The sequence below is a fragment of the Bufo bufo genome, chromosome 5, assembly GCF_905171765.1.
Source record: "Bufo bufo chromosome 5, aBufBuf1.1, whole genome shotgun sequence".
Lineage (NCBI taxonomy): Eukaryota > Metazoa > Chordata > Amphibia > Anura > Bufonidae > Bufo > Bufo bufo.
The window spans coordinates 370,342,819-370,486,997 of NC_053393.1; positions in this window are offsets into that span (position 1 = coordinate 370,342,819).

Here is a 144,179-nt window from a genome sequence, read left to right on the forward strand (position 1 = left end):
ACTTTCCAGAGACTAATGGAGCGGTGTTTGGGTCACAAAAACTTCGAAACAGTGCTGCTGTATCTAGATGACATCATTGTGTACTCAAAAACATATGAAGACCATCTGAAACATTTGGCAGAAGTATTTGAAATCCTTATCAAATATGGCTTGAAGGTAAAGCCATCCGAGTGTCACCTGCTCAAACCTGCAGTAAGATACCTGGGGCATGTAGTAAGCGGAGAGGGAGTGCAACCTGACCCTGATAAATTAGCAGCTGTCCGTAATTGGCCGGTTCCTACTACCGTTAAAGAGGTGAGGAGTTTTCTTGGTTTTGCCGGCTACTATAGACGTTTTATCCCCCATTTTGCTCAAATAGCTGATCCTATCCAGGAACTCTTGAGGGGGCAACCCAAAAAGAGTCCTAGAACTCCTGTGCCCATTGAGTGGAATGAGGAAAGAGAGATAGCGTTCCAATTGCTAAAAAAGAAACTGACCGAGCCTCCCGTGTTAGGTTACCCAGATTATAGCAAGCCTTTCCATCTTTATACCGATGCTAGCAAGCGAGGCCTGGGAGCGGTGTTAGCCCAAATCCAAGAGGGAAAAGAGAGAGTGATAGCATATGCAAGCCGCTCCCTGAAAGGAGCTGAGAAAAATGAGGAGAATTATAGTTCCTTCAAACTAGAGTTCCTGGCATTAGTGTGGGCGGTGACAGAAAAATTCAAGGATTATCTAGCCGCCACCCCGTTCATTGCATTCACTGACAATAACCCTCTGGCACATCTAAATACAGCTAAATTGGGGGCCTTGGAGAAGAGATGGGCCTCTCGCCTTGCCAACTATAATTTCTCTGTAAAGTATCGTGCTGGACGTACTAATGATAATGCTGATGCTTTATCCAGGCTTCCCACAGAGACAGCTCCTGATGATGTGCGAGATGCTTGGGAAGATGTAGAGATGCCGGCTTTCTATAACAAATTTGCTCAACAGGATCAGGCTCAAGCTACCAATAACAGAGCTGCAGTTCCTTCACCCTCCAGTAGGCCTGATCCTAAAGAAGAAAGGTGGGTGAAACTACAGTCTGAAAGTAGAGTGCTGGGTGAGTTGTTGGACTTCATTACTAGTGGCAGAGCCCCTGAGAGGATTCGGCGTAAGAGTGCAGATCCTGAGCTCATCAAACTGTGGAGACAGCGCCATCAACTCTTCATACAAAAGGGCCTATTGCTACGGAGAAGCCTAGACCCAGTGTCCAACGAAAGAGTACACCAGATTCTCATACCCCGACAAGATGCAGGTATGGTGTTGGAGATGTACCACAATCAATCCGGGCACTTTGGGGTCCAAAAGACTGAGGCTACTATCCGCCAGCGGTTTTACTGGGTGGGCATGAGAGAAGACATGGAGAAGTGGTGTCGGGAGTATGTAGCCTGTGCCTTAAAACGAAGTGAGCACCATGATCAGAGGGCACCACTGAGACCCATTGTAAGTACCCGTCCTCTTGAACTTGTCGCCATCGACCATGTGAAACTGGAGCCTAGTCGCTCAGGGTATGCTTATGCCATGACTATTATTGACCATTTCACAAAGTTTGTTGTAGCAGTGCCTGTGAGAGACCAGACAGCCAAGACTACAGCCGAAATGTTCTGGAAGCACTTCCTCCTGCCCTATGGATGTCCGGAAAAGATCCTCACCGATCAAGGACCTGCTTTTGAGTCCCATCTGTTCCATGAACTGTGCTGCTTACACAACTGTAAGAAGATCCGGACAACGGCCTACCATCCTCAAGGTAACGGATTATGTGAAAAAATGAATCAGACCTTGATAGAGATGCTGAGGGCCGTGCCTCCTGAGAACAGAGGAGATTGGCCCAGTCTGTTGCCACAGCTCATGATCACATACAATCATACCATACATTGTTCCACCGGGTATACCCCTTTTTACTTGATGTTTGGGCGCCAAGGGACATTGCCTGCTGATCATTCATTGGACATACACGTACCTGATTGCATTAACCCATTACCTAACACCGACTGGGTTGCTGAACATCAAAGGCGATTGAATACAGCCAAAGCCATTGTTCAGGAGCGTATGGACTATGCTAGGGACCGACAACAGAGAGACTAAGATCAAGCAGCCCATGCAGAACCCTTGACAATAGGGGCCGTGGTATGGTTAAAGAATAACCGCCGTACCAGTAAATTGGACAGTAAATGGGAGCGAAGTCCCTATGTTGTCACGGCAATCCCAAATGTTGGAACTCACACTTATGAGATCACCCCGGAAGACAAGGGTTCCCAAATTGTACACCGAAACCGGTTAAAGCTCTGCCTGACACCAGAACCTAGTGCCGAGAGTTCTGGATCTGAATATCCTGTGTCAGAGTCAGCAATACAGCCCGAGGATCCTATGCAGGCTGTTAGTAATCTGAGGTATGACGCTGATCCCATGCATTGGCTTCTGACACCTTGGTTGAACTTGCTGGTGCCTGCTCCGGCACCTACTGTAGCTTCACCTCCGGAAGAGCTGGTTCAAGATGCCCCGGATCCAGTTCCCCCTCTAGTGGATCTAATTGTTCCAGTTGTTCCAGTTGTTCCTGACCAAGATCTCCCTGATGGAGACCCTCCTGTTGCTCCTCTCTCTTCTACCTCGTTGCTAAGGGAAGAGGAGACCCCTGTTTTGAGAAGGTCTACCCGGATGACCAGGGGACGCCCGCCAGTCCGTTTAGGAGACTTTGACTATTCTGGTGGTGTCTCCTCCCAAACAGTTGCCACTGGCAATACCTTACTTGACATTTGTGCGCAAGAATGGACTCCTCCACGCGAGCCCTTGCCTGTGATACACCCACAGGAAACTCCTGGGTAGTTTCGTTTTTATACTGTTTTATCTATTGTGCTGTTCTATGATGGACTTATTCATTGTCATGGACTATCCTGGTTTTAATGTTACGCTGTGCCAGGTCAGCGCCCCAGTTCCATTCATTATCCTGAGAGAAGAGAACGACGCCCCTTGTCACCACCCTTCATCTTTGCCAATTGGACCTGATATGAATGTAAATGCAGATGAATTACATGTATGTATGCCTGCATGTCTCTTTTTTCTGTTTCAGGTAGAGATTCCAGTTGGGCGAGCCCTGATGGAGTACGAGGCCGTACTCAGCCTAAAGCAGTGGGGTATGTAGTGTACGGGGACTGTAATGCCCGTCACTACAAAGGTGTCACTTGGTGTGCTGTCGTCCCCCCTTATTTATGGGGAAGTTGGTATATGTCATCTTTATAAAATGTCATGTAATGTAATGCTATGTGTTTCCCTGTTACTATGACACTTGCATGTACAGGCCTGCTAGGGGTGTCATTCCAGCTTCTAGTCACTAGAGGGAGCTAGAGAGCCCTAGTTTATATAAGGCCCAGTCAGGGAAGCAAAGGTCAGTCTAGTTTAGAGCTCAGAAGTTTCTAGAGCCTGAGGAAGCTGAGTGGGAGACAGAGGCAAGGCTCAGAGAAGCAAGAGGTACTCAAGATAACAGAGGAGGTACTTTATAAAGAGAGAACCAAGGATATACGCCAGAGTTAAGGTATTGGGCCTTGGAGAAGATTTGCTATGTTCCAGGATCAGTCAGAGATAGAGTGCAAGCTCCTGTACTGCAAGTCCTGTGTTTCACACTCTGAAGTCACCTTGCTTAATCTGTATTGCCTGCATCAACCGTATTGAAAAATCGACTGTATGCAAAGGAACTGCGCTTCCGTGAATGTCTCTATATTTAAAACTACTAAAGTTGGAGTTCTGTTTTAACATCACGGTGTTCCTCATTTATTCCTGCTATCAGCAAACGGCGTGCCACCGTTGAATTGGCACTGGCGTCACGAACATTTTCTACCATCACCTGCCCTTGCAGAGAGTCAGCCGTCTCAGGTTAGTGTCTATTGCACTACTACATCCAGAAACTCTATTAAACACAACTTGAGTACGCTGCAATTACACACATGGTTTTAAAGAATAAACTTCCTGACTCAGACCAAGAGCCGACTCAGCGAGTGAATCCAAGCATCCGCGCATGCACATTGCGCAACCTAAGCTTCTGTTCACTTGCTTCTTGTCGGCTCAGCGAATGAACCGATTCATGTGAAAGATCCGAACTTCCCATCTCTAGTTTACTCACTGTAAACCTTTCCGGCAACCTGTAGCAGCGTCCCCTTCTCGGCGCGTGCGCACACTGCAAGAAGAAGCCAATGCCAGTCCGCAACGGCGCATCAGGTAGAGCCTGTGCACACGCGCGGGATCTCAAAGCGGGAGGGAGGGGAGGGAGGGAGAGGTGGCACTGAGGAGTAGAAGGCGGCGCTGGGCACGAACGGCGATGCGTGCGGCCGGGCACCATGCATCCACAGACCTCCCCTGCTTGGGCACCTTAATTCAATGATTGACAGGTTAGTAAAACCTGTTTTTCCGCAGAATAAAGCCACAAATGGCTTTTATAAGGCCACCTTAGAAATCAGAATGCTGCCCTGGACATGAGCAGATGTTTAGCTCACAGGACTTATAGGTGGTGACAGAATCCCTTTAATCATATACATAAATAGGATAATTTGTGGCAGGGTAATGAGCCCCGTCCTCCACACCATAGAGCAATGTGTGCAGATACTGCATATGTCTGGAAAATGTAATAAAAAGTTTGTGAAAGAAAAAAAAAGAAAACCTCCCTGAAATGAGAAGTGCACCTCCCTGAAATGAGGTTTTGCAGGTTGGGATGTCTGGTAATCTTAAAATATAATATTTAATAATTATGCGGATAAAATACGAGAAAATCCTAGATGAAGTGTGCAAAAACAAACCTTGGGATAAAGGGTGAGTAAGCCCTATATTATACCAGAGTATTTATCCCAAATGAAGATACATAAATACATTGAAAAAATTGTGCACGGCGGCACTAGCAACCAGTATGTCCTACCGGTACCACGAGACAGGAATCGGATCGTTCACCACCGACTATGCTCTAATCGAGGCTTCTCCATATATGTGGAACAGTGAAGAAGTGATATCAGGCAGTGATACACAATTGTGCAGGGTCCCTGTACAGGCCCTATGGCTGGCTAGCAAAGTGGCCCTAATACTAGATATAGGTAGCAGCCTCACCACAGGGCACCTGTCCCTGAAAATCTAAATTCTTTATGTCCCTAAAAAATCTAAGAAACACTCCCTACACGCATGTTTCACTGCCTGAAAAATAGAGCAGTTCATCAGGGGAGATGAGGGAAAAGTGCTGGGGATCAATTCTCGATAGACCATTGATCCCTAGACACCAGCCAGGCTTGATAAGTCGGCCAGTTACAAGGGTATATCCAGATAGTGGAACCCTCCAGGGGCGGTCTCTAGATGGGGAGACAATGGAACATGCAGATTCAAGATAGATAAAACTGCACCTGGGATGCCAACTTGACTGGCGTTCCCACAACTTTTAAATATTCACCTGGTTGCCGCCTCCGCCGCCCACGATTTGTAGGGCCAATGGGCGCATCCGCGCGCTTGCACGTCAGCGCCGCGCCTGCGCCCATTACGGAACCGAAAACGAGGTATGGAGCGCAAGGAAGTGCCTAGGATGCCGGCTCCTTCCTGCGCATGCGTGGCATCGCTTAGTATCGCAATACCGCTCCTGCCGGCCGAATTAACAGCAGCACTAGAGGCAAAGTGATACACCTATTGCCAGTCAACGCTCGCAAGTGGTGAGGTGATTGGAACTCACATCACCACCCGAGTGTTTTGGCCCCCAATCGGACCATCAGTAAAAACGGTATTTAGGCTGCTTGTCATGTGTAAGACAAGGATAGACGTCTGGACATTAACTAAAACACAAATTATGGTTTTTAACTATTTAGCATGCAGGTGTCACAAACAAACAATAATTAATAGAAAAAAATAAAAAATAAAATATATTATTAAAGGACAGGAAGAAGGATATATCAATTCACAGGCAACGCTTAGACAGTAATTGCTTCACAAGAAACAACTATAATTCAATTGTTCATTTAGGCCTGTCAGTGTTACTGTCCATAGAAGAAAGATCCAGCGTGCTTCACGCTGCAGTAGGATCTTGTCCCAGTCACCTCCACGTTTTGGGGGGGTGACTGCTTCGATACCAATAACTTTGATAACCCTGGAGTCACCTTGATGAAAATCACATACGTGACGAGCCACAGCCGTGTCTAGTTGTTTCTCTATGTCAAGAAGGTGTTCTCCCACACGCCTGCGGAGCTCACGTTTGGTTTTGCCAATATATTCTTTTTCACAAATACATGTGATTTTGTATATGACGCCTACCGTTCTACATGAGATAAAATCTCTAATGTCCAAATTACGTCTGAGATTGCTGCTGAAGAAGGTCTTCCCTGTGGTGATACTGTCACAGGCCACGCAGCCGCTGCACCTGAAACTGCCCACAGGCCGGCGACTTAGCCAAGTGTCAGGAGCAGCGGGTGGTGAGAAGTGACTATGTACTAGCAAGTCCTTGAGGCTCTTGCCTCGCCTGTATGTCACCTGTGGATAGTCATGTAAAACATCACAAACATCTGGGTCCATCAGGAGAATGGGCCAATGGCGGTCAAGAATCTCTCTTGACTTCTTAACTGAACCATCGAATGTAGTGATGAACCGTATCTTCCTATCTCCTTCCTGCTTTTTTTGGGGGACCAGAAGTGTGTCTCTATGGGTATGGGCCGCTCTCTGGAAGGCCTTTTTCAGAACATGGTCCGGGTAGCCCCTAGCCAGAAATCTCTGTCGGAGATCTGCCGCCTGAGTCTTAAATTCTTGCTCCTCTGAGCAGTTCCTCCGCAAGCGCAGAAACTGCCCATAGGGGATACCTCGCTTCAAAGGCAACGGATGGCTACTTTGCGAGTGAAGGACTGAATTAGTAGCTGTGGTTTTTCGATAGATACTTGTAGAGAGCTCCCCCCCGCATTTCTTAGATATGCGTACATCCAAAAAGGGAAGTGTTTCTTCGTCAATCTCGTAAGTAAACCGGAGGCCGATGGTATTGTTATTAAGAAATTCCACAAAAAGCTTAAAAGCTGAGTGGCTGGCATTCCAAATTATGAGGATATCGTCGATGTACCGGGCCCATAAGGTTATGGGCCTGGTCATCGACTCACCCTCCCCAAAGACGGTTGTTGCCTCCCACCAGCCCAGGAGCAGGTTTGCATAAGACGGCGCACAGGAACAACCCATGGCCGTACCCCTGAGCTGGTGGTAGAGGCGACCGTCAAACATAAAAAAGTTATGTGTGAGCAAAAACCTAAGCAGTTGGAGGACCAGCTCATTATGTGCCACGAATTGTTTCCCACGCATGCCCAGGTAATACCCTACTGCCCTCAGACCTGCCTCGTGTGGTATTGAGGAATAAAGGGCCTCAACATCCACACTGGCCAGGAGGGAGTGTCACGGAACCATGAACCAGACGTACAACAAGAGATAAGTGAAAATAAGAAGGCTTTATTGAAAATAAAGCTGTAAAGCAAAAGTCCAAACGGATGGCGAAACCGAAGCAGAGTCTTAGCGAAGCCAGAGGTCAGGAACCAGAAGGGTAGTCAGACGAAGCCAGGATCAGGAACCAGCAGGGTAGTCAGACGAAGCCAGGATCAGGAACCAGCAGGGTAGTCGGACGAAACCAGGATCAGGAACCAGCAGGGTAGTCGGACGAAACCAGGATCAGGAACCAGAAGCAGCAGCAGACTAGAAGCATGTGAACACAGGAGGACCAAGCAAGGAACTGAAGCCACAGACCTCCTATATATATGAGCTAGGCATCCAGCTCCTCCCAGTGGGAAGGAGGAGCCGCAGGGTGGGAGGCTACAAGAAACCCAGAAACCAAGATGGCCGCCAGCACATGTCAAACGAAGGAGAACAGCAAGAAGGTAAGACCATGACAGTACCTCCCCCTCAAGGGCCCCTCCTCCGCGGAGTAAAGAACGGTTTCTGAGGGAAGCGTGCGTGGAAGGCTCGGAGCAAGGCAGGAGCATGGACATCTGCGGAGGGAACCCAGGAATGCTCCTCTGGACCATAACCACGCCAATGGACCAAAAACTGCACCCGACCGCGGACCAGGCGTGAGTCCAGGATATTGCTCACCTCATACTCCTCACGATTACCCACTTGGACCGGACGAGGCCGAGGAACCGAGGAAGTGAAACGATTACACACCAGTGGCTTCAACAGGGAGACATGAAACACGTTGGAGATCCGCATGCCAGGAGGAAGCGCAAGGGCATAGGCTACCGGGTTTACCCTGCGAAGCACTCGGAAGGGACCAACAAAGCGAGGCGCCAGCTTGGGAGTGGGCACTCGAAGGTTGAGGTTGCGGGTGGACAACCATACACGGTCTCCGACCTGGTAGGAAGGAGCAGGCGCTCGTCTGCGATCAGCCTGGAGTCTCTGGCGCTGCGCAGAGACCTCAAGGGACTTCTGGATGAGTACCCAAGAAGCACGTAGGACGGAAAGGTGATCCTCCACAGCCGGAATATCCTGGGGAGAGAATACCTCCGGTAACACGGCAGGTTGGAACCCATAATTGGCCATGAAGGGAGACGTCCCAGAAGAAGAGTTCACCGCCGTGTTCCTGGCAAACTCAGCCCAAGGCAGGAGGTCAACCCAATTGTCTTGGTGATCGGAGACATAGCAACGAAGGAATTGCTCCAAGGCCTGATTGGATCGTTCTGCGGCCCCATTGGACTGAGGGTGGTAGGCCGAGGAGAAGGAGAGATGAATCCCCAACTGGGAGCAAAAGGCGCGCCAGAACCTGGACACAAACTGACTCCCCCGATCCGACACAATCTCCTTGGGCAAACCGTGCAACCGGAAGACCTCCCTGGCAAAAATCGTGGCCAACTCTTGTGCAGAGGGTAACTTCTTGAGAGGAACACAGTGGCACATTTTGGAAAACCGATCCACAATCATGAGAATGACCGTATGGCCTCGGGATGCAGGGAGGTCCACAATGAAATCCATCCCCAGGTGTGACCATGGGCGCTCCCCGGTGGCTATGGGTTGCAGAAGGCCCAACGGAAGGTGCCGAGGGGACTTACTCTGGGCACAAACGGAGCATGCCGCTACATATGCGGCGATGTCGGAACGTAGGGAAGGCCACCAGAACAGACGTGAAACAGCCCAGGACAGCTGATTCTTTCCAGGATGCCCCGCGGTCTTGGAGTTATGGTAGGTTCGCAACAACCGAGTGCGCAACTCCTCAGGCACAAAACATCTGCCGTTGGGTCTCCCAGAGGGAGCACCAGATTGAGCCGCCAAAATCTGCTCACCCAGGGGAGAGGTCAGGCTGGTGCGAATGGCGGCCAAGATCTGATTCGGAGGTATGACCGAAGTCGGAATCGACTCCTCCCTGGACAGCTCGGAGTACTGCCGTGATAAGGCATCCGCCCTGATGTTCTTGGAACCGGGTAGGTAGGAGACCACGTAATTAAAACGTGACAAGAACAGGGCCCATCTGGCCTGACGTGGTGTCAATCTCTTGGCCTCAGAAAGGTAGGTCAGATTCTTGTGGTCCGTCAGGATGAGGACCGGAACCACCGAACCCTCGAGCAAGTGCCTCCATTCTTTAAGGGCCTGCACGATGGCCAATAACTCCCTGTCACCAATCTGATAGTTGCACTCCGCGGAAGACAGTTTCCGGGAGTAAAACCCACAAGGAAGCAGAGGACCCTCTGGTGTTCTACGCTGAGACAGAAGGGCGCCTACTCCCGTCTCAGACGCGTCCACCTCGAGGACAAAGGGCAACCCAGGGTTGGGATGCGACAGAATCGGAGCCGACACAAAGGCGGACTTTAGAGCCTCAAAAGCTCGGATGGCCTCGAGCGGCCAGACCTGGGAATTACTGCCCTTCCTGGTCAGATCCGTGAGAGGCTTGGCTAGCATGGAAAAGTCCCTGATGAACTTCCGATAATAATTGGCGAAGCCCAAAAAGCGCTGCAGGGAACGAAGACCACTGGGCTGGGGCCACTGTAAGACAGCCGAAACCTTCTCAGGATCCATGGAGAACCCCTCAGCGGAAATGATGTAACCTAAGAAGGTTACCTGGGATCGGTGAAATTCGCATTTCTCAAGCTTACCGAACAGCTTGTTCTCTCGTAACCGTTGCAACACTCGTCTGACATCCAGAATGTGGGCCTCCATGGATTCAGAATATACCAAGATGTCATCCAAATAGACCACCACACACTGCTGCAACAGGTCACGGAAAACATCGTTGATGAATTCCTGAAAGACTGCGGGCGCATTGCACAACCCAAAGGGCATAACCAAGGATTCATAATGACCGGTCCTGGTGTTAAACGCGGTCTTCCACTCATCGCCCGCCTTGATCCTTACCAGGTTATATGCCGCCCTCAGGTCGAGTTTGGTAAAGACCGTGGCCCCTTTAAGGCGATCGAACAGCTCGGAAATCAAGGGTATCGGGTAAGCGTTCTTGATCGTGATGCGATTGAGACCCCTGTAATCGATGCAAGGCCTCAACTCACCGCCCTTCTTTTTCACAAAGAAAAATCCAGCCCCTGCCGGGGACGAGGATTTGCGAATGTGTCCGCGTGAAAGCGCCTCCCTCACGTACTCCTCCATGGCCTCATTCTCCGCTACCGACAGTGGATAGACCTTGCCACGAGGAGGAACGGCACCAGATTGTAACTCTATGGCACAATCGTATGGGCGGTGCGGAGGTAGGGCAACCGCGCGCACCTTATCGAATACATCCCGGTACTCCTCGTATTCAGGAGGCAACAGAGAGTCCGAGGAAGTACACAGCAACTTGACAGACCCATGGATGCAACTAGCCCCACACTGCGGTGACCACGAGAGGATCTCGGCCGATCTCCAATCGAAAGTCGGATTATGCTTCCGGAGCCAGGGGTACCCCAAGACCACCGAGTAGTGTGGAGACGAAATAACCTGGAGGCAGACCGACTCTCTGTGAACGGCACCAATGGCTATCCCCACTGGAAGGGTCTCATGAGTCACGTGTGGCGGCAGAAGGGGTCTGCCGTCTATCGCCTCAAGAGCCAGTGGGGAACCTCGAGCCTGCAGAGGAATGGAATTGGCAGGAGCGAACACCTTATCAATGAACAAACCACCAGCACCAGAGTCCACCAACGCCTGGGTCGTCACCGAGCCCCCGACCCAGGAGAGGACAACAGTGATCAGTGGTTTGTCAACACGGGAAACCGGGGACGAGGAGACTCCACCCAAGATCTGCCCCCGACAGGATCTCAGGTGCGAGCGTTTCCCGGACGGTTCTGACATGCTAACCGAAAATGCCCACCGAGACCACAGTACATGCATCGGCCCTCGCGTCTCCGGAGTACCCTCTCCCCCTCGGACAGGCGAGCAAACCCCAGCTGCATGGGTTCACCCCCAGACAAGTCATCCCCAGGAGGCGTGGGAGGAGAGGGAGGCACGGGTGGGACAGCAAACGTAGGCGCCAATCTGTTAGAAAACCTCTGCAGGCTCTCCTTAAAGGAAGGTCTCTCCCTGAGTCTGGTGTCAATCAAAATCAGGAAAGAAATAAGAGACTCGAGCTCCACTGGTAGGTCCTTAGCTGCAACCTCATCCTTCAAGGCATCCGAGAGACCATGAGAGAAAGCAGCGACCAGAGCCTCATTATTCCAGCCCACCTCTGCTGCCAGGGTACAAAACTCAATGGCGTATTCAGCTACGGATCGTGAACCCTGTCTGATAGACATAAGGAGCTTCGCAGCAGAGGCAGCACGAGCCGGCACATCGAATACCTTCCGAAGAGAAGCAACAAAACCGGAAAACTCGGCAACCACCGGATTGTTGTTCTCCCATAAGGGGCTGGCCCAGGCCAAGGCCTTGTCCGAGAGCAGCGAGATCAAGAAGCCCACCTTTGATCTCTCAGTAGGAAAGGCATGTGGCAGCAACTCGAAATAAATGCCCACCTGGTTAAGGAAACCTCGGCACTGAGTTGGCTCTCCCCCAAAGCGCTGTGGAAGAGGGGCAGAACCGGTCATACCCCGAAACACCGCAGGTGCAACAACAGGTGTCGGGGTAGACTCTGGCGCAACAACCGGAGCGGCAGTAGGAGCGGGCCCAGGAGCGACAACCGACCCATCGGCAACGGGAGTGAAATGAGCCGTGCGTTCAAGCAGGGTTTGCAACGCCACAGCGAACCGACCCAACAGGTGATCCTGCTGATCAAGTCTGGCAACCAGCGTGGGTAGCGAGGATGGCCCTGTACCGTCAGAATTCATGGCTTGGTCCTAATGTCACGGAACCATGAACCAGACGTACAACAAGAGATAAGTGAAAATAAGAAGGCTTTATTGAAAATAAAGCTGTAAAGCAAAAGTCCAAATGGATGGCGAAACCGAAGCAGAGTCTTAGCGAAGCCAGAGGTCAGGAACCAGAAGGGTAGTCAGACGAAGCCAGGATCAGGAACCAGCAGGGTAGTCAGACGAAGCCAGGATCAGGAACCAGCAGGGTAGTCGGACGAAACCAGGATCAGGAACCAGCAGGGTAGTCGGACGAAACCAGGATCAGGAACCAGAAGCAGCAGCAGACTAGAAGCATGTGAACACAGGAGGACCAAGCAAGGAACTGAAGCCACAGACCTCCTATATATATGAGCTAGGCATCCAGCTCCTCCCAGTGGGAAGGAGGAGCCGCAGGGTGGGAGGCTACAAGAAACCCAGAAACCAAGATGGCCGCCAGCACATGTCAAACGAAGGAGAACAGCAAGAAGGTAAGACCATGACAGGGAGTTATCATCCATGCATACCCCGTCTACCCGCTTCAGTAGATCCATGGTATCGCGGGTAAAAGACGGGAGGGCGGTTACAAATGGCATCAATATCTGATCGATATAGACCCCTATGTTTTGCCCTATGCTGCCAATACTGGCCACGATCTGTCTCCCTTTGAGTGGTCTAAGCCCTTTGTGGACCTTGGGGAGGCTATAGAACGTGGCCGCTACTGGGTGCCGAGGGTACATAAAATCAAATTCTTCCTGAGAAATAAGATTCTTGGCTTTACCCGCAGACAAAATATCCCTTAACTTAACCAGATAAGGAGCAGTGGGATTGGAAGTCAACGTTTGATAACTACTCTTGTCTTTTAGAATCTGTTCACACATAGACTGATAACTGTGTCTATTCATAATTACCGTGTTTCCGCCTTTGTCAGACGGTTTTATTACTATAGTCTTATACTCTCTCAAGGATTTAATCGCACGGTGTTCTTCTGAAGAACATTTATTAGATCTCTGTGTTTCTTGCAATTCAATAATGTCAGCAGTGACTAGTTGCAAGAAGACGTCCAGACATGATATGTCTCCTGCCGGTGGCATTTTATTACACTTGTTACGCAGGGGTGTGAATGGGCCGAGTCCTTGCAAGGTATGTACATCTGCTGACAGACTGTGCAGTAATTCTACATCCGGGAGTAGGTCTGTGGGTATACCTAAATAATGACTTTTCTTCCTATCAATCATTTTAAATTGTTTCTGCCAACGGAGCTTGCGTATAAATAGATGTAGATCTTTTACCCATGTGAATGTATCGTGCTGGCGAGTTGGGACAAATGAAAGTCCCTTAGATAAGACCGCCATTTCGCTCTTAGAGAGGGTACGGTTGGAGAGATTGATTATCTCTGGGCCAACTGATCTCGGTTGTTGGGACGGTTCCTCAGGTGGCAAATGACTCCCTGGTCTAAAAAACCACCACGGTTTACACCGGTTGTGCCTCTGCCTCTCCCTCTGCCCCTCCCTTTCTTATTATACTTTTGCTTGTTTCTGCAGATTTTTTAGGGACATAAAGAATTTAGATTTTCAGGGACAGGTTCCGGACGGGGTCGTCCTTGTTAGGACGAGTGCCCTGTGGTGAGGCTGCTACCTATATCTAGTATTAGGGCCACTTTGCTAGCCAGCCATAGGGCCTGTACAGGGACCCTGCACAATTGTGTATCACTGCCTGATATCACTTCTTCACTGTTGCACATATATGGAGTAGCCTCGATTGGAGCATAGTCGGTGGTGAACGATCCGATTCCTGTCTCGTGGTACCGGTAGGACATACTGGTTACTAGTGCAGCCGTGCACAATTTTTTCAATGTATTTATGTATCTTCATTTGGGATAAATACTCCGGTATAATATAGGGCTTACTCACCCTTTATCCCAAGGTTTGTTTTTGCACACTTCATCTAGGATTTTCTCGTATTTTATCCGCATAATTATTAAATGTTATATTTTAAGATTACCCACTTCCTGATTTATACAGCCATTTTGGGCAAAGAAATCTTTAATTAAGGCCTACACTGGTTCAGGCCATGTGAGATACACCCTTTATATACAGGGCTTTGATTCAGGCATTTCAAATACAGCCATTTTGGGCAAAGAAATCTTTAATTCAGGACTACAGTGGGTCAGGCCGTGTGAGATACACCCTCTACATACAGGGGTTTGATTCAGGCATTTGAAATACAGCCATTTTGGGCAAATAAATCATTAAATTCAGGCCTACAGTGAGTCAGGCCGTATGAGATACACCCTCTACATACAGGGGTTTGATTCAGGCATTTGAAATACAGCCATTTTGGGCAAAGAAATCTTTAATTCAGGCCTACACTGGTTCAGGCTGTGTGAGATACACCCTCTACATACAGGGGTTTGATTCAGGCATTTAAAATACAGCCATTTTGGGCAAAGAGTTCTTTAATTCAGGCCTACAGTGAGTCAGGCCATGTGAGATACACCCTCTAAATACAGTGGTTTGATTCAGGCATTTGAAATACAGCCATTTTGGGCAAAGAAATCTTTAATTCAGTCCTACAGTGGGTCAGGCCGTGTGAGATACACCCTCTACATACAGGGGTTTGATTCAGGCATTTGAAATACAGCCATTTTGGGCAAAGAAATCTTTAATTCAGGCCTACACTTGTTCAGGCTGTGTGAAATACACCCTCTACATACAGGGGTTTGATTCAGGCATTTGAAATACAGCCATTTTGGGCAAAGAGTTCTTTAATTCAGGCCTACAGTGAGTCAGGCCGTGTGAGATACACCATCTACATACAGGGGTTTGATTCAGGCATTTGAAATACAGCCATTTTGGTCAAAGAAATATTTAATTCAGGCCTACACTGGTTCAGGCCGTGTGAGATACAAACTCTACATACAGGGGTTTGATTCAGGCATTTGAAATACAGCCATTTTGGGCAAAGAAGTCTTTAATTCAGGCCTACACTGGTTCAGGCCGTGTGAGATACACCCTCTACATACAGGGGTTTGATGTTTAATTCAGGCATTTGAAATACAGCCATTTTGGGCAAAGAATTCTTTAATTCAGGCCTACACTGGTTCAGGTGTGTGAGATACACCCTCTACATACAGGGGTTTGATTCAGGCATTTGAAATACAGCCATTTTGGGCAAAGAAGTCTTTAATTCAGGCCTACACTGGTTCAGGTGTGTGAGATACACCCTCTACATACAGGGGTTTGATTCAGGCATTTGAAATACAGCCATTTTGGGCAAAGAAATTTTTAATTCAGGCCTACACTGGTTCAGGCTGTGTGAGATACACCCTCTACATACAGGGGTTTGATTCAGGCATTTGAAATACAGCCATTTTGGGCAAAGAAATCTTTAATTCAGGCCTACACTGGTTCAGGCCGTGTGAGATACACCCTCTACATACAGGGGTTTGATTCAGGCATTTGAAATACAGCCATTTTGGGCAAAGAAATCTTTAATTCAGGCCTACACTGGTTCAGGCCGTGTGAGATACACCCTCTACATACTGGGGTTTGATTCAGGCATTTGAAATACAGCCATTTTGGGCAAAGAAATCTTTAATTCAGGCCTACAGTGGGTCAGGCCGTGTGAGATACACCCTCTACATACAGGGGTTTGATTCAGGCATTTGAAATACAGCCATTTTGGGCAAAGAAATCTTTAATTCAGGCCTACAGTGGGTCAGGCCATGTGAGATACACCCTCTACATACAGGGGTTTGATTCAGGCATTTGAAATACAGCCATTTTGGGCAAAGAAATCTTTAATTCAGGCCTACAGTGGGTCAGGCCGTGTGAGATACACCCTCTACATACAGGGGTTTGATTCAGACATTTGAAATACAGCCATTTTGGGCAAAGAAATCTTTAATTCAGGCCTACACTGGTTCAGGCTGTGTGAGATACACCCTCTACATTTCAAATGCCTGAATAAAGCCCCTGTATGTAGAGGGTGTATCTCACACGGCCTGAACCAGTGTAGGCCTGAATTAAAGATTTCTTTGCCCAAAATGGCTGTATTTCAAATGCCTGAATCAAACCCCTGTATGTAGAGGGTGTATCTCACACGGCCTGAACCAGACTAGGCCTCAATTAAAGATTTTTTTGCCCAAAATGGCTGTATTTCAAATACCTGAATCAAACCCCTGTATGTAAAGGGTGTATCTCACAAGGCCTGAACCAGTGTAGGCCTGAATTAAAGATTTCTTTGCCACAAATGGCTGTATTTCAAATGCCTGAATCAAACCCCTGTATATAGATACACCCTCTATATACAGGGGTTTGATTCGGGCATTTGAAATACAGCCATTTGTGGCAAAGAAATCTTTAATTCAGGCCTACACTGGTTCCAGCCGTGTGAGATACACCCTCTACATACAGGGGTTTGATTCAGGCATTTGAAATACAGCCATTTTGGGCAAAGAAATCTTTAATTCAGGCCTACACTGGTTCAGGCCGTGTGAGATACACCCTCTACATACAGGGCTTTGATTCAGGCATTTGAAATACAGCCATTTTGGGCAAAGAAATCTTTAATTGAGGCCTAGTCTGGTTTAGGCTGTGAAAGATACACCCTTTACATACTGTCGTTCTATTCTACTATTAATTAAACACCCATTTAGGGCAAGATCCTAAATTCGAGAAATATAAGGAGAGCATCAATTACGGGACGTGGCCCAGGTTGTGGTGCTGCTGGTGGAGCTCCTGTTGCAGGGAGAGGACGTGGTCGATCTGTGCCAGCTACACGCACAAGTGAAACCCCTTCCTCAGGTGCGAGTAGGTGACAGAACCTGCAGCGGTATTTGGTCGGGCCTAATGCGGCTCTATGAATGGTGAGGCCTGAACAAGTACAGGAGATAGTAGATTGGGTTGCTGACAGTGCCTCCAGTTCCTTCACATTGTCTTCCACCCAGTCTCCTGCTGAAAGATCAGAGTTGGCAGCTGCAGCTGATGTCCATCAGTCTTTCACCTGACCCCCTTGCAAATCAGCCAAGCAGTCTGAGCCCCAAGTCATGCAGCAGTCTCTTCTGCTTTTTGATAACTCTGTTAGCAGGGTTTCCCAGGGCCATCCACCTTGCCCTGCCCCAGAAGTGGAAGAGATTGAGTGCACCGATGCCCAACCACTTATCTTTCAAGATGAGTACATGGGAGGACCATCGCTGCACGTCTCGGATGATGACGAAACACAGGTGCCAACTGCTGGGGCTTTCGAAAGTGTGCAGACCAACAAGGAAGGCAGGGGTAAAGACTGGGTGGAAGATGATGTGGAGGACGATGAGGTCCTCGACCCCGCATCGAATCAAGGTCATGCGAGTGACCTATGTAGTTCGGAGGAAGAGGCGGTGGTCGCATAGAGCCACCTGCACAGCAGAAGAGGGAGCAGGGTGCAAAAGCGGAGCGGCCGTCCTCTAGACAGTACGCCTGCTACTGCCCAAAGCAGCAAGGGACCGAGCACACCAAAGCGAGCTCCAAGGAGTTCCCTGGCGTGACAGTTCTTCAGACAATGTGCTGACGACAAGACACGAGTGGTTTACACGCTGTGCAATCAGAGCCTGAAGCGAGGCATAAATGTTCTCAACCTGAGCACAACCTGCATGACCAGGCATTTAAGTGCAATGCACGAGCTGCAGTGGCATAGACACCTCAAAAACCAAGAAATGTCTCTGGCTCCTCCTGCTTCTTCTTCTGCTGCAGTCTCGGCCTCTTAATCCACCTCTGGAGTAACAGTGCCACTTGCCACCCCGCAAACAGAGGATCTGCCAGCAACACCAACACCTGGGTCACCAAGCATCTCCACAATGTCCCACAGAAGCGTTCAGCTCTCCATCTCCCAAATGCTGGAGAGGAAGAGGAAGTACCCCCCTACCCACCCGCGATCCCTAGCCCTGAATGCCACCATTTCTAAATTACTGGCCTTTGAAATGCTGTCATTCCGTCTAATGGAGACGGATAGTTTTAAAGGCCTTATGGCGGTGGCTGTCCCACAGTACGTCGTGCTCAGCCGCCACTACTTTTCCAGGAGAGCCATCCCTTCCCTGCACAACCAAGTAGGGGACAAAATCAGGTGTCCACTGCGCAACGCCATCTGTGGCAAGGTGCACCTCACTACGGATACATGGACCAGTAAGCACGGTCAGGGACGTTATATCTTCATAACAGCACACTGGGTAAATGCAGTGGCGGCTGGGCCTGAGGCGGATAGCAGTTTGACGCATGTCCTTCCACCACCGAGGATTGCAGGGCGCTTCAGTTTGCCTCCTTTTGCTTCCTCCTCCTACTCTGCTTCCTCATCCTCTACCAGCTCCTTATTCCGCACAACCAGGGGTAAACTACAGCAGGCAGTTTTAAAACTTATCTGTTTGAGGGGACAAACCCCACACCGCACAGGAGCTGTGGACCGGCCTTGAACAGACTGATGAGTGGTTGGTGCCAGTGAGCCTCAAGCCCGGCCTGGTGGCGTGCGATAATGGGCGAAATCTCGTAGCAGCTCTGGGACTAGCCGGTTTGACGCACATCCCTTGCCTGGCACATGTGCTGAATTTGGTGGTGCAGAGATTCCTTAAAATTACCCCGATATGTCAGAGCTGCTGCATAAAGTGCAGGCCGTCTGTGCGCGCTTTCGGCGTTCTCACCTTGCTGCTACTAGCCTGTCAGCGCTGCAGCGTAACTTCGGCCTTCCCGCTCACTGCCTCATATGCGACGTGCCACAAGGTGGAACTCCACCTTGCACATGCTGGCCAGATTGTCCGAGCAGCAGCAGGCGAGAGTGGAGTTTCAGCTTCAGCACGCACGGGTGAGTCACTCGGCGGAACAGCACCACTTCACCACCAATGACTGGGCCTCCATGCGAGACCTGTGTTCCTTGTTGCGCTGTTTCGAGTACTCCACCAACATGGCCAGTGCCGATAACGCCGTTCTCAACGTTACTATCCCACTTCTATGCCTCCTTGAAAAAACGCTCCTGGCGATGATGGAAGAGGATGTGGCACATGAGAAGGAGGAGGAAGAGGGTTTCCGGCCAGTCATTCCCAAGTGGCTCCGAGGGTGGGTTCCTGCACCCACAAACGCCAGGTATACAATTGTCTAGCCAGGGCACAGTTCTGGAGGATGACGAGGTGGAGGATGAGGAGTAGGAGATGGAGGAGGACGAACCATGTTCACAGCAGGGTGGCACCCAGACCAGCTCATGGCCATCACTGGTGCGTGGCTGGGGGGGATACAGAGGACACAGACGATACACCTCCCACAGAGGACAACTTTTCGTTGCCTCTGGGCAGCCTGGCACACATGGGCGATTACATGCTGCGGTGTCTCCGTAATGACTGCCGAGTTGCCCACATTCTAACTTGTGCTGATTACTGGCCACGCTGGTGGCCACGCTGCTGGATCCCCGTTACAAGGACAATGTATCGTCCTTAATTCCGTCACTGGAGCGCGATCGTAAGATGCGCGAGTACAAGTGCACGCTGGTTGACGCGCTGCTGGTGGCATTCCCACCTGACAGCGGGGACACAGTGGAAGCACAAGGCAGAGGATGAGGAAGAGGTCGCCAACGCAGCTGGGGCACCGCCAGCACCTCAGAAGGCAGGGTTAGCATGGCTGAAATGTGGAAAAGCTTTGTCAGCACGCCACAACAACCAGCACCACCAGCTGATATGGAACGTATTAGCAGGAGGCAGCATTTCACCAACATGGTGGAGTAGTATGTGTGCACATGCCTACACGTACTGAATGACGGGTCTGCCCCCTTCAACTTCTGGGTCTCCAAATTGGGCACATGGCCTGAGCTTGCCCTTTACGCCTTGGAGGTGCTGGCCTGCCCTGCAGCCAGTGTATTGTCTGAACGTACCTTGTGCAGAATAGACATGTATACCGGCCTTAACCAGCCATTGTTATACTGCAGCGCAATTGCTCATTCTTGTATTTTGGATATTTCACACTCTTTTGGAGTGTACCCTAATTTTAAAAAATTAAAACCAAAAACCTGTGTTGGCTACCTCGTCCTCCTCCACCGCCTCCTCCACCGCCGCCTCCACCTACACCGCTACGTCTACCGCCTCCTCAAACTCCTACTCCATATGGAACTCCACCTCATAAATCAATATTTTTTATTTATTTGTACGTATTTTATTTTGTCATTTTGTCATTTCACTACTTTGTCAGTTACATTTTTGGGTGAAATTCACCAATTTTTGGGTGTGATGTACCACTGCTATACCTATAAGGCCTCATGCACACGACGGGTTCCGTTTTTCCGTGATCCGTGACCGTTTTTTCATCCGTGGGTCTTCCTTGATTTTTGGAGGATCCACGTTTTGGTGTCCGCCTGGCCGTGTGGAGCCAAACGGATCCGTCCTGAATTACAATGCAAGTCAATGGGGACAGATCCGTTTGACGTTGACACAATATGGTGCAATTTCAAACGGATCCGTCCCCCATTGACTTTCAATGGAAAGGCAGGAGTTAATATACCATAGGATCGGAGTTTTCTCCAATCCGATGGTATATTTTAACTTGAAGCATCCCCATCACCATGGGAACGCCTCTATGTTAGAATATACCATCGGATTTGAGTTACATTGTGAAACTCAGATCCGACAGTATATTCTAACACAGAGGCGTTCCCATAGTGATGGGGACGCTTCTAGTTAGAATATACTACGAACTGTGTACATGACTGCCCCCTGCTGCCTGGCAGCACCCGATCTTTTACAGGGGGCTGTGATCAACACAATTAACCCTTCAGGTGCCGCACCTGAAGGGGTTAATTGTGCGTATCATAGCCCCCTGTAAGAGATCAGGGGCTGCCAGGCAGCAGGGGGCAGACCCCCCTCCCTCCCCAGTTTGAATATCATTGGTGGCCAGTGTGCGGCACACCCGGCCCCCCCTCTATTGTAATATCATTGGTGGCCAGTGTGCGCCCCCCCCTCCCTCTATTGTAATATCATTGGTGGCCAGTGTGTGGCCCCCCCGGCCCACCCCTCTATTGTAATATCATTGGTGGCCAGTGTGCGGCCCCCCCTCTATTGTAATATCATTGGTGGCCAGTGTGCGGCCTCCTCTCTCCCCCCCTTCCTGCCCGATCATTGGTGGCAGCGGAGATTCCGATCGGAGTCCCAGTTTAATCGCTCTGGGGCACCGATCGGTAACCATGGCAACCAGGACGCTACTGCAGGCCTGGTTGCCATGGTTACTTAGCAATATTACAATATTAGAAGCATCATACTTACCTGCTGGCTGCTGCGCTGTCTGTGTCCGGCCGGGAGCTCCTCCTACTGGTAAGTGACAGATCATTAAGCAATGCACCGCACAGACCTGTCACTTACCAGTAGGAGGAGCTCCCGGCTGGACACAGACAGCGCAGAAGCCAGCAGGTAAGTATGATGCTTCTAATATTGTAATATTGCTAAGTAACCATGGCAACCAGGCCTGCAGTAGCGTCCAGGTTGCCATGGTTACCGATCGGAGCCCCAGAGCGATTAAACTGGGACTCCGATCTGAATCTCCGCTGCCACCAATGATCGTGGGGAGGGGGGAGGGGAGGCCGCACACTGGCCACCAATGATATTAATACAATAGAGGGGGGGCTGGGGGGGGCCGCACACTGGCCACCAATGATATTACAATATAGGGAGGGGGGGCCGGGGGAGGCCGCACACTGGCCACCAATGATATTACAATAGGGGGGAGGGGGGGCCGCACACTGGCCACCAATGATATTCAAACTGGGGAGGGAGGAGGGTCTGCCCCCTGCTGCCTGGCAGCCCCTGATCTCTTATAGGGGGCTATGATTTGCACAATTAACCCCCCAGGTGCAGCACCCGAGGGGTTAATTGTGCGGATCACAGCCCCCTGTAAGAGATCGGGTGCTGCCAGGCAGCAGGGGGCAGTCATGTACACAGTTCTTAGTATATTCTAACTAGAAGCGTCACTATGGGAACGCCTCTGTGTTAGAATATACTGTCGGATATGAGTTTTCACGAAAACTCATCTCTGAAAAAGCTTTTATGCAGACGCGGATGCCAATCTTGTGTGCATCCGTGTTCTTTCACGGACCCATTGACTTGAATGGGTCCGTGAACCGTTGTCCGTCAAAAAAAAGGACAGGTCATATTTTTTTGACGGACAGGAAACACGGATCACGGATGCAAAACGGTGCATTTTCCGATTTTTCCGCGGACCCATTGAAAGTCAATGGGTCCGCGAAAAAAAAAACTGAAAACGGCACAACGGCCACGGATGCACACAACGGTCGTGTGCATGAGGCCTTAGACCGTTAAAAAAAATATATAAAATTTTCATTTACATTTTCTGTTGAAATTCACCAATTTTTGGGTGTGAAGTACCACTGCTATACCTAGTAGACAGGTCAAACAATCAAAAAATTTGTCTGTCACATTTTCTGGTGAAATTCAGCAATTGTTTGGTGTGATGTACCACTGCTATACCTAGTAGACCGTTAAAAAAAAAAAAAAACATTTGTCAGTTACATTTTAGGGTCAAATTCACAAATTTTTGGGTGTAATATACCCCTCCTCTACCTAGTTGACAGCTTAATAAATTTCAATAATTTTTATTTTACATTTTCGGGTGACAAACAATTTTTTTCTGTCATAGAACCCTGCTCTACCAAGTAGACAGGTTAATAAATTTCTGTCATTTTTCTGTTACATTCTTGGGTTGACATTATACAATTTTAGACGTGAATAAACCCCTGCTGTGCATAGGTGACAGGGAATAAAATTTCTGAAATGCTTCTTTAATTGATGCGCGCCACCTCCTTTGATTCAATGCTTAAACTTAAACAAGCTGTACCACATTTGCACTTCAATAATTTGTCCCACATTTCCGCTATACTCTTTTGGCCAACATTTGCGCCTCAATAGCTTCTCCCACATTTCCGCTTGACTCTTTTGGCCCACATTTCGGCTTCTGTATTTTGTCTCACATTTGCGCCTCAATAGCTTTTTTTACATTTCTGCTCGATCCCAATTTTTTAAAATAAATTTATCTCCCTTAAATTTGGTCTCTTTTTCTCACGCTCCCTCTCCGGCGTGGAACCCTAATTCGCCGATAACCGTGATCAACATGGTAGGCTCAGAAAAGAACATCGAAAGTTGATAGAGAAGATATCCAAATGGATGGTGGATGTCACTGGGGCACCTCTACATAGGTGACAGGAACATAAATTTAAAAAAATCGTCAATTACATTGTCAGGTGACATTTTTCAAATTTTGCCGGATAGAAACCCCTGCTCTGCATAGTTGACAGGGAATAAAATTTAAGACATTCTTCATTAATTGATGCGCGACACATCGTTTCATTCAATGCTTAAACTTTAAAAAGTTGTCACACTTTTATGCTTTAATAATTTCTCCCATAATTCAACTCTATAATTTTACATTTGAAAAAATTAATCCTCCCTTGGATGTGGTCTCTCTTTCTCACGCTCCCTCTCCGGCGTGGAACCCTGATTCCCCGCCACCCATGATCACCATGGTAGGCGCAGAAAAGAACATTGAAAGTTGATAGAGCAGATATCAAATTGGATCGTGAACATCACGGGGACGTGCGACATGGTGGGGCAGTAAGTTTGCACACGCCTACACGAACTGACTGACAGGGGTCAGCCCCTGCAACTTCTGGGTCTCAAAATTGGGCACATGGCTTCAGTTTGCCCTTTACCCCTTGGAGGTGCTGGCCTGCCCTGCAGCCAGTGTATTGTCTGAACGTGTGTTTAGCACGACTGGAGGGTTATATTTCTCAATGTTTTGGGGTGTACCCCAATTTAAAAAAATAAAAATAAATTTTAAACCAAAAAGCAGTGTAGGCTACATCCTCCTCCTCCACCGCCGCTTCCACCTACACCGCCACATCCACCGTCTCCTCAACCTCCTACTCCAAATGGACCTCATCCTCCTAGATCAAGATTTTATTTTATTTTTTTTAACGTATTTTATGTTATTTAAAGTCATTTCCCTATCCACATTTGTTTGAAGAGCACGTGCCATGCTCTTAACCACATTTTTATGCCATTTGCAGCCCTCTTGCCCTTTCCATGACATTTTTACAGCCATTTTAGTGCTCAAAAGTTCGGGTCCCCATTGACTTCAATGGGGTTCGGGTTCGGGGTCAAGTTCGGGTCCCGAACTCGAACTTTTTTCTCAAGTTCGGCCGAACCCGTCGAACAAGAACATCCAGGTGTCTGTTCAACTCTATTGAATAGAGGGAGACGTGGATAATAATCAGGCGGCACTGCATACACTGATCATGCCGTGTTTAGACCGAACCAGATGCAGTAGAAAAACACTTCTCAACGTGGTGCTCAGCAGAAAATGATATGTAGTAGACAAATGGCAACTTGAGGAGAGGAAAGGAAATAAAGTTGCGGCACTCACCGAAATGTATCAAAGGTGTCTTTTATTGTGGCTTCCTCAGCAGGTAGCGAAAAGGATCCGGGGCGGACACATAATTGCAAGCAGCGACGGCCGTTTCGCGCGCTAAGACGCGCTTCCTCAGGCCACTGATTGCGTCATTGCGCATACGTGCGCTTTATACGAAGTGGGTGGGGGACGGCCGACGTCGTCAGCAAGTATCTCACTCCCACGGATGTGACGTGATAAAAATACATACAAAACAACAGGTGAGATTTCAATCCAGTGGTTAGTTGAGTCAGAAACGAAGAAAATAAAGAGAGCATACAGAAAAAGGACAAGTATTACATAATACATATAAGGCATGCGGTAAAGTCACAACTCTGTGACGAGATTAAGATGGACTAACTGGTCTGGGCTACGGTAATAAATTGGGATTCCTTGATATAGGCCAAGGTCCCTGATATATATATAAGGCCTAATCAAGCAGGCAAAATGTCTTTTTGAAAAAGGCAGAGGGAGGAACTCTGTTTCTACATGGAAAAGACAAATCGCAAGAAATTCGCCAAGTATGAGCGCGTGTAATTTCACAAAAATACAGACATATCGTTTCTATCATTCATTCCTACCGCATGCATGGCCTCCGTGCGCATGATCCACCTTGCCTCCCTCTGCAGGAGCAGGCGATGCCGATCACCACCTCGAGGGATGGGGCGGACATGCTCTATGCCTGCAAAGGAGAGGCAACGTGGATACGCGTCGTGGGCCGTGCGGACATGTTCAATGAGGCGTGGACTGCCTTTGCCTGATCGAATAGAACCAATGTGTTCGCGAATGCGCTCGAAGAGGGGGCGAATTGTCTTTCCAATGTAGAAGCGTCTACAGGGACAAAAAACCACATATACTACATAAGACGTACGGCAGTTAATAAAGTCCCGTACTGTGTGTGATACACTGCCTATTTGTAGATGCCTGGAGCAGACATTAAGTGCGCAGAAGGAACAATGGCCACATTTAAAATTGCCCGTCGGTTTTTTCAACCAAATTCCATCTCTAGGTGAGGAAAAGACACTTCTAACTAATTTGTCTTTAATTGTGGGGCACCTTTTAAACGTGACCAATGGTCTGTTTTCAGTGAAGCTGTTAAGAGTGGGGTCTCCCTTGAGAAGGTCCCAGTTTCGATTGATGATCTGCCGAACCATTTCGGCAACCGGACTATACTGAAAAGCAAAAGCAAAACGGGGCGGTTTAATACTGTCGCTCCGTTCAGTGAGCAAAGAATTGCGTTCAAGTGCAGACGCTTTTGAAAGGGCTGCGGAGACTTCCCGCGGCGGGTAACCCCTACTAATGAGCCTAGTTCTAAGTTCTCCAGCTTGGCGAAGAAAACCTTCGTCCGTGTCGTTTATTCTTCGCAGACGGACAAACTGCCCGTATGGAACTGCGCATATGACTGAAGCTGGGTGGAAGCTGGTCTGGTGGAGGAGCGAGTTTGTCGCTGTCGGTTTACGATAGCCACAAGTGTGTATCGCTCCATCTTTTACCGTGACATGTACATCTAGAAAATCCAAAATTTCACCACCAAAATTGATGGTGAACTTCATGTTCATATGGTTGCATGCGTTAAGATGGTCGACAAATGCACGACACGACTCCTCGCTCCCCGACCAGACCAGAAAGATGTCGTCCACACATCTTAAGAATAAGCTAATATGGCTCACATAGGGGTTATCCACCGCGAAAATGTACGTCTCCTCAAATACCGCCAGGTACAGGTTGGCGAATGTGCACGAGACGGGTGTGCCCATAGCCGTACCTAGTACCTGGCGGTACCACTGTCCATCAAATTGGAAGACATTGTTTGACAAAACAAGGTCTAATGCCTTGTGGACAAAGTCAATGAAAACCGCACTCTTATTGCTTCTACTCAGGACCGTATCAACGGCCCTCAAACCGAGATCATGCGGTATTCGGGTATAAAGGCTCTCGACATCCAAGGACACGAGACTGAATTCCTCCCGCCACTCCAGGGCACGGAGTGCCCGGAGGAAGTCTCCCGTGTCCTTGAGATATGTCGGAGTGCTCCTTAGTAACGGTCTAAGGAGCCAATCAATATAGCCGGATAGAGGTTCCAGCACTGAACCGATGCCTGCCACGATGGGGCGTCCCGGGGGTCGGGTGAGGGACTTATGGATTTTTGGTACGAAATACCAAGTCGGAATTTTTGGGAAGGCGGGCACGAGTTTGTCCCTAAAATTTTTTGGTAAAAACCCATTATATATGTGCTGATCAATAAACCGGTAAAGTTTGGAAGATTCAACTCTATTCTCAACCTGAGCACAACCTGCATGACCAGGCATCTAAGTGCAAAGCACGAGCTGCAGTGGAGTAGACACCTCAAAAACCATGAAAGGTCTCTGGCTCCTCCTGCTTCCTCTTCTTCTGCAGTCTCGGCCTCTTCATCCACCTCTGGAGTGACAGTGACACCTGCCACCCCGCAAACAGAGGGTCTGCCAGCAACACCAACACCTGGGTCACCAAGCATCTCCACAGTGTCCCACGGAAGCGTTCAGCTCTCCATCTCCCAAACACTGGAGAGGAATAGGAAGTACCCCCCTACCCACCCGCGATCCCTGGCCCTGAATGCCAGCATTTCAAAATTACTGGCCTTTGAAATGCTGTCATTCCGTCCTAGTGGAGACGGAGAGTTTTAAAAGCCTTATGGCGGTGGCTGTCCCACAGTACATCGTGCCCAGCCACCACTACTTTTCGAGGCATGCTATCCCTTCCCTGCACAACCAAGTGGGGGACAAAATCAGGTGTGCACTGCGCAATGCCATCTGTGACAAGGTGCACCTCACTACGGATAGGTGGACCAGTAAGCACGGTCAGGGACGTTATATCTCCATAACAGCACACTGTGTAAATGTAGTGGCGGCTGGGCCTAAGGGGAAGGAAATTTGGCGCATGTCCCTCCACCACCAAGGATTGCAGGGCACTTCAGTTTGCCTCCTGTTGCTTCCTCCTCCTACTCCGCTTGCTCATCCTCTACCAGCTCCTCATCCGATCAGCATAACACCGTCACCACCAACTTCAGCACAACCAGGAGTAAACGACAGCAGGCAATTTTAAAACTTATCTGTTTGGGGGGACAAACCCCACACCGCGCAGGAGCTGTGGACCGGCCTTGAACAACAGACTGATGAGTGGTTGGTGCCAGTGAGCCTCAAGCCCGGCCTGGTGGTGTGCGATAATGGGCGAAATCTCGTAGCAGCTCTGGGACTAGCTGGTTTGACGCAAATCCCTTGCCTGGCACATGTGCTGAATTTGGTGGTGCAGAGATTCCTTCAAAATTACCCTGATATGTCAGAGCTGCTGCATAAAGTGCGGGCCGTCTGTGCGCACATTTGGCGTTCTCACCCAGCTGCTGTTTGCCTGTCAGCGCTGCAGCATAACTTCGGCCTTCCCGCTCACCGCCTCATATGTGACGTGCCCACAAGGTGGAACTCCACCTTGCACATGCTGGCCAGACTGTGTGAGCAGCAGCAGGCGATAGTGGAGTTTCAGCTGCAGCACGCATGGGTGAGTCGCTCTGCGGAACAGCACCAAATCATCACCAATGACTGATCCTCCATGCGAGACCTGTGTTCCTTGTTGCGCTGTTTCGAGTACTCCACCAACATGGCCAGTGCCGATAACGCTGTTCTCAGCGTTACTATCCCACTTCTATGCCTCCTTGAAAAAACGCTGCTGGCAATAATGGAAGAGGATGTGGCACAGGAGGAGGAGGAGGAAAAGAGATAATTTCATAGGATTTCCGGCCAGTCATTCATAAGTGGCTCCGAGGGTGGGTTCCTGCACCCACAAACGGCAGGTACACAATTGTCCAGCCAGGGCACAGTTCTGGAGGATGAGGAGGTGGAGGATGAGGAGGAGGAGATGGAGGAGGATGAACCATGTTCACAGCAGGGTGGCACCCAGACCAGCTCATGGCCATCACTGGTGCGTGGCTGGGGAGATACAGAGGACACAGACAATACACCTCCCACAGAGGACAGCTTTTTGTTGCCTCTGGGTAGCCTTGCACACATGAACGATTACATGCTGCAGTGTCTCCGCAATGACCGCTGAGTTGCCCACATTCTAACTTGTGCTGATTACTGGGTGGCCTCACTGGAGTGTGATCGTAAGATGCGCGAGTACAAGCGCACACTGGTAGACGCGCTGCTGGTGGCATTCTCACCTGAAAGCAGAAGCACAAGGCGAAGGCAGAGGAGGAGGAAGAGGCTGCCAACGCAGCTGGGGCACCGCCAGCACCTCAGAAGGCAGGGTTAGCATGGCCGAAATGTGGAAAAGCTTTGTCAGCACACCACAACAATCAGCACCACCAGCTTATATGGAACATCTTAGCAGGAGGCAGCATTTCAGCAACATGGTGGAGCAGTATGTGTGCACATGCCTACACGTACTGAATGACGGGTCTGCACCCTTCAACTTCTGGGTCTCCAAATTGGGCACATGGCCTGAGCTTGCCCTTTACGCCTTGGAGGTGCTGGCCTGCCCTGCAACCATTGTATTAGGCCTCATGCACACGACAGTTGTTTTTTGTGTCCACAAATTGTGCGTCCGCCAAAAAAAAACAGATGCGGCATCCGTTTTTTTGGAGGATCCGTTTTTTTCCACAGATCCCTAGTAATAAATGCCTATCCTTGTTCGCAAATGTGAAAAAAGTAGGACATGCACTATTTTTTTTGCTGAAGAGAAACACGGACAAAGGACGCGGAACACAAACGGATGAACTATTGTCATTTTTTTGCTGAACTATTGAAATGAATGGGTCCCCATCCTATCCGCAAAAAAAAAACTGAACGGTGGCCGAGAAAAACAACGTGTCGTGTGCATGAGGCCTTATCTGAACGTTGGTTTAGCACGGCAGAGGGCGTTATCACAGACAAGCGCAGCCGTCTGTCCAGGCATGGATCCCACAGGACTTGTCCGTTCCTTGTGCAGAATAGACATGTATACCGGCCCTAACCAGCCATTGTTATATGACAGCGCAATTGCTCATTCTTGTATTTTGGATATTTCACACTCTTTTGTAGTGTACCCTAATAAAAAAAATATATATATATATATATATATATATATATATATATATATATATATTAAAACCCATCCTCCTCCACCGCCTACATCGCTACGTCCACTGCCTCCTCAAACTCGTACTCCATATGGACCTCCACCTCATAAATGAAGTTTTTTTTATTTTTTATTTGTACGTATTTTATTTTATGTCATTTCACTAATTTGTCTGTTAAATTTTCGGGTGAAATTCACCAATTTTTGGCTGTGATAAACCCCTGCTCTACCTAGTAGACAGGTTAATAAATTTCATTCATTTTTCTGTTACATTCTTGGGTGCCATTTTACAATTTTTGTAGTGAATAAACCCCTGCTCTGCATAGGTGATAGGGACTGAAATTTCTAAAATGCTCCGGCGTGGAATCCTGATTCGCCGATAACCGTGATCAACATGGTAGGCTCAGAAAAGAACATCGAAAGTTGATAGAGAAGATATCCAAATGGATCGTGGACATCACAGGGACGTGCGATCAGGCAGAAGTTATCTAGAGTCAACAAAGCCGCAGCAGGGCCTCTAATTTTTTTTTATTAATCATTCCAATAACAGGGCATTTTAAAAGTCCTGTATTGTTTTTTATCGTCACTACCTCCCTGAGTCGGGAGTGGGAAGTTGCCACGCGCCCCCTCCTTTCCTTCAATTCTTCCGGTCTAATAGCTTCTCCCACATTTCCGCTCGATCACAATTAAATTTCATCCATTGATGTCGCTTGTATGTAGTCTCTCTTTCTCACGCTCCCTCTCCGGCGTGGAACCCTGATTTGCAGCTAACCGTGATCAACATGGTAGGCGCAGAAAAGAAAATCGAAAGTTGATAGAGCAGATATCCAATTGGATCGTGAACATCACGGGGACGTGCGACATGGTGAGCAAGTATGTTTGCACACGCCTACACGAACTGACTGATGGGTTTGCCCCCTGCAACTTCTGGGTCTCCAAATTGGGCACATGGCCTGAGCTTGCCCTTTATGCCTTGGAGGTGCTGGCCTGCCCTGCAGCCAGTGTATTGTCTGAACATTTGATTTAGCACGGCTCCCCATTTTCCAGTGAGAGATAAGACTCTCACCCAACAAAGAAATTAGAAAATTCTTAATTTGGAGGAATTTAGCAATAGCTTCAAGGAGAATCTGAATATACAGGGTGGGCCATTTATATGGATACACCTTAATAAAATGGGAATGGTTGGTGATATTAACTTCCTGTTTGTGGCACATTAGTATATGTGAGGGGGGAAACTTTTCAAGATGGGTGGTGACCATAGCGGCAATTTTGAAGTTGGCCATTTTGAATCCAACTTTAGTTTTTTCAATAGGAAGAGGGTCATTTTACACATCAAACTTATTGGGAATTTCACAAGAAAAACAATGGTGTGCTTGGTTTTAACATAACTTTATTCTTTCATGAGTTATTTACAAGTTTCTGACCACTTACAAAATGTGTTCAATGTGCTGCCCATTGTGTTGGATTGTCAGTGCAATCCTCTTCTCCCACTCTTCACACACTGATAGCAACACCGCAGGAGAAATGCTAGCACAGGCTTCCAGTATCCGTAGTTTCAGGTGCTGCACATCTCGTATCTTCACAGCATAGACGATTGCCTTCAGATGATACGAGATGTGCAGCACCTGTAACTACGGATACTGGATCCTGTGCTAGCATTTCTCCTGCGGTGTTGCTATCAGTGTGTGAAGAGTGGGAGAAAAGGGTTGCATTGACAATCCAACACAATGGGCAGCACATTGAACACATTTTATAAGTGGTCAGAAACTTGTAGATCATCCAGGTGTCCGCTCAACTCTAGTTACAGACTTTATCTTGGTTCCAGCAGGCTTTAGCATTAAAACTGTGGCAGGCAAACTCCTCTCTGCTACATCTGTCCAACGGTGACATGCCCAGCCCTTGCTTCCTTCCCCTAGCAGGTGGTAAGCTAGACTGCTCTAGAAACTGGTCCCCTCCCTTCCTGCAGGAAGTCGAACTCGCCCACTCCTCCACAGAGGGGGGTGTTAGAATGGAATGGAAAGCTCTATTCTATGTAACTATTAGTGTAGAGCAAGCATGCTCGGCCGAACTGCTATTCGGCTCGAGCATCGCTATGCTCGGCACATCCGAGTGCGCGGCTGAATACTGCGGGTGCTTGAGTACAATTTTATACAATGAAAGTCAATGGGAGACCTGAGCATCAAACCAGGCACCCCCTGCTCTGAAGAAAAGAGAGTGTCTGGTTCACAAAAAAAGGTTAGAAATTGATGGAAACCCCATCAAAATGGTTCAGAAACAGCATTAAGAGGTACGCTGGATGCGTCTTGGATGCCTATTATCTACGACATACAATAGACAGCCACACAAAGGCTATATGCTAAAAGCCAGGTATATGCAAGCCATCAATCTATCCATGATACAGATGACAGGCTTAGTCAGCATACCTTACAATGGCAGCCTTGTGCACTATGAGACATTCCAAACCAGCTCTCATCTGACTGAGAGCCAGTAAGCCTCAAAGTTACTTCAGATCTGTTGGATGGCTTAAGTGGACCTGCGCACCTAGATCAATATCATTAGGGAGACAAAAAAAAATCTGATTGTCCTAACATAGTATTCAATAACTTTTCTATACAATTTTGTCATGTAAAAACTTGTTTGCATAAACATGGGCATATTGGAAAGACATGCAAATGAGCAGAATCTGCGTTGTTTTTCAGCTGAAAAACCATTTGCATGGAAAATTCACAATCTACACTGTACTCATGAACAGTGCCATCTATTGGTTGCTAACCTTTTTTTGTGAACCAGACACCCTCTTTTCTTCAGAACAGGGGGTGCCTGGTTTGATGCTCGGGACTCCCATTGACTTTTTGTATAAAATTGTACTCGAGCACCCGCAGTATTCGGTCGAGCACTCAGATGTGCCGAGCATAGCAATGCTCGACCCGAACAGCGAGTGAGCAGAATTTGGCAGAATAAAGCTTCATATTCTCACTACTCCTAATGACAAAAGCATGATTGTCCGGCTCTTCTAAGCCCCTACTTACTTCTGTCAACAGTATAATATGGTCACAAGTGCTGACAGATTCCCTTTAGCCAAAAAATTGTTAGTTTGTGATTTTCATAATGCTTAGACAGACGATTTCAGAGAGAAAATGAGTTTCACAACCTAATCAAATTCTGAATGGAATAGGATTGCAGTGAGAACTAATAGGGTGAAGAAAAATGTACAGATGTAATAGCCAGATACTGCCGCTCATTATCAGACCCCATTAACTATAAAGGGATCTGGATGGTCTCTGGCATCAGTGCTGGGTGACAGCTGGATAAAAACTGGTGCACGAAAACCTTTTTGTCCAGCCGAAAACCGGCTCTTATGCTGGAAACCGTCCGAATCCCCGCTGGATCCTATTATGGTCAGTGGGGTCTGGCGGTGAACGGCATATCAAGCTAGGCTGGATACGGTGAACTCTTGCAGGCTGTTCCTCTGCCTGACCAACCTGTCAAATAGCTTTATCACAGGTTTGGAACAAGTCTTAGGTAAGAGGAACACCTTTTGAATCCCAATTCATTGAAGTTGTCCTATAAACTATACTATACACACTATGCAGATAATTCAGGACTATGTCCAGTACTGCAACTTAAGGCTACATGCACACGAAAGTTGTTTGTTTTTGAATCCCAATTCATTGAAGTTGTCCTATAAACTATACTATACACACTATGCAGATAATTCAGGAATATGTCCAGTACTGCAACTTAAGCCTACAGTCGTGGCCAAAAGTTTTGAGAATTACATAAATATTGGAAATTGGAAAAGTTGCTACTTAAGTTTTTATAATAGCAATTTGAATATACTCCAGAATGTTATGAAGAGTGATCAGATGAATTGCATAGTCCTTCTTTGCCATGAAAATTAACTTAATCCCAAAAAAAACTTTCCACTGCCTTTCATTGCTGTCATTAAAGAACCTGCTGAGATCATTTCAGTAATCGTTTTGTTAACTCAGGTGAGAATGTTGACGAGCACAAGGCTGGAGATCATTATGTCAGGCTGATTGGGTTAAAATGGCAGACTTGACATATTAAAAGGAGGGTGATGCTTGAAATCATTGTTCTTCCATTGTTAACCATGGTGACCTGCAAAGAAACGCGTGCAGCCATCATTGCGTTGCATAAAAATGGCTTCACAGGCAAGGATATTGTGGCTACTAAGATTGCACCTCAATCAACAATTTATAAGATCATCAAGAACTTTAAGGAAAGAGGTTAAATTCTTGTTAAGAAGGCTTCAGGGCATCCAAGAAAGTCCAGCAAACGCCAGGATCGTCTTCTAAAGAGGATTCAGCTGCGGGATCAGAGTGCCACCAGTGCAGAGCTTGCTCAAGAATGGCAGCAGGCAGGTGTGAGCGCATCTGCACGCACAGTGAGGCGAAGACTTTTGGAAGATGGCCTGGTGTCAAGAAGGGCAGCAAAGAAGCCACTTCTCTCCAAAAAAAAACATCAGCGACAGATTGATCTTCTGCAGAAAGTATGGTGAATGGACTGCTGAGGACTGGGGCAAAGTTATATTCTCCGATGAAGCCTCTTTCCGATTGTTTGGGGCATCTGGAAAAAGGCTTGTCCGGAGAAGAAAAGGTGAGCGCTACCATCAGTCCTGTGTCATGCCAACAGTAAAGCATCCTGAGACCATTCATGTGTGGGGTTGCTTCTCATCCAAGGGAGTGGGCTCACTCACAATTTTGCCCAAAAACACAGCCATGAATAAAGAATGGTTTGGGTCCATGGCCTGGAAACTCCCCAGATCTTAATCCCATGGAGAACTTGTGGTCAATCCTCAAGAGGCGGGTGGACAAACAAAAACCCACTAATTCTGACAAACTCCAAGAAGTGATTATGAAAGAATGGGTTGCTATCAGTCAGGAATTGGCCCAGAAGTTGATTGAGAGCATGCCCAGTCGAATTGCAGAGGTCCTGAAAAAGAAGGGCCAACACTGCAAATACTGACTCTTTGCATAAATGTCATGTAATTGTCGATAAAAGCCTTTGAAACGTATGAAGTGCGTGTAATTATATTTCACTACATCACAGAAACAACTGAAACAAAGATCTAAAAGCAGTTTAGCAGCAAACTTTGTGAAAGCTAATATTTGTGTCATTCTCAAAACTTTTGGCCACGACTGTACATGCACACGAAAATTTCAATGGGTCCGCAAAAAATGCGGACAGCACACCGTATGCTGTCGGCATCACTATGTCCGTTCCGTAGCCCCGCAAAAAAAATAGAACATGTCCTATTCTTGTCCACTTTAGGCATTGTTGCAATTAATCAGCAAAAAAGAAACTGATGGCATACTTATGTCATCCGTTTTTTTTTTTGTGGATCCGTAATTTGCAGACTGCAAAACACATACAGTGGTGTGTATGTAGCCTTAAGGATGTATTTAGACAAAAATAAATACAAATAACTACAAAAAATAAAGTTAATAAATGAAAATAAAATAATACAGGCATACAAATGTGCGGTGAGCTCACCTAATTAACTACGTCTTTTACGCTGGTGCCAGGAAATTGCTGGAGTAGCAAGAAAACATACAGGGTAGGCAGAAAGAAATCCAACTCCAGTAGATGAATTAAAAATGCTCAGTGCTTTATTAGTGCATGTACACACATGGAAAACACTGTAATAAAAATGTCTTATTTGTTTCAACCGGGGATGGTCTAAATCATAGATTTTTAATATATCCACAAAAGCCAGATTTCTTTCTGGCCATTAATTCCTATTAACTTGTAAAAATGCACCAAAACAGCAGAAGATGACAATATTGTAAAATAAGAAAAATTGTAGGTAAAATAAAATGAATCATAAAAATAAAACAAATCTTTTTTGATGGACAAAAAGTTGTGTTCATTTTAAGAAAAGCCAAAATGTATGATCCAAATATATATAAACTAATACCACATTTACTATGCATATAAACCTGAGCAATGTCTGACTGGGCCCACCAGATGAAATTATTCTCGGGGTCCAAACCCTATATCATCAATTGTGTCTAATAGGTTTTGCATTAAATAAATAGACCCTGGTGGCAAGTGATTATTTCCAAAGGCAGATATTTTTTTCTCCTGGACCTTTGTGGTCCACTATTGCATAAAAGTCTGGGCCCGCCGGATGATCCTTGGGTACTCTGTTGGGCCAGTCCAATGGTAAACATGAGGTGCTTAGTAAATATGATTTGATCTAAAAATATCTGTGCCCATCCACCATGACAAAGTGACCTCAATCTGGATAGGAAATTACTCTATTTAATAATTACCTCTATGGCGTATGGACATCTAAATTCAGTGAGAGCAAAACCCACATATATAGTGTTTTTGCTACAATTGTTACCTCTCTGGGCCAGCAGGCCACGACTTGTTACTTCGCTCTATGCCAGCAGATGTCCAATGAGTAGGGAGAGCAGACTTTGCTATATATAATTAGACAAATTAAAAACAGCCTGGATGCTTACCGGTGTAAGCCCTTAGAGCCATACCAATGTAAAGTCCATATATCCTACTATACTCCAGTGTATTCTCTGCAATACTGTTCACCTTGTATGCGCTGTCATCAAATTCTAATAGATTTTCCCATTCAAAGTCTTTTATTCTATCCAGATATCTATGGTTATTACTGGAACGAGATAGGTGCAATAAACCATCCTGCTCATATTTCTAAACATATATCATTGTATTAAGTTGCTTTTTCCTCAAACTAACATCCTTGTTTCTGGTTAAGTGATTGATTTCGATTTTAGCAGTTTTCTTTCCGACACATTTCCCTCTTGTAGCCATTATTTATGACTGAGCACACGCTGAGATGCATTTAATGCATCTCACTTCTTGTCACAGCTGCAAAGATAGCTGTAGCAGGGAATAAAATGAGTATGTGGAATTGATCCAAAAGAGGGGACTGTGATAATCTGCGTTTACTCTGTCTAGATTTTGTGAGAAGCACAAAGCATGAGAAATCAAGCCTGGCGTTGTTCTGGATTTATATGTGTCAGCCTCCATTGCATGAGAGTATCTATGGAGAGTTGATGGATTTATTTATTACAAAATAGATGCTTTATTAGCAGTAAAGATTTTTTTTCCCTGGGAACCATTTGCTGTCTGGGGATACATTGTTTTATGTTCCTTTTATTGGAGAAGAACATATTGGATTCTTGGCAGTTAAAGGGGTTCTCCATAAAGTAAGAAAATGAAAATACTTAAATATTACTTTATTATAAATATATTCTCAAATGCCTTTCATTATTTATAATGGCTCGTTTTGTCTGGGGAGCAATCATTGGGGGAAACAAAATGGCCGCTGTCCCATTAGTTCACACAAAACCTGTCCTGATCACACATGAGTTACTTCACATTATTGAGGTTAAGAGCTGCCTCATCCTCCTCTCTGCTCTACTTGTCAGGGATTATGATCCTGAATAGTGATGGATGAACATCTTCCGGGACAGTTCGCAAACGCGATCAAATGTTCGCGAACCGCAAGTTCGCGGCGGGTCCCATTCATTTTGATGGCAGGCGAACCTGAAAAACCTTCAGCTCATATTTGCAGCCAAGAAATAATTACTAGTAGTGCACAAATAGTCCCACAACATGGACAGTGACATACCAGATGTATTACTCGAATTTGCGATCTCCATTCATAATTTTTTTCAATGCAAAATATCGACAATATCATTTTCACGTACGCCATGCGCAAATGCAGTGTACAGTACCCAAATTCACTATAAAGAAAGTACAGTATATTGGTATATAACACCCCGCTTCAATCTGTTTTTTTGTGGGACGACTGGTATATCACACCAGTAGAAATTATTTGTTCCAATAACGCTTGTCCCTCTATATACCTGCAGTATCACAGCAGAACTGCACACAACTGCCGCACAATACAAATGCACTATAATATACTTTCTAACATAGAAAGTATATTATAACATTGTACACGGAAGGCAATCCATTAGAATATACATAAAGATAAAATGTAACCTTTAATAATGTTACTATGAGGGTCCATTCACACGTCCGTAAGTGTTTTGTGGATTCGCAAAACACGGACATCGGCAATGTGCATTCCGCAATTTGCGGACCGCACATCGCCGGCACTATAATAGAAAATGCCTAATTTTGTCTGCAATTGTGAACAAGAATAGGACATGTTCTATTTTTGGGCGGAAACGGAAGCACGGATGCGGAAGTGCGGATCCGCAAATGCGGATGCAGATCCGAAAATGCGGATGCGGATCCGCAAATGCGGAGTGGGTCTGCACCCATTCCAAAAAATTGCGGCACGGATGCGGACCCATTTTGCGGATGTGTGAATGGAAAAGATATCCCTCAAAATGAAAATAAATTAAATTATTAAAGTTAAGCAAAAACCATAGATATGGTAGGCAATAGCAAGTGCTTGACGGCACTAAATCAGGTGCCTGGCAGCACCAAATCTGAAACCATATGTCCTACCACAATCCAGTGCACATCCATGAATCCCGGAGGGAAAGCAAAAAACATCTATCCCTGGGCTAGATGATGATGTGGTATTGAAGGACAGGGTGGCTGATAAGGGGATTTTTGCTTCTTGGAAATTGGAGATTTATGTATAACTCCGTTTTCCATCTCTTCTATTCTATTCCTAGCATGTTGCTATTGTTTCCCATAAACCCGATTATTCTGTGTATAATTACACCTCTTCCAGTCCTTCATATTCCCCAGGAGCAACACACAACCCTCGCAGATACTTATATATAAAAATAGTTTACTGATAGCATAGAGATAACAAAGCAATAGACATTATACATAAAGATACAGATAACACAATACATAGAGGACGCCCCCTCCGTTCCTGCGCACCCTAGATGCTAAGCAAATGTGGTTAATAATGTGTATGTATATACAGTATATCCAGAGTCCACCAATATACAGTCTACTGGATCTACTCTTCTAACCAACTCACATCCAGTACCTGACCATTAGTATATGTACATATAGAGACTCCAAAAACCAGATAGTAACAGCAGCACAGTGTACAAGAGTAGTTAGGGTGCAAAATCCTCTGAAAAGGTGGACGACCTTTCCTCCAGTATAGTGTATCCAAAGAATAGGCAGCACTCCAAATGTGATAAAGGTGATGACCCGTTTATTCCCAGGCAACCTTTCAGCCCACACACTGGGGCCTTTGTCAAGCAATTACAATAGTGTCATACATGGTGTGGGGATGTGCTTGTGGTAGGCTACGGTAGCGGCGGCAGTATTGAGGCAATCTCAGACAGTCTTTGTGGTACACCGTGACTTTATTTACACCAAAGGCATAACAGGCAATGTGCAGACCACACAGGTGCATATCCACATAGTGCATGAAACAAAAGTGCTTCCATAGAAAATAAACAGCAGCTTTGAGTCACCTTGTTTTGGACAGACCACAGCAGTTCTGCAGGCTTGTAAGCTACCTGCCTTTGTCTCCCTCAGGCCAGAGCCCCTTCGGCTAGTAGCACCACAGGTCCCAGGGCTATCCTTCAGTGTGTGCTGCGCCCAGACTCTCCTTCTCCAGCACTGACTCTGTCTGTGGAAATCTCCAGCACAGCAAGACACACCCCACCCCCATCATCAGCAGGCTGGGTTCTTTAAAGGCCCAGCTCCACCAAAAACCTGGGCTGGCCGTGGGGAACAGGCACCCCCCCAGCTCTTTACCTGTTCCCAGTAAAAACCGTCCCGGACACGCTGCGCCAGCAGCATTCGCCGCTGTAACCGCAATGATCCGGTTCTTACTCCACCGAGGCCAGGACCTCTGGTGGCACGTATCGTCCGTCCATTATTATTCCGGGGACTCTCCTACAATGGGTATAAATACCCGAATACAGTCATGTGGTAAAGATGTGTCATTTAACCATTCAAAGTCTTAGTGTTCACAAATAATCATAATACAATCCATCATAACAGACAATGTGAAAGTTCATGATTACAATGTATACAATTAGTATTTCCATGATTACAAACGTGTTTAAAATGCATATTTCATGTCGATATATATATATATAAACATATAAAGTGCTAGTGCATCAGGAAAGTGAGGGGTTAAAAGAAGGATAGGCTCAGCTGAACAAACGCAGCTGACCTATATTCAGTATAGAACAATGCCAAATCAGCGTACCGTTAGAGAATCAAATGTGCCCGCATGGAATCGGCGTTCCCCTGTAGCCACTGCGCAGGCGCCGAGTCAATAGGATCAATCCACTCCCACAGATGCCGCAGCTCTACCCCCAGCAGCGCCCACATGACCGAGGACGCGCCGGCAAGAGGACGCTCCCTGCGTCAGAGGGAGAGGACAAGCCACGTGACTACGGCCCCACCAATCAGAGACAGGGGTGTGCCAGTCACCAAGGTGACCAAAGTGTTTATGCCATACAGGCGCTTACACATTATAAAGACTATGTCATCAGTGGAATCGCTTATACACATTGCGTATATGGGAAACAGGATGTGAAAATGCGGTGCATTAAAGGCTACACAGGGATCCCTTTACAGGGGCCCAGTACAAGCCAAAGGTAGAACGTCGCCCCCCCACGTCTGTGTGGGGCGGCCCACTACGATATGCAGCAACACATATGTCATCCCTTGGGATACAGGGTTAACTACATTAGGACCAAACAGACCTGAAGGAGACCGTACTAGTTAGTGGTACAGGCGTAGCTAAAGACAGACCATCCAGCAACGGACACTCGATCTAATGCAAATGTCTTCACAGGTGACAAGACACGTTAGTGTCCCATCCCTAGTGGAAAACATCAGCACTGTCCACATACAAACCGGTCTCAATTGCCAAGTCACTAAAGGTCCCATATTGTAAAAGGCATAAGTGACAAATAAATCTATAACTTGATAACAAACAAACAAATCCACTGATGCATAATCAGTCAAAGGTGAAGATTCAGAATAGCCACACCATCCGGACACCAAGACTCTCTTCAGGCACGCTGAATAAATATGACAAAGTATGTCCATCTAAAAAAGAAACAAAGGAACAAAAACACATTACATGTTTATATTGGAAGCACAATATCTTATTGACACTATTGTACCTTCACATACACAAGCAGGAAAAAGGAACAGCATCACAGAGACCAGTGAAAAATGAGGACAACCCCTATCTGTCAAACAGTCCCCATCTGAATTCAGTATTAAGACCATGGGGTTTTAAGGTGTGAAGGCGATATATCCATACTAATTCCCTGCTTTTCAAGGTATCCTCTCTATTGCCACCTCTAATGAGTGGAGGAATATGATCAATCATCCTAAATTTTAGGTCCTTCTCTCTGTGTCTGGCTTCAGTAAAATGTTTGGATACAGGTAGATCCAATTTCTTTTGTCGAATAGTGTACCTATGGTGGTTCAACTGGGTCTTCAAGTCAAGAGTTGTTTTTCCCACGTATAGTAGGTCACATGGACACTGGAGTAAATAAATTACAAACGAGCTATCCCATGTTAGAAAATGGCGAATGTCGTGTGTTGTGTGTCGAGTAGGGTGAACAAAATTATCCCCTTTGAGCATGTACCTGCAGTTCACACAGTTCGGGCACGGAAAGCAACCTTTCCTTCTGGTGCCTATGTATGTTTGGCTCGGTCCTCTGGTTGTCATTTCAGTTTTGACTAGTTTATCCCATAGATTTGACGATCTCCTATATGACTTAAGGGGAGGGACCTGTAATTCTTTCACAGAGTGTAAATTGCTGCGCAAAATGGGCCAATGCCTCTTAATGACCGCAGCTATTTGACCGCTGCGTCCCGTGTATGTAGAGATAAATGGTATGCGTGTCTCTACCTCCCTTTTGGTTATTGGATTAACCATTTCCACCTTATCTAGGTGTGTTTGTATCAACTGTCTGGGGTATCCCCTGCATTTAAATCTGCTAGCCATGTCTTGCAATCTCTTAGTTTGCGTGGCCGGATCTTTAACGATCCGCTGTATGCGTAGAAGTTGACTTCTTGGGAGGGACTTAACCATTGCCCGTGGATGACAGCTATCAAAATGTAGTATAGTGTTGCAATCTGTCGGTTTAATGAACAGATCCGTGGTCAGGGATCCCCCTGGTACCTTAACCATCGTGTCAAGAAACTGGACTTGCTGGGTAGAGTGGATGAGAGTAAACCTGATCTCAGGGTCCATAGTATTGAGGAAGCAATGGAAGTCCAACAACTCATCCTCAATGCCGTCCCAGACGACAAACACGTCATCTATGTATCTCCACCACCCCAGCACATGGCCGTAGTGGTGGGACACATAGACGTGGTGCACTCCAGGTACGACATGAAGATGTTGGCGTAGGTAGGCGCCATGTTGGACCCCATTGCTGTTCCTCGCAATTGGAGAGAGTAGCCATCTTGAAACGCAAAATAGTTATATCGCAACACAATGTTAAGTAGTTCAATAATGAAACCCTTACATTCCATTGTATACTCAGTGTGACTTAAACATTTTCGAATAGCCTCTACACCCCTATCATGATCGATAGAAGTGTAGAGGCTAGTCACATCAAAAGATGCCAGTATCGTGGGGGATGTCACTGTGACACTAGAGATCTTATCAAGAAAATCATTAGTGTCACGTATGTATGACCGCGCGGACACTGCAAAGCTGCGTAGAAGTTTATCAAGAAAAATGGCTATCTTGGAAAACACAGACTCCCTTCCTGAAACAATTGGTCTTCCAGGAGGGTTGTCTAGCGTCTTGTGTATTTTTGGTAGTATGTATATCAGTGGAGTCTTGGGATGTGTCACCAGCAGGTAAGTGTACAGGGACTCATCAATGATACCAGCAACCTTAGCCCTTGTCAATGTATTCATAATCCCTTTAAGTACATCAAACTTAGGATCATGTTGTAACCGTTTGTATACTGCACCATCATGTAGCTGTCTAAAAATCTCTGTCTCATACCAGCAAGTGTCCATTAGAGATGTCCCAAACTATTCGCTGGCGAACATAACTTGTTCGCGTTCGCCGCGGCGGGCGAACATATGTGATGCTAGGTCCGCCCCTATACATCATCATTTAGCAAACTTTGACCCTGTACCTCACAGTCAGCAGACACATTCCAGCCAATCAGCATACCCTCCCTCCCAGACCCTCCCACCTCCTATCAAAAAGCAAGGACAGCATCCATCTTAGATTCATTCTGAAGCTGCAGTGTCACAAATTTGACTAAGTTGTAATCGCAATGCGATTAATACAGGTTATATTAATCGCATTGCGAATTCAACTTAGAGCTGGGTTCCTAATGGTTGTATTGCTAGAATATATCGAAGATTGAGAATATAGTGCTATATTCATTATATTCGTCAATTCTAGCAATACAACCATTAGGAACTCAGATCTAAGTTGCAATCGCAATGCGATTAATACAGGTGATATTAAATCGCATTGCGAATTCAACTTAGAGCTGGGTTCCTAATGGTTGTATTGCTAGAATATAACGAAGATTGAGAATATAGTGCTATATTCGTTATATTCGTCAATTCTGGCAATACAACCATTAGGAACTTAGCTCTAAGTTGAATTCGCAATGCGATTAATGCAGGTTACATTAATCGCATTGCGAATTCAACTTACCACACTCTGCGTCAACTACGTAATTTTCCATGGGAGTTTTGCCATGGATCACCCTCCGGCATGCCACAGTCCAGGTGTTAGTCCCCTTGAAACAACTTTTCCATCACTATTGTGGCCAGAAAGAGTCCCTGTGGGTTTTAAAATTCGCCTGTCTATTGAAGTCTATGGCGGTTCGCCCGTTCGCGAACATTCGCGGAAGTTCGCGTTCGCCGTTCGTGAACAGAACATTTTATGTTCGCGACATCTCTAGTGTCCATGACAACAACGGCTCCCCCCTTATCAGCGGGTTTGACAGTAAGGGAGCCGTTGTCACATAGTTCCTCCATTGCCTGGAGATCAGCTGTAGTCATGTTGGGGTGCACCAGACCACGCAGGGCTGATGCACTTTTCAATACCTCAATGTCATGATTAACCGCATTTATGAATGTATCTATAGCAGGACAATTCAATGTAGGTGTTAAGTCACTCTTGTTGCGGAGGCCAACCGCAGCAAGACTGAGCTCACTATTTCTCACATCTGTCTGTCTTTTGTAATTATGACCAACTGCATCTGCAAACCATACTTTTAGTTTAATATTACGATAGAAACGATGTAGATCTAATTCAAGTTTGAACCAGTCTATATCAGCCGCCAGACAATATGATAGACCCTTGGTTAGCAAATCTAACTGCGATTTGGTGAGTATACAAGGAGGAGATATTTACCACATTAGGTTTTTCTTTCTCACATTCCGGCTCTTCTGAGGGAACCGCTGTTCTTGTGCTGGAAGTTTGGATTTTTCTCCATCTGTGTTGTCTTTTTCTCCCTCGTCTGGTCCTTTTGGTTTGGTGACCACCTCTAAAAAAGGCAAGTTCTGTGGTGATATTTGTGTTGAGCCCTGGTGCGGGTATACTCCGTCGATGTGCTGGAATTATCTTGTACCCATGTATGACACTATTGTAATTGCTTGACAAAGGCCCCAGTGTGTGGGCTGAAACGTTGCCTGGGAATAAATGGGTCATTACCTTTATCACATTTGGAGTGCTGCCTATTCTTTGGATACACCATATAGAGACTCCTGCATAAAAAGCATATATAATCTATTGGTAATACAATCGCCGACTACAAATATCTATATGTACACATATAAAGTCTACTGGGATATTATACTTATATACATACCCACATACGCACACATATAACTTAGCTTGCTCCTGAAATGCTGTTCATCCATGGGTATCCAGGAAGAGAAGCGCGAGCCTCCCTCCCAACTTTCACCTATATGTTGCTGTGTTCCAGCCCCCCACCATAGACTCCACCCTGTGACCACCCAAATATCTTCCCCCATCTCTTGGTCAAGAGGATGTTGTTCAACTGCTTTTACAATGTGTCCTTCCTGCCTTAGATATGCTAACAAGGGACACAATGCTACTGGCCATATTGAATGGGTGAATACCACTGGGTCCAATTATTAGGCATATTTGTGTGGTCATAGGATGAGGTTCTGGCTGAAAGCCATATTTCCTGTAACAGTGGCAAAGAACTGTCCCTGATATTGCCCTACAGGGGGGTGCTATTCTGGCCCTGATAGCCTAACCACAGACCACCCGCCCTGATAAGAGCGACCCTGTCCAGAACCTTCCCCTATATAAAAATGACCCTAGTAAGCCCCTAGCCCTTAGGCCCCTGACTTCCAGGTGATCACTATATAGATCTATGTGTTTTTGACTCATTATAAATGTATATTATAAGTATATCGCACCCCTCTGTGTATCACACCTATCGATAGCACACCTATACCAGTCCTTAAAAGGACTTTTGTGGCCCTATTAGTTAGCATTTGGTGTCCCTAGCAACCTGTCCCTGCTCCACACAGCAACCTCTCCCTACACTGGGAAAACACTGATTGTAAAATGGCGGCCAGATCAGGTTTATTTATAAGGTAGGGGGTATCTCCATGTGCTGAAACGTCTCAATTGGCTGTCCTGTGCCACCTGATGGATGTGTCATGGGTCAAAGTTCTTGACAATGTAAAAGAATATGGCGGGCGCGAATATTTCCATATGTTCGCATGTTCGGCGAATAGCGAACACGCAAAGTTACCGCGAAACGACCACTGGGTGAACTGCAAGGCCATCTCTAATCCTGAATACAGCTGATAAGAACTTTAGCTGAATCTCTAGGGAATTTAGTTCATGAGGAGACAGGCAGTACAGAGAGGACAGACTGTGGTAATGTGGGGCTGTAGTAATGGAGTCTGTAAACAATTGCTCCTGCTTATTAGCCACACCTCACCCTCCTCTCATGTCTCCTCATCATCTCCTTTCCCACAGAGATTCACCTGTATTCAGGATCATGATTCCTGACAAGCAGAGCAGAGAGGAGGATGAGTCAGCAGTATAGCTCATTGTGGTGAAGTAACTTGTCCTCCTGTGTAATTAGGACAGGTTTTGTGTGTACTGCAGGTATTTGTGTATATATATATATATATATATATATATATATATACACACAGTACAGACCAAAAGTTTGGACACACCTTCTCATTCAAAGAGTTTTCTTTATTTTTATGACTATGAAGGCATCAAAACTATGAATTAACACATGTGGAATTATATACATAACAAACAAGTGTGAAACAACTGAAAATATGTAATATTCTAGGTTCTTCAAAGTAGCCACCTTTTGCTTTGATTACTGCCTTGCACACTCTTGGCATTCTCTTGATGAGCTTCAAGAGGTAGTCCCCTGAAATGGTCTTCCAACAGTCTTGAAGGAGTTCCCAGAGATGCTTAGCACTTGTTGGCCCTTTTGCCTTCACTCTGCGGTCCAGCTCACCCCAAACCATCTCGATTGGGTTCAGGTCCGGTGACTGTGGAGGCCAGGTCATCTGGCGCAGCACCCCATCACTCTCCTTCATTGTCAAATAGCCCTTACTTTCAAAGTTTTCCCAATTTTTCGTCTGACTGACTAACCTTAATTTCTTAAAGTAATGATGGCCACTTGTTTTTCTTTACTTAGCTGCTTTTTTCTTGCCATAATACAAATTCTAACAGTCTATTCAGTAGGACTATCAGCTGTGTATCCACCTGACTTCTCCTCAACGCAACTGATGGTCCCAACCCCATTTATAAGGAAAGAAATCACACTTATTAAACCTGACAGGGCACACCTGTGAAGTGAAAACCATTTCAGGGGACTACCTCTTGAAGCTCATCAAGAGAATGCCAAGAGTGTGCAAAGCAGTAATCAAAGCAAAAGGTGGCTACTTTGAAGAACCTAGAATATTACATATTTTCAGTTGTTTCACACTTGTTTGTTATGTATATAATTCCACATGTGTTAATTCATAGTTTTGATGCCTTCAGTGTGAATCTACAATTTTCATAGTCATGAAAATAAAGAAAACTCTTTGAATGAGAAGATGTGTCCAAACTTTTGGTCTGTACTGTATATATATATATATATATATACAGTGGGATGCGAAAGTTTGGGCAACCTTGTTAATCGTCGTGATTTTCCTGTATAAATCGTTGGTTGTTACGATAAAAAAATGTCAGTTAAATATATCATATAGGAGACACACACAGTGTTATTTGAGAAGTGAAATGAAGTATATTGGATTTACAGAAAGTGTGCTATAATTGTTTAAACAAAATTAGGCAGGTGCATAAATTTGGGCACCACAAAAAAGAAATTAAATCAATATTTAGTAGATCCTCCTTTTGCAGAAATTACAGCCTCTAAACGCTTCCTGTAGGTTCCAAGGAGAGTCTGGATTCTGGTTGAAGGTATTTTGGACCATTCCTCTTTACAAAACATCTTTAGTTCATTCAGATTTGATGGCTTCCAAGCATGGACAACTCTCTTTAAGTCACACCACAGATTTTCAATTATATTCAGGTCTGGGGACTGAGATGGCCATTCCAGAACATTGTACTTGTTCCTCTGCATAAATGCCTTAGTGGATTTTGAGCAGTGTTTAGGGTCGTTGTCTTGATGAAAGATCCAGCCCCAGTGCAGCTTCAGCTTTGTCACTGATTCCTGGACATTGGTCTCCAGAATCTGCTGATACTGAGTGGAATCCATGCGTCCCTCAACTTTGACAAAATTCCCAGTCCCTGCACTGGCCACACAGCCCCACAGCATGATAGAACCACCACCATATTTTACTGTAGGTAGCAGGTGTTTTTCTTGGAATGCTGTGTTCTTCTTCTTCCATGTATAACGCCCCTTTTTATGGCCAAATAACTCAATTTTAGTTTCATCAGTCCACAGCACCTTATTCCAAAATGAAGCTGGCTTGTCCAAATGTGCTTTAGCCCACCTCAAGCGGCACTTTTTGTGCTGTGGGCGGAGAAAATGCTTCCTCTGCATCACTCTCGCATACAGCATCTCCTTGTGTAAAGTGCGCCGAATGGTTGAACGATGCACAGTGACTCCATCTGCAGCAAGATGATGTTGTAGGTCTTTGGTGCTGACTGTTCTCACCATTTGGTGCTGACTCTGACTGTTCTCACCATTTGTCGCTTCTGTCTATCCGAGATTTTTCTTGGTCTGCCACTTCGAGCCTTAACTTGAACTGAGCCTGTGGTCTTCCATTTCCTCAATATGTTTCTAACCGTGGAAACAGACAGCTGAAATCTCTGAGTCAGCTTTCTGTATCCTTCCCCTAAACCATGATGGTGAACAATCAGGTCATTTGAGAGTTGTTTTGAGACCCCCATGTTTCTACTCTTCAGAGAAAATTAAAAGAGGAGGGAAACTTACAATTGACCCCCTTAAATACTCTTTCTCATAATTGGATTCACCTGTGTATGTAGGTCAGGGGTCACTGAGCTTACCAAGCCAATTTGAGTTCTAATAATTAGTTCTAAAAGTTTTGGAATCAATAAAATGACAACAGTGCCCAAATTTATGCACCTGCCTAATTTTGTTTAAACAATTATAGCACACTTTCTGTAAATCCAATAAACTTCATTTCACTTCTCAAATATTACTGTGTGTGTCTCCTATATGATATATTTAACTGACATTTTTTATCATAACAACCAACGATTAATACAGAAAAATCATGACGATTAACAAGGTTGCCCAAACTTTCGCATCCCACTGTATATATATATTTAAATAATGTTTAAGTATTTTCAATTTTTTAATTCTTGGAGAACCCCTTTAAATACAATTGTGTACGCTTTGAACAAACAATTCAGGACAATTACTTTATGTTATGGAATGAAGGCACTTTGGGATTTACACTAAATACATTGACAACTAGTATTTGAAATTTCAGAATGTGAATAGAAAATTCAGTGTACATAACAAATCATTTTTGAAGGGTTATCTTAGTTGAAATTCTACTGTAGTGTCCTGAAGCAAAGGTACTTTGGACTATGGACATTTGTGGACATTTTCCCTTATTATCAACTCACTATGTTAAAAGACATGGAAGGGTTAATTTGCACTATGATTTATGCCGTTGATTACACTTATTCTTTCATGTTTTTTAACTGCATTTTATGTTTATTGTAATATATACTGTTCATTTGCACTGTATTTTCACTGCGGAAAGGGTTAATGCACAGCCAGCTAATACTAAGAGACTTTGGGACTTTCTATACTGTATATGGAAAGTTTTGGAGGGAAAAAGCAGACACACTGACCTTCTGACTGTCTGGCTTTGCTCCGTTGTTTATGCTTAAATACTTTTTTATGTGCAAAAAAACCCTGCTTAGTCATTCTCATAGACTTGCATTAAAGGGAATCTGTCACCTAGTTTTACCCTATAGAGCTGCGGACATGCACGGATAGAGCTCCGCTAGCATGTCCGCAATATACCTGTCCCATAGGGCTGTGTGGTTTTATTTCGCTTAAAAAATTATTTCATTGATATGTAAATTAGCCAAGTAAGGTGCCCAATGCGTGGTTACTTACGGTTAAGGAGCCCAGCACCGCCCTCTGTTAAAGAGCCCAGCACCGCCTGCATCCAGAAATCTCCTCCTTGCTCACGAAGTTACAGTGCCGTAATCTCGCGATGCGCGAGCTAGCGCATGCGCAGTTCGTTCACTGAAGCTGATGCCAGCAAAGGGAACGAACAGCTTGCGCATCGCGAGATTACGGCACTGTAACTTCGTGAGCAAGGAGGAGATTCCTGGATGCAGGCAGTGCTGCGCTCCTTAACCGTAAGTAACCACGCCTTGGGCACCTTACTTGGCTAATTTACAGATCAATAACATAATTTGTTAAGCGAAATAAAACCACACAGCCCTATGGGACAGGTATATTGCGAACATGCTAGCGGAGATCTATCCGTGCATGTCCGCAGCTCTATAGGGTAAAACTAGGTGACAGATTCCCTTTAAAACTCTATACAAGTCTATGACAGACTGAAATTACAACTTTGTTTCTGTTTAGGCTGTGATTCTCTACTCCACCCCTGAAGTGTGAAGATGAAATTTTTGATAATTTGAATTCCATTTTGTATCTGTTCATTTAAATTTCATTTTAAGACCTATGAATGCATGTGCAAGGCAGTAAGGCTTTGACTAAATATTTTCTCAAGATTTTGGGATTCTGACTCGCTGCGGACCTGGGAACTGGCCGCTCCAAGGTCTAGGGTGAGAGCAGATGAACAGCACATACACAGTGACAATTATAGAGCGCATGTGCTGGCTACGTTCCACTAGGGAATGGAGCTTCTTGTTTAATTGGTATAAAGCTGTGGAAAAGCTTTAGAAAATAATTCAGAAGCTTATCCTACGGGAGGAGGGCTCGTGTTGGGACCTAATCGATGTTTTCCCAATCGAGAGGCTGACTGCTTTCGCTGAAAGGGATTCCCAGCTGATGTCGCTGTCAAGTGATTTTAACTCAATCCTGGATGTAGTCAGGACTCCAGTTGAAGTGTTGATATAATTGTGTATTATGTTCTTTATTCTTTGTATATAGATAAGTGCAAAAGAAGGACATTATATTGCTATATGTATATAATACGTATTATATTTAATAAAATCATATTATAAACCTTCCATTGACATGTAGCTGTAGTTCAATTAAGAGCCTCTCTTTAACCACCTCCCGTCTCGCTAACGCCGAAAGGCGTGATTGCTGCGGCGCTGCCAGGTCACACTAACGCCAATAGGCGTCATCTCGCGTGAGCCGAGATTTCCTGTGAACGCGCGCTCACAGGAGCGCGCGTTCACAGGATCGCGTAGTTCACAAGTTCATCTACAGCCTGCCGGCTGCGATCATTGGCTGGCAGGCTGTGGATTTTTGAAATGACCAATCAAAGAGGTATGTCAGACGCTATTTTGAAAATAGCGTCTGATATAACTGCTACCTGCTCCTCTGGTGGTCCCTTTTGCTTGGATCGACCACCAGAGGACACAGGCAGCTCTGTAAGTAGCACCAAATCACCACACTACACATTACCCTGTCATTTATTAACCCCTTATTTAGCACCTGATCACCCATATAAGCCCCCCTTGATCACCCTGATCACCCCCTTGTCCACCCCCCGGTCATTGATCACCCCCCTGTAAGGGACCCTCATCACCGCCAGGTAGTTAGCTACTTGCTAGGTAGTTTAGCGCCCAGCCCACCGCACCGCAGTCACTGATTAGTCACTGATTAGCGTCATCGCTGTCGCTAATCAGCACTAGTACTATATAGTATCTGTAAGTGGTCAGGACTGATCGCATTCAGATCTATAAGTACATTAGGGTCTCCTTAGGCTCTACAAAACGCAGTGTTCACCCGATCAGGCCTGATCTTGTGCGCACACTTGCGTTCAGTCCGCCCCACCGCAGTGACAGAATTTTTTTTTCTGATCACTGCAAAAACACTGTAAAATCGCTGCGCCGCTATAGAGATCACTTTTGAGCTTTTTGGATCTTTATTAGCGATCACAGCTTTACTTCGCAAGCACTCCTTTTTACTAGGTAGGTTTGCTCTTTTTCCTGGGTAGTCTCAGAGGAATACCCCCTAAATTTAGTGAACCCAAAATGTCAAACAAGGGGTATTCCGCTGAAGAGGCCTACAGGATTCTGGCCGCGATGGATGAAAGCGATGGGGACGCCTCACCCACTGAATCCAGTGGTTCAGAATATGAACCTGTAGACAGCAGTGGCACTCTAACCGCTAGCGAAGATGACGAGGTAGAGGTCCCTGCTACGGTCAGGCGTACCCGATCCCATGTCAGGGTTCCCATGTCTACCCCGCATGATGAGCCTCATTTGCAGCAGAGTGGTGCTAGCGCTGATCTTGTTTATAGTGCGGCATACACCAGCAGCGCAGCACATCCTGGACCTTCTACCAGCACTGCCGTATTCCCTGGTGAAGTGGCGAGCACCAGAAGGGCAGTTCCAGCTGGTACGGTGGCAAGTGCAATAACTCCCCCGTCGCAGCCACCGCGTTCACAGGCCCGTAGAACCCTTAGTCTCCCAGAGGTGCTGGCAAATCCTAATTGGCACTCCCCTGCTTCCGCCGCACCCGTACTGCCCCCTTTCACCACCCACTCTGGAGTTCGCGTGGAGACGGCTCATTTAGGATCGGCCCTTCAGTTTTTTTGAGCTGTTCTTCACCGCGGATCTATGAAACCTAGTTGTGGCAGGAACCAACCTCTACGCCACACAGTTTATTACCGCCAATCCGGAAAGCTTCTATGCCCAGCCTTTCCGGTGGAAACCAGTCACAGTTTCCGAGTTTAAATTTTTTTTGGGCCTTATCCTCAGCATGTGTCTAACTAAAAAAAATGTATTGCGGTCATATTGGTCTAAAGACCCAATACATTACATGCCCATGTTCTCTGCTGCAATGTCCAGGGCACGTTTTGAGGTCATCATGTGCTTTATGCATTTCGCTGACAATAACACCTGTCATCCAAGAGGCCACCCTGCTTATGACCGGCTCCACAAAATTCGGCCCCTCATAGAACATTTGTCATCTAGATTTGCAGATGCGTATACCCCTAATCAAAACATCTGCATAGACGAGTCCCTAGTACATTTTACCGGGCGCCTTGGCACAAAACAGTACATCCCCAGCAAGCGCGCCCGGTATAGGGTCAAACTGTATAAGCTCTGTGAAAGGGCCACAGGCTATACATATCGTTTTAGGGTCTATGAGGGAAAAGACTCAAAACTGGAGCCGGTCGGATGTCCTGACTACCTGGGGAGCAGTGGCAAGATTGTCTGGGACTTGGTGTCACCCTTACTCCACAAGGGGTACCACTTATACGTGGACAATTTTTACTCAAGCGTGGCCCTCTTTCGGCACTTACATCTAGTCGGAATTCAATGCTGTGGCACCGAGCGACCTAGTCGCCGGGGCTTCCCCCAACGGCTCATTAGTACCCGACTTGCACGCGGGGAGAGGGCTGCCTTGTGTGACCAAGAACTGCTTGCGGTGAAGTGGAGGGACAAGAGGGACGTTTACCTTCTGTCCACCATTCACGCAGACACGACTGTCCAAATTGAACGGGCAACTGGAGTCATTGTGAAACCCCTCTCTGTCCACGACTATAACCTTCACATGGGAGGGGTGGACTTCAATGACCAGATGTTGGCTCCCTATTTAGTTTCCCGACGCACCAGACGCTGGTATAAGAAGGTGTCTGTATATTTGATTCAATTGGCTGTATATAATAGTTTTGTTCTCTACAGTAAGGCTGGGAGAACAGGATCCTTCCTAAAATTCCAGGAAGAGATCATTTCGGAAATCCTGTATCCAGGAGGGTCCGTGCCCCAAGTCCCTGATGTAGTGAGCCGGCTACATGGCAGACACTTCCCGTCTGTCTATACTGGTACCCCAACTCAACGTTCCCCAAGAAAAAGATGTCATGTCTGTAGCAGGGGTGGAATAAGGCGTGACACCACCTTTTTTTTGTCCTGACTGTCCTGACCAGCCTGCCTTATGCATAGGGGAGTGTTTCCGCAAGTTCCACGCTCAGGTACACTATTAGCATAGGGATTGCGTGACACAGGACAGGCACACAGGGGTCTTAGGGCCCTTTCACACAGAGCTGCCACAAACCTCTCCTTTCACCTGGGACAAAGTGCATAATGTACTTCGCCACATCTCTGGGCGATTTGCGCTTTGCACATTGTCCCATGGGGAAGGAGAGGTTTGTCCTATAAAAAAGGTAAAAAAAGTAAAATTAAATTTTAAAAAAATCACCGGTAAGCAAAAAAATTATTGTTCTGTTTCAAAAGTTTATAAAAGTTAATGTTCAGTTCTAATGTTATCTAAAGTTAATGTTAATAAATTTATTGCGTTGCGGGCTGTTTTTTTTTTTTTTTTCTTTTTTTACCTTCTAGGTCAGGGATCAGCAACCTTCGGCACTCCAGCTGCTGTGAAACTACAACTCCCAGCATGCAAACATGCTCGCCTGTTCTTCTAACTCCCTCAGAAGTGAATGGAGCATTCTGGGAGTTGTAGTTTCTGAACAGCTGGAGTGCCGGAGGTTGCTGATCCCTGTTCTAGGTGGACCAAGCGATCAAGCAGCTGCAGCACTGATGTGCATTCTGACAGAAGCATTGCGCTGCTGTCAGATTACACAAAAGTCGGTGTATGCGGTGCTGCAAGACAAGATTTCTCCTCTCCAGTTAAAAAGATACGTTTGCCGAGGCTTATGAGCTGAGGGGGCGGCGGTGTTCATATGCTTTGGCAAACATTTTTTATAAAAACACTCCACAAATGACCCCATTTTGGAAAGAAGACACCCCAAGGTATTCGCTGAGGGGCATATTGAGTCCATGAAAGATTGGAATTTTTGTCCCAAGTTAGCGGAAAAGGAGACTTTGTGAGAAAAAAAAAAAAATAATAATAATTTCCGCTAACTTGTGCCAAAAAAAAAAAATCTTCTATGAACTCACCATGCCCCTCATTGAATACCTTGGGGTGTCTTCTTTCCAAAATGGGGTCACATGTGGGGTATTTATACTGCCCTGGCATTTTAGGGGCCCTAAAGCGTGAGAAGAAGTTTGGGATCCAAATGTCTAAAAATGCCCTCCTAAAAGGAATTTGGGCCCCTTTGCGCATCTAGGCTGCAAATAAGTGTCACACATGTGGCATTTCAGGGGCCCTAATGCGTGAGAAGTAGTTTGAAATCAAAATGTGTAAAAAATGCCCTGTGAAATCTTAAAGGTGCTCTTTAGAATATGGGCCCCTTTGCCCACCTAGGCTGCAAAAAAGTGTCACACATGGGGCAATGTGTTTTGGGGTGTATTTTTACATATACCCATGCTGGGTGAGAGAAATATCTCTCTAAAAGTCAACTTTTCCAATTTTTTTATACAAAGTTGTCATCATAGAGAGATATTTCTCTCACCCAGCATGGGTATATGTAAAAAGACACCCCAAAACACATTGCCCAATTTCTTCTGAGTACGGCGATACCACATGTGTGACACTTTTTTGTAGCCTAGGTGGGCAAATGGGCCCATATTCCAAAGAGCACCTTTAGGATTTCACAGGGCATTTCTTACACATTTTGATTTCAAACTACTTCTCATGCATTAGGGCCCCTAAAATGCCAGGGCAGTATAACTACCCCACAAGTGACCCCATTTTGGAAAGAAGACACCCCAAGGTATTTCGTGATGGGCATAGTGAGTTCATGGAAGTTTTTATTTTTTGTCACAAGTTAGTGGAATATGAGACTTTGTAAGGAAAAATAAAAAGAAAAAATCATCATTTTCAGCTAACTTGTGACAAAAAATAGGAAGCGGAAATTCACATTTTTGTACCATAGTTTGTAAACGCTATAACTTTTACCCAAACCATTTTTTTTACCCAAACCATTTTTTTTAATCAAAGACATGTAGAACAAGAAATTTTGAGAAAAATTTATATAGAAATGTAGTTTTTTTAAAAAAAACTTACAACTGAAAGTGAAAAATGTCATTTTTTTGCAAAAATCTCGGTAAATTTCGATTAATAACAAAAAAAGTAAAAATGTCAGCAGCAATGAAATACCAGCAAATGAAAGCTCTATTAGTGAGAAGAAAAGGAGGTAAAATTCATTTGGGTGGAAAGTTGCATGACCGAGCAATAAACCGTTAAAGTTGTGGAGTGCCGATTTGTAAAAAAGGACCTGGTCACTAGGGGGGTATAAACCTGTGGTCCTTAAGTAGTTAAAGAGTATCTGAACATAAAGTCTTGCTCTTATTAGCAAAACATTAAATGGCATATTTGGCAGCATACTCAGAGAGACATAGAGCTGATTTTTTTTTATAAAACTCTGATAATCTTGAATTTAAAGGGATAAGTCCAATAAAAATAAGAAAAAACAGGCACTCACCATCTAGATCAGGGCTGGCCAACCTGCGGCTCTCCAGCTGTTGTAAAACTACAATTCCCACCATGCCATGCTGTAGGCTGATAGTTGTAGGCTGTCTGGGCATGCTGGGAGTTGTAGTTTTGCAACAGCTGGAGAGCCGCAGGTTGGCCAGCCCTTATATAGATCTTAAATTAAAATGTGCAAGTACCTTTATTTTACAATCCATATAAAATAATATCAAAACAATGTACCCAATGTGCTGTTAAATTCTTCTCGCTCTATTTATGACCTCTGGTTTAAAAATGCATAACGTACTCACCAACCATGGACCATAAATCAATGTATCTTATATGTACAAAGACACAATTGAGTTTCTGATGCAGTTCTCAAGCAACCCCTAAAATATGTGCAAACCTACAATCACTAAACTCTAAGCAGTAAACAATGAAGGTAAGCGTTGTGATGCAAAGCCTATTGCTGACTTTCATTAAATGGTACAGATTCCCAAAGTGAAGTACTTCAAAGGTTAGAAAATATATATTGAGTACATCTGCTAAAATTGTGTCACATTGAGGTTAATACATATCATTTTTATTATATGTTAGATAATTATGTGAAAACTTTGCTCCGAATCTAGATCCTAAATACATAGTAGCTGAATACATGCATAAAGAGTAAAAGCTGAGTACAAAAAATATTAAACAATATAATGACTGCATCAAAACTATCAAAAGTGTCGTCTTGATCCACCTCAAGTGAGTCAATACACTCCTGTTATCATTAAATATGCACAGAGTATTCTATTTTGTTTCTTCCAACTGCCATAAAACATTATTACTTTAAATTAGCTGAACATAGGCTGGATACATCTATAGTCTCTATATTAGAAATTACGAGATTAATATATTCCTCAGATCAATAACATGGATACAACTTCACAGTGGATTAGTTTTTGCGTCATTACTGGCAGGAGACTATTATACTTAATCCAACTGGAATGAGTATTTGATTCCACTTTAACCGATCGGTATAGCCTCTAATTTGCTGAATACACATAAGCTGGATACATATGGGTATAGTCTCTATATTAAAGAACGAGAGACTGGTATATTCCCCAGAACAATGTAAATTGAGTCACACGGTAGGTGTATTAATAAGTTAGTTGTTAGGTCTCTACTCACAAGAGACTATTTTATATATTGTCTGGCAGCCGGGGCGTCCCACCCGCTGCACAGCCACTCACCCGTCTATGTTCCTTTGTGCGGTACCGCTTCTCTGTCTCTAGTAAGTTCGTATTGCAGGTCCCGCTACAGAGACAGCGGCCCACGTGGTTTAGAGCCAATCATGTGATGCGGGAATAGATCACGTGTTTTTCCTTCTTGCAATGTACCGCTCGTTGATAGTGTATTCAATGGGGATATTTTCCTGGTTTCTTTGTATCATATAACGACTGACGTCAGATTAAATACATAGAGGGATCCCGTCCTATAGCTGCCAGACGTGTTTCGAGGTATTCCAACCTCTTCCTCAGTGGCCATAACTGGAATCGGATCCACCCTCCTCTTTTTTACCCTCATATCCCAGGTTATCCATAAATAATGGGATGAATTTCATTTCATTTCTTTATACCCGTTTATATATCACCTTGTCTCCAACTTATGAATATATAAAGGTACCAATTTTAGTTAAAAACATCACCGAAAATTAAATAAAATATTGCTATATTTCTACAATAAAAATAAAAAAAGGGAAAGACGCTAGAATGACAGTTGCGCTTGTATTGCGATTTTCATGCTTTTTCATGCAGTCTGATAGGCGCTAGGTGTCACATGGCCTGTTATAGGTGGGGCTCGCAGCCTCCTCCTCCCTCCCATTGTATGAGTGATCTTACTATGGAGGTATGTAGGAACTTTGCTGTAAGTCGGTCATTAGCACCTATCAGACTGTGTTCACACACGATAGGTAGTTTAGCAGTAGGACCCACGCCACACTGAGATACCTTGATGGGGTGCACAGGGCTCGGATATGTTCCTGGCTGGAATATATTGGCTAAAGTCTCAGCTTTTAACATCAGCGTGAGGGTCTAGCCAGTATGGTCAGTCGGATATTATTGTGGTAAACTTTTTTTCAGTGATTTACCGTATGTATTCTTATATTTTCATCCACACTTTATTTCCTCTTGTGTAGGGTGTTTTTGTGGTGCATGTGGTCTGCTCCCGGCATCCTCCATTGTAGGCATTTTTGCTGGGGATTGCCGTTAGCAACGGATCACTTGCGGAGGAATTTCTCCCCCAATTATAAACACGCCACAGTGTTTGGGGTTGAGCATTTCCTCCCATTTAGGCCACTTTATTCAGTGATTTTTCTTTACATGTATTGAATGTGCTAATGCTTGTCATTGGTAACATTCTGGTGCACCTGGTAGCCTGTCACATGGCCTGTTATAGGTGGGGCTCACAGCCTGCTCCTCCCTCCCATTGTATTAGTGATCTTACTATGGAGGTATTTAGGAGCTTGACTGTGAGTCGGTCCTTAGCACGTATCAGACTGTGTTCACACACGATTGGTAGTTTAGCAGTAGGACCCACGCCACACTGAGATACCTTGGCAGGGTGCGCAGGGCTCGGATATGTTCCTGACTGGAATATATTGGCTAAAGTCTCAGCTTTTAACATCAGCGTGAGGGTCTAGCCAGTATGGTCAGTCGCATATTATTGTGGTGCACCTTTTTTCAGTGATTTATGAAAGAAGTGTTTGCCCTGAGAAGCACAAAGGACAGTTAACTGAACGAAAGTATGTTGATAGGGGACAAGGGATATTCTTAAATGTTTTACGGAAGTGATTACACTAGGACTTGAAATGTTGCATTGCTAATTGTCTTTCTTTGGTTTAATACAAATTGCGGAGTAGGATAAGAGACGGAGTGGAGATAATGAATACGTTTTTTTTTTGTTTCCTATTTCACAAGTTGCTCTTTTATCTTTTAGAAAGAATGTGTGGAAAATTTAAAAAAGAGGGGAAAACTGTTATGTATGTTTTCCTTGGTATTTACAATAATTGACTAAGTGGTTTTAATGACTTATAATTGTATATGATGTGGGATATCCCTTATATAATGATTAAGTCCTTGTGGTATTGCATTGATTGGATTGTGTTATTCTGTTATATGCACTTTTTACGTTTTATCTTGAATAATTGGATTTGTATCTGTTTGTGTTACTTTCTGTTTGTAAGAGAGAAGATATGAAGAATGTGCATTGTTTGCCAAGAAACGGGCAATTGAGTTTACAACAGGTTTCTCTCTCTCTCTGTTGTCCAATTCTGGGTGTGGTTATGAATATCTGTATATGAGTTAGGGCTGTTTCACACGAGCGGATGCCGTGCGTGACATCCGCTCCGTGAATGACAGCCAAGACCCGATGCAGACTGCAGAAGCACGGAGCATTAACATGATTGATGATGCTCCGTGCCTCTCTGTGATCTCTTGACTACGAAATCACAGTGAAATAAAGTTGTCATTGTGATTTCGTAGTAAAGAGGTCACAGAGAGGCACGGAGCATTATCAATCATGTTAATGCTCCGTGCTTCTGCAGTCTGCATCGGGTCTTGGCTGTCATTCACGGAGAGGATGTCATGCACGGCATCCGCTCGTGTGAAACAGCCCTTATAGGAAATCTGGGTACTTGTATGAAGGCAGATAGCAGGGGCTGCCTACCTGCGTGAGATAAGAGGCAAAGAGTGGAGGCTGTTGAGTGTTAGTGATGAGCGGCAGGGGTCATATTCGAATTCGCGATATTTCACGAATGTTTAGTAAAATATTCGCCGAATATTTGCGAATTCGAATATTCGTTATATTCTACGATTTTTTTAACTCAAAAGGTAATAATCGCGTAATATGAAAATTTTCGTAATGCGAATTTTTAACGCAATTTTTTCAATTGCCGAGCAAAAACATAATTCCTCCCTGCTTCTTGCTTGTGGGCCAATGAGTCATAGCGCTATATCGAATATATTCGTTTTTTCAAATATTCGTAATATTCTAAAACAAGAATATATAGCAATACAGCGAATATTAGAAAAAAAACAAATATAGAGCAATTTAGCTAATATAGTGCTATAATCTTGTTTGTCTAATAGTTGCAATTTTTTTCTTATCTGAAGTACAGATTGGAAAAAAAATTCAACTATTGAAAAAAAAGATTATAGCACTATATTAGCTAAATTGCTCTACGTTTTTTTCGAAAACTAATATATTTGTTTTTTCGAATATTCGTAATATTCTAAAGCAAGAATATATATCAATATAGCGAATATTCGGAAAAAAACACGAATATAGAGCAATTTAGCTAATATAGTTGAAATTTTTTTCCAATCTGAACTTCAGATGAGAAAAAAATTACAACTATTAGACAAAGAAGATTACAGCACTACATTAGCTATTTTGCTCTATATTAGTTTTTTTTCGAATATTCGCTATATTGCTATATATTCTTCTTTTAGAATATTACAAATATTCGAAAAAACTAATATATTAGTTTTTTCGAATATTCGTAATATTCTTAAACAAGAATATATAGCAATATAGCGAATATTCGAAAAAAAACAACGAATATAGAGCAATTTAGCTAATATAGTGCTATAATATTTTTTTCAATAGCTGAAATTTTTTTCCAATCTGAACTTCAGATGAGAAAAAAATTACAGCTATTAGACAAACAAGATTATAGCACTATATTAGCTATTTTGCTCTATATTTGTTTTTTTTAGAATATTCGCTATAGTGCTATATATTCTTGTTTTAGAATGTTATGAATATTCAAAAAAACTAATATATTCGATATAGTGCTATATATTAGTTTTTTAGAATATTCATCATTTATCCCATTTAAAGTCATGATTCCTCCCTGCTAGAGTTGAGCGAACACCTGGATGTTCGGGTTCGAGAAGTTCGGCCGAACTTCCCGGAAATGTTCGGGTTCGGGATCCGAACCCGATCCGAACTTCGTCCCGAACCCGAACCCCATTGAAGTCAATGGGGACCCGAACTTTTGGGCACTAAAAAGGCTGTAAAACAGCCCAGGAAAGAGCTAGAGGGCTGCAAAAGGCAGCAACATGTAGGTAAATCCCCTGCAAACAAATGTGGACAGGGAAATGAATTAAAATTAAAATTAAAAAAATAAAAATGAACCAATATCAATTGGACAGAGGTCCCATAGCAGAGAATCTGGCTTCACGTCAGCAGAGAATCAGTCTCTTCATGCCATAGCAAAGAATCTGGCTTCATGTCAGCAGAGAATCAGTCTCTTCATGCCATAGCAGAGAATCTGGCTTCATGTCAGCGCAGAATCAGTCTTCATGTCATAGCAGAGAATCAGGCTTCACGTCACCCACCACTGGAACAGGCCACTGTCACACATTTAGGCCCCGGCACCCAGACAGAGGAGAGCGGTCCCGTAACAGAGAATCTGGCCTTATGTCAGCGCAGAATCTGTCTTCATGTCATAGCAGAGAATCAGGCTTCACGTCACCCACCACTGGAACAGGCCACTGTCACACATTTAGGCCCCGGCACCCAGACAGAGGAGAGCGGTCCCGTAACAGAGAATCTGGCCTTATGTCAGCGCAGAATCTGTCTTCATGTCATAGCAGAGAATCAGGCTTCACGTCACCCACCACTGGAACAGGCCACTGTCACACATTTAGGCCCAGGCACCCAGGCAGAGGAGAGAGGTCCCGTAACAGAGAATCTGGCCTTATGTCAGCGCAGAATCTGTATTCAAGTCATAGCAGAGAATCAGGCTTCACGTCACCCACCACTGGAACAGGCCACTGTCACACATTTAGGCCCAGGCACCCAGGCAGAGGAGAGAGGTCCCGTAACAGAGAATCTGGCCTTATGTCAGCGCAAAATCTGTCTTCATGTCATAGCAGAGAATCAGGCTTCACGTCACCCACCACTGGAACAGGCCACTGTCACACATTTAGGCCCAGGCAGAGGAGAGAGGTCCCGTAACAGAGAATCTGGCCTTATGTCAGTGCAGAATCTGTCTTCATGTCATAGCAGAGAATCAGGCTTCACGTCACCCACCACTGGAACAGGCCACTGTCACACATTTAGGCCCAGGCACCCAGGCAGAGGAGAGAGGTCCCGTAACAGAGAATCTGGCCTTATGTCAGCACAGAATCTGTCTTCATGTCATAGCAGAGAATCAGGCTTCACGTCACCCACCACTGGAACAGGCCACTGTCACACATTTAGGCCCAGGCACCAAGTCAGTGGTGTAGTACAGTCGATATGAACCACATGAAGTTTCACCAAATATCCAGTCTGCAGGTTTGCAATAGGGTCATACCAATATACAGGAGCTGCAGCAATGATCACTTGTTAAATATAGTTCCATATATTCATAAGCTGTTAGCAGAGAGTCAGGACATGCTAAATAAACCTCTTCAAATGTGCTATTAGATAACTGAGGAAAGTTTTAACAAACAGAGTCTTTACAGTGGACTCTTCCAGAAAGCCCCCTGTGTATTCTGCTACTTGGTTTGGTCTCCTCAGTGCAGACATTTACTGTGAAGGAGGTAGGATCTCTGTCTAAGTTCTCTAAAGCTAAAGTTCATTTATCTATTGTAAAAAGTTATAATATATACCCATAATAGTTCTGTAGAATGTAAAGAGGTGACTATGTTTTCTAGCAGCCTTTAAACCCTGCAGCACATGCTAGGCTGAGTAGATGATGTACAGTTAAAGAGACATGTGTTCTTCCTAAAATGGCTGCAAGACATGCTGTATTCCAGGTCACCCTGCTGCAATATCTTTGTAAATGATTTTCTCTTGTTCATTTTTCTGTATGCTTTGTTATATCCTGTAACATGTATGTGGGAATGTAATATAATGACTGCCTGTTATGATATAGGTGGGCTGGTGACCTGGCTGTATACCACATAGTGGCAGTGTTTCCCTGTTGTATTACAGGCTCCAGCCAAGTGCACTACACCTCAATAAAGCTTTAAACCACAGAAGACCTGAGTGTCGTCCCTTAGAGTCCACTTAGAGTTTATGCCTGGAGGAGCTGGTGACCGAGTGAGTGTGAAAGCTGGAGGTGTCGCAGATGGTGCAAGGAAAAGAGGGTTACATTTGGTGCCGTGACTCGGATGTCATCATTCTGCTCAAAGTGACCAGTGAAGATACCTAAAGTCACCAGTGTGCGAGTTCTGAGGTGATTGTGCCACGGCGGAGCTGCTAGGCGGCAGATTGACCTTATTAGCGGTTTATATCCTCTCAGGAATAGAAGATGAGTGGACGAGCCAGAGCCCGCGGAAGAGCACGTGCCAGGGGGCAGCCCAGCCAAGGACAGCCTGGACAAGAGCAAGAGGCTCAAGAACCTAGACGCATTGAAAGACCCCAGCAGCCACCAGCGGAGCCTTTGCTTGTGGGAAGAGGGCGCCAGAGAGGCCCGCCAGTAGTGGAGAGACCTCCGACTGATGTTCTGCAGCTTTCAGCTGGATTTCAGGACATATCCCTCGGAGAACGGGGTGGCCGCAGGCGTGACTTCCATGACCTTGGAGTGAACACCCGGCAGACCATTGAATAGAAATGTGAGACCTGTTTTTTTTTGTTGCACTGTGTGACAGGTTAAGGTTTAATCACAGAATCAGACTTCTATCTGCACGGTAGCGTGTGTCTTAGGTTTTTCTGAATGACACTATCAGTACCTTCAATGTAAGATTTTCTTTTTGGGATAGATTTCAAGTAGGCCTGAAATACCACAAACTAGTTATTTTCAGAATGGCAAATTTGGGAATGCTTTTTCAACCCAGAACAAAAAGTCTGCTTTGACGGTCACTACAAATAACTTGACCAGCTAAAACTGTGCAGATTTGGTTGAATAGAGATGTGAGACCTGTTTTTTTTTGCGCTGTGTGACAGTTATAGGTTTAATCACAGAATGACACTTCTATCAGCACGCTAGCGTGTGTCTTAGGTTTTTCTGAATGACACTATCAATAACTTCAATGTAAGATTTTCTTTTTGGGATAGATTTCAAGTAGGCCTGAAATACCACAAACTAGTTATTTTCAGAATGGCAAATTTGGGAATGCTTTTTCAACCCAGAACAAAAAGTCTGCTTTGACGGTCACTACAAATAACTTGACCAGCTAAAACTGTGCAGATTTGGTTGAATAGAAATGTCAGGTCTATTTTTTAGGCGCTGGGTGACAGGCGCAACTTGCCCCTGATGTAATATATGGCCAAAAAATAACCACACTGTTGATGGTTAAATGCACTTGGGTGACACAGGCTCAGCCTGCAGCTGATGTAGTATATGGCCAAAAAATAATCAGACTGTTGATGGTTAAATGCACTTGGGTGAAACAGGCTCAGCCTGCAGCTGATGTAGTATATGGCCAAAAAATAACCAGACTGTTGATGGTTAAATGCACTTCGGTGACACAGGCTCAGCCTGCAGCTGATGTAGGATATAGCACAAAATAACCACACTATCGATGGTTAAATACACTTGGTGATAGCTCGTGCTGGCGCACCACAAGTCACAAAATGGCCGCCGATCACCCCAGAAAAAAAGTGATCTAAAAACGCTCTGGGCAGCCTGAAAAAAGTGAGCAAGTCAATAATAGCACTTCAATGATCCACAGCTGCAGATCGATCACAGAATGAAGTCTTTTGGAGGAGTTAATCTGCCTAATCTCGCCCTAACGTCGCAGCTGCAACCTCTCCCTATGCTTGAATCAGCAGAGTGACGTGCAGCGCTACGTGACCCAAGCTTATATAGAGGCTGGGTCACATGCTGCACTGGCCAATCACAGCCATGCCAATAGTAGGCAAGGCTGTGATGGCCTCTTGGGGCAAGTAGTATGACGCTTGTTGATTGTCTGCTTTGCAGCCTTTCAAAAAGCGCCAAGAAAGCGCCGAACACCGAACCCGAACCCAGACTTTTACGAAAATGTTCGGGTTCGGGTCCGTGTCACGGACACCCCAAAATTCGGTACGAACCCGAACTATACAGTTCGGGTTCGCTCATCCCTACTCCCTACTTCTTGCTTGTGGGCCAATGAGTCATTGGCCCACATGCAAGAAGCAGGGAGGAATCATGTTTTTATTCGGTAATTGAAAAATCGCATTATGAAAATTGCATTACGAAAATTCGCATTACAAAAATTCTCAATAAAAAAATCTCGAATATTCGAAATTACGAATATAGAAACATAGAAACATAGAATGTGTCGGCAGATAAGAACCATTTGGCCCATCTAGTCTGCCCAATATACTGAATACTATGGATAGCCCCCGGCCCTATCTTATATAAAGGATGGCCTTATGCCTATCCCATGCATGCTTAAACCCCTTCACTGTATTTGCAACTACCACTTCTGCAGGAAGGCTATTCCATGCATCCACTACTCTCTCAGTAAAGTAATACTTCCTTATATTACTTTTAAACCTTAGCCCCTCTAATTTAAAACTGTGTCCTCTTGTGGTAGTTTTTCTTCTTTTAAATATGCTCTCTTCCTTTACCGAGTTGATTCCCTTTATGTATTTAAAAGTTTCTATCATATCCCCTCTGTCTCTTCTTTCTTCCAAGCTATACATATTAAGGTCCTTTAACCTTTCCTGGTAAGTTTTATCCTGCAATCCATGTACTAGTTTAGTAGCTCTTCTCTGAACTCTCTCTAGAGTATCTATATCCTTCTGGAGATATGGCCTCCAGTACTGCGCACAATACTCCAAGTGAGGTCTCACCAGTGTTCTGTACAGCGGCATAAGCACTTCACTCTTTCTACTGCTTATACCTCTCCCTATACATCCAAGCATTCTGCTGGCATTTCGTGCTGCTCTATTACATTGTCTTCCCACCTTTAAGTCTTCTGAAATAATTACTCCTAAATCCCTTTCCTCAGATACTGAGGTCAGGACTGTGTCAAATATTCTATATTCTGCCCTTGGGTTTTTACGCCCCAGGTGCATTATCTTGCACTTATCCACATTAAATTTCAGTTTCCAGAGTTCTGACCATTCTTCTAGTTTTCCTAAATCCTTTTCCATTTGGCGTTTCCCTCCAGGAACATCAACCCTGTTACATATCTTTGTGTCATCAGCAAAAAGACAAACCTTACCAGCGAGGCCTTTTGCAATATCACTTATGAAGATATTAAACAAAATCGGTCCCAGTACAGATCCCTGTGGAACCCCACTGGTAACATTACCTTGTTTTGAATGTTCTCCATTGACTACAACCCTCTGTTGTCTGTCACTCAGCCACTGCCTAATCCACTCAACAATATGGGAGTCCATGCTCAATGACTGCAGTTTATTGATAAGTCTTCTATGTGGGACAGTGTCAAAAGCCTTACTAAAATCTAGATATGCGATGTCTACTGCACCTCCACCGTCTATTATTTTATTCACCCAGTCAAAAAAATCTATAAGATTTGTTTGACATGATCTCCCTGAAGTAAACCCATGTTGTTTTTCATCTTGCAATCCATCGCAAATTTTCGAAGTACCTATATTCGCGCTAAAAATTCGCAATTCGAATATTCGTGATCAACACTATTGAGTGTCTAATGATGCATTCCAAGGATTGTGATTGACCAGACAACGAGATAGATGTGTTGAAGTTGTGTGTGGATTTTATCCATGTGGCCATGAACTGTGTGCGATATATGAATAGTTGAGGCTGTAGCAAGAAATGAAAATGTGAAGGCACTTTTTTGTAATGCGCATTGGGAACTTTTTATTTGGGAGATTTTTAGAACTCAAATATGTTTTGTGTGTTGAAATGTTCCTGTGGGACCAACATGTGTTATCTGTACTGTCAGACTTTTTTGTTTTCATGTTTGTATGGTTAAGTATTATAAGTTGAATGTTCAATTAACACCAGGGACCTAACCTCATGCAGTGCTAAGGACACAATGACTGGTGAAGGGAGGATCAAAGAGCCCAGCCAGGAGGGTTGGACTTAGATGACATAGAGGAGAGGGAGGAGAAAAGGTGGACAGTACAGGACACAAAGACAACCCCTTCTGCTCCTCACCCCTAACTACAACCCCCCCCCCCCCCCCCCCCATGAAGAAAGAAGTTTTTTTTACAGCATGTGTTTACTTGTCAGGGTGTATAAAAAAAATGTGATGATGAGTTTTTTGTTCATTCAAACTCTTTTTAGACCAAAAGACTCCAGAAAATACACCCTTGAGTTACTCAATGTATTCCAAATGATCAAGGGTGGATTAAAAAGTGTGAACATGAAGGAAAGGAACGCCATATGGTTTTTGGGGGGCAAATTTCACTGGGATAATTTTAAGTTGCCATGTCACATTTGAAGACCCCCTGATGCACCCCTAGAGTAGGAACTCCAAAAAAAGAACCCATTTTGGAAACTACAGGATTAGGTGGCAGTTTTGTTGGTACTATTTTAGGGTACATATGATTTTTGGTTGCTCTATATTACACTTTTTGTGAGGCAAGGTAAAATAAAATAGCTGTTTTGGCACCGTTTTTATTTTTTGTTATTTACAATGTTCATCTGACAGGTTAGATCATGTGGTATTTTTATAGAGCAGGTTATTACGGACGCAACAATCCAAATCTGACTACTTTTTTTGGTTGTTTGTTTCAGTTTTCCATAATAAAGCTTTTTTGAAAAAAATAATTTTTTAGTGTCTCCATATTCTGAAAGTCATAGTTTTTTTTTATTTTTTGGGCGACTGTCTTATGTAGGGGCTCAGTTTTTCGGTATGAGATGACGGTTTGATTGGTACAATTTTAGGGTACATATGACTTTTTGATCACTTGGTATTAGGCCTCTTTCACACTTGCGTTGTCCGGATCCGTCGTGTACTCCATTTGCCGGAGGTGCCCGCCGGATCTGTAACACTGCAAGTGAACTGAAAGCATCTGAAGACGGATCCGTCTTCAAAATGCGTTCAGTGTTACTATGACACCCAGGACGCTATTAAAGTCCTGGTTGCCATAGTAGTAGTGGGGAGCGGGGGAGCAGTATACTTACTGTCCGTGCGGCTCCCGGGGCGCTCCAGAATGATGTCAGGGCGCCCCATGCGCATGGATGACGTGATCCATGCGATCACGTCATCCATGCGCGTGGGGCGCCCTGACGTCACTCTGAAGCGCCCCGGGAGCCGCACGGACTTTAAGTATACTGCTCCCCTGCTCCCCACTACAAACGTCGGATCCGGTAATGCGCCGAAACGACGTTTAGCTTAAGGCCGGATCCGGATTAATGCCTTTCAATGGGCATTAATTCCGGATCCGGCCTTGCGGCAAGTGTTCATGATTTTTGACCGGAGCAAAAAGAGCAGCATGCTGCGGTATTTTCTCCGGCCAAAAAACGTTCCGTTCCGGAACTGAAGACATCCTGATGCATCCTGAACGGATTTCTCTCCATTCAGAATGCATGGGGATAATCCTGATCAGGATTCTTCCGGCATAGAGCCCCGACGACAGAACTCTATGCCGGAACACAACAACGCAAGTGTGAAAGAGCCCTTAGACTTTTTGTGATGTAAAGTGACAAAAAAAATAGCTTTTTTGACACACTTTTTTTTTTTTACGGTGTTCACCTGAGGGGTTAGGGTCATGTGATATTTTATATAGCCGATTCTTATGGACGCGGAAAAACCTAATCCGCATCCGTTGCTCCGTTTCGTGGCCCCGCAAAAATTATAGATCATGTCCTATTCTTATAAAATAGATAAGATGTCGCACTAAAAACACCTAAACGACACCAGGTGCTCCTGTAAATTGAGACCACTCACTCAATATAAAGGAACATGAATATATAGGTAAACAGGGCAGTCAAGGATAACTGTGACCATGTATTTGAATCAATGATGAGCTTTATTATTAATATAAATATAATTGCTAAATAAAACAATTAGGAATGTAGTAGAATAAATTGCAGATAAAATAATCGACAGATAAAAATATTCGACAGATAAGAAATATTCGATTGACCAACAAATATTCGATAGTCCGATATGATTTAACTTTAGTCCAATGGTTGTGGACATCCGAAAAATTTTATATAGCCGATTCTTATGGACGCGGAAAAACCTAATCCGCATCCGTTGCTCCGTTTCGTGGCCCCGCAAAAATTATAGATCATGTCCTATTCTTGTCCGTTTTGCGGAAGGCACATGGGCGGCATCTGTGTTTTGTGAATCCGCAATTTGCAGACCGCAAAACACGGCACGGTCGTTTGAATGAGCCCTAGGGGCTCTCTTTTGGTGGAGATTGCATATTTTGACTGCGGGTTTGCAGCCAGTTAGTTGCCTTTATTAGAAGAGGTTGAGCTGCACTTACAAACAAATTTATCCGTGGAGGAAAATAGAGCAGATGCAAAGAAAAAAAAAGTGGGGAGAGCTTCTTGACAAATAGAAGCTAAATTACATGTAGTAAAAAAAATGCTTATAGGATGTGATGAGGAAAAAATACTTTGTAAATAAAGGTTTATCATCTGCATTCTAATTAAGATATAGATATCTGAAAGAATGCATCGATATAATTAAAATATCATCAATAACAAAGAAAATGGGAACCAAGGGTTATTATAATTACAGACATAGGGAATTTTCATCAAACGTGGTTACTTTGAGGTTGGGTGTGTCTGAATACTGATACAGGGAAGTTGCAGCAAATGTGGTCACTATCTGATTGGGTGTGTCTAAATACTGACAAAGGGAAGTCTCAGTAAATGCAATTACTATGATGTTGGGTGTGTCTAAATACTGATATAGGGAAGTTGAAGTAAATGCAGTTACTATGACAGGGATCAGCAACCTTTGGCACTCCAGCTGCTGTGAAACTACAACTCCCAGCATGCACACATACTTGGCTGTTCTTGTAACTCCCACAGAAGTAAAAGGAGGATTCTGGGAATTGTAATTTGAGAACAACTGGAGTGCAGGAAGTTGCTGATCCCTGTACTATGAGGTTGGGTGTGTCTGAATACTGACATAGGGAACTTGCAGTAAATGCAGTTACTATGAGGTTGGGTGTGTCTGAATACTGACAAAGGGAAGTTGCAGTAAATGCAATTACTATGAGGTTGGGTGTGTCTGAATACTGACAAAAGGAAGTTGGAGGAAGTATATGGTTTTTATAATTGTAATTAGTGTATATTAAATAATCATATTTTTGAAAGCCATTTTTAGAAAAAGATGAATAGAAGATAATGTTGAGCATATTTTTAACACTATTGTAATGCTCATGTAAAGTCTCATTTAATTGTACTAATTAACTGGTGAGGTGTGGATAAATGGAAGTACACACCGACTAATCAGCATACGCCCCTGAAGAAGGAGGGATAAAACCTAGGTTGGGCGGACTATGGGAAACCAGAATTTTATATTTGACTAGCACAAGGACCCGGCTTCGCTCGGGTATATTTCATCTATTTTATTTAATGTTTGTGTGTGTCGTTAAACGATATCGACAGTATCCACTATAACAGTGACCTCCACAACCCCCCACCTCTTAACACTGACTCCCCCATAGTGCCCTGTCTCCTTAAAATGGGACCTCCTCAGCAGCCCACCCCCTTAACTTTGACCTTCACAGCAGCCTGCCCTTTTAACAGTGAGTTCCACAGCACCCCACCCCCTTGACAGTGACGTCCACAGGGGCCCGCCCCCTTAACAGTGACCTCTATAGCCCTCACCCCTTAACACTGACCATAGGTTACAGTCCCCTTAACTGTGACATCCGCCATTCCCGGCCCCCTTAACAGAGACCTCCGCAGCGACTGCCCATTTCACACTGACTGCCACTGTAGCGGACATACATACACATACATACATTCATTCAGCTTTATATATTAGATACTAGCAGAAGGACCCGGCTTCACATGGGTATATTTTATCTATTTCATTTAATGTTTCTGTTTGTCGTTAAAATATATCAACAGTATCCCGCATAACAGTGACCTCTAGAGTACCCCGCACCCTTAACAGTGAACTCCACAGGCCCTTACTACTTAACACTGCCCCCTCCACAGTGCCCCACCTCCTTAAAATAAGACCTCCACAGCAGCCCATCCCCTTAACTTTGACCTTCACAGCAGCCCGCCCCTTTAACAGTGAGTTTTACAGCACCCCACTCCCTTGACATTGACCTCCTCAGTGGCCCGCCCCCTTAACAGTGACCTATACAGCACCCTACCCCTTAATACTGGCCTCCATAGGGGACCGTCCCCTTATCTGTGACCTCCACTGTTCCCTGCCCCCTTAACAGAGACCTCCACAGCACCTGTCCCTTTAACAGCGAATGCCTGTCACGCTTCGGTGAGGGAGGGAAACCCACACCGAACATAGGAGGGAAAGGGATGAGGGGAAAAGGCCTGGAAACTAGGGAAAGGAGCAGATAACCTCCTAGAGAAACCCTAAGCCTGCAAGCTTCTATTGGCTGATAAGGGACATGTGACCATGTGTATGGCAGTTGGGATATGAGTGAAAGACTTGCAGGATTCTATTGGCTAATGCAGGTCATTTTTTGGGAAAATCTCAGGAACGATATGTCCTAGAGAGCTGAGACCCAGTCGAAAACCCTCCCGGACACTTGATGTACCTGTGTGCCAAATTTGGTGAAGATCGGTCCAGTCGTTTGGTCGCGCATAAAGAACATACAGACAGAAACTCATTTTTATATATATACTAGCAGAAGGACCCGGCTTTGCACGGGTATATTTCATCTATTTCATTTAATGTTTGTGTGTCGTTAAAAGATATCGACAATATCCCCCATTACACTGACCTTTACAGCACCCCACCCGTTTAACAGTGAACTCCACAGTTCCCCACCCCTTTACACTGACCCCCCCACAGTGCTCTGCCACTTTAAAATGGGACCTCCACAGCAGCCCATCCCCTTAACTTTGACCTTCACAGCAGCCCACCCCTTTAACATTGGGTTTCACAGTACCCTACTCCCTTGACAGTGACCTCCAAAGCGCTCGCCCCTTTAACAGTGACCTCCACAGTACCCTGCTGCCTTAACAGTGGCCTCCACAGCAGTTGCCCTTTTAATAGCGGCCTCTGCCCCCTTTAACAGTGACCTCCAAAGTGACCCCCCCTTTAACAGTGACCTTCACAGTGCCCACCTCTTTAACAGTGACCTCCACAGTGCCCGCCCCTTTAACAATGACCTCCACAGCGGTTGCCCCTTTAACAGTGACCTCCACAGCGCCCTGCCCCTTTATTGCTAGGGCTACACAACGAAATGTGTCGCGCAACATTTTGTCTCAGCAATTTTTATAATGATAGGCTATGGTGTCACACTGCGACAAGCAACATGCTGCGACTGCAATACGACAGTCGCAAAAAATCCATCCAAGATGGATGCATGTAGCAGCGTAGTTTTGCCCTATGTGGCGTGCGACTTATTGTCGTCCTGTAGCCCTAGCCTAAAGCAGTGAAGCAGTGAAGAAAAATGGCTGGGTTGCTATGGAAACCTGGTTGTGCATAAAGAACAGACAGACAGATGTCCAGACAGACAGACAAACAGACAGAAACTCATTTTTATATATACAGTATTAGAGATAAAGGGGACTAGCAGAAGGACCCGGCTTCGCACGGGTGTATTTCATCTATTTCATTTAATGTTTGTGTGTGTCGTTAAAAGATATCGACAGTATCCCCCATAACAGTAACCTCTACAGTACCCCGCCCCCTTAACAGTGAACTTCATAGCCCCCACTCCTTAACACTGACCCCCCCCACAGTGCCCCACCTCCTTAAAATGGGACCTCCACAGCAACCCATCCCCTTAACTATGACTTTCAAAGCAGCCCACCCCTTTAACAGTGATTTTTACAGCACCCCACTCCCATGACATTGACCTCCTCAGGGGCCCGCCCCCTTAACAGTGACTTATGCAGCACCCCGCCCCTTAAAACTGACCTCCACTGTTTCCTGCCCCCTAACAGAGACCTCCACAGCACCGGTCCCTTTAACAGTGACTGCCACAGTACCCTGTTCCCTTAACAGTGACCTCACAGTACCCTGCTGACTTAACAGTGACCTCTACAGCAGCTGCCCCTTTATTAGTGGCCCATGCCTCCTTAACAGTGACCTCCACAGTGTCCGCCTCTTTAACAGTGACCTAGTGCCTGCCCCTTTAATAGTGAACCTCCACAGTGCCCACCCCTTTAACAGTGATCTCCACAGTGCCCACCCCTTTAACAGTGATCTCCACAGTGCCCACCCCTTTAACAGTGAACCTCCACAGTGCCCACCCCTTTAACAGTGAACCTCCACAGTTCCCGCCCCTTTAACAGTGAACCTCCACAGTGCCCACCCCTTTAACAGTGACCTCCACAGTGCCCACCCCTTTAACAGTGACCTCCACAGTGCCTGCCCCTTTAACAGTGACCTACACATCTCCCGCCCCTTTAACAGTGACCTCCACAGCACTCGCCCCTTTAACAGTGACCTACATAGTCACAGCCCCTTTAACAGTGACCTCCACAGCGCCCGTCCTTTTAACAGTAACCTCCACAGCGCCTGCCCCTTTAACAGTGACCTCCATAGGGCCCTCCTCTTTAACAGTGACCTCCACAGCACCCTGCCCCTTTAATGCTAGGGCTACACGACGACATGTGTAAGCGAAGTTTTGTCTCAACAATTTTTATAATGATAGGCTATGGTGTCGCAGTGCAGCATACTGCGACACGACAGTCGCAAAAAATACATCCAAGATGGATGCATGTAGCAGCGTAGTTGTGTCCTATGTGTCATGCAACTTATTGTCGTCCTGTAGCCCTAGCCTAAAGCTGACCTACAGCAGTGAAGAAAAATGGCATGGAAATTGTTATGGAAACCTGGAGTAAATCTGTGTGTATGTGGAGACTAAGGGCCATGCAAGCTTTTATTGGCTGATAAGGAACATGTGACCGTGTGCATGGCAGTTGGGATATGAAGAGAAAGGCTTGCAGGCTTGTATTGGCTAATGCAGGGCATATTTTGGGAATACTGTATCTGAGACCCGGTCTAAAACCTTCCCAGACACCCGGATGTTCCTGTGTGTCAAATTCGGTGAAGATTGCTCCAGGTTGCGCATGAAGAACAGACGCAATCAAATGTTTTCATTCACTTTAATGGCAATCGAACCTGAAAAACCTTCAGCTCATATTTGCAGCCACAAAATACTTACAAGAAGTGCACAAATCGTCCCACAACATGGACAGTGACATACCAGAGAGAGATCAATCAAAAATTCCCACAAAAAATATGTATTTTAATCAGGGGCCATTTTTATCCGTCTTAAATTGAAACTCTCAAATGTGCCCTGCTGGAGCCTAGAAAATCTTTATTTTAGGCCACGGGAGTACAGGCCCCAAACATTAGGCATTCACCGGACAGAAAACATAAAGTGATTATGTGGCTGGAGGTATATTAGACGGTCATTAGACATCAATTTTACTGCAGTCCAGTGGAGTACAGGCCCCCAAAATTATTCATTCAATGTGCAATAAGGACACCTTCTGAACCCCTCCGGTTCCAACAAACTGGTAAATCGGCATACAATTTACGGACATTAGAGTGGTATAACTGAATGATTCTTGCAGTCACACTTTAGCCATAAGGTCTCATCTATTTTGGAGTACTCTAGCTGTTTAGGTTTTGTGCGCGAGCTCCACACTTTATAAACCTATTTAATGTATTTATGCTGATATGTCGACACTAAGTTGGTTTTTGTGTTATTAAGTGTATTAATAAATTTATATGCAAAAATACTGTGAGCCAGCCTATATTATTACTATATTTGCTCTTTCTTCAGTTGGTTACTGACAGGCTGGGCTCCAGTAGTTTGCTGGTAGAGCTTTTCTTAATATATATTATTTTGCATCCTTCACCATATAGAAAACCGCTCCCAGCAATTTTGCATTGCTAGATTGTATACATTTGCAGGTTTTATTTAAATTTTATTGTAATTTTAAAGTGTTTTAATTTTAATTTTTAATTTTTTAATTTTTTATTTAAATTTTTCATCTTGTGTTAGAATTATTCTAAGTATGGATATCTGGCAATATATGGAGTTGAAGCAGGAGAAAATTGATAAATTTGTCTTTTTAGAGGGACAGAGTGATACAATTAAACAGACAGGAATATCTCAACCTAATATGTTTGATACATTCAGAACACTAGAAAGACTACTGATGAGAAAACTTAGACACCAGTGGGAGATCAGATCGCTAACCCAATATCTCAAGGCAGGAATTACCCCACAAGGATTGACATTGTTCAAATCCCCAGCCTCTGATTTATGTGGAGAGCGATTTGACTCACAGTGGAAGTGTTTTTTCAAAATACAATCTACAGCGTTAGTAAAACTGGTAATCCAAAGAAGGGAGGAACTGGTAATTGAGCTAGAGCAATCAATAAAAGAAAAAAGGGTAATAATGGACACCTTTGCTAAGGATGTCGAATATCTAAGACTCCAAAATGAATTATTCGCAAAATTAGATAAACTTGAGCAAGAAATTATGGAGAAAAAAATTAAGAAATTTTCAATAACATCCAAAAAAATATATGAATGCTCAAAAATATGTCCCAGTTAAAAATGGAGGCTATAACAATTATAAAAAAATAGGCGAAAATGATAATTCACTTTCGGTAAAAAAACGTCCAAATAACACCAATAAATTAGGTACGGGCGGAATCATGAATGGAGTCGAGTCTTCAGCGTCTTTTTTAGTAAAAAGTCCTGGACTGAAGAAACCAGACCGTACAAAATACAAATACAAAAGCAACTATCAGACATCGAAGCAACAGCAGAAAGGGGCTCATTCACATCCACAATCACAACAACAAAAGAATATGATAGGGAAACAAACACCCAAGTCAATCAGTCCATGGTCATTCTCCCTAACCAAGGAATTACATCTACCACTAGAGACACACAAGGATACAAATTTAGAGACACACAAAATAGACCCAATATTAAACATGCAACCCAAAATATTCACAGCACAAGCACAGGTACACAATCCATTTTCACTATCCAACACAAACTCACGCAAAAGAGAACACGAAGAAGTAGAACTAAACGAGGGTCCAAAGATAAAAGTAGGGAAATCACAGGTGATAATATAATTAATTTAAGCACAAAAGAATTAACCCTTTCTCAAAAATCACTACTGTTTAAAGGTCTGAAGTTTGCCCCTAACACTAAGCTCAACAAATTCGATTCCTATATAGGAATCGAAAAATATATAAAAAAACTATGTTGTAAAAAATATTTTATGAAAAACAATTATCATAAACTGGATGAAGCAATACCTGAGTACCAGCATGTTGATGTGAGACTCAAATCTAGAATGTATCCCAAACAAGAACTAAGCAATGAAATGGCTACATTCAGAGGAGCAGTAGAGGCAGACATAAGGAAACTTAATCCCAAACAGAAAAATAACACAAACCTCTCTCAACAAGAAATACAGGAGATAAAGGAACTACAGGAGGATCTGGAGATCACAATACGCCCAGCCGACAAAGGAGGGGCGATTGTTATCTTAGATACTGAAATGTACAAAAGGGAATGTATAAGACAGTTATCAGATAACACAACTTATAGACAATTAAGTGAGGATCCCCTAGATCTTTATTCTAGACAATTATCAGCTCTGTGTAATAAAGCAAAAATAAGAGGTATTCTGAATGAGACAGAATGCAATTTTATTCTGGGCACTCAGATGAGATTACCCATGTTTTATTGTATCCTCAAGATACACAAGGATTCGGATTTCTGGATCTACGTATCGAAAAGAAACAGGAAACTTTTATCTGTAGCACATTCCAAAAAGATGTGGCTAAAAACAGTTTTATTCTCAGTTCAAGCTGCCATCTCCCAAGATGGCTTTTGAATGTCCTTTTTAGCCAGTTTAGGCGGCTTAAAAGGAACTGCACTGAACAAGACCAATTTGAATTGGAGGTGCAGCATATGAAAACACAATTTTTAATGAAAGAATATCCCAATGAGTTATTGGAAGATTCAATACAAAAAGTGAGGCAACTAGATAGATCCTCCTTTTTTAAAGCAAAGGAGGAGCTAAATAGTGCCGAACAAGAGGACATGACAGCAAAAATAATTTTACCATTCAATAAGGACTATAGGATGGTAAATAAAATTGTCCAAAAACACTGGCACCTATTGAAAGATGATAAAATTTTGGGTTCTATCCTTCCAATATACCCTCCAATAGTCTATACTAGAGACCCCAATTTGGGACTCCAAGTGGCTCCTACAATAAGGAAAAAGCAAGTTAAAGCAATGACAACTCCATGGTCTAACCTAAAAGTTTTTTTCAGATGCGGCTGCTGCCAAAATTGCAGACAAACACATTTTGAGAGAAATATAAAAGAGATAACATCGACCTCCAACAACTTTAAGTGGGAAATTAAGGAAATCCTGTCATGTAACAGCAAAGCAGTTATTTATGTCATTCAATGCCCATGCCCAAAGCAATATATAGGGCGTACAAAAAGGGTATTTAAAACTAGAATTGCTGAGCACACTAACAATATTAAAAAAAAGTCAGAAATGCATCCTCTGTCCAAGCACTTCAAACTACATCACGAAGGCGATCCCAGTAAAATGAAATTTGTAGCAATACATTCAGTAAAACAAGACTGGAGAGGAGGAGATTTCGTGGCCAAGATGTCCAGACAGGAGTCCAAGAAGATCTTCGAGTTTGGATCCCTGATGCCCTTGGGTCTAAACTCAGAGATGGAAATCTTTGGTTTCCTATAGGGGAGATGGGTTGGTATACATATGGAGTCGTTTGCCGGGCTGTTTAGCAGCGCACCGACTCCATCTGCATCCTCCCCCTCTCCTCTCTACTTCCTCAAAAGCCAGAAGTCCCAATAGTTCATATATTTGTAATTTGTATTTTGCATATGTATTTTTATATATAATCCCTTTTTTTTTTTTTTTTTTATATATATAATGTATTTATGTTATATTTATATACAATTTTAAATGCACCTATGACATATCATAGTGTTGGTTTTAATTTAAGGTATATTATGGTCAAAAATTTGATATTTTAAGTAGTATAGTGGTTGAGAGTGGATTAGGATCCCACAGGTGAAAAAACAATCTGGGATAATGTGATTTGAAATCCACACCACCTGTTATACTAAACTTACAATGGTATATAAGGACACAACCAACATGTCTTCATTCAGCATTTCACATCTACTGAGGAAGGAACATAGTTCCGAAACGCGTCTAGTGTGGACTAAGACCTGGCTATTGGTGCGTTTTTTCATAAATGCGCAAGAAAATAACTTTTTCAACTATCGGAAGATATTCCATACCACTTCTAAAGATCCTATCTGCCAATTACTGATAAGGTGGTCTAAACTTATGTGGATATATTCAACTTTGCCGAACAGTACTAAGTAAACTCTGCTGTACTAACTTCCGCTAATCCGACGGGCTCAAACAATCACGAACTCAGCCGTATCAGCCTCCGCTAACCCGACGGCTCCAAGCGCCTACGTCATTAACCAGCAAATTACCATCTAGCTGGTCACGTGGGACGCTGTGAGAACAGGTCGGAGCGTCATTGATCAGAAGCAGTGCAATTACTATTGCTAAACAGCACCTGAGCACAGAGTTTCCCTTGCAGGAGATTGCAATAAGGACACCTTCTGAAACCTATCCGGTTCCAACAAACTGGTAAATCGGCATACAATTTACAGACATTAGAGTGGTATAACTGAATGATTCTTGCAGTCACACTTTAGCCATAAGGTCTCATATATTTTGGAGTACTCCAGCTGTTTAGGTTTTGTGCGCGAGCTCCGCACTTTATAAACCTATTTAATGTATTTATGCTGATATGTCGACACTAAGTTGGTTTTTGTGTTATTAAGTGTATTAATAAATTTATATGCAAAAATACTGTGAGCCAGCCTATATTATTACTATATTTGCTCTTTCTTCAGTTGGTTACTGACAGGCTGGGCTCCAGTAGTTTGCTGGTAGAGCTTTTCTTAATATATATTAATGTGCAGAAAAGAACAAGTTTTGTCTTCTTCTCATTGTCTGTAGCTAGTAGAGGCCTAAGCATGGCAGGCAGGTTCCACCAGAAGTGTCTTGCTGGATGAGCAGCTAATACCGCACTTGCATCAATCTTGACAGGATTCGGCTCCAGGTGGAGAGTAATTATTTTTTTTTTGTAATGCTTTCTCCATCGCAACACCACGTCGTTGAATAAACAGAAGACTGGCCGATTCTCTCCTGTCTTATGCAACATTTTAGTTTTATTATTACATTTATTAAATATTTTAACATTGATTTTATTAAACCAAAACTTGATTAAAATTATAAGAAAGTATACTTCAATTTGCCAAAACTGGCCTAATAACTCAAGTATGAACTCTGCCTTATAGGTCGATGTTAGTGTCAAGAAGTGCACTCCTTTTACACCCTTGTCAGCGGATTCCACATAGAACCTGTTCTATTACATGCTTATACAAGTAGAGCCACCCTGACAGAGTGGAGAGGGTGTCAGAAGTAAGTTTGTGTTGACGTCACTGACTAATTTGCCCTTCCTCTAATCCGTCAGAACAATAACCCACAAAAAATGGATCCTGTCTTTGGAGCATACGCCTTCACCCGGTCAGCATTTGCTCAGTATTGGTATTGCCAATAAAAACAGGAGTGGATCTAAAACAAAGATGACACGTGAATGGAATATTTGCATGTCTTCTGTGTTTTGTATCCAGTCCTGCTTTTGTCTACCAAATCATAAGTCAATTCTGATGGGACCATACAGGCCTTACAGCTGCTACACAGACAGGATCTGTTGTGCGTCTCATTTTTCCTTCCTTCTGACAGATGAGAAGAAAGGTCAAATAAATGATGATGTCAGGAAGGCCGAAAGCCAAAATAGTGGCTCAGTCATGAAGTGGGGAGGGTGTGAACAGCATGAGGAGTCAACAGAGTGTCCCTATGACAGAGTGGTGAGGTGGAAGCTGCATGAGGAGACCACACAGTGGCCCAATGACAAAGTCTGGAGGTAGCGGCAGCATCAGGAGGCAACAGAGTGGCACAATGACAGTTTGGAGGTGGCAACAGTATGAGGAGACCACCGAGTGGCACAATCACAGAGTATGTAGTTGGCAGAAGTATGTGTAGGCCAGCGAGCGGCCAGGTTACATAGTGTGGAGATGGCAGCATCAGGAGTCCAGAGTGGCAAGGTGACATAGTGTGGACATGGCAGCAGCAGCATGATACAACAGAGTGGCACTGTGACTGACATAGTGTGGACATGGCAGCACCAGGAGGCCACAGAGTGGCAAGGTGACATAGTGTGGACATGGCAGCATCAGTAGGCCATTGAGTGGCAAGGTGACATAGTGTAGAGGTGGGTGGCAATAATAGTACTCGCATCAGGTGGGTAACAGCATCAGAATAGTAGCTGAGGCAGGTAGCCAGAAGAAAACGGTCTGTTTTGTCAAAATGTTGGTGTGGCACCATGGATTATCTAGTCTGATGCATCAGGCATTGGTGTGGTGCAATCCTGGCTGATCCACGCCTGATTCATCTTGATGCAGTGTCCCAGTGTGCTATACACTCACCTAAAGAATTATTAGGAACACCTGTTCTATTTCTCATTAATGCAATTATCTAGTCAACCAATCACATGGCAGTTGCTTCAATGCATTTAGGGGTGTGGTCCTGGTCAAGACAATCTCCTGAACTCCAAACTGAATGTCAGAATGGGAAAGAAAGGTGATTTAAGCAATTTTGAGCGTGGCATGGTTGTTGGTGCCAGACGGGCCGGTCTGAGTATTTCACAATCTGCTCAGTTACTGGGATTTTCACCCACAACCATTTCTAGGGTTTACAAAGAATGGTGTGAAAAGGGAAAAACATCCAGTATGCGGCAGTCCTGTGGGCAAAAATGCCTTGTGGATGCTAGAGGTCAGAGGAGAATGGGCCGACTGATTCAAGCTGATAGAAGAGCAACGTTGACTGAAATAACCACTCGTTACAACCGAGGTATGCAGCAAAGAATTTGTGAAGCCACAACACGCACAACCTTGAGGCGGATGGGCTACAACAGCAGAAGACCCCACTGGGTACCACTCATCTCCACTACAAATAGGAAAAAGAGGCTACAATTTGCACGAGCTCACCAAAATTGGACTGTTGAAGACTGGAAAAATGTTGCCTGGTCTGATGAGTCTCGATTTCTGTTGAGACATTCAAATGGTAGAGTCCGAATTTGGCGTAAACAGAATGAGAACATGTATCCATCCTCTGATGGCTACTTCCAGCAGGATAATGCACCATGTCACAAAGCTCGAATCATTTCAAATTGGTTTCTTGAACATGACAATGAGTTCACTGTACTAAAATCCCCTGTGTTTAGCTGCGGTATCTCAGCAGAACCGCACACAAATGCTGCACAATACAAATGCACTATATATAAATTATATTATAGGTATATCACACCCCTGCTTCAATCAGTATTCTTGGGGGGCAACTTGTAAATCACACTAGTAGAAATTATTGGTTCCAATAGCGTTTGTCACTCTGTGTAGATGCGGTAACGCAGCAAAACCGCAAACAAATGCTGCACTACCTAAATGCACTATATAGAAAGTACTGTATATTATTGGTATATAACACCCCTGTTTCAATCAGTTTTTTGGGGGGGCAACTGGTAAATCACACCAGTAGAAATTATTGGTTCCAATAGAGTTTGTCATTCTGTGTAGATGCGGTAATGCAGCAAAACCGCAGACAAATGCTGCACTACCTAAATGCACTATATAGAAAGTATATTATTGGTATATAACACCCTTGCTTCAATCAGTTTTTTTGGGGGCAACTGGTAAATCACACTAGTAGAAATGACTTGTTCCAATAGCGTTTGGCACTCTGTGTGGCTGCAGTATCGCAGTAGAACCGCACACAACTGCTGCACAATACAATTGCACTATAATATACTTTCTATGTTAGAAAGTATATTATAAGTATATTACACCCCTCAGTATGTCACACCTATTGATAGCACACCTATACCAGTCCTTAAAAGAACTTTTGTGGCCCTATTAGCTAGCTATTTGGTGTCCCTAACAGTCTGTCCCTGCTTCACACAGCAACCTCTCCCTACACTGGCAAAAGACTGAAAATAAAATAAAATGAAGTCTCTGTAGAAAATACTCGTCCTCTCTAGCGCTGCAAATCCAAAGATTTTTAATATATGTTTTAAAGCTGTAATTTTTGGCTTTTATTAAATAATTTTTTATCTGACCCTTTGGTGCGTATCCATCCTACCTGCTAGTCCTTTTTGGAAGCTGTGGTTCATTGCCATCTAGGTGTAGAAGCGTTTCATCTGCTGGACTGTTTTTAGGATTTCTCATGCCTAAGTGTCCTGATTCGTGCCTGTTCCATTTGCCCAGCTGTCTGTGAAGACTCCGCAGAGAATTTTTCCATGCACTTTACCAGTGAAGTTCTGTGAGTAGAATTTTGTTGCAGGCGCATTAAGTGTCACTACATACTACGCTATAGTTCTCTTCTTTTAGCAAAATCCAATTGAAGATACCATCCAGTTTTCTACACGCATTTACCCACTGGAAATCCTGTGAGTATAATCTATTCACATGGTGCGTTAAGTGCTTGGAATTTGCTACACCATAGTGCGCTTTTTATTACACCACAGGTCTCCATACCAGTGTCGGATTGTGAGGTTGGCGTGTGTTCACACTGGTTGAAGACTGATAAAAGGAACATTTATTCACACAAATAAGATTTCTCTCCTGCAGCGCAATCCTTCTATATACTGGCAAAAGACTGAATGTAAAATGGCGGCCAGATCAGGTTTATTTATAAGGTAGGGGGTATGTCCATGTGCTGAAACGTCTCAATTGGCTGTCCTGTACCACCTTATGGATGTGTCAGGTCAAAGTTCTTCACAATGTAAAAGAATATGGCGGGCGCGAATATCGCCATATGTTCGCCCGTTTGGCATATAGTGAATGAGCAAAGTTCACCGCGAACGACCGCCGGGCGAACCGCAAGGCCATCTCTTTCGGAGAAATATAACAGAAAATTACTAGATTTTTTTACACTATTTTTAATAATTTTTCTATAGAGGGTGTCTGCAGTGACTAGTGACATCTGTATTATAACTTATATGTGTCAGGGCCAGAGATTGGAGAAATATAATTGAAAATAAATATTTTTTTTACATAATTTTCAATATGTTTTCTATAGAGGGTGTCTGCAGTGACTAGTGACATCTGTATTATACCTTCTGTGTGTCAGGGCCCGAGATTGGAGAAATATAACTGAAAATTATAATATTTTTTCCATAATTTTCAATACTTTTTATATAGAGGGTGTCTGCAGTGACTAGAGACATCTGTCCAATACCTTCTATGTGTCAGGGCCAGAGATAGGGAAAAATATAAGTGAAATCTATTTTCCTTTTGCCATACTTTTAAGTACTTTTTCCATATACCGTGTTTGCTATGAACTGTGACATCCGTGCCACATCTTGTGTGTCAAGCGTGCATATAACATTTAATATGCGCAATGTGAGCAGTTGTTATGGACTATTGATACAAAATGGATAATTGCTTGTTGAGGACTATGTTTAGCTAAGATGGCGGCCAGGCATTCAGCCAACACCTATAAACTAGAATCTTATTTTGTGTTTTATCATGTGTTTCTTTGTGGTTTCCGTTCAGCTCAAGCAAGCAGTTACAAAGAAAGAAGTAACGGTATCTCCCACGAGCAAGGGGGGAGGGTGGAGGAATTTCTTCTTCTGGCCGTCAAGGTTACAGAGAAGCATAGAGAGTTCATAACCTATAGAAAAGATATACTTTATCTTTCACCCCCCCTCCCTGTCGTAAAACCTATGTATTGTGTGTTGTTTTCAGGAAATAAACTAGAGATCCTGTTTAACTCCTTGCTGTGAGTTGTCTCAGTCTGATCTCTCCGTGCACGTACATTAATTAATTAATTTGGAGCAGTACATCAACCGAACTGGCAGCTTGGCCAGAACCAGAACAATTTTGGCGCCCAACGTGGGGCTCGAGGATTGGACCCTCTGTTCCCGTACCCCCGGAGACCAGACGAGGAGAGGCGCACTAACGGACACCGGGATCGCAACCCGTGATATGAGGTGAGAAAATTGAGTCATCTTGCCTATAAAGTGTCCACTGGTGTAGCCTCTTAGTGTTCGTCTGAGGGAGGGGTGCGGAAGCAGTCTGGGACGTCCTCGAGGGCATGAAAGTAAGAACCCCATATGTTTTTTAAAGTCTTGATGTACTGTGTTGTGCCTATAAGTTGTGAAGATCCTGTTGACAAGTATCACTGACTGAGACACGGAGTTCTCCTGTGTGCCTGTATCGGAGTTCAGCCCGGCGTCTGACTCAAATATCCATAAAGGGGACGATCACAGATGGGTGGAGAGCGGTTCGGGGTAGCCCAGAGTGTGCTGCCGGGACTCTAAGGTCTTCACGTCCAGTGATTACTTTATACAGAGGTCTTTAGGCGGCTCCAGTAGGTGCGAGAGACGATTAGACAGTACGCAAGGGTTCTTCCTTGATGTATTGTGGTTTATTGTTTTTAATGTGCGACCCTTTGTAACGGAAACACAGACTGATAGAAACCCAAAGGTCTCCTAAAGTGCCTGTGTCAATCGGTCACCCTGGTGTTGTGACCGAGAGACGACAGAAGGGAGGAGACCGGCCAGTGTCTACCCAGAGTGTGTGGGACATTAGGCTCAACGTGTTATATCGGGTTCTGTGTTGTCCAGAACAAGGTGAAGGATCCAGAAAATGGGAAATGAGGAAAGTGTCCCGAAGGGTTACTGTTCTCCTGAACAGTACGTGGCGGACAGGAGAGGCAAACGTTTCATAAAAGGATTAACTAAGTTGGAGAAGAGTTATAGTGTCTGTAAAGGAGGCATCCTATGTAGTGCCACCTGGCAAGTGTTGTTAAACGAGAAGAGGGGGAAGTTAGAAGATGATAAATTGACAGACATGGTCCGTGTGTGGTTGGACTGTAGTAAAGAATTTGAACAGACCGGGGGGGAACTAAATTTTGATGAGAAAAGACAGAGATATTTCTGTAAGCCTGGTGTTGCATTGATACATGACTTGCCACCACCCTATAATGGCGCCGGGAAGAAAGCAGGTGGGTGGACCTGCAAAACATGTGGTCAACAGAATCCCTCCTCCCGAAATACGTGCCTTCACTGTGGGGCTCCCCACCCACAAAACCACACCTTGGTAACTACTCCCCAGCACGTCCCATCACTTCCCGTGTTAGCTACAGCGCCATCTTGTCCCCAGGCAACGCCCATGAACGGACCCTTAATATTATCCGGTCCGGACCCCCCCGTCACTCCTATGTCACCCTTGCCCCTTCCTACTACCCTGTACCCCATGGTTAACCCGGACGGTACATTCATGCTACCACACTCACCTGCCACCCTTACTCCTATAATGGTAGGGGGGCAACCTGATGAAGCAGAACAGGGGGATGCAGACGGTGCTGCAGAATCCACAATGGGCATACAAAATGCACCGGGTAATATGCAGACTCCTTCGCGGGGTACCCCGACAGACTACGGTGATCCACCAACTTTATCCCTGGCACCACAGTGGACTGTGCCCATGGTCATGCGCCCATCACGACGTTCACAAGATCAAATACTGCAGGGTCAGATTACAGAGTTACAAAAGAACTTACAGAAAATTGAGCAGGGAAACCTTGAGACACTGAAAGAAGCCCTAGCACTTAACCGGCCACAGGGACCACCAAAATATGTGTCTTTCACCCCACAACAGTTATTCACCATAGTGAATTTACTGCCTGACCCTGAGACCCATCCCATGCCCTTTTTCAGGAAACTGTCCCAAGTGCATCAAACCTATGGGTGCACATGGTCGGACCTGCAAAGTATAGTGGAAAACAAGACAGGTGAATACTCCACACTGATAATGGATCAAATCCACATTCCTGAACTTAAAGGTGCTAACTTTGACCCCCGGGATCATGAGTCTGGAGAATTCTTTATAGAACAACTGCAGAAATGGGCGAAAGCAAGATTAGCAGACCAATCCACGACATTACAGGATATGACACAGGAAAAAGTTGAAACTGTCGAGAAATTTGCTCAGAGGATTAAACAAAGTTACAAAGACATGGGTTTTAGTCAGAATGAGCCTGTTCATCTCAGACTCTTGGCCCGCTCGTTTGTCGATGGTCTACGACCAGAGATAAACAAAGCCCTTGTGACCTGTCGCCCCGAGTGGAAATCCTTGACACTAGATATGTTGGAGCAGATTGCAAAGGGTCTAGAGAGTAACACAAAGAAAACCCGTGCTGCTGTGATAGCCGTAATGTCAGGAGAAGATGGTGGAGAACACCCACCCCCTTATGTCTGTTATGGGTGTGGCAAGCCCGGTCACATAAAACGACACTGCCGTAGCAAACATCTGTGGCCAACCAATCAACGGCGACAGGGGGACACTCAGCCCCCTTCATCGCAATAGGACGCTGGCAAACCAGTGCAGGGAGGGGACATTCCATGTATGACAGTCTCTACCCCTCCTACCGGTCCCACCCCTCGAGTGACTCTCGAGGTTGCAGGGAAGGAACTTTCATTTCTTGTGGACACTGGTGCAGCCCGCAGTGTATTATGTGAGACTGCCGTACCTCATTCTTGGCTCACTGACATTCAATTACCTTGTTCTGGACTAGAGGGGGTTGTGCAACATAACTCCGTGACCAAGCCACTCACAGTCACTTCTCCTAGATTCTCCCGGACTAAAATCCCCCAACTCCACCTCCCTGCAGGAGTCATGTCACAGTTTGTTGTCAGCCAAACATGCCCCTTCAATCTGTTAGGCTCTGATTTTCTTCAGAAAATCCAGGCTAACATACAGTTCAAAGAGGATGGAACAGTCACCCTCGGTACAGCCCTACACCCGGAGGATACTTGCCTCCTTATGGCATTAACCACACTTCAGGACGCTGACTCATATGAACAAGGGGATTCGCTGCAAACCATTTTGCACCTCATCCCCGATACTCTCTGGACCAAAGGACCCCATGATATCGGACGCCTCAATGTCCCACCGGTCACTGTGACCCTGAAGGATCCCAAGGTTCTGCCATACAAAGCGCAATATCCGCTTTCTATCTCACAACAGGATGCTGTTACCCTCCAGGTGCAGGCCCTCCTGAAGAATGGGGCAATCAAGATCACTACTTCTCCCTGTAACTCCCCCCTTTACCCAGTACGGAAGAAAAGGGAGAAAGGACAGCCTCCAACGTACCGCATGGTGCAGGACCTCCGAGCTGTCAATGAGGCTACTGTTCTTGAGACACCTATTGTCCCCAATCCGCACACACTCCTTGCTGGCATTCCACCCACTGCCACTACTTTCACTGTCATTGATCTGGCCAATGCATTATTTTCTGTTCCCTTACATGAGAAATGTCAGTTTCTTTTTGCTTTCACACATGCAGGCAAACAGTACACCTGGACTGTTATGCCTCAAGGGGCTCAAAACAGCCCTTCCTGCTTCAACAAGGCTATGTCCTCTGTTCTGCAACCCTGGCAAGCAGATCACCCGGATGTGGAACTCCTCCAGTATGTGGATGACCTTCTCCTCTGTGCGGTCTCTCCCCAAATCTGCATGACAATATATGTCTCACTTCTCCAGTTTTTAGCCTCTGCTTGATGTGGAGTCTCACAAGCCAAACTACAACTGTGTCTCCCCAAAGTTGTCTTTCTAGGTCATTGCATCTCTCAAGGTCACAAGCACCTAACTGAGGCGAGGAAGAAGGCTATCTCTGACATCCAACTCCCGGACACTCCTCATCAGCTGCAAACCTTTCTGGGACTCATCTCCTACTGCAGGCCTTGGATATCTGATGCTTCTGTCCTCATGCAGCCCTTATATGACTGTATACCTCGCAATGCTGCTACTCCTTTCCAGATGACAATGGAGGCCGGAGAAGCTTTTCAGTCATTAAAGGCCGCCATTGCATCTGCCCCTGCTCTTGGCATCCCCAACTACAACCTTCCTTTCCGGCTGTATGTCATGGAACGCCAAGGTCATGCCACTGGAGTCCTCACTCAAACTCATGGTGGCCGCAATCGGCCCTTGGGTTACTATTCTAAGCGTCTTGACCCGGTAGCCAGAGCTGCCCCTTCCTATGTCAGAGCTATCCATGCTGCCAGCTCTCTTCTAAACGTCACATCTGACGTTGTGCTGGGTCATCCCCTCACTATTCTGGCTCCCCATGACATTTCTGCCATCCTCCAGCAGACTCAACCTAAACACCTCACTGCACAGCGCCACCTCCGGCTTCAGTGTAGTTTGCTTCTGCCAGATAATGTCACCATTCAGAGGTGCCACATCCTCAATCCTGCTGCACTCCTTCCTCTTCCAAGGGGGGAGTGTAATGGAGATTCTGAAGATTTTATTGATCTACATGCTGAAGAGGATCTTCAGGAAGAAGAACTATGGGCCTCAACCGACTCTCTTTACAAGGAACAAGAACATGATTGCATCACAATGATGGAAGCTGAAGTAGGGACACCACCATCAGTCCAAGACACTCCTCTGACAAACCCTCATTGGATTCTCTTTGTGGACGGCTCAAGGTACGCCGATGACAAGGGGAGGTTCCATACAGGCATGGCAGTCACAAGTGAACATGAAGTGCTGTGTGCAAGACAATTGCGCCCAGACCAGTCAGCACAAGAAGCTGAACTCATTGCCCTCACTGAAGCCTGCCTCATGGCAAAAGACTCTACCGCCAATATCTACACAGATTCTAGATATGCCTTTGGAGTGGTTCATGACTTTGGACTAATATGGAAGGCCCGGGATTACATCACAGCTGCAGGAACCCCGATTAAGAATGCTGCAGCAGTAGCAGCCCTAATGGCAGCAGTACTCCTGCCCAACCAAGTGGCAGTGATCAAAGTAAAGGCCCATACTCGAGCTGACACCCCTGAGGCCAGAGGAAACGCCCTAGCTGACCAAGCGGCCAAGGAAGCAGCAGTGAAAGAGGAAAGAGTCCAGTCAGACCAGATTATGATAACACAGGAAGACCTGGAACAAGAAGAAATCACATGGGACCTACTGAAACAAATGCAGAAACAGGCCACTCCCAGGGAAAAGGAAATCTGGCTGAAAGAATCAGCCCTCGAAGAAGAATCTGGACTCTGGACACAAGGAAAGAGAGTCTGCCTACCCAGAGCTCTTCATCCCCTAATAGCCTCAGTGGCCCATGGGCCCACCCACCAATCCAAAACCATCATGAAAGAACTAATTGACAAAATATGGGTGGCCCCAGGGATAACCCCTGTCCTGGTGAGACATACTCAAGCGTGTCTCATCTGTGCAGAGTGTAACCCCGGCAGAACCGAGCCCACTCCCAGAAAATGTCTCCCGAAAGCCTTATATCCCTTTCAGAGGATACAAATCAATCATATCCAGATGCCAATGTGCCAAGGATTTCAATATGTGCTAGTAGTGATAGACTTGTTCTCTGGGTGGCCAGAAGCCTACCCCGTCCGAAACCAGACAGCAACCACTACTGCAAAAAAACTGATGCAGGAGCTTGTCTGTAGGTTCGGAGTACCTGAGGTCATTGAGAGTGATCAGGGCCCAGCATTCACTGCTAGTCTAACCCAAGAGGTCTGGAAGATGGTAGGGTCACACCTGGCGTATCATACCCCATACAGGCCCCAAAGCAGCGGCAAAGTCGAAAGATTGAACGGGGTGTTAAAATCTAAAATGCTGAAGATGACCAGGGAGACAGGGCTTAATTGGGTTCAGTGTTTGCCTATAACCCTCTTTTCAGTTAGGCATACACCAAGGCCCCCACACAAACTAACCCCATATGAGATCTTATTTGGAACAGGGCCAAGAATGGGACAGTATTTCCCACAACAGTTACAAATGCATTATGAATCTGTTGCAAAATATGTGATAGCCTTGAGCAAGCAATTGTCTAATATACATGCACAAGTTTTCTCTTCCATTCCAGATCCTAACTCCCTGGAGGGAAGCCACACTCTCAAACCTGGAGAGTGGGTGGTGGTCAAGAAACACGTCAGAAGCACCCTCGAACCACGATACGAGGGACCTTACCAGGTGTTGCTGACCACCCCAACCTCTGTGAAACTCGAAGGGAGACCCACCTGGATCCACGCTTCACATTGTAAAAGAGTGAAGGCTGTCCCACCGTCCCAGGAACCATAAGCCATGAGGATTCACATACTGATCATGACTTTGACAGTGGGCATATCTGCAGTATTCACGCCATTGGGTGATGAATGGGACAATTCACTGATACGGCACCATCAAATTTTAGTCCAGGGGTTGAAGGAGACTGAAACTCTGAGAGATTGTTGGATCTGTACCCACAGTCCCGTGAGTTCAACCAGTATGCCTTATTTTGCAATACCCCTGGACCTTTCTGAACTGATTGACCTGTCTAATTCTACCATCTTTCTCACTAGTATACACCAAGTTAAATCCAGTACAAACAAGGACAAGGAAGTAGCCTTACCTGTTGCAGGGTGGGCAGATGCCCCATGGCTCATGATAAACAGATCAGGACCCTCGGTAGATCATAGCTCTACTCCTTGGCAAGAGGAACACTGGGCTAATGTCACATGTTTTCCTAGCTGGACACACTGTTATTGTCTCCAAGTACAAACCAAAGGTATGACATTTAGTCCACACATACACTCAGGTTGCAATGATTAAAAAACAGACAGCCACGTGCAGTGTATTGGTGTAGATGCTGTGAACAGAAAGGATCTGCCCTGTAACAACCGTACTGTACAGGATCTCCGGACAGGTATATTAGCTAACGACACCGAAAGTCAGTCAAAAGGATATGAGTTGGCGAAAGGGACACAATTAGCCAAACTAATTACCCGATTATTCAATGGCACAGCAGTAGCAGTTCCAGACGACATATACTTAGTTTGTGGACACAAAGCATACAAATGGTTATCCGAGAATGTCACAGGACTGTGCACCATCGCCAGGCTTACTCCTGCTACCTTTATAGTACCACAGTCTGAAATTGACATAAATGCAGTACCTAAACACACCTTGTACCGTAGGGCCAAAGATAACACACCCAGACCGAATGGCAAGCCACATGTAGTAGAGATGAGCATTACCAACAAAATTGTTAGTTCCATCTTCATATATCCCATGATAATGCAGATGTGGGATCATCTGGTAGTAGCAACAGACTACCTGGATGACCAAATATGGGAGGTGATGAGACTTATGAATACCTCAAACATTCTGCAAAACCAGTTAATCATCGTCACCAACCAACACACATTAGTTCTAGATTATGTTACAGCTAAAGATGGAGGTATGTGCCAGGTTGTGGGACCCTCTTGTTGCCATTACATAGACCCGCAAGGTAATTTGCAAGTTAAGGTGGATATAGAGAAGATGGCGGATTTAAGAGATAAATGGCTGGATGCACATAAAGTTGATAAAGATACATGGTGGTCTGATACCTTCTCTTCCCTTAACCCCAATAACTGGTTCAAAGATATTGGGGGTTGGTTCATGGGAATTGTCCAAGTAATATTGCAGGTAGCCCTAATAATATTGGTGATATATGTAGTGATTAAGCTCGTTCTTATTTGTGTGACCCGCTTTTCAAAAAGAATGAAGAAAACTGATGAACGACCTATTATGCTCCTCTACGATGAGGAAGGACAGAAGGAAACATCATTCAACACAGCTCCCCCTCCTCACAATGATGCCTGGCTGAGATAGGGTGAGATGAATCCCAGGGTATTACCACAAGTCCGAGCAACCGGGAGCCTACCTATAAGGGGTAGGTTGTCGCCACTGCGGGTGAAGAGGATACGAATGGTATGCCCATGGGATTCGCTAGGCGAAGGGAAAGTCTACAATCAAGTTTCCAAGGGGGGACTGTTATGGACTATTGATACAAAATGGATACTTGCTTGTTAAGGACTATGTTTAGCTAAGATGGCGGCCAGGCATTCAGCCAACACCTATAAACTAGAATCTTATTTTGTGTCTTATCATGTGTTTCTTTGTGGTTTCCGTTCAGCTCAAGCAAGCAGTTACAAAGAAAGAAGTAACGGTATCTCCCACGAGCAAGGGGGGAGGGTGGAGGAATTTCTTCTTCTGGCCGTCAAGGTTACAGAGAAGCATAGAGAGTTCATAGCCAATAGAAAAGATATACTTTATCTTTCACCCCCCCTCCCTGTCGTAAAACCTATGTATTGTGTGTTGTTTTCAGGAAATAAACTAGAGATCCTGTTTAACTCCTTGCTGTGAGTTGTCTCAGTCTGATCTCTCCGTGCACGTACATTAATTAATTAATTTGGAGCAGTACATCAACCGAACTGGCAGCTTGGCCAGAACCAGAACACAGTAAGGGATGGGGAAGTGGCTGTTATGCTGATGGTTCACGCAGAGGCCGTGGCCCTGGGGCGCATTGAAACTGTGCCTGCTGCCAGAGCACAAGAAAAACAATCATCCACGATACCTAGCTTCATGTCCCAGTTTGCAGGGCGTCGCAGGACAAAACTTTTGAAGTCAGACCAGTGCGAGCAGGTTGTCAGTTGGATTGCAGCAGATAATGCTTCTAGTCGGTTAAGCACCACCCTGTCTTCTACCAAGTCCAGTCTCAGTAGCCAAAAGTCTGGTCAACAGAATCCTCTTCCTGGTCCTCCTTCCTCCCACCATGGAGAGTCTGGCCAAACAAGTGATCACACACTCGGAAATTCTGAGGATCTCTTATTATCGCCATTACTTGATTTGACCCTCTCGCCAAGCACGCTTGAAGAGGGACATGAGATCTTGTGCCCTGATTCCCAACCTCTTGATCATCCACAGTCACAAGAACATGACGGTGGGGAACGGAAATTAGTGTTTAATGAGCTGGATGATGATGAGACACAGTTGCCAATGAGTCAACCGCAATTACTGTCTCAAGAGGTTGATGAAGAGGATGAGACACAGTTGTCAATCACTGAGGTTGTGGTTAGCTCAACAAATCAAGAGAATGATCAGAGAGAGGAAGTGGAAGAGGAGGTGGTAGACAATGAGGTCACTGACCCAACCTAGGAAGGTAGAAAGCGAGGACAGCAGTACAGAGGCGGGAGGATCTGCAGCACCGCTGCAGAAGAGGCAGTGGGGTGGAAAAATAGAGAAGGCGGGCCACGCGAAACATGCCCGCAACTGTTCCACGGAGCACTCCCTTGCGTAAATCTCCCTTGCCAAGGGGTAGGTGTTCAGCAGTATGGCGCTTTTTTGAGGAAAGTGCGGACGACAAAAAAATAGTAGTTTGCAACCTGTGCCACACCAAAATGAGCCGGGGCGTGAACACTAGCAACCTCACCACCACCAGCATAATCCGCCACATGGCATCCAAGCACTGTAATAAGCGGGACGAACGCCTGGGTCCACAATCTGTGTCTGCGAGTCACACCACTGCCTCCTCTTCCCCTATGGTACTTGCTGGCCAATCGGAGCCCCTGATGCACCACGTCACGGTGTCTCAGCACGCATGGGGTCCTGAGACACCATGACATGGTGCATGAGGGGTTCTGATATGTTCCTGACTGGAAGATATTGGCAAAGTTCTCAGCTTTTAACATCGGCTTGAAGAATTAGCTAGTATTGTCAGTTGCGTATCATTTTGGTGCATTTTTTGCAGTGATTTGTGTATGTATATATTTTTTCATCTGCACAATGTATCATTTTGTGTAAGATGTCCTTGTGGTGCATGCGGTCCGCCCGGCATCCTCCATTGTACGAATTTTTTGCTGGGGATTGCTGTTATCTGCGGACCGCATGCGGAGGAATTGCTCCCCCGGTTATAGACACGCTACAGTGTTTGGAGCATTTCCACCCGGTTCACAATTAGGACAAAAAAGGGGCAAGGCAACAACAGCCAATCAGATTTCAGCCATTGACCTCCCTTGGATGTGGTAGCCCTTTCTCAGGCTCCCTCTTCGACATCGAACCCGGGTTCCCCGTTACCAGTGATCAACATGGTAGGTGCAGAAAAGAAGATCTAAAGTTTATGGGGCAGACATCCAAAAGGATAGTCGCCGTCACGGGGACGTGCAATCGCCCAGAGGTTATCTACAGTCACCAATGCGGCAGAAGGCCCTCGCCCCTAATGTTTTAGATGGTCAGATCACCAGGCCCTTGCTCCAAATGTTTTTGAGGGTCACCAGCAGGCCATCAATCATAATTTTTCAAGGGTTTGTATGATGCCCTCCTTTATGTGTAAAAAAGGGTGTTTTGGAGTGCCTTTCACTTAGTGCATAGGCTTTATGAGTGTAGGAGTCCCACTACCTGAACTATTGTACCACAATGTGAATGAGGCCCTCCATTATGTGATATACAGGTTGTATCGGAGTACCTCTTCCTTGTAATTTTTGGCAGCACTTGCACTTATATAAAGAATGTTTCTTAACAACTTTTCCTCTAAAATTGTTATTTTTTCCGGTTTTGTGCGTATTATTGTGAGTCTTTTAAAGTGGCGTACTACTTGGACAACATGGTTCCCAGCAGCGACCTGGGAGTCCAAGATGCATTGAGACATCCTCCCCATGCTGTTCCCGAACAATTTCGGTGTGTTTCCATCAATTTGTGACCTTTTCCTATGAACCAGGCACCCTCCCCTCTTCAGAGCAGGGGGTGCCTGGTTTAATGCTCGGGTTCTCCCATTGACTTCCATTATACTCGGGTGCTCGGTAGAGCACCCGAGCATCCCGATGTGTTTGGCCAGAGCACCCGAGCACCCAAGCACTTTGGTGCTCAATCATCACTAGAACAGACAGACATCGGGACAGACAGAAACTTATTTTTATAATATAAGAGATATGTCTTGTTTTAATCGACTCTTGTGAGCAGAATAAAGTCATCTTTTAGCCTAAAGTGCCTACGGTGTTGTACTATTTTGCTCCCTGATTCCTGATATTACAGGTTGATCGGACTTGGAAAAAACTGTGGAGCGGCACTGCACTGGGATATAATTAGGGTGTCCACTCAGACCACCCTCAAAGGCTGGACTTTACAACCCCGCCCTGACTCTGCTAAGCCACGCCCAGTCCCATTATACCATGCCCCCTCCCCGCACACAGCCGACGGAGTTTAAAAAAAAAATGCAGAACCATCTTCAGGTCAGCTGCAGGGGCTGGCTGAGAGGGTGACTTTATCCCTGCAGCTCACGCTCAGACAGCACAATGCTGCTGTCTGAGGGTGAGCTGTTAAAAAGAACATCCCTGTGTACTTCCAGGCCATGTGCAAGATGAAGGACAGGGGGTCAGAAAGCCAGACTGTCCAGCCTAAAACCGGACCTCTGGCCACCCTAGAAATAATAGCAGTGTGTGGCGGCATAAGGAAGGAGAATTTATGGAGGATCTGGCATCCGATTTATCCTCTCTGTTTGTGTATTCCAGGAGAGCAGCACAGTCCCTTAACTTTGCATTAAATGCAGTCAAATATTTAAGGCGTAGGATAGTCCAGAAAATTAAAATTTTGGTTCTCTACTTAAATATCTGTTTGACTCTAATGATGTTCACTGCTTTGTACAATAAAATATACTTTGCTTGCACTGCATATCAAACTCATGCATACAGATCTATTACTACTGTTTAAGTAATACAAATACTACTGTCAGGGTTTTCCTTAGGGGTGTAGCGAACAGGGCCTCTTTAATAATGGCAGCAAAGTGGCTCAGTGGTTAGCCAGCGCTGGGGTCCATGGTTCGAATCCATCCATGGACAATATCTGCACGAGTTTGTATGTCCTCCCTGTGTTTGCGTGGGTTTTCTTCCAGGAACTCCTGTTTTCGCCAACACTCCAAAGACATACTGATGGGGAGCTTAGACTGTGAGCCCCCATTGGGTACGACAGCAAGTAATGATAACGTATGTAAAGTGCTGCAACTATATAAGTGAGTAAAATAAATCCCATAAATTACCAATTTTAACCCCTTAATAGTACGGCGCTGCAGGAAGTAACTTCCTGACCAGCGCCATACCCGGCACGCTGATCAGGCAGGTGCAGGAGCTGTGTCTGCCAGATCAGCAGCAGGGGTCCAGCAGTTACTGACAGCTGAACCCCTGCTGTATGTGCCGGCATCAGTGAAAATACTGATGCCGGCATTTAACCCTTGCCATGCCGAGGGCGGCATATGCAGAGTGTGTGGAAGTAGGAAACTCTCTCCCTGTCCCCATCGGGTCCCCGTGCTGCTGTGACGGGAACCGATGGCTGGGAAAGCAGCCCAATGTCTTTCATAGGCATTGTGGCTGCCTTCCATGGAAGACTGTGAGACCTAGTGTTGATCACGAATATTCGAATTGCGAATTTTAATCGCGAATATCGGCACTTCGAGAATTCGCAAATATTTAGAATATCGCTAAATATATTTGTAATCACGAATATTCGATTATTTTTTAAAATACCAGTTCATGCGAAAATGTTTATGCGAATTTTGTGCGAATTTTTCGCAATCAAGAAAACTATGCCTGGAAATCGCGAATTCTCGAATATATGGCGAATATTCGCCGAAATATTCGCTAAATATCGCAAATTCGAATATTGCCCCTGCCGCTCATCACTAGTAAGACCCAGCCCCCTGGGTCTCACAGGCAAGCAGGCTGTAAGTGTATTAGAGGGGTGTAGTTTCCAAAATGGAGTCACTTCAAATACAAAATGGTGCCCAAAAGCCATTCTAGCAAAATCTTCCTCCAAAAACCATATGGCGCTCCTTTCCTTCTGACCACTGCCATGTGCCCAAACAGCAGTTTACCACCACATATGGGGTACTTCTGCAAACTGCAGAATCAGAGTATTGTATATTGAGATTTATTTTGCTGTTAACCCTTGCTGTGTTGAAAGAAAAAATTGATTAACATGAAAAATCTGCAAAAAAAAGAAATTTCGAAATTTCACTTCCGTTTTCCTTTAATGGTTAACAACGTTTGTAACATCATTTTTTAATAAGTTAGGGGTGTAGTTTCTAAAATAGGGTCATTTATGAGTGGTTTCCATTATGTAAGCTCCTCAAAATCATCTTTATAACTGAATTGGTGCTGTGGGGATTCGCTTTGGTAGACAGGGTGTGCGGACGCAGTACAGAGGCAAATTACCAGTTCTTAAATCAAACTTCTGTGTTTATTCACACATAAAGAAAAATCAAAACATCACTTTGCAGTCTTGGTGTTAGTTCACACACAATGGAAAGTCAACATAGCAAAAATCGCCTTGTTGGCAGTTCTGCCTCCAGAGGTCCATACCAGGCTTTTAGGGGGCACATTTCCCTTACAGACGGGTCTCAGCCCTTCAGCACGGCACAAGCCTCAGATCCCAGCACACACACCTCCTGAGCTCCACTGTCAGACTGAGGTAATCCTCCTCACCTGGCAGTGCTGACTGGTTTTTAAGCCTGGCAAAACCTGACTTTGACTACCCCCAGTCAGAGCCGCCCCGAATCAGCAATACAGCAAATACTAAGTATTAAGGTGTCAAATAGCAACTGCTGCTGACACTTAAAAACCGTCTCTTACTCCACCGAGGCCAGGAACCTCTGTGACACATACCTATCATCCATGATGATTCCTTGTACCTTCTTACATACCTGAGGGGGTGAACACATGCCATAAAGTATACTCAGGACAGGGCATCCGCGTTTTCCTGCAACTGGCCTGCCCTGTGTTCTACGGAGAACTTAAAGTTTTCTAAGGACAGGAACCACCCGTGACTTGGGCATTTCTCTCTTTGGCCTGGCTCATCCACTTGAGAGAGGAGTGGTCAGTCACCAGGCGGAATGTTCTCCCCAACAAATAATAGCGGAGAGACTCAAGTGCCCACTTGATAGCCAAGCACTCTCTCTCCACTATACTGTACCTGGTCTCGGCTGGGGTGAGCTTGCGGCTCAGGGAGACAATGGGATGCTCCTCCCCGTTGACTTCCTGAGACAGTACAGCACTGAGGCCTACTTCGGAGGTGTCTGTCTGCACTATGAATTCCTGCTTGAAGTTGGGCGTCATCAAAATCGGGGACCCACACAGGGCCGACTTCAAAGCGGAGAAAGCCTCTTTCACCCGGTCATTCCAGTGAACCTTCACTGACTTGCATCCCTTCAATAACCCTGTCAATGGCGCGGCTACAGTAGCAAAGTGGGGAATAAATCTCATATAATAGCCTATCCTTCCTAGGAATGACTTTACTTGTTTAGTGGTGACAGGTCGGAGCCAATTTCTTATTGCCTCTATTTTGTTTACTTGGGGTTGATCACTCCGCGCCCAATGACATACCCCAGGTATTTAGTCTCCTCTAACCCTATCACACATTTTTTTGGGTTAGCGGTTAGTCCCACCTTCCGAAGGGAGTCCACTACAGCCTGCACTTTGGGTAGGTGACTTTCCCAATCGGTACTGTGGATGACAGTATCGTCCAGGTAAGCTGAAGTGTACCGACGATGTGGACGCAGCACAATGTCCATAAGCCGTTGAAAAGTGGCGGGGGCACCATGTAAATCAAAGGGTAGCACCTTGTACTGATACAGCCCTTCAGGTGTGATGAAGGCAGTTTTCTTATTGGCAGCCTCTGTTAAGGGCACCTGCCAGTACCCTTTTGTGAGGTCCAAAACAGATAAATACCAGGCTTGTTCTAACCTCTCGATAAACTCATCTACCCGGGGCATGGCATATGCATCGAATTTGGAAATATCGTTCAGTTTACGAAAATCTTTACAGAACCGGACTGTCCTGTCTGGCTTGGGTATTAGCACTATAGGACTAGCCCACTCACTTTTAGACTCCTCAATGACGTCTAGTCTTAGCATCATCTGCACTTCCTCTGAGATGGCTTGTCGCCGAGCCTCGGGTACCTGGTATGGTTTTAGCCGGACTTTCGCCTGAGGCTCAGTGACAATGTCATGCCGAATTGTGGAAATGCGTACAGGGAGAACCGAAAATACATTAGTGTTCCAGCTAATAAACTCCCTGGCCTCCTAAACCTGCTTAGAAGAGAGGCTGTCAGCAATTCTTACTTTGGCAGCCGCTTCCCTTACTTCAGACAGAGGGGCCGAAACCGATTCCCCTAGAAAACCTGTCCGTGGGCTGTCTTCAGTACAGGTTTCCCTATTTTTCCATGGTTTGAGTAGATTCAAGTACCTCGTAGGGCCCCTTCCACCTGGCCAGGAACTTACTGTCCACGGTCGGCACCAGAACCAAAACCCGTTCACCCGGGTTAAAGATCCGGACCCGAGCCTGCCAATTATAGATCTTACCTCCGGGCTCGCTGAGCGGCCTCCATATGCTCCCTGTAAAGAGGCAAAACGGTCTATATCCGCTGTTGCATCTTGGTAACATACTCAAGGACACTTCTATGCGGAGTGGGTTGCTGTTCCCACGCCTCTTTGGCTACGTCCAACAAATCACGAGGTTGCCATATAGCAATTTGAAGGGCGAGAACCCAGTAGAGGCCTGGGGCACCTCTCACACAGCAAACATGAGATAGGGCAGAAGAAGGCAGTCCTTCCCATCTTTAGACACCACCCTTTTTAACATGGTTTTTAATGTTTTATTAAACCTTTCAACCAGACCGTCCGTTTGCGGATGGTAAACGGAGTTCCGTAACTGTTTGATATGCAGCAACTCACAGAGCTCCCTCATGACCTTAGACATAAAAGGGGTCCCCTGGTCAGTCAGAACCTCTTTAGGTATCCCAACTCAGGAGAACATTTCCATCAGCTCCTTAGCTATCAGTTTAGCCGATGTATGTTGCAGTGGCACCGTCTCCGGGTACCGAGTGGCGTAATCTAGGATGACCAGGATGTGTTGGTGTCCTCTAGCGGACTTCAGTACTGGGCCTACATGGTCCATTGCGATTCGCTCAAACGGTACCTCGATGATCAGAAGAGGTACCAAGGGACTGCAGAAAAGGTGTTGGGGGCTAGTTGCCTGGCAGGTCGGGCAAGACTTACAGAATTCGTACAACTCTCTAAACACACTGGGCCAGTAAAACATTATAGTATCCAGTCCTGTGCTTTCTGCATCCCCAGATGACCCCCGAGAACATGTTGGTGGGCTAACTTTAACACGAGTTTGCGATAAGCCTGGGGCACCACTAACTGTTCAATATGTTCACCCCGCAGTTGGTTTACCTGATACAACATATCCTGATGAACCACAAAACGGAAAAACACCGACTCTGCCCCTGGTTGTTGTGGTTCACCATCTACTATTAATACATTTCCCCAAGCTCGGCATAGGGTTGGGTCTCGGTGTTGTGCAGTACAAAAATTATCCCCAGAGACATTAGGGTCGGCCAGCTCAGGCCCCGGTGGCAAGTCCTCTACATCTCCCACCATTACATTCAGTGGGGTTGTAGACCTCCCCTTTCCACCAAAGTGGCAGTCACCCCTACCGCTGGCCCTTCGGCCTCAGGTTCCCATGGTTCTGGCCTCCCCCTTGAGCCAGGCCACTCTGCTGGGGTTGCTCCTGTCTCATAGCTATCAGTCACTCTCGTAGCAGGCCACAGTGCCGGGTAGCCCGGGAAGTCTCTCCCTATTATAAGTTCGTAGTGTAAATTTGTGGCAACTGCCACTTTGTGAGTCCACCTGCCGGCCCCTGTGGTTAGAGACACCAGGGTGGTGGGATAGTCTTTTAAGTCTCCATGTATGCACATGACCCCGACTTTCCAGCCAGTATACTCCGTGAACCTTACCAGGGGAGCCCTTACTAGGGACACAAGACTCCCTGAGTCCAGCAGAGCCTCCGCTGGAGTGTCTCCCACTTCCGCCCGGCTCAAGTGGTTAAGAGTTTTTGGGGTACCTACCTGCTGCACACAGCTTCTATATAATGACTTACGGTAGCCATAGTTAGTATCCATGGGTTACATATGACATGGCCAAGCTCCTGACACTGCCAGCAGACTATCGGAGCCAGGTTCGTAGGGGGTACATCCCAGGAGGGTTTTGTTGATACAAGTTGCCGGGTCTGGGATGGAGATTTACGGGGCTTGACTGCCCCCTCCTAAAAGAACCCCCCGTAAAATTCAACCAGGTCCACCATTTCCAGGGCATTGCCAGGAGACACCTGACCGATCCAGTGCCGGAGAGGGGATGACAGAGCCCTCCAGAACATATCAGCCAATAGTCTATCCAGCATAGCCGTGGGACTCAGCACATCAGGCTGTAGCCACTTTTGCAAGAGGTGGAATAAGTCATAATACTGGGGTCTCGCAGGCTCCGCCGGCTTAAACCCCCACTGATGTACCCGCTGGGCCCGGACCAACACATTCACCCCCAGTCTTGCCAAAATCTCACCTGTACTTTTTGGTAGTCGGCCACTTGATCGTGGGGCAAGTTGAAATACACTCGCTGGGAATCAGATGCCAGGAACGGAGCGACGACCTCAGCCCACTGGTCTCGGGGTAGCTTCTCCCTGATGGCCACATTCTTGTACATCGCCAGGTAGGTTTCGATGTCGTCTGCGGGGTCATCTTAGGAATCGCGGCAATGACTGCTTTTCGGGCATCGTGGACGTTCAGGGTTGCTCCTGCTGTCTGCAAAGCCATCACATGTTGTAGCAGCAACTGGTTGGTCTCCCGCTGCTGCCTATTAGCCTCACGTTGGTGCAAGTTTGTCTCTCGCTGCTGCAGATTAGCCTCCATGAGGGCCTTCACAACAGTCTCCATTTTGTCATGGGGCACTGGTTGTAATACAGCTGGTTTAATGTACGACATACCACTGTGCCTGGAAAAATGCAGAACCCAAAAATATCGGCGTTCACGCCAGCCTCACTGCTCTTGCCTGCATCCCCCACCAATTGTGGGGATTCTCTCTGGTAGACAGGGTGTGCAGACGCAGTACAGAGGCAAATTACCATTTCTTAAATCAACCTTCCATGTTTATTCACACATAAAGCAAAAACAAAACGCCACTTTGAAGTCTTGGTGTTAGTTCACACACAATGGAAAGTCCACATAGCAAAAATCACCTTGTTAGCAGTTCTGCCTCCAGCAGTCAATAGAATGATTTTAGGGGGCCGGTTTCCCTTACAGAGGGGTCTCAGCCCTCCAGCACGGCACAAGCCTTAGATCCGAGCACACACACCTCCTGAGCTCCACTGTCAGACTGAGATAATCCTCCTCACCTGGCAGTGCTGACTGGTTTTTAGGCCTGGCAAAACCCGGCCTGGAACATGGAGAGTGGTCACCCACCCAGCACTTTGACTACTCCCAGTAAGAGCCGTCCCGGATCAGCAATACAGCCATACTAAGTATTAAGGTGTCAAACAGCAACTGCTGCTGACACATAAAAACAGTCTCTTACTCCACCGAGGCCAGGAACCTTGGAGACACATACCTATCATCCACGATGATTCCTTGTACCTTCTTACAGTGCTTAAAAAAATGGTTTTGGAAATTTTCTTGAAAATCTGAAAAATTGCTTCTAAAATTCTAGGTCTTCTAATGTCCTAAAAAAATAAAATTACATTTACGAAATTATGCCAACATAAAGGAAAACATATGGGGAATGATGACTGATAACTTGTCGCGGCGCGTTGTGGGTAGTAAACTCCACACTGAACACAGGAGGGAAGGGAAAAGGTACTAGGCCTGGAAACTAAGGAAAGGGGAAAGGTCACCACCTAGTGAATCCCTAGACCGAGCCCTGACTACTATCAGTATGAACAGACTTCCATGGTAGGAATGTTCATATGCCGGAACCTAGAGCCCTATCTGACCCTAATGGAGCCTGGAGATAGTGTTAGGACAAAAGATGACCTGTTCCTTCCCAGCTGAAGGAACAGTAGACTTCCTCATACATAATACCAAAAGATAGGGGAATACAACAAACTAGAAAATAGGAAAAGACACTTAACTGCTAAGTATGCGGACGAAAAGGAACTCAGTGGAGAACCAAACACCAGCACTTCCAAAACCAGAAAGGAGCTATCAACCGCATTGCATGATGGGTGAGACCAGATCAAAGGAGTTGGAATGTCCACTTAAGCTAGACCTGAGACAAGAGGTGTGGTCATAACCAGTAACAACACAAAAACAAGTGAAACCAAAGAGGCTGTCAGATCACATAACGTGCAGCCAGTCTCTTAGATCTTCTGACCCCTGTCACGGGAGAGACCGTGACATTACTATCTGTGAATTTTTTCTAATTTTAGGTAAACTTGGGATTTTTTTTATAAATAAAGTTGAAATATATCGACTGAAATTTACCACTGTCATGAAGTACAATATGTCATGAGAAAATATTCTCAGCATGACTTGAATAAGTAAAAGCGTCCCAAAGTTATTACCACATAAAGTGAAAAATGTCAGATTTGCAAAAAATGGCCTGGGCAGGAAGGTGAAAACTGGCCCGGGGTAGAAGGGGTTAAGGGATTATTAGTAACTGGCCAGATTGTCAAAATTGATTATTCTAGAATTATTTTGCAAGATATAGAGGAGCTAGACATACTGTATTATTTATGAGATATTATACATTATTACTTTAGAAATGCAATTACTTTTCCTGATTTATATAGACTAGTAATCCCTGCTGTATCTACGGTATCTTGAAAAACCATATAATACATTAAGGTATATTATGAAGTAAACGTTTCTATCCCACATTCTGTCTACCAGGAGCATCTATTTTTAGCACATTCATTGCATTTCATGAATTCTAGTTGTGCATTATGTAGAATAAAAGAGCACTTAGATCATTATTAGTCGCTGCATAATTACAAATTACATAGATCAGTGCATCTACAAATTATTTCCTGTCAGATGTTTCGATAAACAGATTGCTGCATTGATTTTACCTGGAGTGAAAAGAAATCGTCCGGGGCATTAAAATCAAACTAAAATGTAATACGATTTACTAACCATCTCAATAAATACTGTCTAATTAGACTCACATTGTAAGGCCTCTTGCACACAACCTTATGGCTTTTTCTGTATTTTGCGGTCCACAAAAAACGGATCTGAATGCATACGGATGACGTCCGTGTGCATTCTGTTTTGTACGGAACGGAACAGCTGGCCGTTGATAGAACAGTACTATCCTTGTATGTTATGCGGACAATAATAGGACATGTTCTATCTTTGAAGGGAACGGAAAAACGGAAATACGGAGACGGAAGGCATACAGAGTACCTTCTATTTTTTTTCGCAGATCCATTGAAATGAATGGTTCTGTATACGGTCCGTATGTGAAACGCAAAAAATGGAACGGAAACGGAAACAAAAATGTTCGTGTGCAAGAGGCGTAAGGGTGCTTTCACACTAGAGTTTAAGTTTTCCGGAATTAAGTACCGTCATAGGGGCTCAATACTGGAAAAAAACGCTTCAGTTTTGTCCCAATTCATTGTCAATGGGGACAAAACTGAACTGAACGGAATGCTCCAAAATGCATTCTGTTCCGTTTAGTTGCGTTCCCAGACCGGAGAGCAAACCGCAACATGTTGTATTTTGCATTCCGTCCTGGGATGCTGATGCAAAACGGATCCGGCATTACCCCAATGCAAGTCAATGGGGACTGATCCGTTTCTCTGCCACAATCTGCCACAATAGAAAACGGATCCGTCCCCATTGACTTTCAGTTTAGTTCATGACGGATCAGATCCGTCTTGGCAATGTTACACATAATACAACCGGATCCGTTCATAACGGAAGCAGATGGTTGTATTATCAGTAACGGAAGCGTTTTTGCTGGGCCCTTCCGGATCCAGTAAAAACGCTAGTGTGAAAGTACCCTAAGATTTGGAAATTAAAGCATTTCAAGCAATTTACCATACATTCAATTAATAAAATAAGGTAGCTATTTGTATAACAATATTAATTGGAACATCTATTTATCTATCTAATATCTATTTATCTATCTAATATATTTCTATCTAATATCTATCTATATGTCTATCTAATATCTTTTTATCTAATATCTATCTATCTAATATCTATTTATCTATCTATCTATCTATCTATCTATCTATCTATCTATCTATCTATCTATCTATCTATCTATCTATCTATCTATCGTGCCTTCCATAAAGACCCACTCAGTGGAGTATATGGCTTATAGTGGTTCTATGGACAGATTCTTCCATCTCCACTGTGGCTCTTTGTTAAGCGAGTTCCTTAAAGGCAATGTGTCACCTGAAAAATAACCTATTGTTTAAACCATGTTTTTATGTTTAACATATTTTTAAAGAATTGTTGATGATGCTATTTTTTCCATGTCACTGTCTATATTTAAACAAAAAACATAAATTCCTGCAGTTTTTGGCCACTAAGCCTAATAATAGACACCACTTCTTGGTCTATGCAAATCACTTTACTGCAGTTTTATATTATTCTAAACCTGCCTGTAATGATAAGCAGATATCACCTCTGTGTACAGATAAGTCATGATCCACCATTCACAATAGATGATGTCAAATCTTATCTATCCTTTCCTGCACAGATCACAGAACATGCCTAGAAAACTTTACCATAGAAGTCAATGAGGTCTCCTCCTGACCATTGTATCTATGGGTCATGGGGCTTCCGTAAAGCATTTTTTTTTTATGCTGTCTAAATGCTGTTAAGAACAGCTCAGGCAAAATGGCCACCCCCATAATAATGTTCAGGAAATAGAAGAAGAAAATCTTTAATCAGAAAATAAAATCGGTTTAGAAAAAAAGCAGATGTGTTACTATCTGGTTTTAACTGGCAGCTAAAATTTTTGGTGACAAATTTCCTTTAAGTATTATGAACAGTGTCTTCGTTTAATCTATGATTAATGCCCCTCTTGCCAGGTCTGTGTCTGTGTTTGGTTGGCAACTTTCTCTTGTCAGGTTTGTAGTTGTACCGTGTTTTTTCCCACATTGTTATAATAGATATAATGGTGCTCCATAAGATGTTCAAAGTTTGGAATATTTTTTAGAACCCATTCTTGATTAGAGATGAGTGAATTTTAGAAAAATTCGATCCGGCCGGTTTGCCGAATTTTTCAAAAAAATTCAGTTCGATCCAAATTTATTCCCGCCGAATCGCATAAAAAAACTGCTATTTCCTAGCTGCAGAGAGCCTTTATAGTGGTGTAGAACACTGTGCCTTGCAGTAGAATGCATAGGGAGTCTGCTGTGGTAGTGAAATAATACTGTAAGTCAGTATGACATGCAGATGACAGGCGTCGCTCTTAGAATCACTGCACACTTCACTTATTTGGGCAGTCATGGGGCCAAAACTGACCAAATAACTCAAGTATGAACTCAGCTTATAGGTCAATGTTAGCATCAAGAAGAAGCACACTCCTTTTACACCGCCAACAGCTGATTCCACAGAGATGTCTACAGAACCTGTTCTATTAAACGCTTATACAAGTAGCGCCCCCAACAGTGTAGAGGGTGTCAGCAGTAAGTCTGTGTTAACGTCACTGATTATTTTTCCCTTCCTCTGATCCGTCAGAACAATAACCCCCAAAAAACGGATCCTGTCTGTTGAGTATCCGCCTGCACTGGGTCAGCATTTGGTCAGTAATCCATCAGTATTGCTAATGCCCAAAAAAAAAACAGGAGTGGATCCAAAACAGAGATGACACGTGAATGGAATATTTGCATGTCTTCTGTGTTTTCTACCCACTCCTGCTTTTGGCTACCAAATCACAAACCAATTCTGATGGGACCATACAGGCCTTACAGCTGCTACACAGACAGAATCCATTGTGCGTTTCATTTTTCCTTCCTTTTGACAGATCAGAAGAAGGGTCAAATAAATTATGTCAGCAAGGTCAAAAGGCAAAATAGCCCAGTCATGAAGTGGGGAGGGTGGGAACAGCATAAGAAGTCCACAGAGTAGCCCTATGACATAGTGTTGAGGTGGAAGCAGCATGAGGAGACCACAGAGTGGCCCAATGACAGAGTCTGGAGGTGGCGGCAGCATCAGGAGGAGGCCACAGAGTGGCACAATGACAGTGTGGAGGTGGCGGCAGCAGCAGCATCAGGAGGAGGCCACAGAGTGGCACAATGACAGTGTGGAGGTGGCAGCAGCAGCATCAGGAGACCACAGAGTGGCAATGTGACATAGTGTGGAGGTGACAGCAGCATCAGGAGACCACAGTGTGGCAAGGTGACATAGTGTGGAGGTGGCAGCAGCATCAGGAGACCACAGAGTGACCAAGTGACAGAGTGGGGAGGTGGCAGCAGCATCAGGAGACCACAGAGTGACCCGGTGACAGAGTGGGGAGGTGGCAGCAGCATCAGGAGACAAAAAGGAGATAGAATTAGAAAAAATACAAAACAAACAGCAGGTAGCAAAAAAGAGCAAAACAAATCCCCAAAAATATTTAAATTTATAAATGCTAAAAAACCTAGGTCTGAGCAGGTAGGTCCACTAAATAATGGTAAAGGGGGGGGGGGGGTAGTCACTGAAGATTAGGAAAAGGAAGAGTTACTAAATGTTTTTTTTTAGCTTTGTATATACAAAAGAAGAGCAAGGAGCTGATATCTGTGGCACCGGGGCTGTTAGTACATCCAGTGATATACTTAATTGGCTAAGTGTAGATATGGTCCAAAAGAAGTTAAATAGGGTAAATGTGAACAAGGCTCCAGGTTCAGATGGATTACACCCAAGAGTGCTTAGAGCTCAGTTCAGTCATTGCTGTTTATATACCTGTTTATAATTTTTAAAGATTCTCTAGGTACTGGTACAGTGCCAAGTGATTGGCGCAAGGCAAACGTGGTGCCCATATTCAAAAAAAAGATCAAGGTCCCCCACAGGTAATTATAGACCAGTTAGTTTAACTTCTGTTGTAGGAAAAATGTTTGAAGGACTCCTAAGGGACTATATACAGGAGTATGTGACTATAAATAATATTATAAGTGATAACCAGCATGGGTTTACCAAGGACAGAAGTTGTCAGACTAACCTGATTTGTTTTAATGAGGAGGTGAGTAGTAGCTTGGACAGAGGGGGTCTGTGGATGTAGTGTTTCTAGATTTTGCAAAGGCTTTAGATACTGTCCCTCATAGACGCTTAATAGGTAAAGTAAGGTCTATAGGCTTGGAAAGTATAGTTCGTAATTGGATTGAAAACTGGCTGAAGGACCGTGTCCAGAGAGTTGTGGTCATTGATTCCTACTCAGAATGGTCCCAGGTTATAAGTGGCTTACCCCAAGGTTCAGTATTGGGCCTTTTATTATTTAATTTATTTATTAATGATATTGAGGAGGGGATTAATAGCACCCTATCTATTTTTGCAGATGACACTAAACTGTGTAGAACTGTACAGTCTATGGAAGATGTCCATAAACTACAAGCTGACTTGAAAACTCTGAGTGATTGGGCATCAACTTGGCAAATGAGGTTCAATGTGGAAAATGTAAAGTTATGCATCTTGATAGTAATAATCTATGTGCTTCATATGTCCTAGGTGATGTAGCACTGGGAGAGTCACTTATAGAGAAGGATTTGGGTGTCCTTGTGGATGGTAGATTAAATTACAGCATACAATGTCAATCAGCTGCTTCTAAGACTACCAGGATATTATCATGCATTAAACGAGGCATGGACTCGCGGGGCAGGGATGTAATATTACCACTTTACAAAGTTGGTGTGGCCTCATCTGGAATATGCAGTTCAATTCTGGGCACCAGTAAGTAGAAAGGAAGCACTGCAGCTGGAAAAAGTACAGAGGAGAGCGACTAAACTGATAAGGGGAATGGAGGGTCTTAGTTATGAAGAAAGATTAAAATAATTAAATTTATTTAGTCTTGAGAAGAGATGTCTAAGGGGGGGACATGATTAACCTATACAAATATATAAATGGGCCATACAAAAAATACGGTGAAAAGCTGTTCCATGTAAAATGCCCTCAAAAGACAAGGAAGCACTGCCTCCGATTGGAGAGGAAAAAGTTCAGTCTCCGGAAGCGTCAAAGCTTCATTACTGTAAGAACTGTGAAGCTGTGGAATAGACTTCTTCAGGACGTGGTCACAGCAGGAACAGTAGACAGTTTCACAAAGGGTTTAGACGAATTCTTAAAAGTAAAAAACATTAATGCTTATTAAAACGTGTAGAAACCTGAGTCTCAATTCCTTTTGGGATTCGCATCCCCACCTATCTCTTGGTTGAACTTGATGGACGTATGTCTTTTTTCAACCGTATTAACTATGTAACTATGAAAAAGAGTGGCAAGATGACAGCCAAATCAGGAGACCACAGGAGTAGCAAGGTGACATAATGTGGAGGTGACAGCAGCATCATGAGACCACAGAGTGGCAAGGTGAAATAGTGTGGAGGAGACAGCAGCATAAGGAGACCACAGAGTGACCCGTGACAGAGTGGGGAGGTGGCAGCAGCATCAGGAGACCACAGAGTGGCAAGGTGACATACTGTGGAGGTAGCAGCAGCATTAGGAGACCACAGAGTGACCCGGTGACAGAGTGGCATCAGGCAGGTGGCAGCATCAGAATAGTAGCTGAGGCAGGTAGCCAGAAGAAACCGGTCTCTTTTGTCAAAGTGTTGGTGTGACCCAATGGATGATCTAGTCTGATGCATCAGGCATTGGTGGGTGGAAATCCTAGCTGATCCACGCCTGATTCATCTTGACAAAGGTCAGTCTCTCCACATTTTGGGTGGACAGGCAAGTTCTTCTTGGGGTAACTATGGCCCCCGCCAACAAAACTCCTGCTCTGATGCCACACTACTTCCCGGGCAGGACAGCTTTTCCAGGGCAAACTCTACTGGCCGGGCAGGACAGCTTTTCCAGGGCAAACTCTGCTAGTTGCGGCCACAAATCCAGTTTGGCTGCTCAGTAGTCCAGCGGATCTTCAATGTGGGGTGGCAGGGTACTGTCCAAGTATGCCACCACCTGCTGGTTCAGGTCCTGCTCCAGGTCTAGCTGCTGGTGAATAGTTTCTTCACTAGGCGCATGAAGAAAGCTGCTCATCAACGACTCTAGACTCAAGTTGCTGCTGATGGAACTGTAACAGCTCCTACCCCCCACCCTGCCACAGCAGCCATGGCAGAGGAACGTGAGCACAGAGGGCCCACCCAGTCAGACCTGCGAGAGGATGGATGATGGCGCACTTAGGCAGCAGCCAACTCACTACATAGCATGTCTCTATAGTAGTTCAGTTTGTCCTCCCTCTCAGTGGGTGTAAAAAAGGCGCCCATTTTGAACCGGTAGTGAGTGTCCAACAAGGTGGAGAGCCAGAAGTCATCCCTCTGCCGAAAACAGTTGTCACTACGCAAGTAAGTGAGCATGCATCGGGCCATTTGTGCAAGTTACTCGTAGGGACTCCCTGCCTCCATCTCCACTGCATACTTCCACGTTGTGTCTGGGTCCTCTGTCTCGTCTAACTCATCGCCCTGTAGCTCCTCTGGCTGCTCCTGCTCCTCCTTTCCTGTTGCCTGTGTGTAAAAACCACCCATTTCGCTACACATTGCTTGCGCTCCAATGTCCTCCCCCCCCTCCTCCAGTTCAGCCCCCACAAGGCTCATGTGGCCGTGAAATCTAGGCGCCACGTCTCCAGTCCCCTGACCAGCCATATTTACCAGCATCTGTTCCAGGACATGAAGCAGTGGAATGACATTGTTCATCCCATAGTCCTGGCAACTGACAAATAACTTGGTCTCCTCAAAGGGCCTGAGCAAACAGCAGGTGTCACGCATGAACTGCCACTGGCTGACATCGAAGTTACACAGAGGAGTACACCTGTCTAATTGGATCATCAAGAAATCGTTTATGGCCTTTCCCTGTTCGTATAGTCGGTCCAACATATGGAGGGTGGAATTTCAATGGGTGGAAACATTGCATATCAGCCTATATTGAGGTATGCCGTTCTGCCGCCGCAGCTCAAGGAGTGTGTGCTTTGCAGTGTATGAGTGGCTAAAGTGCATGTAAAATTTCCTGGCCATTTTTAGGATGACTTGCAGATGGGTGGAAGACTTCAGGAACCGCTTGACAACCAGATTGAACACATGTGCCATGCAGGGCGCATGGCTCAGTCCTCCTTGATGCAGCGCCAACACCATGTTCTTTCCATTGTCGGTCACCATGGTTCCGGTTTTGTGTTGTCATGGAGAAAACCAGGATTTGATTTCTTGATGAAGGAAACGGAGCAGTTTCTCCCCGTATGACTCCGTTCACTCAGGCAAACGAGGTGCAGAACAGTGTGACACTGCCATGCCCTGCACATGTGGTATGCTGGAGGGGCACTGTGAATTGTCCCTGCAGTGGAGGCTGAGGACATGGTGAAGGATGAGGAGGCAGAGACCGACATTGTCATAGGACCAATGGCGTGACAACGTGGGGGCAGAAGCTGCATTACTTGGCCAAGTTGCTGGTGTGGCTGTGCAGGAACCACATTCACCCAGTGGGCCGTAAAGGACATGTATTGTCCCTAACCGTAGTTACAGCTCCACACCTCGGCGCTGCCGTGCACTTTGGCAGACACCGACAGGCTCAAGGACTGGCCCATCTTCTGTTCTACATGTGTGTGCAGGGCTAGTACTGCCTTTTTGGCATAGAAATGACGGCTTGGGACTCTCCACCTCGGCTCGGCACAAGCCATCAGATCTCTGAAAGATGCAGAGTCCACCACTTGGAAAGGGAGGGACTGCAGCACCAGCAACTTGGACAGGAGCACATTCAGCTTCTGCGCCGTTGGATGAGTGCACACATACTGTTGTCTCTTGGCAATCGCTTCGGTGATCGATTGCTGACGGAATGACTGACGAGGAGTAGGAGGAGGAGCAGGAGCATCAGGACCAGCAGATGATGGGAAGGACAGACAGCTCCCTTCAGCTGAGGTGGTGGAGCCTTGACTGCCTGAAACCGGGTGCGTGCCACTGGGTGATACAGCAGTTGCTGCGGCAAGCTGGACCACCACATTGGAGCCACGGTTCTCCCAGGTCACTTTATGGTGAGGCTGCATATGTTGACACGGGGCCGTGGCACCCTGGCCACGCTTCTCCTTCTGCCCACAGATTCTACATATGGCCATGTTGACCTCCTCTGGTGGCTTAACAAAAAACTGCCACACTGCCGAGTAGGTGATTTTTTCCCCCCAACACTACGCACTGACTGACTGCTACCGCCGCTGCTTCCGTGAACCCGTGCTCCACTACTTTATGGTCAGGTAGGCTTCTGTGAAGCGGGTGGTCTACCCTGGGCACGTTTGGTTACTGACCTCCCACTGCTGCCACCCTGCTGACTCCCGGCAACGCTAGCGACTTGCTGGCTCTGCCGCTGCCTCACGGCAAGCTGCCACCCTCTTCTCCCGATGATGATGAAGCCCCTAATTCACCCGGCTCCCAAGTGCAATCATCTACATCATCATCATCATCGAGTACTGTCTGCACTTCAGTGATGTCCTCCTCAACGGTCTCTGGGTCAGGAGCCTCACCGCTCGCAACACCAGCTCCCATGCCACTCTCCTCATCACTACTTGTCCGCCTAGCGGAGGAGGCGGCAGATGTCTCCTCCACATCTTGGCTGGCCAGTAGCTGCTGACTGTCCTCTAGTAGCTCGTCCTCGCTGTATAGTGGGGCTGAGCCCACAGCATATAATATTCTCTGGCTGAGATAACAGAAAAGGACAGAGGCAGGTTGAGGACAAGTGAGGGCACAGGGCCTGCTCCCGGGCCATGCCAACTAAGGGTTGTGTCTGATGAACCCACTGACTCTTGGCTGGGGGTGTCTGACGTCACTTGGGACGAAATGGATGACCAAGTCAACCCTTCAAGAACCGCTGGGTTGCTGGTGAAGACACGACCGCTAGATGACACCAGGAGCTCAGGCCTCTCGCTGCGACTCCTGCTAATACACGCCAAAGAGGCTGTAATTTTTGCACTTCACCACACAATGGCTAATAAGCCCCTTTTCCCACTAATACAAGCCAAAAAATGCTTTAGAACATATAACTGCACCGCACAAAGGCAAATAAGACGTAGAAATATTTCCTTGTAACAAACCCTGTTAATGGCTGTATCAAACAGCACTGGCACCCCAATAACATGAACGGTTTGCTGGAATTACAGAGCTGTATAATGGCAATTTGGATCCCCAGTCAGTGCAGCAAGGTGTAATAGGATTGTTCCTATTACCCAGGCTGTAACCTCCCCTACTGAACCCTGTTCTACATAAATGCTGTGGAATGATTTCTCCCTATCCTTTCCCTACACCTTGAATAATCTTTCCCTGAACTTGTAAATCGTTTTTTTAGCACAATGAAGTCTTTCCTAGCACTGTCCTTAGCGCCTGCTGACGTCTCTCCCTGCACTAAGTACACTGGAAAATGGCAGAATCCAAGATGGCTGGGGCTATTTATAGGGCTGTGACATCACAGATCTGGCTGCTGATTAGCTGCATGCATGGCATTATGGGTGATCCTGCGTTCCCAGAGTTCCTTGCTCCATTTCCTCACACGTGCAGCAGCCATTTTAGGAAAAAATGTGATTCTGTGTGAATTGAATTTCCTAAAATTTGGATCGAATTCCACTTTGTCAACTTCGATTCGCTCATCTCTTATCTTGATCTATATGTGTGCACAACTTTGTTTCTGACCTGTTTAGAGAAATCCTTTGTCTTCATGTTGCCGGTTTAGTAGTGTTAAAAACTCAAGGGCCATTCATAACACATCATGTGACGCTTGAACACAGGGGGGCCTTATTCAGCTAATTATGTTACTTATTAATACACCAACAACGGCTGTCGCCAGCCAAAATGTGCACCGCACGGCCACAAATTCACGAACTCCTATAGATGCACAGCACGCCAGCGGTGATGTTCATATAAAACTTTATTAAACATATATGCAAAAAAATACAGTACATTAAATACAAGGTTAAAACCCAGAAGGGAAATACAGACAAGTGTGGATGAAAATTCCCCCCATAGCCGGTATACATATCAGTGCATAATTATAGTAACAAGTTGCCACTGCCTGTGTGGTGCACCGGAAACCGTATCAAGCACACTAGAAATATCAAAAAATCAATCAAGAAACTCCTAAATGGCTCACCTCAGTGGAGGCACCACCTCATCCCAGGTTAGGGTTACCAGTCTGGGAAATTGAGGAGACCCTGGAGCATGAACAGTGTGCAGTACAGTTAGAGCACCGGTGAACCCACAAGCAGCATTAAGGGCATACAGAGTACATGACAATGAAATAACCAACCTGGCTAGGGGGAGCAACCCGACGACCGTTTCGCTCTCTGGCTTTATCACAGGGCACAATGGCCCATTTAGGAGTTTCTGAGTCCCCTGAGGAAGCCGGATTGCTCCGGCGACACGCGTTGGGCGCTTGTCATGTTTCCAGGTCCACTGCACCAGCTGGATATGTAGGTTTGGCCCTTGATATTTGACCTTATGCTGGTCTATCTGTATCTTCAATTTCAGTGGTCTTACCTTACCTTACATTTGCTACATGTGTCTTATTGTATTGTTTTATATGCTGGTTGATAACGCATACATTTATATGCGATAGTTCAGTGGACCTGTGTGTGTCGGTTTCATATATTCTATTGCATACCGCACTTTGTTCTATGTTGTATACAACTTTTTAATGCGTGTGTGTTGTTGTGTCCAATAAACTTTATATATATTTCTATATCCTTTATGGTTGGATGTGCATTCATGGGGTGGCCCTTTTTGACTCTCTCTTTGGGTCAGATGACTTGCCATTTAGGAGTTTCTTGATTGATTTTTTGATATTTCTAGTGTGCTTGATACGGTTTCCGGTGCACCACACAGGCAGTGGCAACTTGTTACTATAATTATGCACTGATATGTATACCGGCTATAGGGGGAATTTTCATCCACACTTGTCTGTATTTCCCTTCTGGGTTTTAACCTTGTATTTAATGTACTGTATTTTTTTGCATACATGTTTAATAAAGTTTTATATGAACATCACCGCTGGCGTGCTGTGCATATATAATTATGTTACTTCTGAACTTAATTGGTTAGACCAATTTAGGGTTATTTAGAGTTTCATGACAAAAGGGTGAATACATATGCACTCACTTTTTAGCTATTTATTTTTTTAACCCTTTACATGGCAGATGTCAGCTGCGCAGCACATGTGACACCTACCTGTACTTACAGTGGCCGGAATCAGATGCTGCTCTGAATATCGATCACAACACAGGGTAGCCAGGGATGAAAATAGGGATAAATGCTTATTCACAGCAATATAAAAATACAAACAACTTTGTTCAGGTTTTCAACATACTCCAAAAAAAGAAAGTTAAATAACATTTAAAAAAATATAAAACAAAAATAAAATAAAAAGGAAAAATCCTTTTCTCCATTTATCATGAAACATCCGAAGTCGATTCGCATAAAACTTAGTTCTTAGACTGTATTGGCTCCGATGAGCCAAAGTTATTGCTTCGCTAAGTCTTGCAAGACTTCGCACAATAACTTCATAAATTTATTTGTACTGTAAAAAATCATTTCTAGTTCGGGAAATGTTTTTTTACAGTACAAATTCATTTATGAAGTTATTGCGCAAAGTCTCGTGAGACATTGCGAAGCAATAACTTCGGCTCATCGGAGCCAATACATTCTAATGCTGTACGGAGCTCCTGCTCCGTACAGTATTAGAACAAAGTTCTATGCAAATCGACTTCGGATGTGTCATCCGAAGTTGATTCGCTCATCCCTAACCATAATCAGTATTGGCACATACGAAAATATTCAAAATAATAAGATAATATTATCATATAATTTATTGCACCCAGTGAATGCCATAAAAAAATCCCAATGCCAGAATAGCTGAATTTTCGATCACCTTACCTCCGCAAAAAAATAGAATAAAAAGTGTTCAAAAAGCAGAATGTTCTCCAAAATGATATGAATAAAAATAAAATTTGCCCTAAAAAAATAAGCCCTCACATACCTCTGTTGAAGGAAAAATAAAAAGAGTTATGAATCCCAGAATATGGGGACATAAAGCAATTTCTTTTAGAAAGGGTTTTTAGTGTTTTAAAAGTAATAAAACATAATTGAAACTATATAAATTTAGTATAACAATAATCGTACTGACCTAGAGAATAAGGTTGTCCTATCATTGTTACCACATCATTTTTACTGTAAAAATGAAAATCAGTGGCAGAATATTTTTTGTCAACCTACAAATTTTTTTTTTTTTACAGTTTTGCAGTACATTATATTAAACATTAAACGGTGCCATTAAAAAGTGCAACAAATATCCTCATACAAGAAAGCAGAAATGGGGAGATTTATCAAATTGGTGTACAGAAGAAGTGGCTTAGTTGCCCATAGCAACCAATCAGATTCCACCTTTCATTTTTAACAGCTCCTTTGGAAAAGGAAAAGTGGAATCTGATAGGTTGCTTTTGGCAACTAAGCCAATTCTGCTTTACACCAGTTCGATAAATTTCCCCCAAAGGGTTCACCACTGTCAATCGCACTAATAATGCTTACTTTAGTGGCTGATGTGAACGGTGCCTCAAGAGGAAATAAGCTGTGTCGGCTTCAACCACCAGCAGTATCCAAAATAGAAGATTATTCCTCAGCACTCTTCTTTAAAACCAATCCTTTATTGCATCTTCTTAAAAATACATGTACAACAGTGGAAAAATGGCTTACATGTTTCGGATGACGCATATCATCCTTAGTGCTCATGCACAGGACTGTATGTACTTTGCGGTCCGGTATGTACTTTGCGGTCCGCAAAACACGGATCCGCAAAAAATATGGATGACATCCATGTGCATTCAGTATTTTGCAGAATAGAACAGCTGGCCCCTAATAGAACAGTCCTATCCTTGTCTGTAATGCGGACAATAATAGGACATGTTCTATATTTTTGCGGAACTGACATACAGAAACGAATGCACACGGAATAAGTTCAGTTTTTTTTGCGGACCCATTGAAATGAATGGTTCCGCATACGGTCCACAAAAAAACGAAAGGAACATGAAAAGAAAATACGTTTGTGTGCATGAGCCCTAAGTCATGGCACAAATGTAGTTACTAAATCAACAGATTCCAATACCAGGTGAGCAATATGCCGCACCTTCATGCAAAGTTAAAAACCAATCCACTGAAAGCATGTTAAGCCTATGCTATACCTCAGAGTGTCTCCCTGTGTGGAGATTGGCCACTCCTTACTGAATAGTCACGATTGGAAGACTGAAATAATGCAATAAATAGTATTCAATAAAAATACCTTTAATCTTTACGTAGGCTTAACACTCATCGGATATCGACTTTCGAAATTCAGGATCCACAGGACTTCTCTATTACGTACCTTGTGGTCCCAGTCTCCACCCTGTATGGGCTTGAACACTTTCTCTATTCTAACCACTTATAGAGTGTTCACATTACTGTTGTGTTACCAAATATTGGGATACCACTGTCATATTCCGAGTACCTGGATTTTGAATGTCCCATAGGTGTTCTCCAATGCGTTTTCGCAGCTGCCTATTGGTGCATAGCCCATATTGGTGTTAAATAATTCCATTTTACAGCCATTGACAAATTGTTGCCTCCATTTCTGTGGCCTAATACGGTCCCTAGACTGTCTAGAGGTACTTTGAAAGCACCATACAACTGCGCAGATATAGCTCTCCCAGACATGTATGCATTTGTACCATATTGCTGCCCAGTTGACTTATACCTCTTGGTGGATTAGGGTGGACTCTAACAACTCTACGGTGGTCTTGGAGGCTGCCCTCTTGGGCTGTTATGAAGCGCTTATAAATCTGGTATACAGAGCTGGTGCATACCCAACTCCCTACTTCACTTCCAATATGGCTGCAGTTGTGTCACCGCCAGTTCTGTGAGAAGGTCTGGTAGACGTCCTTCTCTACCTCTTGCATGACGTTCTTTGTTTTGGTTTCACTTTGTCATCTACTTTCCTTCTCCCAGGTTGACCTATTTAGACTAATCGTCTCCCTTTATATTCCCTCCCATACTGCCTCGCTTTGCGGTTTATACTACTTCCTGGATGAAGTGTTCACTGCTGGAGGCTGCTGCTGCTGGTTGCTCAGATAAGACTTTTCATGTATTGTGTTTCCTTGCTGGCTTGATTCTAGGTGACCCTGACTCCATCCGTATTAAGTGCAGGGAGCCGGGGGTCGTGTCCCCTCACTATTATAGGTTTTTCAGGTGTCACACAGTCTTAGGTAGGTGAGCATGCAATCGTCTACTATTGAGACTCTTGCATGGGCATAGCAGTCAGGGAGAGCTCTTAGGGTTTTATAGGGCTCACCTATATGCTCCTTAGTTTGGGATCAAGCCAGTCGGATGTTTATTCATAAGTTCCAGCTATCTGCAACATCATCCGTGATAAGTTGTCTCTGCATGAAACTCCCATACTGTGATATTTGAACAAAGAGGAGGAAGAGAGGTTTGTTCTTCGGTTATCCCTCTCTGGAGAAACGCTATGCTTCTTGAACTATTACATCTACCTGATTATGAATTCTGGCCCCAAAAGGGTATCAAGTACTAAACCCAATTATATGCTGACAGTTATGGTACTTTAGAATATTTGAAGATTTGCAACAGGAATTTAGTGTCATAAAATCCTCTCAGATTCAGTATTTTCAGTTGAGACATGCCTGTGCAGATCAATTTGGGCAGCCTGTGAGCCTGGAGTGTGTAGCGGCTGAATAAATTGCTCATCAGAAGATTGTATGTAAACTAGTCTCCTTTTTTTTATGGAGTTCATATGTCACAGCAGCCCTCACTGTTATCTTGGTCCTTTAGCCAGTGGCAGATTGACATCCCTGCTATGGAGCCTTGTCATGAGAAGGAATTGGCCTTGAAGGCTGCGAATTGGCTGAGACTAATGCTACATCATTAGTGGGCCAGCTCTGAGGCCAGTATTCAGAATTGGATGGCATATTGGCATACTGTGAGAGTCCCTTGGTGATGCCATAGTAGGGATGAAGCCAAAGTTCTTCAAAAACGCTTGAATGTATCCAGGAACAGTTGCAAATTATTCGTAATGGGATCACTCTTCTCCCATAACAGGTTTTGCCCAGGCTAGGGGCTCTACAGAGAAATGGGAAATCATAAATGCCACCTTGGCACAGTCAGACAAGAACTGTGGGGACAGAAACTCGCAAATCGTGCATTGGTTTATAAACCCACAACATAGCTTAGGATTCCATTTGTAGCATGGATGAGGTGACAGACATGGACCAGAGCCACCTGTGTGAGTGGCTTGCGGGGTGCAGCAGCTGCTGCCAGTGGTTGTAGTACCACTGTGGTAGTTGCGCATATTATGGCAGGTGGTGGGCATATTATGCAAGTATGCCAGTATTTGTTCTTGGCATTCGCATTACTGAGCCATCTCTTGAAATAATTCCAGTAAATCCATTTGGGATGGGCCAGTGAGGTCCATGGCTTGAGCTTACTGTTTCGGCTAACACTTAGGGTGTTATCCTGGCAATCTCTTGGTTTTCATACTTTAACAACTATACAGGGATATGGACTTTTCTGCAGGGCAGCCACCAGGCCTCTACCTCTTTAGATGGTCCCGGTGTAGCCGGCGGCTGACCTGTTGTCACGGTGGGGAGTGGGGGAAACCCCCCACCGTGCGGTGTCAAAGGGAAAAAGGGGATCAGCCTGGTCAAAAGGAGTAATAGGGAGCAGGTCACCTCCTACTGCGTCCCTAATACTCTCCCTGACTCCTCACTGTATGAGTGGACCCCGATGGTATTACGACTCATACTCAGGATACCTAGAAACCCTAAGTCGCTCTGGTAATCCCTCACTTAGGAGCAGGGTCCAGTAATGGATGAACAGGAGTCTCTATCTGAGGCCAGGCTGCAAGGAGAGGGGAACACATACAGCTATAGAGGTGGCAGGTAAGCGAGACCAGTAACACACTTACCTGCCACAGACACACTGACTGGAACCCGTGCACAAGTGCTGGTGTCCACACAAACATTAAGGACACAGCACACACCACAAACCACACAGGGACCCAGAACACCCATAGCTGCAATAAACATAAGACACCATAAAAACATCTTCTATGACCACAAGGGTGGCCCTCACTGGACAGATGGAATATGCCAGGAAGATAGCTCCAGCATACACCATGGCTGGAGTACGCCCCAGCTTCAGGCATCCAGCAGAGGCTAAATAGCCCAAGCAGACACACACACACACACACACATAAACCCAGTGTTAAAACACTAGGAAGGGAGTTAACCCTTCCAACACCAGACAAAGGGAGGAAGCCATTTAAAGGGGAAGTGCACACACGAGCATGGAAAGCTACACGTTGCCGCAGGCAACAACATGCGTGGCAACCATGTCACAGCAATCACCCAGAAGGCCGAGACACTGCCACCGCATGCCCACACAGCAACACGTTGCCGCGGGCAACTGCAAGTGTAGCAACAGTGTCACAGCGCACACCATAGGCCGTGACACCTGTGGGGTCATAGACACTGGTGTGATGCACCAAAGAGGAGGCAATATACGTAGTCCGATAGGAGGCCAAGGTCAGGGAAGGCAGCAACAGAGCAATATTAGAAACAGGATAAGCTCAGGGCAAGTGGCTAGGAGTCTGAGTCAGGCTGGAAATCGGTCCAGAACACCACAGTACACAGTATCTAATTCTTTACGGCCCAAACTTTCAGCCCACAAAGCAACACAACATGCCACTTATTCAGTCTCACACTCATCAGTCTCACTTACGACACAAGAATCACACTAAACCTAGGTTTCAGATAACCCATTCATGCATTGCTCCACAGACAAGGGTGTTCTTTGAGTCCCCAGATTCAATTTAAGGACAATACCGGAACAATGGTCATGACAAGTGGGAAGGCACAGTAAGAACAAAAAATCTTACCTGTGTATTTAAAGGTGCAACCTTTGTCCCCTTGGACTTCTGATGGAATCCTCACACGGGGCACAAAAAACTGTCGCTGCCATTTAGGATAAATCTCAAACTAGGGGACTGCACCTCGCTTGTCTGTGGGATTCAAGTTGGTTAATACCGTATTTTTCGCCCTATAAGACGAATTCCCCCCCCCCACTCACTGTAGTATTCATATGTAAGGCATTAATGTAGGCATTAAACTATAGCAATCCTCTGCGTACTCACTTCAAACTCCCGTAGCAGGCAGCCGGGCGGCAGCGTAACGTCACTCAACTCACTACGTCATGCGCCTGCTCCGCCTGCTTCATTCCTAAAGTGGGAGGAGCAGGCACGTGACGTAGCGAGCTATGCTGCCGCCCGGCCTACCTGCTACAGGAGTTTCAAGTGAATATGCAGAGGATTGTAATAGTTTAATGCCTACACGTTACATATGAATACTACTGTCACGGCTGTATGTGAGCAACAATAGTATACACAGTAAAAGAGCTACTGACCGGACCCAAACTAGGGAGGATAAAGGGTGACCCCTGTCCGACCCTTAAAGCTCTCCCTATGCTGCTAAAGCACATGCCCGGATCCAAATGGCGGAACGAGGCATGCCCACGTGCCTAAGACTGATGACCACTGTAACCCCTACAATAGTGGAAGGGGCACGGCCACCGGTGCCCTACTCAGTATATGGAGGGAACCGTGGCCACCTCAGATCCAGTCAGAAAATAATCAGGTACACAACAATGTCTGTACACTTAGCTGAAGGTGTTGCAGCCGCAGAGAAGACGGATACAAGGACAGCTGGCAATATCCGGAGTGCTTGCTGCAGCAGAACACAGGTCCAGTGAACTGATAGCTACAAGTGAAGATACTAAAGCAAGAGCTACAACTGAAATGAGAACTATAATCCACGCCCTACAATAGGAGGAGGGGTGATATAAAGAGAGGGAAATCAAACGCATGAGGAACAGCTGGGAGGAAGGAAACCAAAAGTAAACAGAGCAGTGAGAACTCCTCCCAGCTCTAGTAGTGACATCATCACAGGGGTGGAGAAACAGAGCTGTGAGAACGTCCCAAAGCTCTGGTAGTGACAGTACCCCCCCCTCTACGGGTGGACTCCGGACACCCAGGACCCACCTTCTCAGGATGAGCCCTATGAAATGCCCTGATGAGGCGAGTGGCTTTAATGTCCGACACCGGAACCCACATCCTCTCCTCAGGACCATAACCCTTCCAATGAACGAGGTACTGAAGAGAACCGCGGACAATGCGAGAGTCCACAATTCTGGAAACCTCAAACTCCAGATTGCCATCAACCAAAATCGGAGGAGGAGGCAAAGAGGAGGGTACCGTGGGCTGGACATATGGTTTTAAGAGAGATCTGTGAAATACATTATGTATCTTCCAAACCCGTGGAAGATCAAGACGGAAGGCAACAGGATTGATGACTGACAAGATTTTATAAGGCCCAATAAACTTGGGACCCAATTTCCAGGAGGGAACCTTCAGTTTAATGTTTCTTGTAGACAACCACACCAGATCACCCACATTCAGGTCCGGACCAGGCACACGTCTCTTATCAGCCACACGCCTATACCTCTCACTCATCTTTTTAAGATTACTCTGAATCTTTTGCCAAATGGTAGACAAAGACGAGGAAAATCTCTCCTCCTCAGGTAAACCAGAAAGAGCCCCTCCCGAGAATGTCCCAAACTGCGGATGGAACCCATATGCACCAAAGAATGGTGACTTATCAGAAGATTTCTGACGACGGTTGTTCAGAGCAAACTCAGCAAGAGGGAGAAATGAACACCAATCCTCCTGGTTCTCTGCCACAAAACAGCGCAAATATGTCTCCAGATTCTGATTGAGGCGCTCAGTCTGACCATTCGACTGCGGGTGAAAAGCAGAAGAGAAGGACAGCCGAACCCCCAGGCGAGAACAGAAAGCCTTCCAGAACCTGGACACAAACTGCGTGCCTCTATCGGAAACAATATCAGAGGGAATGCCGTGCAATTTAACAATATGGTCGACAAAAGCTTGCGCCAACGTTTTAGCATTGGGTAAACCAGGGAAAGGTACGAAATGAGCCATCTTGCTAAAACGGTCCACCACCACCAGGATCACCGACTTCCCCGAGGAACGAGGAAGATCCGTGATAAAGTCCATGGACAGGTGTGTCCAAGGACGGGAAGGTATGGGTAACGGGAGAAGGGAACCTGAAGGCCGTGAACGAGGGACCTTAGCGCGAGCGCACGTCTCACAAGCAGCCACAAAACCCTCCACCGACTTACGAAGAGCCGGCCACCAAAATCTCCGAGCAATGAGATCTACCGTGGCTCTACTCCCGGGGTGACCAGCAAGAACCGTATCATGATGCTCCTTAAAGAGTTTGTGACGTAGCTCAGGAGGCAGGTGCCTCAGTCTGGGCAGCCTGGACCTCGGCCTCCAAATCGGAATATAGAGCAGAAACAACTACCCCCTCCGCCAAAATGGGACCCGGGTCCTCGGAGTTTCCTCCTCCCGGAAAACAGCGAGAGAGAGAGCATCAGCCTTCACATTTTTTATCCCAGGTCGGAATGTAACAACAAAATTGAATCTGGAGAAGAACAGAGACCATCTGGCCTGTCTCAGATTCATACGCCTGGCCGACTCCAAGTATGCCAGATTCTTATGGTCGGTAAAAACGGTGATAGGGTGCCTGGCCCCCTCCAACCAATGGCGCCATTCCTCGAAAGCCAACTTGATGGCCAACAACTCCCTATCTCCCACATCATAGTTTCTCTCTGCCGGGGAGAGTTTTTTAGAGAAAAAGGCACAGGGTCGCCATTTGGCAGGAGAAGGGCCCTGGGACAAAACCGCACCCACACCCACCTCGGAAGCATCCACCTCAACAATAAAAGGTAAGGAAACATCGGGATGCACCAAGACGGGAGCAGACGCAAAACTCTCTTTAATCTTAGAAAAGGCTGCAAGCGCCTCCTCCGACCAAGAGGAAAAATCCGCCCCCTTTTTTGTCATGTCAGTGAGGGGTTTGACAACAGAGGAATAATTCAAAATGAACTTTCTGTAATAGTTCGCAAAACCCAGAAAGCGCATCAATGCCTTCTGATTCTCAGGAAGCTCCCACTCAAGTACAGCACGGACCTTCTCCGGATCCATGCGAAAACCAGAAGCAGAGAGGAGAAAACCCAGAAATTGAATCTCTGATACCATAAAAATACATTTCTCCAGCTTGGCGTACAATTTATTTTCCCGCAAAATCTGCAGAACCTGAAAAAGATGATCCTGATGGGTCTGAACATCAGGGGAAAAAATCAAAATATCATCAAGATACACCAATACAAATTTCCCCATTAAATGGTAGAAAATACTATTAACAAAATGCTGAAAGACGGCCGGAGCATTCATCAGGCCGAAAGGCATAACGAGATTCTCGAAATGCCCGTTAGGGGTATTAAAGGCCATTTTCCATTCATCCCCCTCTCTGACCCTGACCAGGTTGTACGCGCCTCTCAAAACCAATTTGGAAAACACCTTGGCCCCAACAATTTGGTTGAAGAGGTCCGGGATCAGAGGAAGGGGATAGGGATCGCGAATCGTGATACGGTTCAGCTCCCTAAAATCTAGGCAAGGTCTCAGAGAGCCATCTTTTTTTTTAACAAAAAAAAAAAACCCGCGGCCAGAGGTGACTTTGAGGGACGAATATGCCCCTTCTCGAGACTCTCGGAGATATAAGTTCGCATTGCGATTCTTTCCGGTTGTGAGAGATTGTAGAGGCGTGCTTTTGGCAGCTTGGCGCCGGGAATGAGGTTAATGGGACAGTCAAACTCCCGGTGAGGAGGTAGCTCCTGAACACCGCTCTCGGAAAACACGTCCGAGAAATCAGAGAGAAATGATGGCACAGTTTTAGTAGACACCTCTGCAAAAGTCGCTGTGAGACAATTCTCTCTACAAAAGTCACTCCACTCATTTATTTGCCTTCCTTGCCAATCAATAGTGGGGTTATGTCTAGTGAGCCAGGGTAACCCCAAAACTAGAGGAGAAGGCAATCCGTTAAGGACAAAACAAGATATATCCTCCACATGAGTGTCACCTACAGCTAGCCGGATATTGTGAACAATGCCCTTCAGAGATCTCTGTGAGAGTGGAGCAGAGTCAATAGCAAAAACAGGTATATCCTTTTCTAATGTGCAAACCTGAAAACCATGCATGGCTACGAATTGAGTGTCAATAAGATTGACGGCCGCTCCACTATCGACAAAAATCTCACAAGAAATGACTTTGCTCTCTAGCGCCACCCTGGCAGACAGGAGAAAATGGGAACTGCAGGTCAGAGGAAAAGCATCAATTCCTACATCAACTTTGCCCAAAGTAGCAGATGAAGCAGAGTTTGATGATTTACCTTTTGAGGTTTTTCTCTTATTATCGCTCTTAGTACAGTTCAAGAATCTCCTAGACGGACAAACATTTGCCAAATGACCTATGCCCCCACAACAAAAACACACCATACTCTGAGGACTAAATCCTCTTTTATCAGGGGCAAGTCGACCTAGCTGCATGGGCTCCTCCTCAGAGGGGAGCGAGACCGGATGAGGCCCCTGCACACTGAATGAGTCCGCACCACTGCCCCAAGACTGACAATGGCTGGACAGAGAGGTCTCGTTTCTTTCTCTTAGACGCCTGTCAAGGCGTACCGCCAATGACATGGCAGACTCTAAGGACGTTGGTCTCTCATGGAAAGCAAACGCATCTTTCAATCTCTCTGAGAGACCATGACAGAACTGACTCCGGAGTGCAGCATCATTCCAACCCGAATCAGCTGCCCATCTCCGAAATTCAGAACAATAAAGCTCCGCAGACAGTTTGTTCTGGCATAAAACACGTAAGTTAGATTCGGCCAGAGCAACACGATCCGGGTCATCATAAATCTGCCCCAGGGCCACAAAAAATCTTTCCACGGATCGAAGGGAGGGATCCCCTGATGGCAGCGAAAAAGCCCAAGTCTGAGCATTACCCCTGAGCAGGGAGATGACAATCCTCACCCTCTGCTCCTGATTACCAGAGGAGGGGGGACACAAGCAAAAATGGAGTTTGCATGCCTCTCTGAAGCGAACAAAATTCTCACTGCCCCCGGAGAACGTCTCCGGAAGTGAGACCTTTGGCTCGCAACAGACTGCATGAGCCGGAGCAGAGCCCAATGCTTGAAGCTGAGTCATAGATTGACGGAGATCCGCTACTTCCAAAGAAAGACCCTGCATGCGGTCAACCAGGCCAGAAAGCAGATCCATGTCAAAAAAGGACGGTTTTGGTGGATTATAATGTCACGGCTGTATGTGAGCAACAATAGTATACACAGTAAAAGAGCTACTGACCGGACCCAAACTAGGGAGGATAAAGGGTGACCCCTGTCCGACCCTCAAAGCTCTCCCTATGCTGCTAAAGCACATGCCCGGATCCAAATGGCGGAACGAGGCATGCCCACGTGCCTAAGACTGATGACCACTGTAACCCCTACAATAGTGGAAGGGGCACGGCCACCAGTGCCCTACTCAGTATATGGACGGAACCGTGGCCACCTCAGATACAGTCAGAAAATAATCAGGTACACAACAATGTCTGTACACTTAGCTGAAGGTGTTGCAGCCGCAGAGAAGACGGATCCAAGGACAGCTGGCAATATCCGGAGTGCTTGCTGCAGCAGAACACAGGTCCAGTGAACTGATAGCTACAAGTGAAGATACTAAAGCAAGAGCTACAACTGAAATGAGAACTATAATCCACGCCCTACAATAGGAGGAGGGGTGATATAAAGAGAGGGAAATCAAACGCATGAGAAACAGCTGGGAGGAAGGAAACCAAAAGTAAACAGAGCAGTGAGAACTCCTCCCAGCTCTAGTAGTGACATCATCACAGGGGTGGAGAAACAGAGCTGTGAGAACGTCCCAAAGCTCTGGTAGTGACAACTACAGTGAGCGGGGCCCGATGCAATAGAATACAGTGACTGCATCGGGCCCCGCTGCCATTACAACACCAGATGCCGGACCCCACCCCCTGTATTGTGGGTCATTCACTCACAGGGACACTGTTATGGGGGGGATCTGTGGATGACACATATATAGCATAAGATGCTATATATGTGTCATCCACAGATCCCCATAACAGTGCCATCCAGAGATCACCATAACAGTGTCATCCACAGATCCCCCATAACAGTGCCATCCACAGATCCGCTATAACAGTGCCATCCACAGAGCCCCCATAACAGTGTGTCATCCACAGATCCCCTCCATAACAGTGCGTCATCCACAGATCCCCCATAATAGTGTCACCCACAGACGACCATTAGTTCAAAACCCACCAAAAGCACACCTTTTGGTTAAAAAAAAAAATTTCTTCTTATTTTCCTCCTCAAAACCTTGGTGTGTCTTATGGGCCAGTGCGTCTTATAGGGTGAAAAAATGCAGTAAGTTCTTCCCATGTGCCAGGGGATGCAGTTGACATAAGAATCAGAATCAGAAGAAGACCCAGACACGTTGCTGTTTAAAGGATTCTCTGCTGGGCAACGCCCATGGAGCCAATTTTATTAGTTGTTCATTGGGAGTCTAACCACCCCCACTTTAGCCATCAATTTTCTTAAAACCAATCAAAATCATTTAATAAAGTAATCAATCAGGAATGAAAATATAGAATACAGAAGTAAATTCAGACAGCTACGTGCTAAAATATAAACTCTAAATATATATATGCTGGTAACTAGAGACTAGGTAACCTAAAGCTCAGGCACCGTCCCACTGAGATAGGTGCCTTAAATAGAAAAAACCTTCCAACCATTGGCTAGTAAAGTATCTGGATGTGCTTGCTGGCCCATTAAGAGACAGACCAAGCCAGGAGGCCTATAGAGTAGACGTGCAGGCTCCAGTCTACAGAAGACGCTTAAAACCAGTACTACTGAGGCTAGGTAGAGAGAAGCGGAACTACACACCAGGGTGAGAAGGGCAGCATCTGTGCACGCAGGAAGGTGCGTGGCAGCAGCGGGCACGGGACGCTTGAGCGACACTGTTTCTTCCACACACCCATGCCCAGTTAGTAGAAAGTTAATCAATGAGTTATGTATATACTAAAATGGTGATATACATTGATGTAAAAATTGGAAAGTTATCATTTTTGGAATGTGACAAGGAAAAAAATGAAAGAAAAAATTGCTTGCTCACTAAAAACCAAAACAGACCAAAATAGTAAATAAATAAGGGGTTACTTATACATGTGTAGGAAGTTGTATTATCGTTGCTATGACCCTGAAGTCTTTTTTCAGTTTCTTAATCGAACACTGAAATACATCGCTAAGGAGTTTCTTCAGCAGTCGCAGTGTATTATACATTCGCCCCTACAGTGTCAAAATCTAAAAAATATAGCTGCTGCAGAGCTTCTTTATAAAAAGTGTTATGAAATGCTTTGCATCATATCAATCATATCAATTAAAAAAAGTTCTGTAGCATCTCTGCTGTGTTTTATAAAAAAATTGCAACTACTACTATAAATTACTAAGAATTTTAGGAGTCGACTATCTCAGGCAGTCCCACAGAGAATGTACAGAGCGGCAGTGAACATTATGGACTGCTTGCTGCTCTATTTACTCCTGTTCTCCTGATTGGTGGGGGTTTTCTGTGGTTGATTTAATTTATTAAGTTTCTATTGTTTTCGCACAGTACTCAAACAAGTAAAAACACTAATCACATAGGAGGGATTTTTTTAAGTCAGTTTTGCTTGGAGTTTGCATTGGTGAACGGTGTGTAAAATTTATTATAAGTCGCATGGTGTTTGATAAATTTGGCATGTATTTATTCTAGAAATGCTACTCACTTCCTCTATGCTACTTCCCATGCTAGATTTAATTTCAGACTTTCGTTGTGATTTTTTTTTTAAAGTTGCTGTGATAAATCTGGAGTGAAACTTTCCCACTCACTTTTTTCAAGCAAGTGTCGAAAGTGGAGTAAAAGTCATAAATTTTGCCCTAAAACAGCACGTACATCAAAATATGCTGCTTTTGTATGCCCGTTTTCTACTGTACAAGCTTAATACATTCCTTCATAATTCTGTTTCACTAGAAGCACAGTGTTAATAAGCATCCTATTCTATGTGATTTTTGATTGAATTCAGAACCATACATTACATGTTCATACATGGGGAGTGAACTGAAGAAATAAACTATAACCTTATTACAGAAATTATGAGGAAAAAGCTTTAGGCCAAACTCAGATGAGCGAGTTCAATTTGAGAAACACGCTCCGGCGAAGGAACAGACTACCACCGTGCACAGCTAGATCCCCATTCACTGTAATGGGATCCGGCTGCTTTCCGGCATATCAAAAAAACCCTGTGTGTAGTATTTTTTGCCCTTCCAAAAGCCGGTATGTATGCTGGATTCAGTGAATTCCGTCAGTCTGTTCCTCCGCTGGAACAGACTGCCAGAGTTCAAATGGCATATGTGAACCCAGCCTAAGCCAGCTGTTAGGACACATTAGTGTTGCCCTAACAGCAGCCTGTGTCATAGAGCCTGTGTACACAGAAGTACGTTAATACATTATAAGTGTGAAATGGGATTTTTTTTTTAAGTCATAAATAATGTAAGAAACAAATAAAAAACACCCCTCCCCCCCCAGGTTTCCATATGTCCGTAATACCCTGAATAATTGAATTATCAGGTTATTTCGTTTGAGACATGGACGTAAAAAAGAAATTGAAAAAATATTTTTTATATTTCCGTAGCAAGAAAAATTATATAAATAATACGATATTTTATATGTACTCCCAAACAACGGCAAAAAATAATAAAGTTTCTCCAGCATAAAACAAAACCCCAGCCAGCCACGTCAGTGAATAAAAATAAAAAAAGTTATGGCTGCTGAAATGCACAGAGGCAAAACGCAAAAATGTTGCTGGTCATTATGGCCTATTTCAGGTCTGGTCATTAAGGGGTTAAAAGGGTTGATCCTGCTGATATATGCTCTATAAGTATTACACAACTTTCTTCTTCTGTCCCCTTTTCTTTCTTTCTTTCTTTCTTTCTTTCTTTCTTTCTTTCTTTCTATCTATGACAATGCTTTGCCTGTTTACTGTTGTTTAAGTCCTTGCATAACTGGTATGTAGCGCAGGTGGAAAAGGATATGGTTGTAAATTGCAAATGCCAGATTAATCTTTTGGCTATTAAAATGGTAGTGAAAGTTTTTAATCTGTTGTCAATCAGCTGGAGTAATTGAGCTTCTATTATATTATATTTGAAAAGAAGTCATAGAAGACAATATACCTTTGTCTGTATTTCATAATGTAGTCGGATTAATATATACTAATTACCTAATATTTCAAGCATTAGTTGCCTTACTAAAATATTCATTTCTATTACATGCAATTGTATTTAGAATTAAAGTTAAAATAGAGCAGAACTTTTTTCTGTATAATAGTCTGATATACGGAGCACGTGATCTCCAGGACTTTAAGTATTGCATATGACAAGCGGGGTACCAGAAGGATCGGTGTTAGGCCCAATTCTCTTTAATCTCTTTATTAATGACCTTGTGGACTGGATTGAGTGTAAAGTGTCAGTTTTTGCAGATATAAAACTGTATAGGATACTTAAAACCCAGCTTGATTGTCAATAAAACTAGGGACAACAGAGCAAGAAATGGACTTGGCCAGGGGTGGACTAGAAACTTTCAGTGGCCCTGGAAAAAAAAATACAAAAAGTTGTGTAGTTATAGCACCATCTAGCGGTGTTAAGTTGTATTACACTTCGTTTTTCTGTTACAAAGACTACTGCATTGTGGGTGGTGCACTGCATTGTGGGAGTGAAAAGCATCCAGGGAAAGAGAAGTCTCCAGGACACATCAGCAGAGCTGTCCTTTTGCATATTTCCTTCTTGAACTTCACCATCCTTGTATAATAATATCTGGTGAGAGATCTACCTTTGTTTCAGGGACATGATGTTATGCAGAGCTGTTCAGCTAGTTATAATTGTTACTCAGGGAGTTGTTACTACTGTTAGCTAGACATGTAATCTTATGTACAGGCAGCCATTTTACCATGCGCTTCAGTGTTGATGCAAATGTTATAGTACATGCTATCTATAGGTTATACTTATACTTGCTATTAGTATTCTTGTAGTTTTACCAAACAATCTTGTTTTGCCAATCAACAATCCTGTTTACCTGTTTACAAAGAACTGTCATCTTATTTTGAAGACAGGAATGGTTTATGCTGAATGTCAGACTGCACACTGTGTGAATGTGTATGAAGACAGAACAGTAAAACAGATGCTAGTCACCAGCGATAGTGGATCTGACTATACGGAGCCGCCATCAGCCACACTGTCCTGTGTATACAATTGCAGCGGCTGCCATACAGTCACAAAAAGCGATATTGCAGTGTCACTGGAAAAACCTGCTGCAGATAAAGAAGCAGTAGCTGCAGTAGCCAAAGCAGAGTTCCTAGAAGCCATGGAGTTTCCCGAATCTGAGAAACACAGCAAAGTACTTGGGCCAGACCTAGATCAACAAGATCCAGCACAACGCGTCACAGAATATGTCCATCAGCATCCCAAGACAGATGACAACTATGATCCAGTATATCTACCAGCTTATACAGAGTGCTAAAGATCCTACCTTGAACCACAGTACCTTGAGCAGGATGGTATGCAACAAATCGGTGCCAGCCATAACTACCGCCCTACAGAACAGAAGCTACAACCTTTGCTTCGACTTAAAGGGACAACCTTCGCATCAGAATGGTTTTATACAGAGTTCCCTAGGTCAGAAACCCCCAAAAGGTATGGTGATGCACCACACACGCAGCATGACAACAGCAATATGGCTAGTATCAGCGCTAACCAGGCTTCATGGATTTTGCTAAGTTCTTTGTGAAACGGGAGCTGGTTACCTTATAAAGGTATCGGTTTAACTTATAAAGTTCACCGATCGCCCTGAGAACTACAGGGCATGGTGAGCCTCCTTCCAGAACGCCATAAGGAACCATTCAGACATCCGTACAATAGGTCTGCATCCGTTCCGCAATTATCCGGAACGGGTGCGGATCCATTTATTCTCTATGGGGCCGGAAGAGATGCAGGAAGCACACTATGTGCTCTCTGCATCTGCATTTCCGGAGCGCGGCCCTGATCTTCCGGTCCGCAGCTCCGCAAGAAAATAGAGCATGTTCTATTCTTGTCCGCAATTGTGGACAAGAATAGGCATTTTTATGGGGGTGCCGGCCGAGTGTATTGCGGAATCGCAATGCACTACGGACGTCTGAATGGAGCCTAAGGGACTTAGATCTTTCCTGTAGTGAGGAGTTAGATCTCTTGGTAAAGTGGCTTGGAAGCGAGTCTGCTGAACACGCCAAAAGAATCAGAGACATTAACATAAACTATCCGGGCAAAGGCCTAAAGATTGTGTGGGAAAGACTTGATGAGTGTTATGGGTCAATAGAAGCTATAGAAAATGCTTTATATAAGAGAATTGATAATTTTCCCAGAATAGTGGGTAGGGGACCAGAAGCTCAGGGAACTCAGTGACTTGTTGATAGAGGTAGAGGTTTCAATCCAATTGTCCAAAAACTCTCTTGTAACCTACAAGAGAAGTGGATCACGCATGGTTCATGTTATAAACAGGTTCATAATGTACCTTTCCCCCCTTTGTGGTGTTTGTAGACTTTGTCACTGAACAGTATTTTTATCTCAAATTCTCAAAGTGCCGATATTCGCGATAAAAATTTGCAATACGAATATAGCGCTATATATTCGTAATCGCAAATATTCGAGAGTTTTTTTTAACCAGCACACATAATCGCTCCCTGCTTCTAGCTTGTGGGCCAATGAGAAGGCTGCAATATCGTTGTCAGAGCTTAGCAACATCCCTAGCAACCAATAGGAAAGGTGCCTACCCCTTCACTATATAAGAACCTCCCCAGCAGCCTTATCCTGCTGTTTTTTGCAGTTGTGAGAGAGAGAGGAGTGTTGTGATTTGCTATGTCAGACTCATTACATTAGATAGCTCATATATATTATATAATACTGATAGTTAATTAGTGGGAGATACTCAGTGTAGCTTAGTTAGTGAATAGTGTAGCTGATAGGTTCAAGCGCAGGGTGTTAGGTACATTATATAGTTAGTTAGTTAGTTAGCTCATATATATATACAGTATAATATAGATAGTTAGTGGGAGATACTCAGTGTAGCTTAGTTAGGCTACTTTCACACTTGCGGCAGAGTGATCCGGTAAGCAGTTCCGACGCCGGAACTGCCTGCCGGATCCGGCAATCTGCATTCAAACGGACAGCATTTGTAGACGGACCCGGATGCAGATCTGTCTTACAAATACATTGCAAGAACGGATCCGTTATATATTTTTTTCAAATTTTTACGGGTCTGCGCATGCGCAGCCCGGAAGGACGGATCCGGCATTGCGGTATTTTTAATGCACTAATGCATTTCAATGTAAATTAATGCCGGATCCGACATTCCGGAAACTCCGGAAACTGATCCGGAATTTTGGACGGAGATAATACCGCAGCATGCTGTGGTATTTCCTCCGTCCAAAACGCCGTTCAGTGACTGAACTGAAGACATCCTGATGCATCCTGAACGGATTTCTCTCTATTCAGAATGCATGGGGATAAAACTGATCAGTTCTTTTCTGGTATTGAGCCCCTATGATGGAACTCAGTGCTGGAAAAGAAAAACCACCACATCTAGATGCTCTATTGGGTTGAGATCTGGTGACTGTGGGGGCCATTTTAGTACAGTGAACTCATTGTCATGTTCAAGAAACTAATTTGAAATGATTCGAGCTTTGTGACATGGTGCATTATCCTACTGGAAGTAGCCATCAGAGGATGGGTACTTGGTGGTCATGAAGGGATGGACATGGTCAGAAACAATGCTCAGGTAGCCCATGGCATTTAAACGATGCCCAATTGGCACTAAGGGGCCTAAAGTGTGCCCAGAAAACATCCCCCACACCATTACACCACCACCACCAGCCTGCACAGTGGTAACAAGGCATGATGGATACATGTTCTCATTCTGTTTACGCCAAATTCGGACTCTACCATTTGAATGTCTGAACAGAAATCGAGACTCTTCAGACCAGGCAACATTTTTCCAGTCTTCAACAGTCCAATTTTGGTGAGCTCGTGCAAATTGTAGCCTCTTTTTCCTATTTGTAGTGGAGATGAGTGGTACCCGGTGGGGTCTTCTGCTGTTGTAGCCCATCCGCCTCAAGGTTGTGCGTGTTGTGGCTTCACAAATGCTTTGCTGCATACCTCGGTTGTAATGAGTGGTTATTTCAGTCAACGTTGCTCTTCTATCAGCTTGAATCAGTCGGCCCATTCTCCTCTGACCTCTAGCATCCACAAGGCATTTTCACCCACAGGACTGTCGCATACTGGATGTTTTTCCCTTTTCACACCATTCTTTGTAAACCCTAGAAATGGTTGTGCGTGAAAATCCCAGTAACTGAGCAGATTGTGAAATACTCAGACCGGCCCGTCTGGCACCAACAACCATGCCACGCTCAAAATTGCTTAAATCACCTTTCTTTCCCATTCTGACATTCAGTTTGGAGTTCAGGAGATTGTCTTGACCAGGACCACACCCCTAAATGCATTGAAGCAACTGCCATGTGATTGGTTGAATAGATAATTGCATTAATGAGAAATAGAACAGGTGTTCCTAATAATTCTTTAGGTGAGTGTATAATGCAGATAGTTATTGGGAGATAGTCAGTGTAGGTTAGTTATTGAATAGTGTAGCTGATGTAGCTGGTAAAAGGTATTTTGCTTGCTGTTTTAGTGTCATTGTCTTAGGGTTTTGTGTGCTAGGGAGAGATTATTGTCATTGTCGTTGCATGAAAATCGCAGCATGTTCTATTTTCTGCGTTTTTCACTCAACGCAGGCCCCATAGAAATGAATGGGGCTGCTTGAAAATCGCAAGCATCCACAAGCAAGTGCGGATGCGGTGCGATTTTCACACCTGGTTGCTAGGAGATGATAGGGAAGAGCAACCCCGGACCCCATTAAAGTAAATTCAATATATTATTTTCCCTGATAACATGGTTATCAGGGAAAATAATAGCATTCTTAATACAGAATGCTTACTAAAATGTCGATTGAGGGGTTAAAAAATATAAAAAATTTACTTACCTCATCCACTTGTTCGCACAGCCGACATCGTCTTCTTTCTTCTTCTTTCAGGACCTGAAAAAGGACCTTTGATGATGTAATCACGCTCACCAAATGGTGAGCGTGGTGACATCATCGCAGGACCTGTGGCAGCAACCTCCTCGCCGCCCTCCAGGCTGGCAGTCTTACACACGTGCCCTGCATGGCACATATATTGAGCGACATCGTGCAAAGGGCACGGAGGATTGCCAGCCACTTCCGACGCTCCCCAACCGCCACCGCAGAGGGAGAGCCGGTGCTAAGGGCACCGTTAGTCCGGGGGTGGGGCGACTCCCAGAGGCAGCAGCAGCAGGAGTTCCAAGACGTCATGGTCCCGGGCAGCCAAGAAGAGTCACAGCGGGCTGTCCTCTCCCTCATGGCTGCCTACATGCTTCGCTGCCTCCGGAGGGACCCCCGGATCAGGAAAATTAAGGAGAAGGATGATTTTTGGCTGGCCACCCTTTTAGACCCTCGCTGCAAGGGGAAACTGAAGCAGTTCATCCCAGCCAGCCATATGCAAAACCTGCGGGCCTGTCTGCTCTTCCGGCTGGAGCAGGCCAACCCTCTGCCTCATGCTCCAGTTCTCCCCGCTCATCTCACCAAGCAGGTGGCTGGCCCAAGCAGCTCCAGCTGAGCAGGTGATTTTATGGGTGAGATGAGGCTGTTCTACCAGCCTGCACAATCCACTAGCAGCAGCAGCAGTCACCATCAGCGGCTGGCCCGCATGGTGGCTGACTACATGGGGTCCGTCAGTGCTTCCGACAGCATGATCACCGACGACCCCATGGAGTACTGGATTGCCAGGCTGGACAACTGCCGTGAGCTCGCTTAGTATGCGCTGTAGGTACTGTCTTGCCCCCCCTCCAGCATACTATCTGAGCGGACATTCAGTGCAGCAGGTGGGGTGGTCACCGACAAGCGGACCTGTCTGTCCACAGACTCTGTGGATAGATTAACATTTATCAAAATTAATTAGTCCTGGATCTGCGGCAACTTCTTGGCTCCCACCGTCGGTTCAGGGCGTTGAAGTGTCCCTTGTCAATCCCTCTCCTTGGCTCTCCCTCCAAAACATCATTGTTTTTTAACTTCTGTATATATTTCTGGATTCATTATTTATGGTTGAATTTATTTATATATTTATTTATTAATGATTTTATTTATATATTTCTGTATTGATGAATTTATTTATGTATTTATTTATTGATGAATTTATTTATGTATTTATTTACTGATGACTTTATTTATATATTTCTCTATTGATCAATTTATTTATGTATTTATTTGGCGAAGAAGTTATTTATATATTTCTCTATCGAGTAATTTATTTATGTATGTATTTATCGATTAATTTATTTAAATTTTTATCAATCGATGAGCTTATTTATCAATTTTTTTCATTCATTTATTGAACCTCTTATTTATTTATTCAATTAACTTATTATTGAAATATATATATTTTTATATATATATATATATATATATATATATTACACATTAAGCCCGTTATAATAACGGGCACTAGAACAGTAGTGCATAAACATTAGTAGAAACAGTCTATATTAAATGGCAAGGGAACTTGACCACATTGGCTTTTTGTGTCCAATTACTCGATTCAATTGATTAATAGTTTCAGCCCTAGTATAGTGTACCCTATAGTCCTCTTTGTAATCTCTGGACACTGCCCTCCATACATAAACCATACTGGAAAATAGACCTCTCAGATACCAATTGGCAAACAGCGCTCCACACGCTGCCCGTATCGGTCTACTTACAGTTTCCATATCGGGCACATCGAGTCTCGAGAAGAACACTGCGGTAACGCAGCCTGCCGCGCCATGTGCTGATTCCTCCAAACCAGAGGGCAGCAGGACTGGCGGGGTTTAGCAGTGGCTCTCTCATCCTCCTTTTGTCTGTGAGGAGGCATGGGTACCACCGCTCGCCCCACCCATACATGATCAGCGCCAGCCACACGCTGGGCTCCGGCCATGAGCAGCACCCAATTGTCCTCTGCCCATCTGAGCACAGAAACCAGTGAGGAGCCAGCTTGCTTTAGCCCGGGTCTGGAAGTGTCCCCGGCTCTGCCACCGGGATCAGTTCCCCTCCCCTCAGTGATGACTCAGTCACGGTCACCGGCTGCTGGTGGGGTGCTTGGCGGCTGCCTCCAGTGCACAGCCTGGATCATTAATCGCAGGTCAGGCTGCTGAATAAGTCTTTAGCTGCGATGCTTGGCTACACACGGGGGTAGTGTCACACAGCCCGGGCCAGACATCACCAGGATGGGGCTGACAGGCACCGGGGAGCACCGACACTGTCATCCAGCAGAGTAGAGTTAGTAGTCTGTTCTGAAGCCACCATGTGTTCTCGAGTTACATAGAAATGCAGGTAGACTTAACCCACAAAATGAATGCAGCTCTGCTTCATCTTTGTGGACTTGACATGGAAAATCAGATCCTGTAGGTTCATGAAAAACGTACAGTAATCCGGTCCTATACAATTTTGATTTCTGGAGGGTGAGATTTAAGGGCTTTTAGGGAGAGATGGGGTAGATAGATTCTAGCAGGATGGACCACATGTATATATCTATCTACCCCATCTCTCCCTGGAAGCCCTGCATTCTTCTCCCCCTCCAGACATCTGCATTGTATAGGACCGGATTACTGTACGTTTTTCATGAAACTAAAGGATCAGATTTTCTATGTCAAATCCACAAAGATGAAGCAGGGCTACATTCGTTTTGTGGGGTAAGTTTACCTGCAGTTTTATGTAACTCGAGAACACATGGTGCCTTCAAAACAGACTACAAACTCCACTCTGCTGGATGACAGTGTCGGTGCTCCCCGGTGCCTGTCAGCCCCTTCCTGGTGATGTCTGGCCCGGGCGGTGTGACACTACCCCCCATGTGTAGCCAAGCATCGCAGCTAAAGGCTTATTCAGCAGCATGACCTGCAATCGATGATCCAGGCTGCGCACTGGAGGCAGCCGCTGAGCACCCCACCAGCAGCCGGGGACCGTGACTGAATCATCACCGAGGGGAGGGGAACTGATCCCGGCGGCAGAGCCGGGGACACTTCCAGACCCGGGCTAAAGCAAGCTGGCTCCTCACTGGCTTCTGTGCTCAGACGGGCAGAGGATGGCTGGGGGCTGCCGATGGCCGGAGCCCAGCATGTGGCTGGCGCTGATCATGTATGGATGGGGCGAGCAGCGGTACCCATGCCTCCTCACAGACAAAAGGAGGATGAGAGAGCAGCTTCTAAACCATGCTAATCCTGCTGCCCTCTGGCTTTGAGGAATCAGCACACGGCGTGGCAGGCTGCGTTACCGCAGTGTTCTTCTCCAGACTCGATGTGCCCAATATGGAAACTGAGAGCAGACTGGTGTGGGCAGCGTGTGGAGCTAATTTTGTACTCATTTATTGTGGGCTTTACAAACTTAAAATGCTGTTGAAAAAAAAATTATCAAAGGAAAATATTACATTTTGTATGCATGGGAGCACATTCCTGCTCTAGATGAAGAACCTGCTGCTGTGAGAGATGTCTAAGTTTATTTTTGGTGTTGCCCCGGTCTGGTGGGGGCACATTCCTGGGAACACATTCCTGCTGCAAACAAAGAACCTGCTGCTGTTTGTTCCTACCGAGTTAGGCCGAGCTATGTGTAGGCCTTATACTCGATCGTTGCCATGTACCTGCTGCTGTCTGCCCTGATCATGCTGACTTATGTATAGGCCTTATACTCCACCATTACCTTTACCTGCTGCTGTCTGTTCTGATGAGTTATGTGTCAGCCCTATACTACAGCGTTACCATTTACCTGCTGCTGCTGTCTGTCCTGATCCTGCTAATTTAGGCCCAGCTATGTGTATGCCTTATACTACAGCGTTACCATTTACCTGCTGCTGTCTGTCCTGATCCTGCTGAGTTTGGTCGAGCTATGTGTAGGCCTTATACTACAGTGTTAAAAATTACCTGCTGCTGTCTGTCCTGATCCTGCTGAGTTTGGTCGAGCTATGTGTATGCCTTATACTATAGCGTTACCATTTCCTGCTGCTGTCTGTCATGATCCTGTTGAGTTTGGTCGAGCTATGTGTAGGCCTTATACTACAGCGTTAACAATTACCTGCTGATGTCTGTTCTGATCCTGCTGAGTTTGGTCGAGCGATGTGTAGGCCTTATACTACAGCGTTACCATTTACCTGCTGCTGTCTGTCCTGATCATGCTGAGTTTGGTTGAGCTATGTGTAGGCCTTACACTATAGCGTTAACAATTACCTGCTGCTGCTGTCTGTCCTGATCCTGCTGAGGACAACCAGCATGGACCACTTATTCGTCCTAGGACTTTGTCAACTATTGAGTATTAGAATTCTCTTAAACTGGTGCGCATGCTTATTTTTTGCGTATGTGCTCTGTTCATCATATATTGTCTATATATATATATATATATATATATATATAAAAATATAAATAATCGTTTGAATAAAATACTACAATCATGCGGTGTTATGCTTCGTTCACCAAAATAAGTTTTTTAAATTAATTTCATTTTATATGTTACAATTTTGCTTTACTTGGGGTTTTGGGCGCCCCTGGTGTGGTTCTTACTAAACTACGTGGGGACTGCATGTGGGCTTCCCTTGTCAAAAGGTCTTGTGCAGTTAACACTGTACAGGACTGATTGAGGAACCTGCTTGCATTTTATTATATTTTTACTTTCTTGTTTGTTTTATTCAGGATTTAGGTTGGAACATGGTGTTGTCTGTCGCCCTGAACAAGATGCCTGACTTCCGTGTTGACCTCTCTACATGGTTCGGTGTGACTGTTGTTATACTCATCCGTGTGGTAATCCGATTTTGGGAATGGAGCGTTATTGCCACATGTATATATCTATATATGCATTTATATTTTATGTTACTTCTTGACAAGTATGTAATGATAATTTGCACATGCTATTTTTATATAATCAAAGCTTTTCACTTTGCAATATAAACTGTGGAATATATAATGTTCTTGAAGCCATGTCACCATTTCAGGAGTTATTCTACTCATTTCCATGGTTGCTATCATGTGACCGCATAGACATGATGCGTTTGTGGCTCAGCTTGCGTTCAATTTCAGGTGCGAACACGTGATCTGTTATCATGTGAACGCCCTGTCTATGGACACTCGCGGCCTGTGTGTGTTCCTCCTTCGATGCGATCATGTGATTGCATCACATTTTTTTTATGTAATGCGGAAGCTATGCACCGAAATGCGCAGTTAACAAAACGGGACCCTATATAGGTAGTTCCTGGCCCCCTCCATTATGTTTTTAATCGGTACACCTGATTTTTTAATGACACAATTGGTTTAGGACATTTTTTTTTATATGTCACTATGATGAATTAAGCATATATTATGAATCCACATAGTTTTATTGAAGTTATTAATCTCTTCATAGTATGGATACTTGTATATTATGTAAAATTTTCTTTTTTGTATATTTTATTTTTAGACAAATTGCTAATCAGGCACATTTATTGTGATGCACTTATTAATAGTTTTCTTTGAATAATCACCTGATTTTGTATTTAGATTTGTAATTGGCACCATTCAGTTTTGTCACTGCTTGAGAAAGGTCCCATTGTGTGGACCGAAACATCGCTTTTTGTTAAATAAACGCACATTTTCCGGAGGAAGTGACGTGGCATTCGTTGTTTTATATATATATATATATATATATATATATATATATATATATATAAATTTGTACAAATTTATTGTTGGATTTACAATATTAAAAATATTTGAATTAAAATAGCATTTTGTATGCATGGTGCATGGGAGCACATTCCTGCTGTAAGTGAAGAACCTGCTGCTTTTAGATTTGGATAAGTTTATTTTAGGTATTGCCCCAGTCTGGCAGTGGACCATTCCTTGGAACACATTCCTGCTGTAAGCAAAGTACCGGTTGCTGTCTGTTCCTGCTGAGTTTTGTCAAGTTATGTGTAGGCCTTATACTTCACCGTTACCTTTACCTGCTGCTGCTGTTTGCCCTGATCCTGCAGGTTATGTGTAGGCCTTATACTTTATACTTACCATTACCTGCTGCTGTCTGTCCTGATCCTGTTGAGTTATGTGTAGGCCTTATACTCCACCGTTACCAAGTACCTGCTGCTGCTGTCTGCCCTGATCCTGCAGAGTTATGTGTAGGCCTTATACTCCACCGTTACCATTACCTGCTGCTGTCTGTCCTGATCCTGCTGAGTTATGTGTAGGCCTTATACTCCACCGTTACCATGTACCTGCTGCTGTCTGCCCTGATCCTGCAGAGTTATGTGTAGGTCTTATACTTGACAGTTACCATGTACGTGATGCTGATTTCTGTCCTGATCCTGCTGAGTTATGTGTAGGCTTTATACTTGACAGTTACCATGTACCTGCTGCTGCTGATGTCTGTCCTGATCCTGCTGAGTTATGTGTAGGCCTTATACTCCACCGTTACCATAATCTGCTGCTGCTGTCTGTCCTGATCCTGATGAGTTTGCCCTGGACTAAAGGGGACTTACTGTAACCTTATCGGTTAAAATTACACAAAAACATAAAAATATTTAAAAAACGAAATAACACGTTATAACTGAAAAAACGATTTATTTACAATTTTGCCAAACTAAAATGGCTCTAAGGCAACTGTTTGAGTTGGTCATGCAGGTCCAACAACTCCTGCATCCCATTACGGTGCTGCTCCTCCAGCTGCTGTACCTTGTGTACTAAAGTTAGCCGCTGCTCACGCATCTTCCGCTGCAGCTCCCGCATCTTCTGCTGCTGCTGCTCCCGATACTCCTTCATGGCTTTCTGGTGCTCTTGCTGCAGCTGGTTGATTTTGCACATTCATTTAATGAGTACAGTTAGGATAAAATAAAAATGAAAATTACTTTCAATTCAGATTAAGAGCCATTTAGTGCATTGTGTGGAGTATTTTTTAAAGCACTGCCGATTTACATCTCAATTCGTTAGTTACTGATATTTATGATGATTATATAGTTGGCCTGTTAGTGATAGTTCAGTAGAGTATAATGTTATTTAGTTGGTAAGTTAATGGTTTTTATGTAGATTACAGAGTCAGTGTCCAGTGTTCTTGATTTCTATTACTGTAGTTTGTGTTGTCCCCCCATTGTTGGGCCTTTTAATGTTTATGTACATGTTATGGACACATAATTATATTGCTGTGTGCACATATTTACCCTCCTGGTGGGGGCTGGTGACATCCTCCAACTCCTCCTCATCATCATGAGCTGTGGCAGTCGAATCCGTCTGCTGGGAGGGTCCGGCCTTTTCCGCCTCCACCTCCACCACTTCGCCAACATCAGTTGGGGGTGGCGCATCCACATGCTGGGGGGCTTTGGCCTCCTCTCCCCTCCTCCTCCTCCTCCTCTGTGGAGACCTCCACAACCTCAAGATATTAGGTTGAAGGCCTGTGGCGGACCGAGGGAACACCTGCAATCACACAATGTTCAGAATTTAGACAAACAACTCAGAAATCATAACAAATTTAAATATCCAGAAATTACAATATGGAGGGATCTGCATGGGATTAGGATTATCCCAATGGTGGCTTAGGCTCGTTTTGGCGGTAAATTACCCACCAATGCCAGCAGGGGATTGGTTAGGAAGGTGTCCTATAGTATACTGTTGCTGGGTTATTGAAGTTTAGGGGACCCCAGCAACAATTAGGACATTGGATAAGGGGTTATTGGGTGCTGTTATGGTGGGTATACAATTGCAGTGTCTGCCAGCGTTCTGCTGTCTGCCAAGCCGCATTTTAAAGATCTGCTACCAGCCCGCCCTCCCTGTTGATTTTGTTGTCACAGTCACTTTATCAGAAGGAGGGGTAAAGTCGCTTGCCGATAGGTGGCGAGCGGACTAGATGTTTTTATGGTATTTTTTCAAAGCTTACGGCTGGTATATTCAGTGGTTAATATGTCTTATGGAATTTATTTATTTGTTAAACTATTCTTTAATGACGTTGGCCGTGGCCTTATTTATCCATTTATATTATGTGTCCATGTTTCTTATTTTATTATTCGTTTATGAGGTTAAGTTACTGGGGTGTGTGTATATATAATCTATAATCCAATGCAAATTAAGTGGGGGATGTATCTACTGTAATGATGGACGGGGCCTTTTACTGGAATACAGAATGATGATTGCAGTTTATGTATATATACACACACACGTATATATATATCTATGTGTGTGTAAAACGTATGAAATCAGCCGGTTACAAAATAAATCTCTACCTCGCTGTCTGTATAAATATACAGTCAGATCCATAAATATTAGGACATCAACACAAGTCTAACATTTTTGGCTCTATACACCACCACAATGGATTTGAAATGAAACAAACTTGATGTGCTTTAACTGCAGACTGACAGCTTTAATTAGAGGGTATTTACATCGAAGTCAGGTGAACGGTGTAGGAATTACAACAGTTTGCATATGTGCCTCCCACTTGTTAAGGAACCAAAAGTAATTGGACAATTGGCTTCTCAGCTGTTCCATGGCCAGGTGTGTGTTAGTCCCTCATTATCCCAATTGCAATTAGCAGATTAAAGGTATAGGGTTCATTTCAAGTGTGCTATTTGCATTTGGAATCTGTTGCTGTCAACTCTCAAGATGAGATCCAAAGAGCTGTCACTATCAGTGAAGCAAGGCTCATCATTAGTCTGAAAAAACAAAACAAACCCATCATAGAGATAGCAAAAACATTAGGCATGGCCAAAACAACTGTTTGGATCATTCTTAAAAAGAAGGAGCGCACCGGTGAGCTTAGCAACACCAAAAGACCCGGAAGACCGCAGAAAACAACTGTGGTGGATGACCGAAGAATTCTTTCCCTGGTGAAGAAAACACCCTTCACAACAGTTGGCCATATCAAGAACACTCTCCAGGAGGAGTACAGAGGGTTCACCACAAGATGTAAACCATTGGTGAGCCTCAAAAACAGGAAGGCCAGATTAGAGTTTGCCAAACGACATCTAAAAAAGCTTTCACAGTTCTGGAACAACATCCTATGGACAGATGAGACCAAGATCAACTTGTACCAGAGTGATGGGAAGAGAAGAGTATGGAGAAGGAAAGGAACTGATCCTAAGCAGACCATCTCATCAGTTAAAGCATGGTGGTGGTAGTGTCATGGAGTGGGCATGTATGGCTGCCAATGGAATTGGATCTCTTGTATTTATTGATGATGTGACTGCTGACAAAAGCATCAGGATGAATTCTGAAGTGTTTGGGGCAATATTATCTGCTCATATTCAGCCAAATGCTTCAGAACTCAATGAACGGTGCTTCACAGTGCAGATGGACAATGACCCAAAGCATACTGCAAAAGCAAC